Genomic DNA, 139,050 nt, shown 5'->3' with positions numbered 1-139,050 from the left:
GGTGGACATCCACATATTAGTGGGCACAGGGGCAGTTCGGCTGCTCCCCGGGGCTGTGTGTGTATTTGAGGAAGCCCAGGGACTACCCCTTCGAAGGCACCACAATTACATTGAGAGTCATTTCTATGGTGGCTTGGCCAGCTCAGCTCTTGTAGTCAGGTCTGTGTCATCTGTGGGCAACTATGACTACATTTGGGACTTCGTGTTGCACCCAAATGGGGCACTTGAAGGGCGGGTCCATGCCACGGGCTATATCAACACAGCTTTCCTGAGTCGGGGAGAGGAGAGCCTCCTCTTTGGGAACCGCGTGGGGGAACGAGTGCTGGGGGCGGTGCACACGCACGCCTTCCACTTCAAGCTGGACCTGGATGTGGCAGGTGAGTGCTGAGGGGCTGAGGACTGAGGGCTGGGGGTGGGCTGGAGGGAAGGGCAGTCCCCAGATGAAGCTGATCTCAGAGGCAGGAGCATGGATTTCCAGCACCACAATTATTATGGCAACAGGGAACAGGGACTATTGGATTGTATTCAACTGCAGTCAGTCTGATACTGGGCTACCGCATATCTGGCAAAAGGTGAAAAGTGTTCCTCTGCCCCCCACCCCTAGTTCCTCTGACTTGCTGCAATTGTGAAACTAGTTTTAATTTAATGACTGTGTCTGACTGCCCTAGCCTTGAGTGATACTGTGGGTGGGTGAATTGGCATTGTCTGTGGTTAATGGGGCTGGAATTGGGGCACTTCGCTTCTTCCTAACTTAATTATGAGGGTCAATGTGGGTGGGGACGGCAGGGGCCTGAGCAGAGGGAGGAAGCAGTCTAAGGGTTCTCAGGGTAGAGGTGTGCCTGGGGCCTGGGAATGGAGGAGTACCCTATCTGAGGGTCACTCCACAGATAGTGCCTCTATCCTAATGGGGAGAGCCATTCAATTCCTGTCATCACAATGGACTCTCCATTAACATGGCAGGTATGCGATTAGCTTGCTGCAAGTGCGGAAAGGAATTTCTCAAGTAGGGCTTAAAGCACAGAGAAGACTTGCTGCTCCTGACAGATTCTGTCAAGGACAGAAAATGAACTTTCAAATCACAGACTTTTAGACCCAGAAAGAAAATTAGAAATTTACCAGACCCTCTCCGTGTTACAGTTGGGGAAAGTAAGGAGGATTGGGGGAGATGGAACAGGAAATGACTGACCAAGTACAGTGCAATGTAACTAAGCATACTTGTAGTGAAACGTTTTCTTATCTTGAGTATAAAGACATGGCATGTGTGTTGTGAATGTGCATGCACATGTGTCCCTGTACATAGGTACTTGCGTTTGCAATAGAGGTGTAGGGGAGGGAGGACTAAGAAAACAGCGTGACTGAAATGATCATGTGATTAACTGGTTTACTGGTTGACATATTTGGACTACAGCTATTTTCTGTTGGACGTTTCTCTTCAGTATTTTTAGCATGAAAGAGCTTGGTTTTGGGAAGTAACATCAAGTAACACTTATTGGATCCCTAGCGTGTGCTGCACAGGCTGTGGGGCCAGAGAGGCTGTCAGACTGTCAGCGCCTAGGATGACGACTGACCAGCAGAGGCACTAGCTTCAGTGGAATACCTCCCTGTGCCAGGTGCCTTCATATAGGTCACATTTAAAGGAACTAACAGGATCTGCAGAAAGAAAGCGTATGACCGAGTGCTGAGTAGGGTGATGCAGGTTATCGATGCAGTAGAATTCCAAGGAGCTCAATTTAAGTATATAACTCTGCTTGCTTTCAAAAGAGTGAACGTACTCCCTGCCTTGTTGAGATATAAAGCAGTCTCAATTCCAACAGCTTAGCGAAGATCTAAATAAAAGAAAGAAAGCAAAGTCTCAGAGCTGTGAGGAGTGTGGAAGGGGACTGAGTTTTTTCAGTTAGACAGACATCATTATTCAAGACAAGTATCATTAACCCTTTCACAGTTACAAGAATGTTACCAGTCAGTTGCATGTTCTTTTCCATGTATTGAGCACAGCTATAGAACAGCTTTAATTATGCCCAGTATAGAGATTGAGAAAGTGAGGATCAGAGAAGCAAATTGGTCCAGGGTCTAGGGTGGACCAGTGCTAATAGAACTTTCTGCAGTGATAAAAATGTTCTCTATCTATGCTGTAGCTATATGCAGTAGCCACTGGCCATATGTGGCTGCTGAGCACTTTAATGTGGCTAGTGTGACTGAGGAACTAAATTTTTAATTTAAATAGCCACATGTGACTGGTTGTTACCCTCCTGGAAAGGACAAGTTAGAAGACAATGGGGGAGTGTGAGGGGGATGGCACTCACCCTGACCTGGCTTCCAGCTCGCCACTGCCTTTTGTCAGGCCAGTGCAATGGGCACCATGGGGAAGACAAGGGGCCTGTCTGAGTGATCTGGTGTGGAACTCCTCTCTGTTCCCCTCACCCTGGCAGGACTGAAAAATTGGGTGGTAGCTGAAGATGTGGTGTTTAAACCTGTGGCAGCCCCCTGGAGTCCGGAACACAAGCTGCAGCGCCCACAGCTGACCCGGCAGGTCCTGGAAAAGGAGGACCTGGCAGCTTTTCCCTTGGGGAGCCCTCTTCCCCGCTACCTTTACCTGGCTAGCAACCAGACTAATGCCTGGGGTCACCAGCGTGGGTACCGAATCCAGATCCACAGCCCCATCGGCATACACATGCCTCTGGAAAGTGACATGGAGAGGGCCCTCAGCTGGGGGAGGTGAGAAGGGCCCTGGGCAGTGGCTGGCAGGGAAGGACAAGCCCCCTTCCCCATCCCAGCCCTCAGAGACTCCAACTTAACTACCCATAGTTCGCCATTCATCCCTGTAATTCCCCTCAGATCCAAGTGGTGGGTTGGAGGTGGGAAGTGGTCTCACACACAATCTGATCCAAAGGACTTCTGGGCCAGTAAAGGTGCTTGGCATTTCCTGACACGGTCTTCCTACAACAATTCCTGGTCAGATACCAACTCGTGGTGACCCAGAGGAAGGAGGAGGAGTCTCAGAGCAGCAGCATCTATTACCAGAGTGACATCTGGACACCCACTATGGCCTTTGCTGACTTCATCAACAATGAAACCCTCTTAGGAGAGGTTGGTAGCCCTAGGGACAGACTCCTCTATGCCTGGCATCTTGGCTGCCCAGCCTCTGGCCATGGGTTGGAGGGAACGGTAGGTTTCTACTTCTCAGATTCAGGGGCTAAGGAGTTCTCTGATGACCAGCGTGGGTCATTCCTTGTGGGGTGAGATTAGCCCTGGAACATTGACCTAACCCACAGGTGCTTACATGGGTCACTACACGTGTTGTGTACACACAAGGCTGGGCAGAGGTTGAAGCCAGGCTGAAGCTGGAGGTTCAGGATTGTAGCTGTAGTTTGGTTCTTTGGGTCTTGGCTCCAAAATCCTCCAGTTCCTCTCTCTTCCTGCAGGATCTGGTGGCTTGGGTTACAGCCAGCTTCCTGCACATTCCCCATGCTGAGGATATCCCCAACACAGTGACTCTGGGGAACAGAGTTGGCTTCTTGCTCCGACCCTATAACTTCTTTGATGAGGACCCATCCATCTTCTCTCCTGGCAACGTCTACTTTGAGAGGGGGCAGGATGCTGGGCTCTGTAGTGTCAACCCTGTGGCCTGCATCCCCCACCTAGCAGCCTGTGTCCCAGATTTGCCCCCTTTCTCTTACCAAGGCTTCCAGCCCTGAGGGTGTGGTGGGACATATTGGGGGTTGGGGGACTGAGACACATGCCTCTTCCTCTCTACTCCCACTCCTTGTTCCCTGTGTTTTTATCACACCTGTTCCTTGGAGTTGCACCCTGTCAATGTTCCTTAAGGAACAGCCTCTTCCCACGCTTAAATCCCCACAAATCGCCATATATTCCTTTGGCTAATTCTTATTATCTGTTCATTTTTTAAATGATAAACTTATTAAAGTGATTTTAAAATATTCAAGCAAAAACACCACAAATCCTACCACTCAGATATAGCTGATGTTCATATTATACCAGATATTTCTTTATGCATGTGCATTCAAAAAGAAGAGTAGATAGAATTTTGTAAACTAGATGTTATGTGTAATTTATAATAAAAAGGATTACAAGAATTTTACTTGAATTCTTTTTTACTTTTTAAGTACCAGAGTCGTCTGGTACTTAAGAATTAGCAATGGAGGAGAGAGGGCAAGGGGCCTAGACTTGGCCAAGGAATGTTGCTTGGAAAGCTGAAGGGGCTGGGGAGGGGGTTTCCTTGAAAGGAGAATGATAGTTCCAGGTTACAGAAAAGAGAACATCTGTCCCTGGGAAGGTGGGGGTGCACAGGAAGCTGGGCTGAGGGGCGTGAGGGGCTGCTCTGCCCAGACCAGCTCCTTGCAATGGTGCACTTCCACACTCAGGCTGGCCAGCTGTATTATCTTGATATTTTCCTTCCTCCCCCTTCCCCCAACCCCAGCTGTCCTCAGCTCCAACCCTGACCTAGAGCACAGAGTCTGATTTGGGTCCTGGAGGACAAAGCCATGTAAGGTCTGTGGAAATCGTTGCTGCCCTGTTCAGACCCGCCCCCCAACCCGGCCCGCCCCCTCCCCCCTCCCTCAGCCTCCCTGGTGTCCTTCCCACCCTCAGCCCTAGGTTTCTGACAGCCCAGAACCTCAGCTTGAGTCTGGGACACCCAATCCAGGAGCCTCTCTCCTGCTGGCCCGGGAATATACAACTCCACTCCGGTTGAATCCTCTGTTCCCCTTCACGGGACAATGAACCAGAAGACCACCCTGGTGCTCCTGGCTCTGGCTGTCATCACCATCTTTGCCTTGGTTTGTGTCCTGCTTGCAAGTAGGAGTGGAGACAGGGGTGAACCCAGCCAGCATCCCCACTGCCCCTCTGTATCCCACAGTGCCCAGCCCCGGCCACACCCTGGCCAGAGCCAGCTGTTTGCAGACCTGAGCCGAGAGGAGCTGACGGCTGTGATGAGCTTTCTGACCCAGCGGCTGGGGCCAGGCCTGGTGGATGCAGCCCAGGCCCGCCCCTCGGACAACTGTGTCTTCTCAGTGGAGCTGCAGCTGCCCCCCAAAGCTGCAGCCCTGGCCCACCTGGACAGTGGGGCCCCCCCACCTGCCCGGGAAGCACTAGCCATCGTCTTCTTTGGTGGACAACCCCAGCCCAACGTGAGTGAGCTGGTGGTGGGGCCATTGCCTCACCCCTCCTACTTGCGGGATGTGACTGTGAAGAGACATGGGGGCCCCCTGCCCTATCACCGACGCCCTGTGCTGGCCCGAGAATACCAGGACATAGACAAGATGATCTTCGACAGAGAGCTGCCACAGGCTGCTGGCCTTCTCCACCACTGTTGCTTCTATAAACGCCAGGAACAGAACCTGGTGACAGTGACTACAGCTCCCCGTGGTCTGCAATCAGGGGACCGGGCCACCTGGTTTGGCCTCTACTACAACATCTCAGGGGCTGGGTTTTACCTGCATCCCACGGGGTTGGAGCTGCTAGTAGACCACAAGGCCCTGGACGCTGCCCACTGGACCATCCAGAAGGTATTCTATCAAGGCCGGTACTATGAGAGTCTGGCCCAACTGGAGGACCAGTTTGAGGCTGGCCTGGTGAATGTGGTACTGATCCCAAAAAATGGCACAGGTGGGTCCTGGTCCCTGAAGTCCCAGGTGCCTCCAGGTCCGGCTCCTCCTCTGCAGTTCCATCCCCAGGGCCCCCGCTTCAGCATCCAGGGGAGTCGAGTGGCCTCCTCATTGTGGACTTTCTCCTTTGGCCTGGGAGCTTACAGTGGCCTGAGAATCTTTGATATCCGCTTCCAGGGAGAACGCTTGGTTTATGAGCTCAGCCTTCAAGAGGCCTCAGCCATCTATGGTGGAAATTCCCCAGCAGCAATGCTGACCCGCTATTTGGATGGTAGCTTTGGCATGGGCAAGTACTCCACGCCCCTGACCCGAGGGGTGGACTGCCCCTACCTTGCCACCTATGTGGACTGGCACTTCCTTCTGGAATCCCAGGCTCCCAAAACAATACGCGATGCCTTTTGTGTGTTTGAACAGAACCAGGGCCTCCCCTTGAGGCGACACCACTCGACTTTACACTCCCACTCTTTTGGGGGACTTGCAGAGATGGTGCTGGTCGTCAGATCTATGTCCACCTTGCTTAACTATGACTATGTGTGGGATATGGTCTTCCACCCCAATGGAGCCATAGAAGTCAAGTACCATGCCACAGGCTACATCAGCACAGCATTCCTCTTTGGTGCTGCCCAAAGGTATGGGAACCAAGTTGGGGAGCACACGCTGGGCACAGTCCACACCCACAGTGCCCACTTCAAGGTGGATCTGGATATATCAGGTAAGAAATCCTGGTGGGGGCACGGATTCTGAAAGAGGGGCTGAAGAGTTGTCTCCATTTGCTTTGGGTTTTATATAAGTTATCCAGAAAAGAGAGATTTGGATTTTCATGCTTCCCCTTTCTGCTGGATGGGAGAGAGTTGGCTGCTAAGTTTTATCTGGATCTTAGCTCACTGGCTAGGGGCACAGCTGCCAGCCTCCCTCCATGTGACCTCAATAGAAAATCTTGGGAGATGGCTAAGCTCGGGGAGGAGGCAGGATCTAGTTTAAAAGAGTTTCCATTGCCCTCGTCTGCCCCTTGCACTTACATGGGCACCACTTCAGGGAAGCAGCCTGTTTCAGCTCATTTCTCTGTGTCTGGCCTGTGGTGCTGGTGTGTTAGGGTGTGTGTTGCAATGTGTCACGTCCCTGGCATGTGCAGGCCAGTCACAGAACACCCCAGGATGTACATTTCCTTGGGAGATGGATCCTCCTCCCCCTGATTTTCCATCTCTCTCTTGGTACAGTCAACTTAAGTGCAAGGGGTCGAATGGATCCTGTGGGGCATTCCAGTTAGTTCCTGTAGTTGGTGGTCACAGAGAGAACAATGGATTCATGATGTCTTGGAGTCTCTGTCTTTGTCTTTTCACTTTCCTTCCCACATTGAGTTGATCGCTAGGGTTTTTTTTTTTTTCTCCAACCTCTGAAATATCTCAAAACCCTCTCTGCTTGCAAATGCCATCCTCCTGTAGGTGCCAGGCCTCTCTCTACTGCCTTCACTCTTGTTGCTCTCAGATACAGGGTCTACGCTGTGCCCCAAGTACCCTCCCTCCCATGCCAGCCTCGGTTTCCCTGTCCCCTGCAGGATCCTGTCCACAGCAAGACCTCCAATGCCCTTCCCTTCACAGTGCAGCTCCAAGCTGCTTTGCAGATTCTTCCCACGCTCCGTCTTAGCCACAGCAAATACTCCCTGCAATCGCACGCAGGCACATTACAGTCAGGCTTCTACTTCCTGCCTGACCTGTATTCCCTTAACACTGAACATGCTGGGCTGTGCTCCTCTCTTGCAGACCAGTCAGTGGTTTGCTGTCTGTGTCTCCATGACAGCAGGAGGGTAAGGATGATGTTTCATTCATCTCTGTCCCCAGGGGCAAGCAGAGTGCCCCCCACTAATGAATGTTGAAAGGATGAATAAATGAAATTGAATGAAATTCATGAGGAAATATTTCAATTTATAGGTCAACAGCTTTGGCTGAAGGATTGGGGATATTGTGGGGGGAGAGTGAAGGGAAGCAGGGAGCACACCCAGTTCTGAGCTGCTCTTTGTCCCACCTCGCCCCTGCAGCTGGGTGGCAGCAGAATCCAGAGGGGCCTGGGTGGTTGCATGACAGGCCCTCCTCCCTGAGCAGGACTGAAGAACTGGGTCTGGGCTGAGGACATGGCCATTGTCCCCATGTCTGTTCCCTGGCGCCCTGAGCACCAGATACAGAGACTGAAGGTGACCCGGAAGCTGCTGGAGACGGAGGAACAGGCTGCCTTCCACCTGGGAGGTGCCACCCCTCGCTACCTGTACCTGGCCAGCAACCACAGCAACAAGTGGGGTCACCCACGGGGCTACCGCATCCAGAGGCTCAGTTTTGATGGGGACCCGCTGCCCCAGAACAGCTCCCTGGAGAGAGGTTTCAGCTGGGGGAGGTGAGTTGGGGGCTGGGAGAGGGGAGAGGGAAAGGAGTGCTGGAAAGACACCTGGAGATGCAGTCACAACTGTATGCAAGGTAAGATCTCAGGAAGGATTTCCCAGTTATCAAAAGTCACCGTGGTGGGGCTGGCCAGTTAGCTCAGTTGGTTGGAGTGCAACCTTGTTAACACCAGAAGTCACTGGGGTGGGCACATTGTCCCCTTGGAGGGCTAAAGCCCAGGACTGAGAACTCTTTTCTGTTTTGGATGGTAGAGGGACCACGCAGTGAAATGGCAGGGGGATAAACAGGGAGATATGACCCACCAGGGTGGCATGAGAGATTCAGCAGCACCCAGTTGCTGTGTTTAATGCAATAGGGAAGCTGAGGTCTGAGCACTCAGCTTCCTTCATCGCAATCAGGCAGCAGGATGGGGTTAATGACCACGGAGGCCTGACCAGTGCCTCCCTAGGTACCAGCTGGCTGTGACCCAGAGGAAAGAGGAAGAACCCACTAGCTCCAGCATCTACAATCAAAACGACCCTTGGACCCCCACGGTGGATTTCACTGCCTTCATCAACAACGAGACCATTGCTGGAGAGGTCAGCTGACTGTAGAGGGCAGAGGGAGGGAGGTGGGGACGCACCTCACCTTCTCTTGGTGGGTGGGTTGGGGGGAGGTTCCTGAAAACCATCTGCTTGCCCCAGGGGTGGAGCTGATTCCTGCCTTCTGCACTTTAGTGGGTCTGATCATTAGTCTTGAGGGGATCTTCCCAAGCTGCGGGTTGACACGCAGAAATGGGGTGAGGACCTGGGCCTGTCCTCCAGGCCCTAGAGCCTTCTAAATCCCAGCTTCATCGACTGAGTCCTTTCTAGGCCCCAGCATTCAAAGAGGGCTAGAAGTTACCAGAGAAGATCACATCTCCTGTATCTAACCATAAAAGGGTGAATTTTTCTCAGTGTTGGTCTGTTTCTGCCTCCCAAGCCCTAATCTCTCTTCATCCTTCTTCCCTCGGTTGCAGTTCGGGAACTCTCAGAGAGTTGGGGAGAGATGAGCTGAAGTAGCCTGTGGGTGTCACCCTGTGGGGGTGGGTAGGCAAAGGTAATGTGCTGAGAAGTGTCGGAGATGGAGGGTGCAGGCCAGGCACAGCAAGGCAGGTGTTGCTCCCAATATGAGACAGACTTCTGCTTTGACTTCTGGGCCAGTAGGAAAGAATGTTTAGACTGAAGATCCTTGGGCTGATGGGCTGAATCCTTACCTGCAAGGCCACTGCGGGAGGCAGGGCATGTTCTTAGCAAAGCCAGACCTCATGCTCTTCTCTTCTCCCCTGCTAGGACTTGGTGGCCTGGGTGACAGCTGGTTTTCTGCACATCCCACATGCCGAGGACATTCCCAACACGGTGACTGTGGGGAATGGTGTGGGCTTCTTCCTCCGACCCTACAACTTCTTTGATGAGGATCCCTCTTTCTACTCTGCTGACTCCATCTACTTCCAGGAGGACCAGGATGCTGGGGCCTGTGAGGTCAACTCCCTGGCTTGCCTGGCCCAGTCTGCTGCCTGTGCCCCTGACCTCCCTGCCTTCACCCATGGGGGCTTTTCTCACAACTAGGTGGTGCCTGACATGGGGAATCTGGCCAGGAGCCCCAGAGCCAGGTGGGGACAGCAGCTGGGCCCTGGGCTGGCAGCCTGGCACCCTCTTCTCCTTCCTCACACCCCAGGGGAGACTCAGCTTTGTGGATCCCGGCCATGCTGCATTCCCATCCCAAAGAGGAGAGGAAAGGTCCAACCAAGAGCCTGGAGTGGTAGCCCAGCTTTGCCCTAAATGTTTCCCTTTTTTTGTTTTCTGGCTCTCTGAAATCTTTTTAGGCCATCTTGGGACTCTGCAACAGGATAATTTCCCAGAGACCCCAAGGCAGGGTTCCTTTCAGGCCTGTACATCCTCGGTGAGCTGGAAGGGACCCTTCTGCCCACATTCCCTCTCATCCAAGTCCTTTCCTTCTTTCCTTCCTTCCTCTTGCCTACCGCCTCCTTCTCCTGTTCTTGCCTCGTCTTATATCTTGGGATTTTCCTCAAAGTCCTGAGGGGATGTCCCTCCATCCTAGCTCCTGGACCCTGGTGCCCCCAACCCCCAGCTCTCATATCTCAACTTTGGTCTCGTCTCTTGGCCCTGCGCCTGTGGAAGTCTCAAAGATGTAGGGGGACACCTACCTTGAGAGAACAGTTCCCGCATGTCCCCTTGTGTCTGTCACGTATCGAGAGTAGGCGTTGCCCCACGCCTGTCCTGTGGTAGGATGTGTTTCAGACAGTGCCCTCTGCCCATTCGTATCTGCCTGCCTTGCACTCTCTCGAGGAGGATGGTCATAGTGACAGCAGCAGCTGAAACTGGCATTTCTGGGGGCTCTGTGGGTGTAATGATCATGAAGAATGGTCATTTTGTGCCAGGACTGTGTGTGACCAGTGGCAGCTGTACTCTGCAACAACCAGTTCGGGAAGCTGGGCACCCAGGGTGAAAAGCAGAAAGCCCCAGCCCTTCAGCCACCAGGCCAGGGGCTGTCCAATCACATGCAGACATGCAAATGAACCAGGCCTCTGGTGGGGACGGGCGTGGCCTAGGGGGCACCCCTCCAGCTCCTCCCATCATTATTGTCCATCCTGGAGTCTTGGCTGGGGATGGATACAGAGAAATAGCAAGAGATTGGAAACAACAGAAATGTCCTTCCCTAGGGGATGGGTTTTTTAGCTGTACAGCTAAAAAATAATTATATGTCTTTATATATTAAAATGAAATAATCTTCAAGTGAAAAAGGCAAGGTGCAGAAATGTGTATAGTGCACTTCCCATTTGTGTTTTAGGAAGGAGAAGAATATAAATACATATTTGCTTATATATGCATATTCAGAAGAAATGGGATTACCTCTGGGGAGGGGAAGCAGGAGGTTGGAGATCAGGGGATGGAAGGGACTTATTCCTGCATACCCTTTGTGCAGTTTGAATTTTGAACCATGTGATGGTATTACCTATTCAAAATAAATAATATATAGGCCCAAACAAACTGACTTTTTCTTTACTGACATGTTTTTTAGGAACAGGTGGGTGGAGGGGGGAGGGTAAAGTGGGTTAAGGGATGGGCCCAGGGACTAAATTTTCTCAAGTTCTTGAGACCCAGAGAAGTGGGTGTGGCCTCTAGTAACTCCTTTGCCTCTAGTAACTTTTTCTTGCTCATACATTTCTGAGGAAGTGTTAAATTCAATCAATCTCTCTTTCTCTCTCGGAAGAGGAGGCTATAAGGAGCAATGGAGAGGCGTGACCTCTGCTTGCTGAAAGCCCAGGCCAGGCAGGAGGTGAAATGCCTGGCCTGGGCTTCATCTGTTTCAGATTTGGGAGGCTGCTCAGGTTATGACCAGAGAGAGATCATATTCTTGGAGCTCAGTCCCCATGGAAGCTTCTGCTACCTTCTGTCTGTCCTGCCCCAAGCCCAGGTTCTCTTCTGCGTCAATGGAAGAGTGGATGGGGAGGAGTCAATGAGCTGGAGAGAAACTAGATTCCAAAGAACAGAAAGACTACACTAAGGAGCTGGGCACCAGCAATGACAGGCTTAATTTATAATATGGCCAGGAGAGGAAGTAAGAGTGAAGGAAGACTGGGAGAGATTAAAGACGGAGAAACTGAAGACTGAGATGGAGGAGAAAAAAGGACTTCATGGCCAGCTGTGGGTCAGATGTTGACTTCATACTCCCTCTTGCACCGACCTGAGGAATTTCACTCCTCCTGCAAATGCACAGCCTTTCGTTTCTGTCTCCTTAGGGCTCCTTGTGGCCAGGTGCACTGTGGTCAGTGCTGGGGAAAGGGGTGCAAAGGAATGCTGGTCTCTTCCCACCCCACCATCTTGTTCACTTGAAATTCATCACCTTGAAACCTATCTCCAGACTAAACAGTGTGAATGTATGGGGTGAGTGTGTGTGTGAGTGTGTGTAGATGTTCACAAGCTTTTATATAAAAATGTGACCTGTTGTGTCTCTCTATGTCTTGCTACACGGATGGCACCACCTGCCCCAGGCCCCAAATGAGAGGAGGCAGAATGCATATCTAGATCATTAGAACATCAGCCCAGCTCTGGTCAGGAGGGCGCATGGTGGACCTCTGGCCCCATACTCCAATCCAGTCTCTTCCTTAGACCACTGAAGTCATGTGGAGTCTTGGCCTCAGACTTATGGTTAAGTGTGGAGGAGTGAATAGTGATGGAGGAAGTCAACTTCTGAAGGAACTGATGTCTCCAAGGCTCAGATCTTTAGGACACGGGGCCCATTGACCTGAGAAAGAGGAGCTGCACAAAGAGATCCCTGGGGCTTGGGTCAGAGGGCATGACTGGGACTTCTTCAGGAATGTAGACATGGGAACTTCCTGTGAGAAACATGAGGTGTGACCACCTGCCTCTCCTCTTGCAGCCCCTGGGAAGGGTTCCAGCTCCAAGTACAAGAGAAGGATTGCTTCATGCATTTAACAAAGATTTATGGAGCATCTTCTAAATGCTAGGCACTGTGTGAAGCACTGGAATACGCTAATGAATGAGACGCAATTTCTACCCTCGGGGGCAAGTGAGGCTGGTAAAGGTGTAATTACAGTCAAGGATGGAGGAGGACGATAGCAGGGGCTCCTAACCCAGACTTAGGCAATGAGGAGGGCCTCCTTAAGGACGTGATGTCTAAACTGATCCTAGCAGAGGAATGGACATTGGCCGAGGAAGAGGGAAGAGAGTGGAGAGAATATCCCAGGCAGAGGGAACAGTATGTTCAAAGGCCAGGTGACAAGGTGGCCATCCAAGTACCCAAGTTCATTGACAGGTACATGGGCTGTGAGGGGAGGAGAACCTGGATAGGGAAGACGAGGACAAGTGAGGCAAGTCCTGGCAAGCCATGGCTACCCTGAGAAAAATGGGGAGCTATGGAAGGATTTTAAGCAGTGGAGTGACAGGATCAGATTTGCCTTTTAGGACATTCTCTCTGGCCCAGATATAAAGAGTAGAGTTGAATAGAGCTGACGGGCGGCGGGCGGGGGAGGGTTGCCAAAGGGAGGTGGGTCAGATGACTGTGACTGCCATCAACATTAGAAATATGGTGGCCTGAATGCATGGTGAGGCCCAAGGGAAGGACTCTTGCAGGAAATCTGGCCAAGGAGGCCCTCTTTGCAGAGCCCAGATCAGAATCCCAGATCTGGTGCCTCCTCTGCTGAGGTCAGTGGGAAAATAAGAAAGGATCCCTGGCCAATGACTGCTCTTTGCCCTCTGTGTGGGCCACAACCCCCTGAATTGAAGGTCATTATATTTAACAAGCACTTAGATCATTTGGTAAAGACAGTTGCTGATCAAAGTATACAGTTCCACCCAACAATCAGTCCCCTTTGTAGCTAGTGTGGTTTGGAATAAATGGTTCGATCATCCTCGTACAACTACAATGTGTGCGGGGTTTGGTGAACCTTTAGAGAAGGGTGGGGGCTTGGTGCTCTCCTGACAGCTTCTTCGAGTGGGTTTGGAATGAGGACGGGCTCACTGACTCCGTCTGTCTGGGAGAACCCAGCCCTTCCTGCTTCTCCTCTCCTTGCATTTTCCATCTTGTCCTCTGAACTAGCTCTTTCCTAGTGACTCTCATTTTACCAAGCCTCTCCCTGGACGTTGCATCTCCCAGGGTGGTGTGGGGGGTGTTCTCACCACCTCTGTTCTCAGACACCTTCCTCCCGGAGTGGCCTCCTCCTCCTGGGTCTGTTTCCCGGCTGACCCAGGGCCATGGACACTGATCTGGCAAAGGTCACCAGTGACTTCATGGTTTTTGCTGGTGAGAGGCCGGTCCAGGAATCCAAACCCTTGACCTTGGACCAGTGACTTCTTAAACATAGAATTTGGGCCCATCTGGCTGCCTACTTTCTGGGCCTGTCAGTGGCGTTTGACAGATACTGCTCCCTTCTGGGAACTCTCTCCTGCCTCGACTTCCCCGCATTCCTACACCTTCTCATCCACACTTGCTCCTTCTCAGTCTTCTCAGGCTCCTCCCGCTGCTCACTTGGCTTTGAACCTTAGTATTTTCTGGGGCTCTGTCCTTGGCCCTCCTCCTTTCTCTCTGAAGAGGTCCTCCCTAGGTGATCTCAGCCTTTCTTACTTTAACGGCTAATACTTGTTGTCAGCCAAATCTGTATTTCGATCCTACAACATCTCTCCTGCCCTCCAGACCCACAAAGCCAATTGCCCTTTTCCTGGGCATCTTTACTGGGGCTTCCTATGAGCGTGTCCAACTCAAATTTATTTCTCCCCCTTAAACCTGCTTCTCTTCATGTATGTCCTCACCCTGGTGAAAGCTCCCTACCCCAGTCACCCAACAGGAAATCTTTGTGTCATCTAAGACATCACACTCTCACCCAACACACCCCTTAGGCATGGAGTCCTGTCAACACTAACCCTTTTCAGACTCACCCCTTCCTCTCTTTCCTGGAGGCCACTGGCCGAATTCTGGCTTTTGGCCTCCTATCTGGTCTATTTGCCTCTCGCCTGCCCCACACCCAAGCCCCGCTCCACACTGTAGCCGTAGCCATCTCCCTGGAAGGCAGATTGCAGTTGAGCATGACCTGGGTGTACGAGGTGACACGGCTGAGCACACAGGGTCAGCAGCTCTACTGGGGCACCACGGTCAAGGGCCCCGGCCTCAGCTATGAGGGCTGAGCATGGCCTCTGGCTCCCAGGGTTACACTCATCTTCATCAGGTTCACAGAGGACTAAGACCTCGTGGTGGGAGCAGAGCGTGTTGTTCTGTCTTCTGAGGAATTCTCCCAAAGGGACACTTTTTCAGCAAGTAGTTGGAGTAATGGACATGTTGAGTGCCAAGATTAGGATATCTGTACAAACGGCCCACCAGTACATGAAAGAATGCCCAGCATCACTAGTCATCAGAGAAGTGCAAACCCAAACCACACTGAGATATCATCTCACTCCAGTTAGACTGGCCATTATTAAAAAGAACAAGAATAACAAATGCTGGCGAGGATGTGGGGAAAGAGGAGCTCTTGTACACTCTTGGTGGGACTGTAAATCAGTACAGCCATTGTGGAAAACAGTATGGAGATTTCTCAAACAACTACAGATAGAACTACCCTATGATCCAGCAATCCCACTACTGGGTATTTACCCAAAGGAATGGAGATCACCATGTGGAAGGGATCCCTGCACTCCCATGTTCATTGCAGCTCTATTTACAATAGGCAAGATATTGAACCAACCTAAATGTCCATCAACAGATGACCAGATAAGGAAAATGTGGTGTATATACACAATGGAATACTACTCAGCCATAAAAAAGAATCAAATTCTAGTATTTGTAGCAACATGGATGAGTCTGGAGAAAATTATATTAAGTGAAATAAGCCAGACAAAGAAAGAGAAATACCGCATGTTCTCACTGGGTGCTAAGAAAGAAAGAAAAAAAGAAAGAGAGAGAGAAATACCTATACAAGAGATGAGGGTGAGGTGGGGGGGTGGTTTGGGGAAGGATAGGTTGGGTAAAGGACATAAAGAGAAATTAATTGTTTGTAATAATAATATGCTTATAATAAATGATATTAAAAAATAAAAATAAATAAATCCTGAAAAATAAAAAAGATTAGGATGGCTCATACCTGTTGTGGATACTTGAAAAAAAAATTAGGCTGAAAAGATATTAGAGGAAACACTGTGAAAGGAAAAGGTCAGGGAGGGTGGTGAGGGGTGCTGCCTTGTACATGCCGGGCCCCACCCGCCGAAGCAAAGTGCTGTTCCTCTGGATCATTAACCACTCCCCGTGTGAGACCTTAGCCACGCTCCAGCAGAGTGAACATTCTTGACCTCTCTTTGGTAATACAGGTCAGCACAAGGGAACTTAGCCATCTTAATGGCGTGTTGTTTGCTGGGAGCTGGGAGTCACTTCCCCACTACTGACCGTAAATTCCCAAAGGGCTCAGACTCGAGTTCCCTGGCTGGGATGGTTTGTTCTCTGGCTAGGGGTGAGCCTTGACATTAGATTTTATTCCTTCTTAGTCTAAAGCTCACGTCACCTGTTTACAATGACCCCTGCCTCAGTTACAGTAGTTCTAGTATCTCTCTCTTGACTGCAAGAAGCTCTCCAGTCCCTCGTTTCCATGATACCACTCAGTGGATGGGTGTGAATTTTACTCCCCAACAGTTGGGGGTGAGTATGAAATGTCACCTTTCTTTTTCTATACAGATGATCAACTCTGTGCCTTCACTCACCTGGTTGGTAGGAAATTCACTTACAGGCAGTTTTGTCAGGGGTGCTCATTTCCAGAGGTAGATAAGACTCTGATCCATGTTAAAAAGCAAAAAAAAAAAAAGACTCTGGAATCTGGGACTTGTGGTGATGGTCAGCTGTCTTCAATTGTCAGTGCTCATTGCTACGAGGCTCACTTTCTGCCACCCTGAGACCAACCTTGCCAAAGTGGCGATGGGGCAGGGGCCTAAGCACCAGTTTCTCACTGAGGCTGTCACCTCCTCACGGTCCTGGGTGGGAGAGTGGGCTCCAGTTTCAGCCCGCTCACCAACACACACACACACACACGCACACACACTCACACACACACACACACACACACACACGCTCCCTACTTGTGAGTCCCACAAAACTCCAAGAAGACCTGCTCTTCCTGTATTAGGGAAGCTCTCAATAACTTTTCTCCCATACCCACACCCACTTTCTCTTAGTGCAAAGGTTCCATTCTCTCTTTTTCTCTTGCCAGGACTGTCCTTAATAACCCATCTGAAGATCCTCCATGCAAGGTAACATGAGACACAAGTTAACATTATTTCTGCAGACAGGAATCAAGGGAGACGTTTATCAGGGACGAGGGACGCATGTCTGTCATAGTACACTGCCTTATGTTTTCTACACTGTCTACCAAACACTTTGTGTTTGTTCACCAAATGCTCGTCAAAGTGTTTTCAGAACATTTTTTAAATTAAAAAAAAAAAAAAAAAGTTAAATACTGTTTTCCATGAAGAGCTTCTACAGAGCATGAAAATCAGATCAGGAAGAGAGAAATCCGTTCCCATTTTGCTTGAGGACAAGGAAGCCTCGCTGCCCTGGGGAGGGGGTTATGATGTTGACGTTCCGTCCTGGGGGAAGGGGGACCTGCCTTTCCCACAGTCTTGGAAAGAGCCCCACGAATCTTTCTGCAGCTAACTGGCCAGCCCTGTCTTTTTTAGTGAGACATAATTTACATACCATAAAATTCACCCTTTTAAAGTGCACAGCAATGGTTTTTGGAATAGTCACAAAATGGTGCAACCATTGCCACTAATTCCAGAACATTTTCATCACCCCAGAAACAAACCCCATCCTGTTAGCAGTGATGCCCCATTTCCCCAGCCCTCCCCAGCTCTTGGTAATCAGTCATCTACTTTCTGTCACTATGGATGTGCCTATATTATGGACATTTCAAACAAATAGCTTCACACAATATGTGGTTGGCTTTTTTCACTTAGTATGATATTTTTGAGGTGCATATGTGTTGTAGTGTGTATCAGTACTTTACTCCTTTATGGCTAAATAATATTCCATTGGACGCATATGCCACATTTTGTTCATTCAGTCACGAGTTAATGGACATTTGAGTTGTTCCCACTTTTTGGTTACTGTGGATAATGCTGCTATAAACATTCACATATGAGTTTTTGCGTGAACTTATATTTTTACTTCTCTTGGGTATATTCAAGGGTACTTCACAAAGTCTGTAGAAAAATAGAACTGAAAGATAATACTTCTTTTTGAAGTACCCTCATATCTAGGAATAGAATTGCTAGATTATGTGGTAATTCTGTTTAATTTTTTGCAGAACTGCCAGACTATTTTCCAAAGTGACTGCACTTTTCTTCTTCTTTATTGTATAAAATATACATTATAAAATTTACCATTTTAGCCATTTTTAAGTGAAGGCTCAGTTGCATTAAGTACATTCAGAAGCTCGCTTGGGCCTCTCCAGCTCTTCCTCTGCTCTGGCTCTTGAATAGGAAGATGGCGTCTCTGGAGACCAGACCGTTCTCTTAAGCCCCAGGGCAGGATCCCCACTAGGCCCCTGTCTAGTCTCTGGTCTCGAGAAGGCTGTCCTCTGTGTGCATCGCTCTCATTCAGGCACAGTCCTTCTCCTGCCCTTCTTCCTCCTCCCTGTCCTCCTGCTACTTCAGCTTCTATTCCCTGCTATTTCCCTTCGAGGTCCTGGGGAGATGTCCCTGCTGCCTCAGGTCTTGTAGTCCCCTCCACACCCCATCTCTCAATCCTGGGGTCCTCCTATATCTCTGGGCTGGAGAAGACTTGGACTTACAGGAGCTGTCTGGTTTAAGAGCTGTCTGGTTATTTCCTTGTGGGATATATATGTCTCTGGACAGCTACCTTCATCTTGTCTCTCTGGCTCTCACTGTCTGAACAAAAACATTACTCCTGTCATCTTGTCATCTGTCTACACTGCCAAATAACCCTCCTCTGAGTTCCATATGGAGTATGTTTTTGTAAGGGGAAGGATGGTCAAGGGCCAGCAGCAGCTCAGGGGGTTTTATGGGTGGAATGATGAAGGGACATCTGTTCCCAGGGATGCAGTGACAGTGGCCTCTATTTCTTTTTCTTTTTTTTTTTAAAAGATGACCGGTAAGGGGATCTTAACCCTTGACTTGGTGTTGTTAGCACCACGCTCAGCCAGTGAGCAAACCAGCCATCCGTATATGGGATCCGAACCCGGGGCCTTGGTGTTATCAGCACCGCACTCTCCCGAGTGAGCCACGGGCTGGCCCAGAGATGGTTTCAAGATATGACCACATATCTTTTCCTCCCACAGCCCCACCTGCTATGCATCAAAGGAACTATTTGAAGACACTGAGGTCCAGATGGGCTTTCCCTATCTTCTGGCTCAGAAAAATGCCCCCATCACCCTCTTGCCTTCCTTGGTCAGATGGCAAGAAAATGTCTGGGGCAGATGTATTCTCAGACTCAAGAGATGTTTGGGGCTGTCTACGGCAATGCTGCAGCTGTCATCTCATTTCTTTGCCATCAGTGGTGGAATTCATCCAGTAGGCACCGTGATACGTGCTGTGGGGGACAGTGGGTCCTGACAGACAGTCATAGCCCACACCTGGCTTGGCCTAGGGGAGATGCTGCTGGAACAAGAAAACCTCTCTGATGGCTCTTGGGAGTGGGAAGTAACCCTAGGCCTTCCACCTGCCCCTTCCCTCCCTCTCTTAGGGCTTTTTGTTCACCCAGACTGTCTGGTGCCAGCTGCCCTTTAGCTGCCACAGAGATTTCATCAAATGAACAGAAAGAGATGCAGCATTCTCGGTGGGGCTCGGGCCTCAAAAACACCTTCCCACTGCATGTCTCTCATGCTCCTTGACTTTACATCTGTGGGCCAGAATCTGATGGGGAACTCTCCCTTTCTTGAGAACCCTCCCAGTCTCTCCCACTTCTCCCATCGAGAAGGAAAGGCCAGTACGAAGGTACTTCCAAAAGTTCATGGAAAATTGCATGTTATCTTTAAATTCTGTTTTTCCACAAACTTTCCGAAGTACCCTCGTATAGTGGAGACTACTGTGGGCCTGGTGATTTCCATCTGTTGCCTCTTTTAATCCTCACAACAACCTTGAGAAGTGGATATTATTATTATTCCCATTTTACAGAAGAGGAAACTAAGAATTAGACAGATTAGGTAACTTGCACAAAGTTACCTGGCTGGTAAAAGGTGGATCTGAGATCAAACTAAGGTCTTTGTGGAACTAGACCTCACTTCCTGGTAGGCCTATTTGAAGAATTAAGGCAAGGTAATATTTGAGAAGCACTTGGCACCTGATCTATGCTAAGTGATCCTCTAAGAGCAAAATCATCGCTCAATGGACAAGGGCAGAAATATGCACAGTTGCCTTTTGCAAAGGCACTCAACCTTGACTGCACATTAAAGTCACCTGGGGAGCTTGAAAAACTCAACATACCCAGACTGCACCTCAGACCAATAAAATCAGGGGTTGAGGCTCAAACATTAACAGCTTAAATTTCCCCAGGCAATTCTAATATGTAGCCAAGGTTGAGAAAACTCTGCAGACAGTAGTCCAGCTCCAAGCTTACCGGAAAGTCTAAGATGCACAAAGAATGTGCCCATCAGAAGACACAGAAAAAAAGCAGGTATTGCAGAGTCTTCTCTGGCAGTGATAATACAATTGTGTCTGGAATGGAGGACCCAGACCAAGGCCAGGATATGTCCAGTCCTGGAGGCACTTCAGCCATGCAGATGGAGGTACCCAGCTCTGTCCAACCTATCTTGTGACCAACTGGAGTTCTGATTCCCAGCTGAAAGGCTGGTTTCCCACCACATCATGGACATGTGAAGAAAATGAGCATGTCACTCACATCTCTTCCTGTAAATGAACTAGTTGGCATTCTGATAATAATTGCTTGTGCTTTGACAGTTATTGTAAATCAGTAGATTGGCCTTCAGGTGTTGCTTTGGTAAATCTAGATCTTCCCTGAAATATGATTCCCCTTGGTTAGCTGATAAATCTGGTTTCGGGTTAGGCTCCTCCTTTGGTGGTGAATTCACCAAGAAGCCATCTCAAGATGTCCTGAGACATCAGCTGGCCTCTCCTGACACACACCGGTGGAACCACAGCCTTCACAGGCAACTTCCAGAGCAGACTCAGTATAAGTCAATTTCCACATCCCTACCCTCCCCGCCTACAGTTTTTCTTGGCCAACTTCCCTCTTATAAATTTCCAGAGCTTCCCACTCTCTGCAGGGCATATTAGGTCATTCTCAAACCTGGGCTCAGTCCCGCACCCCACCCCTGCCACCCTGCCTCACACTCCAGACACCCCAGATCAAGTGCCCTTCTCCAAACAGGCTGTTTCCACCCACTCAGGACTCTGCTCATGCGCTTCCCTCCCGTCCTTCCTCTGTCCTTTCTTCATCTGGTGATGCCTTATTCACCCTCTAAACACAACTCAAATGTCACTTCGTCCATTCTTCCCTGAGCAAAATTATGTGCTTTGTTCTCACTGCTGTTGCGGTACTTAGGACAGAACTCTATGATGGAGGTTCAAACACTGAACTCAAGTTCATAGTCTAGCTTGTGTCCTCCTGTCACTCCCTATCACATAACCTGGCTTTGGTGGCCTGATGCCCAGCACGGTGTCATGCCTATTTATGGGTGCTAAAACACATCTTTGTTGAAATTTGAATAAACAGTCACAATTGTTAGATTCAAGTCATTTTTTGTCTTTTTAAAAGCCATTTCATATCTATTTTCTCATCTGACTACCTCAAAAGGGAAGATCTGAGGAAGTGCAATGATCCTGAGTGAAAAGCCACCCTGACTGCACAGGTCAAGCCAGGAGGGGGCCACAGGGCAATACTGACCTGCTGAACTCAAACATTTCCTTTCCAGCAACTCAGCAAAAGTTGCAGGAAGGAAGAGATTGGGCCAAAGGGTTTCTGGGTAGGTGGACATTGGTAGGTCTGTAAATCAGTTCTTCAGTTTTTCTGGGCTGTCCCTGAAACAGCCCAGGAGGGGCCCAGAGCCTGAAGGTTGAGCCAAGAGGGCATGGTGTGGGAGGGTTAGAAGCACAGGCTGGAAAACTGAACCATAAAATAATACTGAATTTGGCAATTATGTGGGGAGGGGTGTTTAGAGGCAGCAAACCAATGAATCAGTGTTTTCCTTATTCCAGGTAAACAGCAGCAGTGTGGCATAGTGGCTTACAGTGTGGCTTCTGGAGCTAGAGTGCTAGGGTTTGGATCCAACAAATATGGCCTTGGGCAAGTTATTAATGTCTCACCTGTAAAATGGAGGCAGTAATAAAATCTACCTTGGGATTTTTATGAGAATTAAATTAGTAAGTGCAAGTAATTTTCCAGAACTAAACCCTGGCATACAGTGAATGTTCAATGAATATGAGCTATTATTTAATATTTTATTAACCAGCATCTACTGGGTGTTCCAGTTACTGTAAAAGAAACCACCCTAAAACTTAGTGGCTTAAAACAACAAACTAATTTACCTAGTTCAGAATTCTGTAGATGGGCACTCTGGGCTGGGTTCTCCTGGAATCACCCACGTGGCTGCAGATTTCTGGCAGATGGACCAGAGAGGGGTGGTCTAAGATGGCCTCACTCACACTTCTGGTGACTGAAGCTGGCTGTCAGACAGACCACATGTGTCTTAGTCCACTTTTTGTGTGGCTTTGACAGAATACCTGAAGCTGGGGAAGTTCAAGATTGGACAGCCGCATGTGGTGAGGGCTTCATGCTGCTTCAAGTCACGGCAGAAAGACGAAAAGGGACAGGGTGCATGTAAGGAGATCACATGATGAGAGAGGAAACCAGAGAGAGAAACCGAGGAAGCCAGACTCTCTTGTTAACAACCCGTTCTAACATGAACTAATCCATTCCTGAGAGCCAAGCATGCTCACACATGTGTGCACGAACACACACACACACACACACACACACACACACACACTCTCACACATACCCCACCTCCACCACCACCACCACCAGGGAAGGCATTAAATCTATTCATGAGGGATCCACCCCCATGACCCAAACACCTCCTACTAGGCCCCACCTCCCAACACTGTCACATTGGGAATTTCAATATGAGAGGACAAACCGCATTCAACAAACCATAGCAACATCTTATAACAGTGTGTCTCCAGTAAGCTACATTGTGGACCAGGGTTTCAACTGTAACCCAAAGAGGGCAAGCCCTAGCGAGTGAATGCTTTTCAAGCCCCTACATGTCCCAATAGCCAAGGCAAGTCACAAGATCAAGCCCAGATTCAATGGATGGAGACATAAAATTTATTTATTGATGGGAAGAGAGGCAAAGTCCCAATGCAAAGGAGCATGTGTTAGGGGTGGGAGCAACCTTATGGCCATCTAAACAACGTATTACACTGGGCACCAGATATGTAAGCAGGGCTAAATTCTGGAGGCTGGAAGGGATGCTTTCTTGGTCCACAGGGCTCAGAATAGCAGGAAAAGGGTTAAGACATATGCAAAACAACTATAATGCAAAGTTTGAATGTGATAAGTACCTTATGATAGAAACAGTGCAGTGCTAGGGACTTCAGATGAGAGAGATCCTTTACAGCTGATGAGGGGTGTGGGTCAGTGGGTTGAAAAAGCTTTGTTAGCTTGACCTTGAAGTATGGTTAGAATCTGAACATGTAGAGACGTGGGAAATCATATTCCAGGTGGAAGGAAGAGCAAAGTTAGGAAAGCCAAAAGCCAAGGCATGTTTGGGAAATCCAAATCCATCCAGTATATCTGGAGTGTGGGGATCATAAAGGGGGACTGTGGAGCATAAGACTGGAAAGATAAGCTGGGGTCTGACTGTGGGTGAGCTTGAGTTTGCACTTCACTCTGCAGGCAGTGGGGAGCCACTGAATACTTTTCAGGTGACAAGTGAACAGAACTGTATTGTAAGAAGACTCCTTTGCTAGCTTGGGGTGGGGAGCAAGAAGGGGAGAGGCGATCATTAGGTAATAAAGGGACCAGCAGGTCTAGGCAGAGAGATTGGCCAGCAGCAGCCTGAGTACAAAATATCTGGACAGATTCTGATGAGTGACTGCAAATGGGGCATAGGGAGGTGTCAAATATACCTCCAAGGTTGCCAGACTCAGGACCTGCAGTGTGGCAGTGGGGGAGGAGATTGTTTATAAAGAGGGGAAGTCTGGAAGAAGAACGGGTCTGGAAGGAACTTGCAGATGTGGGGAAGGTGTGGGATGTCCAGCTGGTGTCCAACAGCACATTGACCATGGAAGGAGGAAAAAGAGAAAGGAGAGTAGAGCTGGCCGGAGCAACAGTAAACAGCATTTCAAGGCAGTGAACTGCCAGAAATGTCAGATGTGGCCAAATGCCCAAGGAGGAAGAAGAATGAATAAAGGCCAACCAGCAGGTTTGACAAAGAGCAGATCACCAATGACATCCCAGGACAGTCGAGGAGGCTAAAGTCCCACAGAGTTTGAGGAGGGAGCAACAGTCATCCTGCTCTCTGGAATTCAAGGTTAGAGAGATCCCCTAGACTTAAGTGACCCCGGTGCCTCCCTCTCTTTCCATGTCAAACCTACGAAAGTGGACAAAATCTTAAAAATAAACCAAACACCTCCGTGTTTTTTCCCTACAGGAGGGAGGCATGCTAGAGTCTCCCTGCCCTTCTCCCTCGATCTGCAGTCAGGCGCTGTCAGGACTCATGTCCAGGGAGACAGGCGTTGGCGGGACAGACAGCTGTTTATTTCCTATCAGAGCCCTACTGTGTTTTCATAGCTCAAAATAGTCCCACAGCCTGCCCTGCCCCGGCCCCCCGGCCCCCAGGGGCTCACCGTGTGTTTTCATGACAATTCTGAGCCTCGCCTCTTCTCTGCATCATGGTCCTCCTTTGGAAACTCTCAGAGAGGGTAAGGGAAAGGCGAACAAGGTCTCAGACCACTCATTTCCTAATTATCTCCCTGTGCTGGGCTCCAGGAGAGGAAAAGAATAATAACTAACTATACAACACGGGTGTTTTGATTGGAATGAAATGTCTTCAGCTTTTAAAGAAAGAGGTGATTAAAGGACAGGGCTGTGGAAGGAAAAAAGAGGGGACAGAAGAGGGAAGAAGGCACGACTGTGATGTGGCTGGCGGCCGGGCTCCACGTGGAGCGCTGACTTGCACTAGAGAACTGGGGCTGGGCTGGGTCCTGGCAGCCTGGGGTGTAGTCCAAGGGCAGGAAGAAGGCCGACTTTACTGAATACTCTTTCAAAGTCTTTGAATTTTTTTAACTACGTAAAGACATTACTTCTGAAAACATTTTCATTTTAAAGATATGACCACATGTATCTTTTCTTTCTGGCAGTAATTAACCATTTACCTCTGTTAGCTGTTTAGAAGGCAGCCATCACCTCACCGGGGCTTCTTTCAAAGGACCACCCTAGACTGAGAGTCTGTTAAGGCTGAAAGGGAGTGAGGGTCCCCAAGACTCATTTTACAGTTGACAAAAGTACAACCCAGAGACTCCAGTAACTTGGCCAAGGTTGTACAGCTCTTTAATCTTCTTATTTATTTTATTTTATTGTTTTCATCCTGGTGACGACAGTGGGGAAGGGGCCGTCTCCCAGGCTGCCCGTTGGAAGCTTGAGAGTGTTTCTGAGAGTTTTTTAAGGAAAAGTAAAATGCACCTTCGGGCCCACGCCCACCTCCTGTCCCCAGCTCCGCCCCGCTCCCTGCCAGCCTGAGCTGTGGCTGACGTTGATGATGACTTGGTTTCCCTCCCCTCCTTTAACTGGTCTCAAGTCTTCCAAAGAATCTGCGTTGAAGCAAGGAGGGCCGCGGCCTGGGCAAAGATTCTTAGTTCAAGTCACACGTCCTTTCTCTCCTCCAATAGGCCTTTTTGCCTCTGGAACAGAGCAGGAGGAAGGGGACGTGAGCCTTTTCTTGCATAGCTCCGCTCCCTCTGTTGCAGGCTTCCCGCCCCTGCCTCTGCCTCTGCAGAGCAGCACATCGACCAAGTTTAATTCCTGGCAGGAAGAATCAAATTCCACAGCAAGAATGTTTCCAAGCTGCTAGGGTCGCCTGGCACCGCCACAGGCTTGGTGGGGAACGGGAGGACAGTCCGCCACCCGCCCCTGAGGGAAGCGGCGGGCCTCGTGCGGAAGCAGCGTATTTCCTGCCGGGAACGGTTTCCTTGGGGCGGGGGCTAAGGACGAGGCAGGAGAAGGGGGGCAGGGCCGCCTGTGGTTCCCAGGAAGGTGGAAGGCAGACCCCGGGTGGCAGGAGGGAGGTAGTGGCCAGGGGCTTCCTAGCTGCGGACTGTGAAGCAAGTGCCTTCAGGTACCTGCCTGCGGACAGAACGTCCGCCCGTCCTCAGACACGCGCCACGCGGCCGCCACCCCGCCGACGCATGCGCAGTCCAAGGTCCGGAAGCTGAACCCTCTCACCGCGCCGGAGATCAGGCAGCCGCCCTCCCGGCGGACAATGATTAACCCACCTCTCCCTCCACCTGTTGTTCTCAACATGTTTTTCTAAAAAATGAACTGGGTCACTCATTTAGAAGGTGACAGCAGTTGAACCTGCCAGTGTCTCCTGTCACCACTAAATACCTCCCCCACCGATCACTTGGTAGGGGGAAAAAAGCACACGACAGACAGAAAAAAAGAAATTAAAAAACAAAACTGTACATCTTGCAATTTTGGCTGTAACCCTTCAGAGAACTCTACCCTGCTGCTTAGACGAACCTGTGGATTGCAGGTTTTGTACCCCTGCTCCAAGGTGTAGACAAGACCCATTCTAGTGACAATAACTGAGAAAGGTAAAGGTAGCTCCTCTCTTAACAGAGTCCAGAGGCCCAGCCAGAACGGAGGACCTGGCTGCAGGCAAAATCAGACTTTCTTTTCAGTAATAAATGCAACTTTTGGATGAGGTGTGTAGTAAATTATGGCTCCTTCCCCTCTTTGCTTTCCTGTCAGCAATAAACTTGTTTGAGTGAATGAGTCAACCTTGCTCTGGGAGAAGAAGGTGCCAGGACGCTGGAACCCACTGCTCTTACTTAATAGCAGACCAGACTGTGCTTTCTGGCCCCTTTCGTTCATGTTCTTCCCAAACCAAGATTCCACAACCACTGGATTTCTGTCTGTAGAGAAAACGCCTAAGGAGCGCCCTGCTAGTACACTTAAGGAAGAGGGACCTGAATAATGTTCCAGTCTCATGCTTCCCAGACTCGGCTGGTCATTTCCCCAGAGGGTGTTGATAAATACTGAGTCTTCTCTGCTGAGGACAAAGTAACAGAGAGCTCACTGATACCTGCACAAATGAGACTCAGTTTTCATATGAGGATACTCCAGTTTACATAGTTAGTTGTGCAAATGTAGACTGTCAAGGTCCCAGAGGACAACTGGGATTTAACTTTGAATTCTTCAGAGAGCCAGGCATGGTGCTTTGCTGAGGAAATGTTGGTTGAATTAAACTGGAGAACTTCTTGAAAGGGAAGATGACAAGAGTTAGAGAGAGATGGTGGAATCCCTTCTCCGGAGATAGTTCTTCAGATGAGTGAATTCTCAGCCAAACCTCCAGCAACTCAAATGCTTTGTCCACAGTATTCACCTCGTATATCCTCAAGACCTTTAAGGATCCACCATTTCTCTCTTCAGCCAGCTTTCTAATAGGCTCAGGTCCTTTGGGGCCTCACTTCTTTTTGCACATGATAAAAATTTGCTGGAGGAATCAGGAAGGAGCTGGAAGGTAGAGAGGTGGGGACCAGCAAGTAGTCTCATGATGTAACACACAGTTGCTCTGACCAAGAGAGTCCCCTTGCCTGGCAGGCAGCCTGCCAGAGAGATTCTCCTACCGCCGCTGTACACATATGCCCAGAAAGGCATATCAGCTCCCTCTCAACCCCTTATCAACACAGGTGTTCTCCCTGAGTTCCGCAGGAGATAGAGGTCTTCATCTGCTCCCCATATGCTCATCACATGACAGAAACCCACCCAACTCAGAGACCCTGGTTCCTCGCAGCCCTGCGGAGACCTAGACAGCGGCCTTTGGATATTTTGTTGGAAGATCTGCCCTATTTGCCCTCAACTCACCTCAGACCATAGAAACTCCAGTCCCCGGGGGGGTCATCACAGTAGTTACTCAATACTTTCTAGGAAGGCTTATCTGGGTAGAGGGAAGGAACTGTCTCTTCTGGTGAGGCCCACTACTTGTAGCCCAGCAGTCCTGACAGCGCAGAACACACATACCCCACGCACCAGCATACACTGCAAGCATGTGCTTCCTCTGCAGCTCACCCACGGCTACCACCATCATTACCTGCTCTCCAGGCTAGGTGTGGTAGGAGAAGGTTGCTTACAGCAGCAGAAGCAATGTGGTCAAGGGCAGTTAGACTCAGCTTGAGCTGGTAGAAACCCATGGGGGAGAGTGAGGCTTCAGATCATCCCTCCTGGATGACATTTTAATCATTTCCAGCATGGAATGTTGTCAACATTTGCTATAGACTCATTAACTCTGAGTTTCTTTTCCCTGTCCCCAACTTACCACTTACATGTCAATATGGATTTATTGGTGAGAAATTCAGGCAGATTTTTGTTTGTTTGTTTTTAAAAAGATGACTGGTAAGGGGATCTTAATCTTTGTCTTGGTGTTGTCAGCACCACGCTCTCCCAAGTGAGCCATGGGCTGGCCTTTCAGGCGGGTTTTAAAAAGTTTTATTCCCTCTGGCTCTTATCCTTGAAAATGCATTACACAATTCAATCCCTGGAGGAAAATGAAGAAAACCATCTGTTAAAGATGGAGGCACTCTTGCTCTCCTGTATTTTGCCTGTCTCAGCAGGATGTGAATACACTGTCAAGATTTTACAAGGCTTAACCACAAACCACAGACTTCCTATTGAGTTACCTAGGAGACGAGGAGGTGATGGGAGGGGTTTTTAACTGGCTGAAACATATATAATGCCTGCTTTTTCCCCAATAAATTTGCTTAGTTCATGTGCTATGTCCCAGAACTTTGTGTCTGGTCTGTGGTTGACCACCTCCCCAGGCGGCAGCCCCTAGCTCAAGGCGTGCTTTGAGCAAGTCACCTTCCTGCATTCTCTTGGCAGGGCTGCATGCGGCCCTGCTCCCTGAGGGACACCTGACAGAGGCTATGTGTAGTCCTGCCTCCTGAGACCCCCAGGACCAAGAGAAAGGTGCAACTCTCCTGCTCCCCTCAGAGTCCTAGGAGACCCAAGTGTGAGGTTTTTGGTTTCTCTACTGCTTGCAAGCTGATACACACACACACACACACACACACACACACACACACACACACACACACACACACACACACACGGGATCTTCAAAAAGTTCATGGAAAACACATATTATAAAAAAACTATGCATGAATTGCAAAAATTTTTTGCACCAAAATAAATTCATACTAGCTTATTATAACATGTCTAAACAGGATCTAGTTTGAGGCACTAAGAAGGATAAGACATCAGTTTAAAAAGAGCCCCTATCAGAACAACATGAATTCTGCTAAAATTGAAGCAAGAACAAACATCAAATTTATGGTAAACTTGGGTAGAAGAATGGTGAAATCACTGATTCTTTACAAAAAGCTTATGGGGACAATACTGCAAAGAAATCAGCAGTTTACAAATGGATAACTTATTTTAAAAAGGGACAAACAACACTGATGATGAAACCTGCAGTGGCAGAACAGCCACGTCAATTTGCAAGGGAAAAATTAATCTTGCTCATGCCTTGATTGAAGAGGACCAAAGAATAACAGCAAAAACAATAGTCAACACCATAGATATCTCAATTGGTTCAGCTTACACAATTCTGGCTGAAAAATCACAGCTGAGCAAACTTTCTGATCTTTGGATGCCAAAACTGTTGTACCAGATCAGCTACAAACAAGAGCAGAGTTTTCAATGGAAATTTTAAATAAGTGGGATCAAGATCCTGAGCATTTCTTCAAAGAATTGTAACAGAAGATGAAACATGCCTTTACCAGTACGATGCCAAAGACAAAGCACAATCAAGCCACGGCTGCCAAGAGGTGAAAGTGGTCCAGTCAAAGTAAAAGCAGACAGGTCAAGAACTAAGATCATGGCAACAGTTTTTTGGTATGCTCAAGGCATTTTGCTTTTTGGAGGGCCAAAGAACAATAACATCTGCTTATTATGACAATGTTTTGAGAAAGTCAGTCAAAGCTTTAGCAGAAAATTGCCCAGGAAAGCTTCACCAGAGAGTCCTTCTCCACTATGACAATGCTCCTGCTCAACTCTGTCATCAAACAGGGGCAATTCTGCCAGAGTTTCAATGGGAAATCATTAGGCATCCACCTTACAGTCCTGATTTAGCTCCTTCTGACTTCTTTTTGTTTCCTAATCTTAAAAAGTCTTTACTAGCCAGCCACCAAAAAAAAAAAAAAAAAAAAAAAAAATCTTCAAAGGGCACCCATTTCTCTTCAGTGAGTCATGTCAAACAGACTGCACGCACATGGTTAAATTCCCAGGACCTTCATTTCTTTGGGGATGGACTAAATGGCTGGTGTCATCACTTACAAAAGTGTCCTGAATTTGATGGAGCTTATGTTGAGAAATACAGTTTATATTTTTTATTTTTATCTTTTAATTCCATTTTCCATAAACTTTTTGAAGTCCCCTCATGTGTGGTATGTGCCTATGTTTGAGTGTGTGTGCGTATGAAAGAAAACTCAAGATACAGAAGCTTTGTTCAAAAATAATTAAACATTTCGAGCTCCTTTTCTAGAGTCCTCACTTACCCACTTGCTGGTTTTCTCATTCAGAACCACACATGCATCATATCATTGTTGCATGAATATACATTCATTGTAGTGTTTAAACTCATGTATTAAAATTCCAAAGGTCCTAACTTTAAGGTCATTAAATGAATCAATCTCTCCATTCAAAAATGATTACTTTGTGACCCCAAAAGATATGGAACCAATACTGGGAAGAGGGTTGAAGTCCCAAACCAGAGGCAGACCCTAGACACTAATGCGGTTAAGGAAGGATCAGCAAGTTGACAGTCCCCAGTACAGTAGAACTTGCTATATTTAAAAATCAATACCTTAAAACTTGCATAGCTAGAGCACCAAGACTTTTCTTTGTCCCTAAATAAGAAAAGTTGCAGACTTAGGAAATCAGACACATTTACAAGAATCATGGTGGATTTAGACTCTGCTCTGTGTCTCTGGCATGGTTTCAGGGACCAGGAGGGCAGCCCCTTGCACTGTCAAGCAGCGTGCCAAAGTTAATAATTGGCCCTGCTGAGTGCATGGCTGGTCAGGCTGTTTCTGTGTGCCTGCTCTTCTATTTTACGTAAATCACCCTGAATATGTTTGCATCAACCTACTGTTGATGTACCTTTGATCAATAGATTTTAGACAAAAGTGGTTTTTGAGTCCAAAGATCAGGGCTGGGTTGACCTGCAAACTAGATACAGGGTGTATAAAACAGGGGTAAGGCACAGACTGATAGCAGAGCAATCACCACCAAGCTTGAATAACGTCAAGGGCTCTTCGGACAGCCTCTGGGTGCCAAGGGAATGAGGATGGAGGAGGGAATGAACGCTCTGCATGACTTTGGGATCCAGTCAACTCACTACCTCCAGGTGAACTACCGAGACTCCCAGGACTGGTTTATCTTGGTGTCCATATTTGCAGACCTCAGGAATGCCTTCTATGTCCTCTTCCCCATCTGGTTTCATCTTCGAGAAGCTGTGGGCATCAAACTCCTCTGGGTAGCTGTGATTGGAGACTGGCTTAACCTCGTCTTTAAGTGGTAAGAAACATACAGAGAGGAGATCAGCAAGGAAAGAGGCTGGCATTCTTTCTGGAAATGTCTGTCCACTGGAAGTTGCTTTCCCCATGCTATTCAGGAAGACACAGGCTACTCCCCCCTTGACTTTGGATTATCTACATAAAGAGGGGAGATAGAGAAAATCCCGTCAGTGAGTTGAAAATACAGGAAAGCCTATTTCATATGGATTAAAGGGCCGGAAGGACAGTTGAATTTAGTGAAAAGTCTGAGTCACAGATTTTAAACAAGGAGACACAGTTTTATTACTTTGAAGCAGAATAGGTAACACAAAGATAGATGTATGAAAGAAGAGAGATGATGTATGAAAAAAGGAAACAGATAATTCAAAAACCTGTTATAAGTGGTAATGAAAAGTAATCCAGAGAACTGAGCTCCATCCTTTGTTCAGCTACCTATAAACTATATGTCCCTGGCAAGTCATATAAACTCTCTAAGTTTTTATTTTAGTCTATAAACTTAGATTATGTCTGGATGCTAAATAACAATCATAGAAAATGTTTATTAAACACTTGATATGTGCCAAGCTATGTGCTAAGTCCTTTTCTGCAGGATAGTTACTACTGTTTCACAGATGAAGTTACCAAGGCACTGAGTTCAATAACTAGATCAACACTGTAGTAAATGGCAGAGCCAGGATTTAAGCCCAGACAGGCTGGCTTCAGAGGTAATGCTCTTAAGAGCTACATTCCATCCAGTGCTGTAGACTGACTCTTTGGGGGAAAATTGCCTTGACTTTCACATTTACCAATGTCCATTACGTAAAGATTCCCATTATGGCCACTTTCAAGCTACTGATAGTTCTGGCTTGGAAAATTCCCGAATATTTAACTGTCAACTCTTGTCAGCCCGTGCCAGCTGGCTCTAGCACATTACTGGTTTAGCCTCTATTTCCTCACCTAGAAAATGAAGGAATAGCTGCCCTCTAAGGCCTTTACCATACCTAATACCATCTATGTCTACCATTAGACGGTTCTTAAGATCTTGAGATCTCTTCCAGCTCTAATATTCTTTGGTTATAAACAATGAAAATCCTTTAGAATAGAAAAAAATTGTTATTGGATTCTGGAGCCCAAAGCATATTGATGAGATTCCTGAAACATTTTTAAAAAGTTACTAAATTTTATTTGTAACTTCCACTGTTCAGCAGCAAGACCCTAAAAAATAGAAAGACAACGAGTTATTCCAAACATGTGATTTCAACTAAAGAACCATGGCTTCTCTCTGGGTTGGTAGAAGTTAGAGTCAGTGGCTGTCCCTGATTTTGGTGAGAAATTCATATTCCACTATCTCAAGGAAAAAGGAGGCATCCTGACTAATCTTTGACACCTGTCTGCACAGTGAAAAACACAGCTAATGTTTGTAAAGGGGAAGTGGTTTGTCTGAGATATTCTGACTCAAAGCAAAGAGAATACAGAATAAGCACCTGAAGCTATACACATCCTTCAAGAGAGCAATTCTTACAGGATAAGAAGCCACGTCTCCTGGGGGGTCTTGTCTTTGGGGCTGGGGGGCATTCTCTGATGTCAGAGGGAACACAAGACTCTCTGAGGCCTGAAGAAAAAGCAGAGGGAACCCATATGCAAGACCAAGTTGCAAACTGTAGTTCCGTATGCATCCTTCCAGCACAAATTCTTGGCGTTTAAAAAAAAGCCACATGGCTACCATTAATATGGACTTCAGGATCTTGGGTTTATTTACAGTATTTATGTTTGAATAGATAATACATTTAAATGATTCAACATGCAAGTTATATAAGGAATGTGCCATAAAAAGTCTCCCTCCCGTGCCTCTCCCCAGCCACCTAGTCCCCCTTCCTGGAGGCAACACATGGATCTTCTCCTCAAGCTACTCTCTCTAATCAAAGTGTGTGCCTTGGGCAAAAGCAGTCATTCAGTAACTCCAGACACTGGTTCTGCTTTTCCACAGGATTCTCTTTGGGCAGCGCCCATACTGGTGGGTCCTGGACACCGACTACTACAGCAACACCTCTGTGCCACTCATAAAGCAGTTCCCCGTCACCTGTGAGACTGGCCCAGGTGAGAGTCCCTGTAGAGACAGAAGCTGGGTCAATCTTGTTTATCGTAGACACCTGTTATCGTTCATTACGGCTGAAGCTGACCTTGAGGGGACATGAGGAAAGCCATTCCTTTGTGCTTTTGTTATGGCCTTCAGTTTGGTACAAATCCATTAGAAGTCACTTCAGCAAGGCCTTCCTGACTAGATTACTGTCACTTTGGAATTCTACCTGTTTCCAGAAACTGAATTGCTAGTTCAGTGAGGCGTGGGCACTCCCATGGGCAAAGGGCTTGAAAGACTAATTGTACCATGGCCCTTTGTCCAGGGAAGGGAAAGCAGTAGAGGGCTGAGCCCCAGCCATCCTTCCCAGTGACCTGGCTCAGTGGATGTGTCCCCCTGAACTGACCGTCCAATCCCACATCCTTACTGCATTTTAATAGTTACAGCCAGGTAGGTATTGTTAAGTCAAATGATGGGTTTATTTTTTCAGTATTAAAATAGGAATACTCGACCCTTTTCCCTCACCCTGATATCTCAATACCAGCATCTCCTCCTCAGAGACCCTTTCCCTGGCCCCCAAACTGGGGAACATCCCTTAGTCATTTGCTGTCACAGCCCATTTGTTCATTCTCGAGCATATTCACTCATTCTGCTGCTATTTATTGAGCATGTAGCATGTGCCAAATACTGTTCTAGGTGCTAGGGACACCTTTGTCAGTGTACAAAACAGACACAATGATCCCTGCCATCGTAGAGTTGAAATTCACATGGAGGAAGTGCAATGTACAAAAGTAATAATAAATAAGTAAAGTGTATCAGATGTTAGAAGATAATCATTTATAAACAATAAAGGAGAAAGAGGAGAAGGAGGAGCTGGAGGGGGAGGAGGGAAAGGAAAGAGAGAGAGAGAGAGAGAGAGAAAGAAAGAAAAGGCTTTATCTAGTATTTAGATACTCTAAGATATTTTAGATACCTTTAGATACTTTAACTACGGTTTAGATACTCTTGGGTTCAATATTCATGCAAGGGAAGGGACAGCAGCCAACAGGGCAGATGGAGAAGTCCAGCTGTGATTCTGCCACAACCAACCCCACAGGACGCTCTGAAGCTGGGACTGCTCTTCAGAGTTGCCCTGAGCTGGGTCAAGGGGACCAGGCCTTTATGTCCCAACACAGACTAGATATTAGATGCAAGCTGGCACTGGAGAGAGGATAACCTTGATCAAGCCCAGGGCAATGACCAAAGAAGGCTAAGAGTTGAGGGCCATCTGCAATCACACTTTCAACAGCTGGGAAAAGAGACCTTCAGTCCAGGAGCGGGGTCTGCATGACACATCTCAGGACCCTCTATCCCTCAGGGCTGAAGAATCAGGAATGGGAACAGATTGCTGCATGAAGTAGGATGGTCAGAGTAGGACTCACTGAGAAACTGATATCTGAGAAAGGTTTGAGGGAGGTGAGGGAGTTGGCCGGTAACTTTCTGGGGGAAGAGCTGTCTGGTCAGAGAGGATAGCAGTGCAAAGGCCCTGAGGTGGGAGCACGCCTCGCATGTCCATGGAGGCCAGCGCAGCTGGAGCAGAGTGAGCAAGGTAGAGAGTAGAAGAGAAGTGGTGGGGGGCAGATCAGTGTGTGCTTTACATCCAGTGTGCTGATCCTTTGTGTCATCTCCAGGCTGAATACAGCTACGAGAGCAGGGTCCTTCTCTGGTTTCACCCACCGTTGTATTCCCAGAGCCTTGCATAATGCTCAGCACATAGTGGGAGCTCAATAGATATTTTTTAAATAAATGAGTGATGGATAAATGGATGGCTGGCTGGCTGAATGGCTGGGTAGATGTTGCTCCTGGAAGTCTCCCAGATGGAGACCTTTACGCCTTTAGTCCATTCACCTCCTTCCTGCCCTTCAGGGAGTCCCTCTGGCCATGCCATGGGTACAGCAGGTGTATACTACGTGATGGTCACATCCACCCTCTCTATCTTTCGGGGAAAGAAAAAGCCAACCTACAGATTTCGGTAAGAACTCACCACGGGGGTGTGGGTGGAGAGGGGTTGGAGATGGCTCTCTCCGTAGACGACTCAGCACCTGCTCTTCCTCACATTCCCCTGGGCCATTCCCGCACCTTGGGTGGGCACTGATAAGAGTTGTGGCAGTTCTGCTGACATTAGAGTCACAGAATGTCGGGGCTGGAAGAGACCCACTAGTGCAACCCTTTATTTTACAGATAAGGAAACAAGGTCTAACACCATAAAGGGGCTTCTAGAGATTAATTGGTGAGATAGTGGCAGGGCTTAAATAAAAACCCAATTCTGTACCAACCACAGAGTCGCCCCATCCAGGTAAAATAAACAGAGAAACATAAGACATTCCTACTACAGGGAATCCTGCGTATGCAGCTACTGTGCAAATCCTTAACCATCAAACAGATAAAATAGGGAGTTTAAAGTTCATACAGGCGAGGGTTCACCACATGCTGCAGGCACCTTTGAGCCTTCAAGGAGGGGCTTCAATTTACAAAAATCCCACGGATGGCACCTAAATTTGCCAGGCTCCAACATTCCTGGTGGGGCTGTTTTTGTGCTGACAGATCTGCATCTGGGTTCTGTTATGGTTACCTCTTCCGTTGCAGGTGCTTGAACGTCACTTTATGGCTGGGATTCTGGGCTGTGCAGCTGAATGTCTGTCTGTCACGAATCTACCTGGCTGCTCATTTTCCCCACCAGGTGGTGGCTGGAGTCTTTTCAGGTATCAGCTGCTCAGACTCTCTCCCTTCCCCCCACCCCCTTCCCATTTCTCCCCAGTCAGGACAAAACCCCAGCCTTCTAATAATGTCCTGTGTGTAATCGATGCTGTTAGCATTTCAGTGGGTTGAAAGGCAAGGGTGGTGATTGGAAGTGATTAATTTCTAAAGAAGTGTCCAGACCTACACAATTAACTGTGTTCCAGAAAAATGGCAATACATCAAAATAACTCACCCGATTGAATTAGCTTGAAATCTCTGAGCTTTTTACATTCTTTATTTCTCACTAAGCTTCAGTTGGAAGTAGGCCCTAATTTAGTTTTCAGGGAATCTGTAAAATTAACGAATTAACATGGTATCTTAGGAGAGCTTTTTGAAGACAGTACATTCATCTGCAAACCTAATAGGTATTGGCAGTTGATCTCTTTTATAGGGTCAGAGTTTTGAATATCTGTGTTTTCTTAGACCTAGTTAGTAAGAGGCAGAGAAGATTTAGGTTGAGTGTAAGAAAGAACGTCTTGATTTTGTGGGAGGCACTGGCATATAAGACCTTATGAAAGTTGTGGAATTTTTCCTCTGAGGTCTGTAAGAGCAAAACACAGTCACATTCAAAGAATAATGTTGAGAACAAGGGAGATAATGGTCTCAGGGTAACCACAAAAGTAACACAGCATTTAGTACTGCTTCCATGCTTACGGAGGAGCCTGGAAGCCACGCCACGTGAAAAACCTGGGAATGTTTAGGTTAGAGAGGAGAATAACTGTCTTCAAACGTGTGACAAAGGGACTAGATTCACAGCTAACTAACTCCCATGGAAAGAACTGAGACCAATGGATGGCATTAGAAGAGGATAGATTTCAGCTCAGCACGAGGAAGAACTATTTAGCAATCAAATCCATTTAAAGATGAAATGGGCTGTTCTAGTGGGAGTGAGCTCTCTGCTGCTGCAGGTATTCAAGGAGAGACAGGAAGACCCCTGCCAGGAAACTTGCGTGCGGTGAGAGGGTGTACGTAGTATGGTTCTTCCACATGAAGGAACCCATTGTTGAAGACAGGCTGGAGTCACCCATGGGAATAAAACAGATGGCCTTCCGGTCTGGTGTCTGTGATTCAATGGTAGGATGAATGGCATGTCACCCATTACTCCACACCCACCTGTAGTGAAGGTCCAGAATCTTCCTTGCTCCTCACATTCTTTCTTCTGCTCAGGCATCGCTGTCGCTGAGACTTTCCGTCACATCCGGAGCATCTACAATGCCAGTCTCCAGAAATACATTCTCATCACCTTCTTCCTGTTCAGCTCTGCCATTGGATTTTACCTGCTGCTAAAGGGGCTGGGCGTAGACCTCCTGTGGACTCTAGAGAAAGCCAAGAGATGGTGCGAGCGGCCCGAGTGGGTCCACATTGACACCACACCCTTTGCCAGCCTCCTCAAAAACTTGGGGACCCTCTTTGGCCTGGGGCTGGCTCTCAACTCCAGCATGTACAGGGAGAGCTGCAAAGGCAAACTCAGCAAGTGGCCCCCGTTCCGCCTCAGCTGCATTGTGGTCTCCCTCGTCCTCCTGCACCTCTTTGACTCTTTGAAACCCCCATCCCGAATCGAGCTGATCTTCTATGTCCTGTCCTTCTGCAAGAGTGCGGCAGTGCCCCTGGCATCAGTCAGTCTCATCCCCTACTGCCTCTCCCGGGTCCTGGGCCAGCCACACAAGAAGTCTTTGTAAGGGATGCAGAGTCTTCAGTATCTAAAGTCAATGACTGTGCCGGGGATGGAGGAGAACTAGAGTCTTCTGCCAGCCTATTTTGAAGCCAGAAGTGCTAAAGTCAGCTCAGGTGACCCCTCTCCCTTTTGCAATTCTAGTTGTATTGGGTGATGTTTTTGAAAAGCTAACGAGGCCACTTGAAAACACCTTGACTGCTAGATTTGGGTTGTTTGGATTTTCCCTGAAGACTTACTTCTTCTGTCAGATATATAAAAGCAAGACTTCCAGGTAGAGCCAGCTCACAAGCCCAGTCCGGAGATCCCAACTGAGAATTTTCTACCTGTGCTCATCCTTACCAAAAAAAAGGTGAAAGGAGCAGTGGATTTGACAGGGAAAGAAGGACACATTAAGGAGGAGTTTTTAGTGGGTTACAGATACAAACTATATGCCAAGCAATGTATAAATGGCTTCAATTATATTTGAATCTTTAGTTAAGGCACACTCAATAACGGAGGGCCAACTTAAAGAATAATTAATAGGTGGCTAGTGGGGTAATTCTGCTTCTGGTATTTTTCGACTATACATACACGGTCATTATATTTACTTGGATTTCTGAATGGCTGCAATGATCCAGATATGCTACAAGGTCAGAACATTCAGGCATAGTCAATCTCTTCTCTAGCACATTACATCTTCCTCCTTATCAGCCCAGCTCTGCTTTCCCCAGAATATTCGGTTGGTTCCACACCTGCCCTGCGGGGTCCTCACATGTCTAAAGGGTGACTCTGTGATGGTGCTGTCGTATGCTTCAGTTAAGCTCTGAAATCCTGGGCAAAATGGCAAGGAGAGGGCCAGAATTTCTCTCTCCAGAGGTCACTCCAATGTTACTTTTGATTCCTGGAGGGTAAATATGACTCCTTTCTCTATCCCAACCCAACCAAGAACACATTTTGAAAGGAAAAGCCGACTCCTCTTTGCCTGTTCTTCAGTCTCAGCTTATTTGCAGAATATGTCCTCAAAAAAAAAAAAAAAAAAAAAGCCAAAGTCTATTTATTTGAAAGTCCTTGTTTTTGCTACTAATATATAGTATACAATATATTATCATTCACACCAACTATCCTGCTCATAACATCTTTGAAAGGAAAAATATATATGTGCAATGTTTTACTAAAGCAACATTTTATTTAAGAATGAAGTCTTGATTACTAAATTTTTACTTTGTTCTATTTCATTTTATTGTTGTTGTTGTTATTGTTTTGCTGGCTGGCCAGTGTGGCAATCTGAACCATTCATCTTGGTGCTACGACATGATTACTATATTTTAGATGCCATGTGATCTGAAGTTTCTTATTCTGGCCCAGCTAAATTTGTAGCTCTTTCTTTGTTTCCCTAAACAAATAATTTGGTTTCTCTGTACTTATATTTTCCCTTTAGAGAAGGAAATTGCTCTGTCTTGAGTTGACCAGGAGTTCTAGCAAGGATAGGAAAACTTATAAGGGGTCCACAGGGGAACAGGTAGAGTTGAGCACATCAATGAAGGCACAATATCAGCACAGAACCAGATAGACCCAGAGTTGGCCAAAACTGAACATTAGTTACCAGACCACAGGTCAGCAGGCGTTGCTCTATGGGATCAAATTGGAATTTCAGGGCAGACAAGCAGGATCACTACCAAACTAAGCAATCAAGGCAAGCAAGTCATAGCAGAACAAGACTGAACAGACTCTGGAAATCCAGAAACACAGTCAGCAAGGTTGCAGGTTATAGTTAAAGAAAGTCTAAACAGGGAAAGTTATAGCACCAAGGAATGTTCAAGAAAGCTATCATAGGTTTCTCTGCTAAGGGATTTATTTCATCCTGGGTGCAGGGTCCCACTTCCAAAGGCCTTGACTCATCACCACTACCCTGGATCACCTGAAAGTGAGATCCAGTAATTCATTCCAGAACTTTGGAATGTGTATATTTAGGGGAAATTGAGACCAGCTACTGGATTTGGGTTCTTCAGCATCAGGAACTAAGCTCCTCATGGCTCTAGTGGCCCCACCCGGGGAGGAAGAAAATGGTCTTGATCTGTTTGAATTGAAACCCACTGCTGAGGCATGGTGCTGTCCTCGATGCTCTGTTTGCTCTCAGGGACCAAGTCCAGGTTCCTTGTACAAGGATTCCGGCGGAAAGTAAATCGTCCTCCTGTCCCCGGCAGTTTGTGAAGTTGATAAGCACACATAGTAACAGTTAAAATTTATTGAGTGCTTCCTATGTGCTAGGCTCTGTATAACTTTATTTATACAATTAATTTTTATACAAATAAAATTAACTTTTTATACAATTAATAACACTTTATTTATACAATTAACACTTAATTCTCCCAACATTTATCTGAGTACTAAATACTCGGTGAGGTGGCTACTATCGTTTATCCTCATTCTACATATGAATAGGCACAGGTTATGTATCTTGCCCAGAATTAAAATACCAGATGCAACTCAATTCAGACCAGAGAGGATTTGATTTCTTTTGGCCAAAGGCCATTATAAAATTTAAGACTGATCATCCCAGTGAGCTAGTACTAGTTTCTGGGTATGAAGATACCATATTTCAAAGGTAATTTCATAAAATAACTATTAGAACAGGCAACAGTATGTTAGTTTACTAGCTGTGTTTAAAGCAGCTTTAGGCCCGGCCCATGGCTCACTTGGGAGAGCGTGGTGCTGACAACACCAAGTCAAGGGTTAAGATCCCCTTACCGGTCATCTTTTTAAAAAATTAAAAAATTGGGCCGGCCCCGTGGTTCACTCTGGAGAGTGCGGTGCTGGTAGCGCCGAGGCCCCGGGTTCGGATCCTATATAGGGATGGCCGGTGCACTCACTGGCTGAGTGTGGTGTGGACAACACCGTGCCAAGGGTTGCGATCCCCTTACCGGTCAAAAATAAAATAAAATAAAAAATAAGTAAGTAAAGCTATTTTAGCTTCCTTCTTTTCTTTCAAGAAAGAATTTATTTTTTAAAGTGATTTTAGTGTGAAATATAAACATAGACAAAAGCCAGAAATATTAGAAAACATGAAAGTACAATTTTAAAAAGTTATAATTTGAGCATTGTGGAACCACTATCCAGGCAAGAAAAAGTAGAAGCACTCAAGAAGCCACCCAGGTCACTCTTACCAATGACACCTTCCACCCCCTCTCTGAGTAATGACTATCTTGATTTTTGTGAGAAAAATTTTATTTTCTTTATAGTTTTACCACCTATGTATACATTCTAAAACAATACATGTACTTTAGTCTTTTCTTGAACTTTATGTAAGAGGGATTGTATCATATATATATATATATATATTTAAGTCAATTGATAAGGAACAAATTTAACACTCAAAGATTAACATCCTTAATGCATAAAGAATTCTTAAAAATGAATTAGAAAAATCTAAGCAGAAATTTGGTGAATTACACAAGCAAATAAGTCACACACCCCAAAGAAACACATGTGGCTTTTAAGTACCTTCTTGGATGTCGCTGTGAGGGGAAGGGGCAGGCGGCGCTCCTGTCTCAGGCCCCCCTTGCAACTGGCTCTGTTGCTCGCCTGGCTGGGGGGGGGGGGGCGTGAGGCCCTCGAGAAAAAATTTAAAAGTCATGCTTAGACTATCTGGTCACACAGTGAATAACTTTCTAGAATCAAGATAGAACAAGTAGATAGTATTACCACAAAACACTTTTGGTATAGATCCATATATGAGGACTGAAAATAAAAAGACACTGTGGAAGACTGTTTAGATCAGAGACTCCACAAATATGGGTTTGTTACCTTTCACGTGGACAGGCAAAGTCTAGAAATGGACACTCCTGAAGGCTTAGAATGTGTGATGGTTAAATCTGAGCAGAAAGTGTGTCATCTCATGATCAATTTGTAATATAGCCAACCAACTTTTTAGACAGAACATTTTTATAACTGATCTGTTCCCTAAGTGGCAGATTTATGTATGATTTAGAAAAGGTTTGTGAATCAACTCAAAATGGATTAAGGATTTAAATATACACCCTGAAACAATAAAACTTCTTAAAGAAAACATAGGAGAAACACTTCAGGAAATAGGACTGGGCACAGACTTCATGAATACGACCCCAAAAGCACGGGCAACCAAAGGAAAAATAAACAAATGGGATTATATCAAACTAAAAAGCTTCTGCACAGCAAAAGAAACAATTAACAGAGTTAAAAGACAACCAACAGAGTGGGAGAAAATATTTGCAAAATACACATCCGACAAAGGATTAATATCCAGAATATACAAGGAACTCAAACAAATTTACAAGAGAAAAACAAGCAACCCAATTAAAAAATGGGCAAAAGAGCTAAGTAGGCATTTCTCTAAGGAAGATATACAAATGGCCAACAGACATATGAAAAAATGCTCAACATCACTCAGCATCCGGGAAATGCAAATCAAAACCACATTGAGATACCATCTAACCCCAGTTAGGATGGCTAAAATCCAAAAGACTATGAACGATAAATGCTGGCGAGGCTGCGGAGAAAAAGGAACTCTCATACATTGTTGGTGGGACTGCAAAATGGTGCAGCCTCTATGGAAAATGGTATGGAGGTTCCTCAAACAATTGCAGATAGATCTGCCGTATGACCCAGCTATCCCACTGCTGGGAATATACCCAGAGGAATGGAAATCATCAAGTCGAAGGTACACCTGTTCCCCAATGTTCATCGCAGCACTCTTTACAATAGCCAAGAGTTGGAACCAGCCCAAATGTCCATCATCAGATGAGTGGATACGGAAAATGTGGTACATCTACACGATGGAATACTACTCAGCTATAAAAACGAATGAAATACTGCCATTTGCAACAACATGGATGGACCTTGAGAGAATTATATTAAGTGAAACAAGTCAGGCACAGAAAGAGAAATACCACATGTTCTCACTTATTGGTGGGAGCTAAAAATAAATAAATAAATTCACACACACACACACACACACACACACACACACACACACACACACAAATGGGGGGAGGGGAAGAAGACATAACAACCACAATTACTTGAAGTTGATATGACAAGCAAACAGAAAGGACATTGTTGGGTGGGAGGGAGGAGAGGGAAGAGGGAGGGAGGTTTCGGTGATGGGCCACAACAATCAACCACATTGTATATCGACAAAATAAAATTTAAAAAATAATAAATAAATAAATAAATAAAAAAGAAATGGCTTGTGAATCCCCAGGCTGGAAGCAAGTTTAAGGGACGAATGACAGTTTTAAAGTAACATCCGTATCATGTTATAGCATAATTTGATAGAATGTTCTAGCATTCTGCAAGTTTTGAGGTGGTAGGCTTGTGGGTGATACACGCCCACACACACACACTATGCAATTGCACTATTGCCCGAGGAAAACAGACCCATTCAGAAAGTGCAAAATCTGCTGCCTGGGCCAATGCTGCCGCACCACAGATGGACAGGGTTTTTTTTGTTTTGTTTTAGTTTTTAAACAAAATTAACAAAATAACAGCTTTAAAAAAATGTTTAACAGCTTTATTGAGATACAATTCACATATCATACAATACACTCATGCACAGTGTACAGTGGTTTTTAATATATTCACAGAGTTGCACAACCATCAGCACAAATCAGTTTTAGAATATTTTTTGTCACTGCATAAAGAAATCTTGTACCTATTAGATGTCACCCCATTTTATCCCCAACTCATCCCTCCCTAGGCAACCACTGATCTACCTTCTATCTCACAGATTTCCCCATTCTAGACATTTCATACGATGGAATCATACGATATGTGGCCCTTTCTGTCTGGCTTATTTTAGTTAGCATGATGTTTTCAAGGTTCATTCGAGTTGTAACACATATTGGTACTTCATTTCTTTTTATGAACAAATAATATTCTATTTTATGGATATACCGCACTTTGTTTATCTATTCATCAGTTGACAGATATTTGAGTTGTTTTCACTTTGGGGCTATTACGAATAATATTGTACAGAACATTTGTGTACAGGTTTTTGTGTGGATGCATGGTATATACTGGGAATGGAATTTCTGAGTCATATGGTAACTCTATATTTAACCTTTTTAAGGAACTGCCAGACTTTTTCCAAAGGCTAAATAAGGAAACGTTTTACAGTGCGGTTGCTTTTGCCATCTCTTTTGATTTCCTGGGATCATACCCTGTAACCTGCCTTTGTCTACTTTTTTACTTCGGAAGAGTTGTAAAGCAAGATTGATCAGGTGAGCAGATTTTACATGACGAAATGTCAGTGGCTCCTCCTACATTCGTTGGCAACGGTTTTGTTTTCCAGTACACGTTGTAAGAGCATTTCATTTAAAGACATGTCTGGATATTTGAAGTTCCAGCCCTAATCAATTGATTGGCTTTTTGTAACCCGCCATAATTTGCTGACTCTTTTTCCAAAAACCATTACTTTAGCTGCTGAATTATTAATATTTATTGATTCTGTTCTTTAGTCATCGAATTATTAATATTTATTGATTTTGTTCCTTAGTCATTGCTGAACTAGTCTTTAAGGCCTGTGTATGTAAATAAATAGGACAATACTATTTGTATCCAACAGTTTTTCAAGGTTGAGAATGGAAAACACTGTAGCCAAATAGCCTTCTGGTGATGTTGTTAATGAAAGAATTGACTAGAAACGGTATGAGGAAGCAGTCAACAGAAGTCATTAATATCAGAGAACCAAGACCTTAATTAACCTGAAGGGAAAACTAGCCAATGTCTAGTTCAATGATGGGCAACCTGAAGCCCCAAATCTAATTTCAGGGTGAAAGATTTAAAAGCTGCGTCTGCGTTGCTTTTCTCAATAAAAATTAAAAAGTCTATACGTATTTTTAATTTTTTCTGAGTTGGTCTTTATTAAAAAAAAAAAGTTGCTCCCTATTAATTCTATTCAAAAATTTTTTTCCATTTCATAGATACACAAGTTAAGGTCGAGAGAGGTAAAATGATCATTCAAGTCACGTGAGTAACCTGTCCCCAGGCCTCCTGATTCTTAGCAGACAACTGTCTTCCCTCTGCCAGTTTCCTGCATATATTAGAGCTGCTGTGTCAACATGCAGCTGTTGAAACAGAAGTAGAAGACCTATGTAAACAGCTGAGCCAGCTTATTTGAACCAGAACCAGGGTTTGTTAGCCAAATTAAAGCCACAGCTAGAATAACTGTGTTGGAGGTGGCCTGCTTCTGATTACGTTATGGGCTTCTCTCTTCTTTTGCTTCCAGAAGTCTCCCTAGGGCAGAAGTGTAACTAACTACAACAGGGAACAGCTTGATGTTTTTACGGGGTTTTTTGTTTGTTTTTTTTTTAGCATGAAGCTGGTTTTCCAGCCATTCAGCAAATTGTCAGTCCTTTCCTTTGTGCTGTCTTCTCACTTTCTTCTTTACTCTTCCCGTTCCACAGCCATTGCCTTGAGATTGGCTCAACTCAGCTCCAGCGTTCGAAGGCTGGTAGAACTCAGCCCACTCAGCTCCATCACAGAACTGGGGATTCCACCACCTGCACTCCTTTCTCTCCAGAAGCAGAAAGAATGAAAACCGACTTGCTTCCCTCCACTGGGAACTGTTTTTGGCCTCCTTGACGGAGGCCAGCCATCTTCTGATGGCACGAATTCCATCTTTTCATCTTTCCCTCTCATTGCCTCCTCCAACTCCAGCCAGTTGGCAACGCTGCCACTTATCCCTACTTGATCCACCTAGTCAGGAACTCAAGTGAGCCTTCTGAGAGATGTCATTTGCCTTAATTGATTTAAAATCCCAAGTGGCATAAATCAGGTTTCTTTATTTAGACCATGTCTTTAAACTGCCAAGGTCTTTCTCACCAGTCCATTCTTTCCCCACACAGTGACGATGGAGTGGCGATGGCATTGTCTCTCCCTATGGACTGTTGTGAAACTGCCATGGATGCCCCTGCACCAAAGATTACAAAGGGCTCCTTGGTTCAGGAGCGTGAGGCCAGGCCCTGGCTCCTGACAGGTATCAGAGTCGACTCAGGAAAGGCTGACCCAGCAGCGCTGGGCTTTGATCTGGCTCTCCAGGCTTTGTCAGCGGGCTCACTAGTCAGAGTGGCCGCCAAACTGTCATCTCCAGATCTGTGCCCTTCAGTTTTCCACCTAGAGTGCTCTGCACAGCTACAATATATGCTTCTGGGAACTTCCCAAAGAACAAATGACCCCACACATAATTCCCCCGTCAGGCTGATGAGTTAATTCCTCCACTAGTTTTGTGTGTGTTAGGGGTGGGGGGACGCAGGGGGCGGTGCTGAACTCAGCCTGTTTTAAGAAAAATGGGTACTTCAAAAAGTTCGTAGTTCGTAGGCCTGTAGTGGCCAGCCACAAAACAAAACAAAATAAAATACAAGCAATAGCATTATGTCTAAAAAAAACTTTACATGTTTAATTAAAAATCATATATCACAAAAAGTTTATGCAAAAATGGAATTTATTAAAAGGTAATGTGAGTCTTTCCATGAACTTTTTGAAGAGCCCCCGTAAAAGACCTGGGGAAGTTTCTGCTTCATTTGGGTTCTTTTCACCTGAAAGAGTTCAAGATTTCCTCTTAGTTATTTCCTTTTAAGCATTTTGGGATGCCTGCAATGCTCAATCTATGGGGAGAGATTAGTAGGGAGAAATGAATTTTAGAAAGGGTAAGAAAATGTTGAAGAAGAGCTTGATCAGGATTGGGTACAGTCCTGGATGGAAACAGGTTCCCTCTCAAGTTTTATTTTGGCTGACCCTGCTGGAAAGCCTAGGGCAAACAAGACAAAGAATGTTCCATTCTCTTTGAAGACAGGGGAAAGTCAAGTACCATTATTTTTACACAAAATATCTAATAAACCAGTGGTTCTCAGGTGACATTTGCTTCCCAGGTGACATTTGGCAATGTCTGGAGGCATTTTTGGTTGTCACAACTAGATGGGGTGCTACTGGCATCTAGTGGGTAGAGGCCACGGATACTGCTAAACATCCTACAATGCACAACCTCCCACAACAAAGAATTGCCCGGCCCAAAATGTCAGCTGTGCTGGGGTTGAGAGACCCTATAACAAGGCAATGAGAAGAGAGTCATAGTTTACCTGAAATTATTTTCCTCCAGAGAGGCTGTTTTCAACTCAGCATTCCCAGCATCAGAACACCATTTGTGCATATGGGTCATTCTGGTTTGCCAACCAGCCCCTCTACCAGTTCTGTCTTATGTGGAAGGTCTGTCGCTCTAAATTCAAAAATCTTTCTCTCCAATCAGGTCTACTTGTTAAAGCAACTGGAGTCGTTGCATCTGGGTTCATGTAAGTAAAATCACTTATGGCTCTAGGCCTTTTGTAGAGACCCTGAAGTTGAATGTGTTACTAAATATCCACAGATGTGGACATCATTAAATACACGTAGAGGGACTGGGAGCCTCAGCCAGAGTTAGGGTGAAATAGGCAGGGTCTGGCAGACTGCCACCCACTGCAAGAGTTTAGTAGATTAAAACTGCCTCCCCGCCACCCCCAAGGATCTGGATGTACTTATTTATACTCAACATTATTGTGAAATCACCAGGGAGGAGTAAAACAAAACACATCCTCAGATGAACAAACAAAGAATGTAGTTAAAACAAACTCTGCATAACATGGTGCCTCTGAGCTCTGCGTTTGACTTCTTTGGAGAAGGCAGAATAGATGAAATACTTCTTTCATGTCTCACTGCTTCAAAACTCAGTGTCTGATACTGTTGGTACAAACTTCTGTTTTAATTTGTTAGTTACTGATAAAAGAGATTCTAATTTGATTGTGTCTTACTGTCCAAATTAAGGTTGAGAAAGGAAAAAAAAAAAATCCCAGGACAAATAGCCTTCTGATGATGTTCTGAAGGTAAAAATTCACTAGAAAAGTGGATTTTAGGGCCGACCTGTGGCTCACTCGGGAGAGTGTGGTGCTGATAACACCAAGGCCCCGGGTTCGGTTCCCATACAGGGATGGCCGGTTCGCTCACTGGCTGAGCGTGGTGCTGACAACACCAAGCCAAGGGTTAAGATCCCCTTACCGGTCATCTTTTTAAAAAAAAAAAAAAAAAAAAAAAGTGGATTTTAAATGATGTGCAAGCTTTAAGTAATAATTGTTTATTCCAGTGAACGTTTCCTTGCTTTTTAGTTGTTAAATATTTACTCATATCCAAGATATATTATTTTTAAAAATTGTTGGGAAAATATAGGAAAATGTTCAGGGCCCCTCAGATGTTCAGAATCTTGCCGAGCATTTGATGTAAATATGCACGTGCACTCAGGTGTTCCTTGGTTATTGTAATTGTGCGTGTGCACCCACGTGTCCTGGGCTATGGACTTAAGTATAAAGGATGAATGGCTCTGATCCACGGCGTCTGCCCCCAACCCCCGGGATGCCCCTGGGGGGACCCTGGGGAGGCCCCTACTGCTGCTGGAGGCTGTTGCTGCTAGTGCCCCCGGGACCCTCCGCAAGGCCACGGCCACTGCCACCGCCAGACCTGTAAGCTCCTGGCCCTGTAAGCTGCTGCTGCTGCTGAGGACTGAGCTCCTGTCGTCTGCCAACAGCTCCTGGAATCTTTCCCAATTACCTAGCATGGACCTGCGTGTGAGGGGTCTGGGGACCAAGTCTGTACAATGGGTTTGAAGGGCCTGAGCCCTAGCTCTGACAATGTAAATGGAAACTTAGTATGACTAAAATAACGAAACATTTTGGCTTTAGTTTCGATTTGCCTTACTTTACAAAAATACTCTATATACCCCTGAAGCTTGCCACAAACATCTATCCATCTCTTTCCTGTTTTTTACAGTTCCTCAATTTAATGTCCTCTTACTTTCTTGATCTGACTGTCCAGTTTTCTATTCTGAAGTTTTGTGCTCCTAATTCTAAAAAAATGAAGTGTGAGTCTGCTGTAGGCCTTACTCTGTAATGGTAATGGAAGAATTCATGTTACTTTTTTGTAAATGTTTCCTTGGCATCTCCAATTTATTTTGGCTTCTGAAATTTAATTCCCTTGTCTTTCCCCATTGAAAAAATAGGTCCCTGCCACTTGGCTGGTTGTTGGTGAGCCCTCAGCAATGTCTGGGGATTGATCTGCCAGGAGACAATTCCAAACAGGTTTTAAAACCCAGCATGTCATCTCTGCAGCTTTCCAGTCCTCAGAGTCTCTTGATCCTAGAGCAAAGAGTTCTGATGCTAGAGTTCACACTTTCCCACACCTTGGGACATAACTATGAAGACTTTTTGCTATAAAACAAAAACACATTGGTTGATTTATATTATAACTGATGTCTACTTGTATGCTTAATTAGCTGTTTTAGACTCAAAATGCTCAGACCTGGAATGTACTGCAGTAAATACTGTAATTCACAAGCAACTTTACATAAAAGTTATTATCCAAACCCAACTCTAAACTTCCCTCAAGATTCAGTTCAAAATTTTTTTGCACAATAGGGGGTCACAATGGCAGAATAGATGGTCCCCAGTGTCACTCTCTCCCATAAATCAACCAATTTACAACTATTAAAAAGCAACAGCAGCCAAGCTGGGGCCACTAGAACTCAGGGAAAGAGGAAAACAGACCCATGGAGTTCATGAAAGCAGGAGAAGCCACAATGAGAGAATGAAAGCATCGCTCCCACCATTACGAATCCCGGCCACTTCCAGGCTGGAGCAGGAGCTGGCAAAAGCCACAGCTGTGCCCTTTGTATGAAGTTGCTTGGAGGCTGCAGGGGAGAAGAGGGCCTTGGTGGCCCCCAGGACAGCAAGACCACTAACAGCGTTCTCGTGGACCCACATAGGAGCATGGAGACAAAACAACTGAAAAAAGGAGCCCCTCAGAGGCCAGCGAGTCATTGCAAGGGACCGGTGCATGGCCTGTCCCATGGGAAGTGTTTGGAGGGCAGGCAGTGGGGAGATGAGTCCACTGGGAGAAAACTGGGGCACAGCACAGGCAGCTGATCTGCCCCCCAGTCAGCACAGGACCACTCAGTGAAGGCTGGTCAGGAATACAGATCTGCAGGGGGTGGAGCAGAAAAGACTCAGGCCCAGACCAGAGTTTCCACACAACCCAGGTGTACCAGACCTCACAAGACCCAGAAGTCAACAATTAAAACCTGAGCCTTCCCCAGGGCAACAGCAGCAAAGCAGCAATTTAGCTGTTCTACAGGGTTCAAGTGCTGGTCCCCACAGGAAGTTCCCCAACTTTAGAAGTAAGCAAAGGACAACAAATTAGTTCCAGTGCAGAGTTTAAGTGGTGGGAACAGCAAATAATCCAACACAGAACTGAAAGAAAAAACAAAATACCAACAGATCAGAGACAAAGTTTGATATTAACTAGTAAAGGTCTAACACCACCGAAGAACACCTATAACACCTAGAAGGACCAGAAGCCCCCTGGGCTCCCAAGCAGGGAGGGCTGGGGGCCTCAGCCATGCCCCCCAACACCCGAAACCAGCCCAGTAATGACCACGAGGCTACTACAGGAAGTGCCACAGGCTCCAGAGCCAGGGTGGAGTAGGGCCGAGGGCTTCAGGCACACCCCCCTGACATCTGCATCCAGCCCAGCAATGACCAAGCCACTGCTGGAAGCCCCCTCGTATCCAGTGCAGGAATGAGGGGAGGTGCCAGCAGCTTCAACTGTACCCCCGCTTCCTCCTTCTCCCACCCTATTTCCTTTCCCCTTCTTCTCTCCCCCCACAACTGCTCTGCAACAACGTCTTAGAATGTAAAAAAAAAATATTAACAAATAAACAAAAAAACCCTTTTTTTGCACAAGACACATTTTACATGTAGCTGTAGCCTTTCCATTTGGTATTTTTTTGTCACTTAAAATAATCTAATCTACACATTCCCTAGAGCCAGCAGAGGCTGCATTCCTGTCATTGAAAGCCATTTCCTGGTGTTTCTTTATTTCACTATACCATAATTTGCTCAGCCATCCCCTTATTTGGCCTTTGGATTATTTCCAGTTTTTCACTCTAAAAATAGCAGCACATGAACATCTCCACACAAATTACATTTTTTTCCCTTTTGGGTTATTTCCTTGGGGTATATTGCCAAAACTGTTATTACTGGGTCAAAGGTTTGAAAAGTTTCATAGCTCTTGTTACCCACTGCCAGAACGTTCTCTAGGCGGACTGTGGTATAGTTGAGCATTTCAAGTGTTTAACCAGGTTTCCCACGACATAAAATAATATTAATCTTCATCTTTTCTTATTTTTCCGTAATCTTCAGTGGGAGAGGAGGTTGTAAAATTTCAAAACAAAACAAAAATAAAGACGGTAAAGCACTCTTTCTGTAATCAGAGCCTCCTTCAGGCTAACTTGATCATAATGTCAGCTGATGAGGATCTAAGACCAAAACAGTTTTAGGGGAAACTTAAAGCCTGTACATGGCAAGTGATCAGGAAGTCTTGTTAAGAAGGGTGGGGAGGAAGGTGGAAGATAATAAGAAAGCACGTGCCCTCTTTCCGTTGCTGCCTTTGGGGTGATGTCACCAGCAGAGAGAGAAATAAACTGCTTCTGTGCCTTTGGAATTTAGGTTATCCACCTAAACAAAAGTGACTTCTAAGAATTGTGAATGCTTGCAAACCTTGGTCTCCTTGGTTTAAGAATTTTTAAAATACCCCATCGAATCCTCCTTACTATCTGGTTCCTTCTGAGAGAAATTAGGCGTCAGGCTAATGACGATGACGCTCCACGTGCACTAAGTCCTTACTATATGCCTGTGATTTTCTTAGGGCTTTCCACGTAGAATTCATTTCATCTCCCCAACAATAAGTGCTGTCCCCACTTTGTAGATGAGGAAATTGAAGATCAGAAAGCTAAGAAACTTACTAAAGACTGAAGAGCTGGTAAATGCCTGAGCCAGATTCCAACTGGGGCCATCTGCCTACAAACCGGTGCTCTGACCACTGCACATACTGCCTCAGGTGCTGTAATAGAACATCCAGTTACAGGTTCCTTTTTAAACTTCTGCATGTTCAAAATTATTTCTGTTTCCAGTCTAGTTATTTAAATTTAAAATAATGTCTCATTATTAAATTGAAACTATGTAGATAAGTGTAGACATGAAATATGATTTTTATTTTATTTATTCATTTATTATTATTATTATTATTTTGTCACCGGCAAGGGGATCGCAACCCTTGGCTTGGTGTCGCTGGCACCGCGCTCAGCCAGTGAGTGCACCGGCCATCCCTACATAGGATCCGAACCCGCGGCCTCGGTGCTCCACCGCACTCTCCCGAGTGAGCCACGGGGTCGGCCCTGAAATATGATTTTTAAATGCACAGGAAAGACTGAGTAGACATACACCAAAATGTCAACACTCCGATTGTTCTATAATAAGCATATGTAACCTTTTTTTCTACTCTTTATTTTGAAAAAAATCAAAAATTCTTTTTTTTGCGTCTGACTGGTGTGGAGATCTGCACCTCTGACCTTGGGGTTATAAGGCTGCATTCTAACCAGTAAACTAACCGGCCAGCCCAAAAAATGTTTAAGAAGCAATGACTTCCTGTATATTCTTCATCTAAATCATTTTGCCACATTCGCTCCATCACACTCTGTCACTATACATGTGTACATATTCTTATTTTTTGATTCCTAGTTTAAGAATAATCTGCAGGCATCATGACCTCTTTACATCTAAATGCTTCACGTCTCTCTTAAGAAAAAAGACATTCTCAGGCCGACCCGTGGCGCACTCGGGAGAGTGCGGCGCTGGGAGCGCGGTAGTGCTCCCGCCGCGGGTTCGGATCCTATATAGGGATGGCCGGTCACAAAAAGACAAAAAAAAAAAAAAAAAGACATTCTCTTGCACGGTAATATGTGTTCCTTTTATAATCAAAAAGAACCTCAGCTTAAGAAAAAATAATTTAAAATAAACTGAGGCAAACTACATATAGTATTTTCTGTTTCAATGCGTTGCCTTCCAGGTTCGATGACCTCTCCTTTGCTCACTGAAGCTCTCTTCTCCTGCCTGCTCGTCGTCCACACACCCAGCAGGGCTCCGTCCCTACTGGAGAACCTTCCAGAAGACCCTCAACTCATTCAGTTTCCTACCGGTGCTTTGCATGTCCTAGTGCCAGTCTGTGCACTGCCTTCCTCTTCTGAAGGTCAGCAAGCTGATTATTCAGTGAGCACCACACAGATGGGCAGGGGGGCTGGGTGCGGCGAGCGAGGCCGAGCGGGGACTCGCCTCCGCGCCCTCTCCCCGTGGCCGTGGGCCTCAACAAGGGCCACAAGGGGACCGCGACCGTGAGCGAGCCGGGGCTCCAAGCACACGAAGCTCGTGCGGGACACGACCCGAGAGGGCTGTGGCTCTGCCCGTAGGAGCGCCGCGCCACGGGGCTGCTCAAGGTCTCCAAGGACAAACGGGCCCTCAGGTTCACCAAGAAAAGGGTGGGGACACACATCCGCACCAAGAGGAAGCGAGAGAGCTGAGCAATGTCCTGGCCGCCATGAGGAAAGCGGCTGCCGAGGACTGTGCATAATAAAATCTTTATAGAAACCCCAAAACAACAACAACAAAGACACAGATCATTTTTAGCTTAAAGTTAATATCTTTATTACTGTAATGGAAATTTTAAAACCTTAAAGGTTTTGAATTATTTGTTCATAAAATCTCTTATAGGTAAGCAGGGTCCATATCACGTTTTCATTTAATAATTTTTTCAACTGGAATAATTCATTCATTCAGCAAGTATTTATCAAGTATCTACTATATCCCAGGCATTGTTGGAATTAAAATGGTTAGCACTTTTGAGCAATTACTACGTCTTAAGTATTTTAATTTATCTGGGAAACCCGAGTTAATCTTCACAACCATTACTATTCCCATTTTCCAGATGGGTAAACTGAGAAGTTAAGTAATTTGTCCAAATTCCCACAGCTAGGTAGAATTCAAACCCAGGCAGTCTGCCTCCATCTGGAACCTGTGCTCACAGGCACCAGGTGACACTGCTGGGGGTGCCTCACAGCAGGCTCCTTTGTGGGGTGAGCAGGGACACCGACACTGCTGAGAGAGGGGGGACTCTTGCCTTAGATGGGGTTGGTTGTTGTCAAAGGAGGAACCAACCCAAAAGGTAGTTCCAAGAAACTGTGTGTGGGTAACTATTCCTATAAAAATTGACAATGTAGTCTTGGCCTTAACCTGGCTTCTAGGATATTCTTGGTGTTTCTGCTCTCTCTGGCCACACCTTCTCTGTCTCCTTTGCCAGGCTTCACCCCAGCTTTTAATGTCTCAGGGCCTCAAGGCTCTGTGGCAGCCACTTTCGTCTCAGGTCCTACCCAAGGTTTAAACTGCCCTCTGTGCTGCATGTCTCTGTTCACCCTCCAGAAGCTCTCAGGCCCTTCTGCCTCCCCCTCTGCATTCGGGAGGCCCCCGGGAGGCCTGCATCAGCCCCCCTTTCCCTCGGCTTCCATATGGGGTTTGCCAATGGGGGGCACGAACAAGAGACCAGACAGAAAGAGGGAGGCCGGGGCATTGATTCTTGAGGGGTCATCGAGCTTTGCTGGCATCGGTCACTGAGGCCCGCGGCCGCTGTTAGGCTGCCCGCTCTACATAGCTCCCTCTCTCCGGCTTCCAGTAACCTTACAGGCCTAGGGATGGTAACGGCTCCTGGTCTGCTGTCCGTGGCACACTGCACTCTTTTGGGCTGATTTTCTTTAACCCCACCCACATTTTTCTAAACAACACCCTTCTTGAGCTCTCCTCAAAGCATCCAGTTTGAGCACGAACTGTATCCTACGGGGGCCTCTGCCTGTTCCCCAGGGAGGGTTAATTTCTCATCCAGACCAATCTCTGCTGTATTCTAGAGCTGACATTCAACTACCCATTTAACCTCTCCACTTGGATTTCTCACACATGCCTGCAACTCAAAAGACACACACCGAGGTTCTTAATACTTTACCCCAAACTTGGTCAGAATTCTCTGTCTCAGTGAACGGTACCTCCGTTCATCCAGCCACCATCTCCTTCCCTTCCCAATCCATCAAATCCTGCTATTTTTACCTCTTAAATATCTCTAAAATCTGCCATTTCTCACCATCTCTGCTGCTACCCCAGGTCCGTTACCACTGTTACTGACCTGCAATAGTCTTCTCACTGGTCTCTGCATCTTGCCCTTTTCAAATCCATTCATTATAAGACTAACAGAGCGGGCTGGCCGGTTAGCTCACTTGGTTAGAACGTGGCGTTGGGGGCCGGCCCGTGGCTCACTTGGGAGAGTGCGGTGCTGATAACACCAAGGCCACGAGTTCGGATCCTATATAGGGATAGCCGGTTAGCTCACTTGGGAGAACGTGGTGCTGATGACACCAAGTCAAGGATTAAGATCCCCTTACCGGTCATCTTTTAGAAAAAAAAAAAAGAATGTGGTGTTGGTAACATCAAAGTCAAGAGTTCGGATCACCTTACCAGCCAGCTGCCAAAAAAAAAAAAAAAAAAAATCAGTCTGCCAGTCTAACAAAGTGAGCTAACCAGCCAGCCTCCAAGAGTTATATAAAGTGTGATATATATATTTATTATTATTATTGCAACTGGCCAGTACAGGGATCCAAACCCTCAACCTTGGTGTTATCAACACCACACTCTCCCTAGTGAACTAACCAGCCAGCCTAAGTAATCCTTTTAACCAAAAATATGTCATGCCCTTGCTTGAAACTTTTTAATGGATTACCACTGCTCTTAGGATATAAATCTTTATCCTGAAAACATGTTTATACAAAAACTTGCACATAAATATCCATAGCAGTATTATTTACAATAGCCAAAAAGTAGGGAAAAAACCAAAATATCCATCAACTGATGATGGATAAACAATATATGGTATATCCATACAGTGCAATATTTTTCAGCCATAAAAATGAAGTACTGATACATATTACAACCCGGATGAACCTTGAAAAGATTATACTAAGTGAAAGAAGCCGGACACAAAAGATCATATACTGTATGATTCCATTTATATGAAATGGCCAGAACAGGCAAAACTATGGGACAGAAGGTAGATTAGTGGCTGCCAAGGGCTGGAGGTTTGGGGGGATGGGGAGTGAAGCTGCAGCGTTTCTTTCTAGATTGATAAAAATGTTCTAAAATTGATTATGGTAATTGCGCAATGCTGTGGGTATAATAAAAACTAATGAATTGTACATTTTAAATGGATAAATTGTATGATATTTTAATTATATCTCGATAAAGCTCTTACCAAAAAGAAAATCTGTATATGGCTTCCAAAGGCCTGCTGGATCTGAGCCTTGCCTTCCTCACCACCTTTGCCTCCTTCCACGTACCACGGCCAAGGTCCTCTTGGTTCCTTCTTCTTGCTCTCCCCTGGGGCTTTGCACATCCCTCTTCACATAGTTCATTCTTCCACATTCTATCTCACCTTCTCTAGGAAGCCTCCTTGCCCACCCCCGCTTTCAATCAAGTTCCCTGCTGAGCTCACCAAAGACCCCCTTTACTTTTCTCTTTACCAAATGTCAGTTTGTGATGATGTGAGTCATGCCTGTTTTCCCAGTAGACTGTAAGCTCCACGAGGGCCACTCCACCCCTGCTTGGCACTGTAGTTGAATTTACCCCAGTACCTGGCCCGGGCCTAACACACAAGGAAGCTTCAATAAATCTTTGTCAAAAAATAAATGAACAATGTACAACTGTCCTGACTCAGAAAATCAGCTAACAAATTATAGATTTAAGTAGCTTAGAGTTCCACACATGACTCAATAAAAACATATTCTTAGGCACTCCCAACTCAAAATCGGGAAAAGTTGGAAAACTCACAGGACAGGGCAGGCTTATATAGGAACACTGGCGTCTTCCCGGGAAAGGTCTACTCTCCAGCAGGCAGGGAATAGATTCTCTAAGAAGGCGTTCCTGGGAATTCACGTCTAAGCCTTGTTGCTGTTTTTCAAGATGTAGATTGACTCTCAGAGGTCCTAGGGTAAGAGAGACAGTGTGAACCAAATCCTGCTTCAACCCCACTGTCTTTCAGTACCGGGCTTTCTCTTTCTGTTGGTGATCACATTCCCTACAGTGCCTTAAGCAACAATTACCACATTGCCTCAACTCCTTCGCCACTCCTGTTCCCTGTCACCTTCGTGATGCTTCAAACATTAAAAAGCAGACAAAATATATACAAACTATCACAGTGATAGCAGGACTCAATATTATCCAGTTATACTTAAATGATTACAAAAATATTAATACCATGGATGTCAATTATCATCTTCATCATTGCTATACACACACACACACACACACACACACACGAGGGGACTTCAAAAAGCTCATGGAAAGATTCGTATTATCTTTTATTTTTCCATGAACTTTTTGAAATACTCTTGTGTGTGCATATATATATATGTTTGTTCCTTTCCTAGGCTCCCTTTCTAGGGTTGACACTCTCCTACATATGACACTCGTCCACATCTTCTTATTCTTTCGTAGAGTTACAGTAGTCTTCAGAACCAAGAGAAAAAAGAATAATATCCCTCACCAGCAAAGGTTCGGTTTCTGCAATGTCAACCACTTGATTCTGGACCAGGACATGAACCTGGTTGCACTCTCCAACCGGAGCCCCTATTTTCTTTCTTTCTTTCTTTCTTTCTTTATATTATTTTGGTGGATGATCTTCGTTTTTTTTTTTGTTTGTTTTTGTTTTTTGCCACACGGCAGCCCCCACCCAGCAACAAAAGTCCACCCAGCCCAGGTAGAGGGATTTGATGCATCAGCCACCAGAGGGTTGAAGAAGTCCTGGATGATGATGTGGGCTGTCCTGCAGGTGAGGATCAAGGTCAGGACCCCCAAAATGGCAAAGATGATCCTAGAGGTGAGCACTAGGCAGACCAGCGAGGTAGACCAGCAGGCCAAGCAGGGCCACAGGAAGACACTGATGCAGAGGGCATGTTTGGCCTGCGGGTCCTGGAACAGGGCCAGCAGCAAGTCACACACTTGGCACTGCATCTGGCTGGTGTTCTGTGCCATGCAGAATATCCACAGCCCCTCCACCCTGCCTGGGCCACCACCATGCTGGTGCTGATGGAGGCAGTCACCTTCTACATGGCAGGGCTCAGGAAACCAGGGTGTTCACCCAGCCAAGCAGCATCAGGAGGACTCCCAGATTTGCAGATCAGCAGAGGCCATGGAGAGGTTGAAGGAGCTGCAAAAGAGACTGGAGAAATTCATAGGCTGAGTGTCCTCTTTTAAGAAATCATATATCAGCTTTCTGTTTTTAGGTCTTTTACACACTCAACTTCTTCTTCTTCTTCTTCTTCTTCTTATTATTATTATTACTATTACTATTATTATTTTGGCAGCTGGCCAGTGCAGGTATCTGAACCCTTGACCTTGGTGTTCCAAGGCTGCATTCTAAGCAACTAACTGACCAGCCCCTCAACTTATTTTAATCATAATGATTGTTCTCTCTTTGATGTAAAATTGTTGCAGTTTGGTCAGTGGCTTATCTTTCTGCCACTCCCTGCCTGAAATCCTTGTCTTCTAATCCCATACTAAATTGTCCTTGTTCCAAGTCACAAGATCAGCTACACTCCAAGAACTCTCAGTTCCTTTTGATGGGAACATGAGGGCGGGGGGTGGAAGTACTGCTGTTAACGAACTGAATTTAGGGTCAGAGCCAGGAAAACAGATTTCTCACGAGTTCACAATAACTTCCAGTTGAATTCTATATATATGTTTTTTTTTCCAAAACGATAAGGTAAGGGTGTTGTCAGCACCACGCTCTCCCAAGTGAGCCACGGGCCGGCCCTACAATTGAATGCCACATTTTAATTTTTTCCAACATAAAATATTTTAATTTACTTTATGTGCAATATTTCTGCTTAGAGGTTTAATCCCATACCCTTACTGTAATTGTACTTCCTTCTCTTTTTCAGTCCTCATCGGCCTTGTCAACCCCCATTATGCCATCTCTTGTTGACAATGACGTCTGACGGCCTGGTCTCCTTGTTCTAGTTGACCAACCTGTCCTCCTGCCATAAACAAGAAACGCAGTCTTCAGTACACACACAGACACACACACACTCACACAGACACACACACACACACACACACACCCAGAAGCCAGCATTTTACACATGCATTATTTGAGGCAGCAGACACTCTTCCAAGACAACGAATCCTTCTGGAGTAAAATCATAACTGAGAAAGTTTTCGGGAAGTTTTGTTCTTGTTCTTGTTGTTTTTCTGAGTTGACATTTGGGAAGCTTAATGTCTTTATTGCTCTGGCAGAGTATTTTAATATATTTTTTTAAAATTATACTTCTTGCATTTTGCAATTAGAAAAGTATCACACAAAGGAATCACAAAAAAGACCATTTTCCTCAGAAATGTTGGAAACTACTGGAAAGTATAAAGATGAAAATAAAAATCACTCCAATCTCATCACCCAGAAATAACTGCTGCTAACATTTTGCAGTACTGCGCATATCAAAAATAAATCAACGTGAAACAGAACTACTGAACTTCAGACAAATATTTTATCAGATACATGACAGATTTCTCTAAATATTAAAAAAAAAAGTGAGAAATATTAAGAGTCGGTTGGGCCACTATGTTTTGTTGTTTTGTTTTGTTTTTTAATCCCCAACTTACAGACTTTTAGTGAAAGCTCTTCACTGTTGATATAAATCTGATTTTAAAGTATGTATTTAAAAGAAAATGTCACCTGAGTTAAAACATCCTTACAATCAAAATGACAGGATAAAAACTGTGGGGTCCAAAGGTCTCATGCTTTCCCCAATTTTTTTTTTATAACTATGCTTTATTTTATTTTTGACTAATGTTTCTTCATGATAAACATTTATTTCCAGGTAGTTTTTTTTTTTTTTTCCAGCTACTGATTTTTTTAATGGAACACAACTAAGCTATATTCTTGACCAAAATACATAATTTCAGTTATTTCATTTTCTCTTTGTTATGCAGATCCAGAATCCTTAACAATCTTTAATTGTGTTCATGCTTCTTTGGCTTAACATCATGAATTTAATTTTATATTAAATTTGTAGTCCTCAGTTATTATATTAAGGGGAACTATTTTTTTTTTTAATTTTATTTTGTCGATATACATTGCGGCTGATTATTGCTCCCCATCACCAAAACCTCCCTCCCTTCTCCGTCCCCCCCTCCCCCCCAACAATGTCCTTTCTGTTTGCTTGTATCAACTTCAAGTAATTGTGGTTGTTATGTCTTCTTCCCCCCCCCGGTTTTGTGTGTGTGTGTGTGTGTGTGTGTGTGTGTGTGTGTGTGTGAATTTATATATTAATTTTTAGCTCCCACCAATAAGTGAGAACATGTGGTATTTCTCTTTCTGTGCCTGACTTGTTTCACTTAATATAATTCTCTCAAAGTCCATCCATTATTTCCAGGTAGTTAAACTTAGTCAATTGTCCCATAAAAATCAGAAGACCCCTCTGTTATCTAACTGGACAATCAAAAACCTATTTTTTTATTTATAAAAAAGAAAAAAAGGTTTAAGATGGAAGCCTACTTTTATGTTCATTCTCCAAGAGAAAAAGAGTAGGAAAAAGCTGAGCTATAATCACAATAGCCAGAGCTGCTATCAGCCCATAAGCACTAGAATAGACAGGCTGGCTGCTCAGAGCTCCACAAGTGTCCCTATTGCCCTGGCACCCAGTGTCCCTCAGGACTCCCCCAATACCACCATGGCAGTGAATGGCGTAGCAAGAGGACCCCAGGACCTCGTTGCATCACCCCAGCAGGACTGTCCTTCACTCCTTTCCTTCCCTCATTCCCACTTCCAACCCGTCAGGAAGTCCTGGTGGCCCTACCTACAAGTGTGTCCGGAATCCACCGCTTCTCACCTGGATCTGATCTTCTCTCGTCTATCTAGATTACAGCATTAACAGGCCCCCTAATAGGTACCGCCGCTCCCCACCTCCGTTTCCTACTGTGCCTCCTACAGTCTTCTCTCAACAAAGTAGCCATAGTGATTATTTTAAAATTAAAGTCAGACCCTGGCCCTTGTGCTTAAAACCTTTCATGGGAGGGATCATGCTCCAAGTAAGATCTATAATCCCCGCAGGGGCCCACAAGGGCCTGTATCTCTATAACTTCATTTCCTCCCACTCTCCCCTGCAGCCCCAACTCCAGCCACTTGGCTCCTGGAGCAAGCCAAGGACACTTCAGCCTTAGGGCCTTGGCACTGTTCTCCCTGCCCCCATGCTGTGCCCTCTGATACCTCTTTCCTAATGCCTTAATCTCCACCAAGTCTTTGCTCAATTCTCAGTTTCTCAATCAGGCCTCCCATGACCACCTTATTTAAAATGCCAACCCACCCTATTACCCTCCTCTCCTCATCCCTTCACCCTACTTTCCCAATCCTCCTTCCCTTCCCTTCTGCCTTCTCTTTTGTTTTCCCCATCAGCACTTACCACTTTCAAACATACTATATCACTCATTATTGACTATGTTACTATTTACTGTGGGTCTGCATCCGGAAAACTTAGGCTCTGCTAGGGCAGGAATCGTTTTGTTCACTGATGTACTGCCTTGCACCTGGTAGGCACTAAATAAATATTTGTTGAAATTAGTCAGTGCTCATGCCATAGCAATTGGTAAATAATTTGAATATATCACCTAAAAATATCCTGCAAATTATTCTATAAAAGGCAGTCCAAGGAAAAAGAAACAGAGCCCATCATGAGGAAATGATTGTGATTAGCAACTATTACAAATCCAAAATGATTATACACGCAATCATAGTATCCGTCGGTCCCCTGCTCCCCGCAACCCCGAGTTACCTGACTAGAGGAGGCTTTGTCTGTGTAGAAAGTGCCGCTCCTTCTGCTCCATCAATTCTCAAATTCATTTCAAAATTATGGCTTTATTTTCAGATCATGATCTTCTTGAATTTTGCGTCTTTGCTTTTTAGAAGTTTCTAATTGTCTTTGCATTTTCTCACTGGAAGACAAGCCCTGCCTTCAGCTCACTGAGGATTTCAACATGCATCGTCACGTACCGCAGCTGCACGTTGCGATTTCTTTACCTGCAGTCCTCCGTCCGTTTCATTGTTTCTTTTGTCCTATGTTTTCCTCTTTCTTGAATTCTTCTCTTGTTTTACTGGAATTCTTCTTACAAATCAAATAAAATCAAATACTGTTTGTTTATTTTCTGTCTACCAGTATCTCTATTTTGCTCTTGTCAACGTTGATGCCCCAGATGACGGCCGATGCCATCAGAGGCCAGTCCTTACAGCCACAGTTTTCCCCATATGTTGTCCAGGCTCACTCTGCATCCCTATATCCTCTCTCTCACAGTGACTCTGAAACCACATAGGAAGGGTTGAAGCCAAGTCTCTGAACTAGACATACTCTATGCCTGGGAAAAGGAGAACAGATTAAATGTTGTGCTCATCAGGCTATATTATGAACTCATCTGTGTATCTCGTGATGAAAGTCTTCCATGAAGGGTTTGATAAGAGTAAATCCACCTTTGATTTATCACTGGGGGACATCCAGATTCTTATAAAGCAAATTTGCTTACAGCAGAGAATAACCAAACCAGCCAGAAATATGGAACATCATTGCTGCTTTCTGCCAACCATCAAGAGGTGAAAGGACTGTAAGAAAACGAGAAGCTGAAAAAATGGGTAAAGATCCAGAATCACAAAAAGGTGGAGAAGAACTAAAAGATAACCTTTAGGAGGCAACATACTAACCTCAAGTTAAAAGAGAAATTAGAAAAAAAATTGTCTGTTGTCTTATAGCTATTGATGGAATTAGTGCAAAGGAATTCAGAAGGAGCCTTGCAAACAGAAATAATAAATTCTGTTTTCTGAATCAAGTTAGGACCCAGCACTACTCAGAATCTCTGGTTTTGCTAGAATGATGGAGTTAAATGTACAAAAGATCAAGCATCAATTTAATTGCAGAAGGATTGAAACTCCTCTGGGTTTCCAGAAGGCCACAGCTTGCCCCTTGATTCCCTACTGCGTGCTTTTGGGAAATATGCCTGCATTCAAAAAAATAAAGTCTCTTTTCGGGCTGGCTGAATTAGCAGGGGCTCTTTAATCTTCATGTTTTACCTGACAGAGGCCTTTGCAACCACAGCCTCACAGCACCCTCTGCTGTAAATTGCAAAGGATGGTGCTGGGGTGTTGGGACTGAGACTGCTAAAGGATTCTAGTTGGGGGCAAGAAGCAAATTACAGGAGCAGAAGAAATTCAAAATCATTCTCATGCAAAACTTCAGGATTAGTCGATTTTGCTGGTAAGAGACAACAGTGATAAAGGAAAGAAAAACTGAGCAGCTGCATGTTTTCACCAAGATGGTTTTTCAGCCTTTTCTAAGCTGAGTGGAAGTCCCCAATTCACCCACGCCAAGATTCCAAAACCAGAAAAGATACACCTTTTCCAGTGCGATTTGTGAAACTCATGTACTGTCTCCGTAGAGACAAAGCCCAGAATAACAGACAGGGGGAGACAAATAGGCTTAGAATTAAATATAGGGAATTAGGGGTTTATCTTTCAGACCCCATAAAGAATAAAGCCCTGGCTTTTCAGTTCCAGCATTAAATATGTGTACCCGCCCTAATAGAGGTAAAAATGAGAGGCCACATGGCAACATTGCAATGGAAGGTTTCACTTCTATTTATAGCTTGCTTATTTGGTAATTTTTCCTTGCCAAAGTCTCCAGGAGGCCTCAAGATCCTTAAATGCCCCAGATCCTAAAATCACTTATTTAACCCTGAGAGAAAGATGACAGTTTATAAAATAGGAAAGATATTGATCCTATATAATTTGTGTGCTCTTTTTAAGTACATTAGTAGACACACTACCAAGAGGCCACACAGCTTGGTGGTTAGGTCTGGGAGCCAGGCTACTGATTCAGAGAGGTGCCCCACCATTTATAGCTGAGTGACCTCAGGCAAGCTCCTTTTCTCTGTGCCTCAGTATCTTCATCTGTAAAACAGGTGTGACAATAGGACCTATCTCAAGGGGTTTTTACGAGGATTAAATGAGTTAATTTTTATAAAGTGCTTAGAACAATGCCTGGGAGAACTATATAAGCATTGGCTTAATACCAACCAATAATTAAACAATACCAAACAATGATAAAATAAAAATTGCTCAGTGGCACTGAAGTCTGCTTTCACTATTTAAGAGTGCAATTGATAGAGGTTTTTTATCAACCATAACCTCTTGCCTGTGTTCATGAGGTCACTTTCAGGCTGTTTTGTCTTTTTCACCCTCTTCCTGCTGAGATGTAACAGAGTTTGCCTTCTGCTAACGGGGAGAGAGGTTGGCCTCATGGCATGAGAAGAAATGGCCTAGCAGTGGTGGAAAAGTTGGGGGAACTGCATCACAAGCAAGCTTCATGTCACTTATTCTTTGCCTCCTCGTAGCTGCCATGTAAAAGGTGCCCAATTCATGCATGGTTCATTGATGAATCCAGCAGCCTCTTCAAGACCCTGGTCACCTGGGCTTGGCAGACAATTCACAGTGCCAGAATTTCTGTAAAGAAGGGGCTCAAAAGTGGCCCTCCGGTTGGAAGGGAAGCCAGCAGGCTGTCTTAGAGTAAACCGTGTTTGCCTACTAAGCATAGTGCTTTATTTGCAATGGCCTGGATGCTGGGGATTACGAGGGAACTAAAACCTCTCCAAGCTTCCCTGGACACTGCCACAGCCTCCCCACTCTGCTTCTCCCATTATTCTCTGTGAGTTCACCCTGTTCTTTTCCTCTTTGACTCGCAGAATTTATAATTTTACATTTATTTGCTTGTTTCTTTCTTGTCTTTTTTTCCCCATAGCTGTAAATGCCATAATAACAGAGATCACGGCTGTATTAGTCACCAATGTGGCTCCAGTGCTTAGTCGTGTCTGGCACACACGGCGTTCTCAATAAATACCTCTTGAATAAATAAACAAATGAATTCTGTAGTTGTTTACTATATGCACAAGTCAACAACGAGTTGGGTGACATGAAAAGAAGAGGGACTTTTATTTTCACAGAAGAAAATGCTGAGTCTTTCCTTCTTTCTGAAGCACTTGGCTTTTTAAAAATTTTTAATTGACAAAAATGTATATATTTGTCAAATACAGCATGATGTTTTGAAATATGTACACATTGTGAAATGGTTCTATGGAGCTAATTGACATGGACTACCTCACATACTTACCATTTTTATATGGTGAAAAACACTTAAAGTCTACTCTCAGCAATTTTTAAGAACACAATACGTTGTTGTTAACTATAGTCACCATGTTGTACGGTCGATCTCTTCAACTTCTTATTCCTATCCAACTGAGGTTTTGTATCCTTTGACAACTCCCCAACCAACCCCTGCCAAACACCTGGCTTTGAGGTAGGTGTTTTGAGACAATCAGGGATATTTCCAACCAGGCCTCAGCCACAGCTCACTTCTGCAGGGACTTTATGAAAAGGACTCATAAGAAAAGAAAGAAAAGGCTGTTCTTATGAGAGCTTCTTCTGCTCTGGACACAGCCCCGGGCCAGTCAACTGAGACCTGCTCTCAGTCCTCACAGTATAGTGTCTGGCACTCTGCCAGCAGTCTTCTGCACAGAAGGTGCAGACCTTTCTCGAAAAAGAAGGAAACTCCTCCATCACTCTTTGGCAAAAAGCCGTGGTTGCCCTCTGTTGAGGGCACTTTAGTCACAGTTTGAATCAAATTCAGGAAAGAAATGAAAAACACAGAAGCTTTCTGCAAGGGAGGTTTTCCTGAGGGTGTGTTCAGCCGTCTGTTTTCCCATCAGTACCAGCCGGAGCCCTGGAGTTTATTTAAGTTCTTATTAAGGAAAAGAGCTGGCATTCTAGCATAGCTTGGCCGACTCACTGGTTTCCACTCAGGACTCAAGGGTGGGGTGGGACTATGGGACGTTTCGGTGCAGTACCTTCCTGAATTCAGTCTGTCTCCTGCTCTGGTCTGTCTTTCATCTGGCATCTTTCGTCTTTCCTATTAACGTCTGCCCCAGCACCTACACATACACATATACAGTTACCCAGGAGACCTGAGTCACCTTCATGGGAGCCACAGCAGCTGTATCTTCAGCAATTTAGGGGTTCTTAAGTAACAAAGTTTCCGGAATACGTCATCTGTATGTGTGTGTGTGTACATAAAACTCTATTACTCCAATAAACAATGAAACTCGCTCTGCTACGTTTTCTGCAAATCTCATGAAAGACAATCCACCCCTTCCCCTGAACACAAGCTGTTCCTCTCCCCCTGTCCCAGGGGCATTGGATTAAGGCCCCTGTGACAGGCATAAATGACATCACCAGTTCATCACTGCTGCTTTATTTTCCCTTTCTTTATACAACCAATTACCATTTTCATGTAATTTGCTCGTGTTTTTTTCCTAATTATTTCAAAAATTCCTTCTTTTTAATTTTTTGGTGGCTGGTCAGTTCAGGGACACTTTTTCTTTTTTCTTTTTTTTTTTTTTGGTGGCTGGGTGGTACAGGGATCTGAACCCTTGACTTTGCTGTTACAACATCTCTTTCTCTCTTAGGATGCCATGTTCACGTCCCCATTTTCAAGTCAAGAAACAAACTCAGGGACTGTCTCAGCAGGGAGACCAGACCTCCAGGTTTGCCTGACACAGCCCCAGTTTATGACAGCTGCTCTGGCGTGAGGTTTGGAGCACCCCTTTCACTCTCAAAAGTGCCAGAGTTTGGATAACAAACTGTATGGTCACTCTAGTCTAAGTGACCAGGCCACAGCTGAGTGTTGGTGATCAAGGATGGCCTCCCAGTCCACTGCTCTTTTTATTAAAGCCTTCCATGGTCTGATTATTTGCGTCCCCCTCAACACTCATATGTTGAAATCCTCACCCCCAAGGGGATGGTATTAGGACTTCGGGCCTTTGGGAGGTGTTGGGAAAATAGAATAATTTAGTCAGGACCCCTTGCCTTAGGTATAGTTGGGGGTGGTGCAGCACATTCTTTGTAGGCAAATTGTGTGCGGGTGGGTAGAGTTAGCACGCATGCCTGGCACTGCAACTCAGCTGGTGTTTTTACTGCTTCAGGCGTCTGCTGCACACAGCCATGCTCTCCAACCTACCGCTTCCAAGGACCTGTTTGCCAGTTACCTAGCTCATAGACCTGCATGTGAGGGGTCTGGTGACCCAGCCTGGCATGTGAAGGGTTTGTGACCCAGTCTGGTCACTGGGCTTGAGGGGGTCCGTGAGCTCCAGACCCAGCCCTAGCTCAACAATTGGCCCAATCGGCAGGACTGTGGGCAGGTAAAAGTGCTCAACAGGAGGTGATTAGATTATGGGGGCAGATCCCTCATGAATGAGATTAGTGCCATTATGAAAGAGGCCCAAGAAAGACCCCTTGTCCCTTCCACCATTTGAGGACACAAGCAAAAAAGACAGCTGTCCATGAACCAGTAATCATTCACCAGACACCAGATTTGATGGTGACTTGATCTTGGACTTCCCATCCTCCAGAACCGTAAGAAATAAATTTTGGTTGTTTATAAGCCACCCAGTTTAAGGTATTTTATTATAGCAGCCAGATCAGACCAAGACACACCCTAATAAAACAAAGACACAGAGGGACAGAAGATCACGCAAACGTACAGAGACAAAAATGAATTCAAATGGGTTCAAGGAATCCTGTCTGAGTCCTAGAAATAAGAAACCTTCTGTGAAGCAAATATTTCTTTGTCTTCCACCAATGGATCCATTTTGTACAGCATGCCTTCGTACTATTGTTTTATCTAAAGCATGGAACTTAGGACTGGCTGGTTAGCTCAGTTGGGTAGAGCATGGTGTTACAACACTGAGGTCAAGGGTTCAGATCCCCATGCATGCAGCCAAAAAAACAAAACCAAAAAGTGGTATTCATTTAACTGAGAAAAGCAATACCTTTTTTACCCCTGGGAGCCTACTGAAGCAGCATCAGTGCTTCAAATTTTGCCTTCCTTCTGGCACCTCCCTACAGCCCAGCAATCCCCTTTATCTGCCTCCTGGCTCCAGCTCTGTCCCTGACAAGTCATCTGCCTGTAGCTTTCAGTCTTACCAGACAAGCTATTTCAGTTCCTTTGGCTTTTAGAGAAGACTAATTGGACCCTGTCATTCTCTCCTTAGGGGGTCCTGACACATGAGGAAAAGATGATTCCTCACCAAAGGCTAATGAGCTGTCCCTCATTAATCATGTCTGCAAATGGAAACTCATTTAAAGATGCTCCTTTCCGGGTTGAAAGAATATAGGAACAGCTGACCACAGCCACAGTCACAGGTTATGTGTGTCAGTTTCTCCCTGGGTGTCAGTTTTCTTTTTGCCTTCTGTTATTTCATCCTAGCTCTCTATGCCTTGCCCATTTTTGTTCTGGCTAAAACCGTGACTGGATCTTCATAGTTTTACTAGCTATGGATGAACAAAACCAGGATTTCCGGAGGTCAAGACGGCGGAAGAGGAGAGCCGCCTGCCGCTTTTCCGCCAGGAGCAGCAGCAGCCTGAGGCCCGCGCCAGATGCAGCTGTAGCAGAATCGGCGCAAAGGAACGGCTTCGAAAGGGTGTCTTTACCCTGCCGAGAACCGGGAATCTTCCCCCAACCTGCGCGCGCAACCCTCCGGAGCGCCGCAGCCCGCGTCTCAGCCGCAGCCGCAGAGGTGGAAACATGGAGGCCTGAGCTGGCGTGTGTCACCTGGGCTGCAGCGGTGACCACGGCTTCTGACCCCCGCCCCCACTCGCCCGACCCTGGACCTGGAAGCGAATCAACCGGCAGCCGAGACAGGGAGACGTCCAGCGGGAGAGGCAGAAGTTCCACGGAGACCACATGCCCTGCGGGGCCGCCACTGTGTGATCCAACAGGTAGGCTTCACTGCTGCCACCCGGCTTCATTCCCAGCCCAGCCCACTGCACACAGAGCAGGGAGTCGTCCGGCAGGGGAGGCGGGAACTCCACAGAGTCCACGCTGCTGCCGCGCGATCCAGCAGCAGGTAGGCTTCACCACCGCCACCAGGCTCCATTGCAAGCCCAGCCTAGTGTGCACAGGGCAGGGAGACATCCTGCAGGGGAAGGGGAAGCTCTGCAGAGACCACACGCTCTGTGGTGCCTCAGCGCATCCCAGCAGCCCGGACCAGAGCGCAGGGAACAGGGAGTCACTGAGGTAGTGATACCAAATTGGCAACCACAGCAACATCTTAGTTAGTCAATAGTCTCAAACCGGTGGACTGTGAAACCCCCTGCCACAATGAATAAGCATCAAAGAAAAGATACCAGAAATACGAAAAATCAAGAAAGTACACCACCAAAAGTTAATAAATCTCAAGCTCTAGATCCTATAGAACAAGAAGCCCTTGAAATGACTGACAAGGAATTTCGAGTGATAATTCTAAGGAAACTGAATGAGATACAAGAAAACTCAGCTAGACATCATGATGAAATGAGGAAAAGTATACAGGACCTGAAAGAGGAAATGTACAAGGAAATCAATGCCCTGAAAAAAAAATGTAGCAGAACTTGCTGAACTGAAGAAGTTATTCAGCGAAATAAAAAACACAACGGAGAGTTTAACCAGCAGGCTTGTCGAAGTTGAAGAGAGAACCTCTGAACTTGAAGATGGGCTGTTTGAAATAACACAAGCAGACAAAAAGAAAGAAAAAAGAATCAAGGACATGGAAGAAAATCTGAGAGAGATATCAGACAACCTTAAGCGATCAAATATCCGAGTCATGGGTATTCCAGAAGGGGAGGAAAACGGAGATTGCATTGAAAACATATTCAACAAAATAGTGGCAGAAAACTTCCCAAGTACAGGAAAAATCACAGATCTTCAGATCCAGGAAGCTCAACGATCTCCAAATGTATTCAACCCAAAAAGGTCTTTTCCAAGACATGTTATAGTCAAATTGGCAAAACTCAAAGACAAAGAGAGAATCTTAAAAGCTGCAAGAGAGAAGCGTCAAGTCACCTATAAAGGAGCCCCAATCAGGCTAACATCAGACTTTTCATCACAAACCCTAAAAGCCAGAAAGGAATGGGATGATATATTCAAAATACTAAAAGACAGAGATTGTCAGCCAAGAATACTCTACCCTGCAAGGCTATCCTTCCGAAATGAAGGGCAAATAGTATATTTCTCAGATAAACAAAAACTGCGGGAGTTCACCACCACACAACCACCCTTACAAGAAATTCTCAAGGGAGTACTGGGTTCCGTTCCTGAAAAATAACTACCACTGCCATAAAAACCCAAGAAAAATCTAAAGCCACTAGTATAATAAAAATGGCATTCATGAAGAGAAAACAAACAAACAAAAAGGCTATCTACAACCTAAGGAACCAACAAACACAGAAAACAAACAGTAAATCAGAAAGCAAGGAACAAAAGACACCTAAGACAACCAAACAACAATCAAAAAAATGCTAGGAATAAATCAACACTATTCAATAACAACTCTTAATGTAAAAGACTTAAATTCCCCAATCAAAAGACACAGACTGGCTGACTGGATCAAAAAGCAGGACCCAACTATATGCTGCCTTCAGGAGACCCACCTCACCCATAAAGACTCACATAGACTAAGAGTGAAAGGATGGAAAAAGATTTACCATGCAAACAGAAAAGAAAAACGAGCTGGAGTAGCTATTCTTATATCTGACAAAGTAGACTTTAAACTAAAAACCATAAAAAGAGACAATGAGGGACACTACATAATGATAAAAGGACTGATCCATCAAGAAGACATAACAATCATAAATATGTACGCACCCAATGTTGGAGCAGCCAGATTTATAAAACAAACTCTATTAGACCTAAAGAAGGAAATAGACACTAATACCATAATAGCAGGGGACCTGAACACCCCACTGTCAATATTGGACAGATCATCTAGGCAAAGAATCAGCAGAGAAACACAAGATCTAAACAAGACTCTAGACCAATTGGACTTGGCAGATATCTACAGAACATTCCACCCAACAACATCAGAATATTCATTCTTCTCATCAGCACATGGATCATTCTCCAGGATAGATCACATATTAGGTCATAAATCAAGTCTCAACAAATTCAAAAAAATTGGAATTATTCCATGTATTTTCTCAGACCATAATGGATTAAAACTAGAAATCAATGACAAACGAAATTCTGGAAACTATACAAACACATGGAAATTAAACAGCATTCTACTTAATGACATATGGGTCCAAGAAGAAATCAAACAGGAAATCAAAAAGTTTATTGAAACTAATGAAAATAATGATACATCATACCAAAACCTGTGGGATACTGCAAAAGCAGTATTAAGGGGGAAATTTATTGCATTAAATGCTCACCTCAGAAGAATGGAAAGATGGCAAGTGAACAACCTAACACTTCACCTTAAAGGTCTAGAAAAACAAGAACAATCCAAACCTAAAGTTAGCAGACAGAAAGAAATCATTAAGATCAGAGCAGAACTTAATGAAATTGAAACCCAAAAAACAATACAAAAGATCAATGAATCAAAAAGTTGATTTTTTGAAAAGATAAATAAAATTGACAAACCATTAGCAGGGCTAACAAAAAAAAGAAGAGAGAAGATTCAAATAACAAAAAGAAATGAAAAAGGTGATATTTACAACTGATTCATCTGAAATACAAGGAATCATTCGAGACTACTATAAACAACTATATGCCAACAAGTTTGAAAATCTGGAGGAAATGGATAAATTTCTGGACAAACACAAGCTCCCAAAACTGAGCCATGAAAATATAGAAAATCTGAACAGACCAATAACAATAAAGGAGATTGAAGCTGTTATCAGAAAGCTCCCAACAAAGAAAAGCCCAGGACCAGATGGATTCACAGCAGAATTTTACCAAACATTCAAAGAGGAATTGACACCAATTCTTTACAAACTATTCCAATAGATTGAAACAGACGCAAGTCTTCCGAACTCTTTCTATGAAGCAAACATCATCCTGATACCAAAACCAGGTAAAGATATAACCAAATAAGAAAACTACAGGCCAATATCCTTGATGAATATAGATGCAAAAATCCTCACTAAAATACTAGCAAACAGAATACAGCAACACATACGTAAAATTATTCACCAAGATCAAGTGGGATTCATCCCAGGGATGCAAGGTTGGTTCAACATACACAAATCAATAAATGTGATACACCATATTAATAAAATCAAACACAAGGACCATATGATCATCTCTATAGATGCTGAAAAAGCATTTGATAAAATTCAACATTGGTTCATGTCAAAGACCCTCTATAAGTTAGGTATAGACGGAAAGTATCTCAACATAATTAAAGCCATATATGATAAACCCACTGCCAATATCATCCTGAATGGGGAAAAGCTGAAAGCTTTTCCTTTAAGAACAGGAACTAGACAAGGATGCCCACTCTCACCACTCCTATTCAACAAAGTGTTGGAAGTACTAGCCAGAGCAATCAGAGAAGAGAAGGAAATAAAGGGCATCCAGACTGGAAAAGATGAAGTCAAACTGTCCCTGTTTGCAGATGACATGATCCTATATATCGAACAGCCTAAAGCCTCTACAAAAAAACTCTTGGAGGTGATAAATGATTTCAGCACAGTAGCAGGATACAAAATCAACACACAAAAAATCAGTAGCATTTCTATTCTCCAATAGTGAACATGCAGAAAGAGAAATCAAGAAAGCCTGCCCATTTACAATAGCCACCAAAAAAATAAAATACTTAGGAATTGAGTTAACCAAGGATGTGAAAAATCTCTATGAGAACTACAAACCACTGCTGAGAGAAATTAGAGAGGATACAAGAAGATGGAAAGATATCCCATGCTCTTGGATTGGAAGCATCAACATAGTGAAAATGCCCATACTACCCAAAATGATATACAAATTCAATGCAATCCCCATCAAAATTCCAATGAAATTTTTCTCAGAAATGGAAAGAACTATCCAGACATTTATATGGAATAACAAAAGACCACGCATAGCCAAAGCAACGCTGAGCAAAAAAAATAAAGCTGGAGGCATAACACTACCTGACTTTAAACTATACTACAAAGCTATAATAACCAAAACAGTATGGTACTGGCATAAAAACAGACACACTGATCAATGGAATAGAGAATCCAGAAATCAACCCACACACCTACAGCTATCTGATCTTTGACAAAGGCACCAAGCCTATACACTGGGGAAGAGACTGCCTCTTTAGCAAATGGTGCTGGGAGAACTGGATATCATTATGCAGGAGAATGAAACTAGACCCATACCTTTCACCATACACTAAAGTCAACTCAAAATGGATTAAAGAATTAAATATAAACCCTGAAACAATAAAACTTCTTAAAGAAAACATAGCAGAGACACTTCAGGAAATAGGACTGGACAGAGACTTCATGAATACGACCCCAAAAGCACAGGCAACCAAAGGAAAAATAAACAAATGGGATTATATCAAACTAAAGAGCTTCTGCACAGCAAAAGAAACAATTAACAGAGTTAAAAGACAACCAACAGAGTGGGAGAAAATATTTGCAAAATATATATCCGACAAAGGATTAATATCCAGAATATACAAGGAACTCAAACAACTTTACAAGAAGAAAACAAGCAACCCAATTAAAAAATGGGCAAAAGAGCTAAGTAGGCATTTCTCTAAGGAAGATAGAGAAAATGGCCAACAGACATATGAAAAAATGCTCAACATCACTCAGCATCCGGGAAATGCAAATCAAAACTACACTGAGATACCAGCTCATCCCAGTTAGGATGGCTAAAATCGAAAAGACTCTGAATGATAAATGCTGGCGAGGGTGCGGAGAAAAAGGAACTCTCATACATTGTTGGTGGGACTGCAAAATGGTGCAGCCTCTATGAAAAATGGTATGGAGCTCAAACAATTGCAGATAGATCTACCATATGACCCAGCTATCCCATTGTTGGGAATATAACCAGAGGAATGGAAATCATCAAGTTGAAGGTATACCTGTTCCCCAATGTTCATCGCAGCACTCTTTACAATAGCCAAGAGTTGAAACCAGCCCAAATGTCCATCATCGGATGAGTGGATATGGAAAATGTGGTACATCTACACAATGGAATACTACTCAGCTATAAAAACGAATGAAATACTGCCATTTACAACAACATGGATGGACCTTGAGAGAATTATATTAAGTGAAACGAGTCAGGCACAGAAAGAGAAATACCACATGTTCTCACTTATTGGTGGGAGCTAAAAATAAATAAATAAATTCACACACACATACACACACACACACACACACACACACACACAAACCGGGGGGCGGGGGAAGAAGACATAACAACTACAATTACTTGAAGTTGATATAACAAGCAAACAGAAAGGACATTGTTGGGAGGGAAGGGGGGAGAGGAAGGAGGGAGGGAGGTTTCGGTAATGGGCCATAATAATCAACCACATTGTATATTGACAAAATAAAATTAAGAAAAAGAATCTAAAAAGAAAAAAAAGAAAAACCCCAGGATTTCCACCCATCTGTGAAACTCCAAAACCCATGCTTTTAACAATGATTTTATGCTGGCACTTATTCTATTAGTTTCTGAAAGCTGAGTTGTCTTCCATTGATTGTGGATTTGTCTATTTCTCCTTTGAGATCTGTCAGTCTGCTTCATGTATTTTGTGGCTGTTATTAGATATTAGAACTATTATATCTTTCTTTTAACATTACATTTCCCTCTTGATCTCTAATAATGATTCTTGCCTTAAAATTGAATTTGTCTAGAATTAGTATTGCCACACCAGCTTTGGGTTCGACTTGTAACAGTATATCTCTTTTCATTCTTTTACTGCCTCAATAGTAGACTTGGAGCATCTTTCTACTATATACTTTTGTGGCTTTTTGAACTACTTGCAAAATCATTGATACTTTCCAATTCTAAAACACAAAACTGGGAAAAGAAATAAGAAAAAAAAAGAAGAAAGAAGATTTCAATGAGGCTAAGCCTTAGGTCAAGCCTCCAGAATGACTTGTACTCTCCTTATGCAATTCTATTTCTCCATGAAGAAAGGTTTCAGCTGAGTTTAGATAAATTAGTACATTTCATCAACATAATGCTCACTCACATAGATGATGCCTAATAGACGCCAAATTAGAAAACTGTTTATTCACAAAGATACTAATTGCACAAGCACACTGGTGTATATGGTACAAATTAGTCACATAAATATAAGTGGTATCACAACCATTTTGAGTCAAACTATTTTATCATGCAAGATACTTTCTGTGGTTACAGAAGGCGGGCACCCTGAGCCCTCACTCCTCAGCACTCTGTGTGCTGACGTAGTCCTGGAGAAGCACCTGCGCCTCTGCTCGCCGGCTCATCTTGGTGGCTTTGCCCTGAAAGCGGCCGTTCTTCCCCGCTCCTTTGCCTTCCAGGATCTCAGCCACCCTGGGGAACAGAGATGTAGTCAGGGAGGTTTTTGAAAGAAAAGCCACACAAAAAAAACAGAAGCCCTGAGTCTTTTCCCTCCCTGGGGAAGGGAGAGGAAGAGTAGATGACTTCTAGAAATCTTTCTTAAAAATTCTTGAACATGTACACAAAGATATACGTACCATGTTCACTATAAGAGTGAATAACTGGAAAAAATCTAAGTGTCTATAAATGGTGCTAGATAAATTACAGTAATCTCCAGGGAGCAGGGTGAGTGCACACTAGGGATAAGGAGCTGCAAACACAGACACCTGTGGGCAGCAGCAGTGAAGCAAGCTGGGTGGTAGAAAGGGGGGGAATGTGGCAAAGTGGGGAGGCCTGGCCTGTCTGAAGAGGGAGGCCACTGCTCAGTTCCTCGTAACACTACCATGTAGAAACGCAGGCCCAGTGCTGGAAGAGCTTCCCTCTTTTTCTTTTTCTTTTTTAAAAGAAAAGCTAGAACTTTAGATTTTCATGCTAAAATCTAATTTTTTTTCTTTTTTTGTGGGGGAGGGCGGTGTGTGTGGAGGGGAGGCTGGCCAGTACAGGGATCAAATCCTGGACCTTGGTTCGATCAGTTTGGCACCACACTCTAACCAACTGAGCTAACCAGCCGGCTTCAAAATCTCCCAATCTTAAAATGTAACAACTAATTTCGAAAATTTAAAACAGTACACAGGCCAAACTAGCTTACAGACCACACATGGCTGCCTGTCAGGAACCTCTGCTATAAATACTTATGTTTTCCTTCAGTGTTTTCCAATGAAAACATATTCATCTGAGCTAATCAGGGCTCCGAGAACCCTAAATGCCAGAAAGAACATGGGGATTATGTTTAGGTATACCACCATATCTAACTTAAAATAAGAAAACAATCCCCATACTGGCAAGCTGCCAAATAAATAAATTTTAAAAAGAAAACATAAACAGTAATATAAGAGTAAAAAGTGAAGAAGTCCAGCAAAGCTCTAATTTTTCCGTAATGACTATGTTCAATACCTCTTTAGATTTAGTCTCAGAATCCAAATTTCCCCCACCCCAAAATTCATCTGTGCCTCTGCTTTGCTGATGCCTTGAGAACCTGCTTCGTCTGACAGCTGATAATCCAGCACCTGTATTCATGTATCACTTATATATCTAAGTTTCTGAAAGAAAAAATATAAGCACATGAGATTTAGAGCCAAAAGACCCTCATGTGTCAAACTAGGAATAATCACCTCACATGCCTGTAATGTGAATCAAATGAGATCACAGATGTGATGGCCCCTTTCAATTGACAAAGAGCTGTATTAGTAGGTTAGCAGATTATAGGCTCTCCCATGTGCACAAGAGTGTCTATGTAGGATTACCTGGGCCCCGCAGTCTCCACGGCCTCAGCTGGCCCTGCCAGTAAGAAGAGCCCAGCACCTTTCTCATCGCCCACGGTTAAGAACAGGAGGGTCTCCTAGGAAGTAAGACAAGGAGATTAGGCCTGATACTTAAGGATGTAGGGTCAACCCCGCTAAAACCTGCACTCTCCTGAGTCTCAAGAACAGATATATCCCCCTAAACCACAGACTGATGTTCCTGATGAATGATGATGCAGTCCCTCTACCCTGGCTGACTAGAGCCAAGAAACTTTTTGAGAGTAACTATAAGAACTGAGGTCAAACATCAGGGTGGAGGCAGAAGGCTGCTAAGCATGGCCAAGCATAAAAAGCCTTTCGCAGTCTGACTCCTTTCCAACCCCCCCCACCATACATCATGTGCCTGCCATTGCCTAAATCACTGTGCTTCCCTCTGCACCCTTGTCTGTCTGAACTCTAAGCAGTCTTCGAGGAACCCTCCCCTGAAGCTTCCCCACCTTTCAGGTAATGTGCTCCTCCACCTCTAGCGTTTATCACTCTAAATTATAAATGTCCACACACATTTGTCTCCCAGACTAGAATGTGAGCTCCTCGAGCATCAGTACTGTCTACACAGAATTAGGAAAAGAAAGATACACAATGACTGACCCATAGTATGCATTCCAAAAAAGGGTTTTAGAGTAAATGCAAGAGAGACTCTGGAAATCTCTAAGCTATAGACTGCCAGGATGAGGAAGGGCAAGCGAAGCCAGAGGCAGAGGAAAATGGATGATACAGCCTTGAAAGAGCCTTGCCAACCCCTGTATTTCTAATATTGGGTCCTCAGCACACCTATCTCTGGGTGGCTTTGAGGAGCTGAAGCTCTGATAAAAGGATCCCAGAAGCTGATAAATGTCACAACCTCAGAAAGATCAATAGCATAGATCTAGCTCAGCACCTGAAAAAGAGCTTGGCTCATAGCTAGTGCTAAGAAAACAGGATTGAATGAATTTCTACTCCCTACTCTTCATGTGTTAATGTAGAGGGACTTCAGCTAAACTACACCCCTCACTTTACCTCCTTAGGTCTCTATGTGGGGCAGGGTAGAGAATCTCATGCTGTCCTCTTACCTCTGACCCAATCTCATTGGCAATGATATTCATGAACTCAGAATCACCCTCTTTCCTATAACAAAGGACACAGAAATGAGATCCAGGTTGGAGAGGTAGCTGTGAAACTACAGGAAGCCTGGCTCCTCCTCATGAGGCTAACCTTGCTACTCCTGAGGCTAAACTTGCTACTCCTGAGGCTAACCCTGCTACTCCTGAGGCTAAACTTGCTACTCCTGAGGCTAACCTTGCTACTCCTGAGGCTAACCTTGCTACTCCTGAGGCTAAACTTGCTACTCCTGAGGCTAACTTTGCTACCCATGAGGCTAACCTTGCTACTCCAGAGGCTAAACTTGCTACTTCTGAGGCTAACCTTGCTACTCCTGAGGCTAACTTTGCTACCCATGAGGCTAACCTTGCTACTCCTGAGGCTAACCTTGCTACTCCTGAGGCTAACTTTGCTACCCATGAGGCTAACCTTGCTACTCCTGAGGCTAACCTTGCTACTCCTGAGGCTAACCTTGCTACTCCTGAGGCTAACCCTGCTACTCCTGAAGCTAAACTTGCTACTCCTGAGGCTAACTTTGCTACCCATGAGGCTAACCTTGCTACTCCAGAGGCTAAACTTGCTACTTCTGAGGCTAACCTTGCTACTCCTGAGGCTAACTTTGCTACCCATGAGGCTAACCTTGCTACTCCTGAGGCTAACCTTGCTACTCCTGAGGCTAACTTTGCTACCCCTGAGGCTAACCTTGCTAATCCTGAGGCTAACCTTGCTACTCCTGAGGCTAACTTTGCTACCCCTGAGGCTAACCTTGCTAATCCTGAGGCTAACCTTGCTACCCATGAGGCTAACCTTGCTACTCCTGAGGCTAACCTTGCTACTCATGAGGCTAAACTTGCTACTCCTGAGGCTAACCTTGCTACTCCTGAGGCTAACCTTGCTACTCCTGAGGCTAACCCTGCTACTCCTGAGGCTAACTTTGCTACCCATGAGGCTAACCTTGCTACTCCTGAGGCTAAACTTGCTACTCCTGAGGCTAACCTTGCTACTTCTGAGGCTAACCTTGCTGCTTGCTTTGTGTTTGTGCACACAAAGTCCCAGACCCCTTTGCAAAGAGAAAGAGTGCTGGCCAAGCATCAGCAAGAAGTCCTTCTCAGCCTCAGCAGTTTATGAACAAGCTTTGGGTTTGTTTTTGTCTCCTTTAAATAGGATTCACCAGGGTAAGCAGAGATCTGTTAGGTGGAGGAGGAGGTGAGGGAAGGTGCTAACCAGTTACAGGGTTACAGTCAAGATGTTAGTAACAAACCCAGGAAATCTGGTAGGTGACACATTTCTTAGCGTCTACTCAGCATTGGGAATACGTGAGCAACCTGCCTCCCACCATGCACCGCACACCAGGCATAAGCTGAGCCCTGAGCCCAACATGGTCCCCCTGGCTTGTCTCTAGCTCCTACTTCTCACCTGTGTAGTACGACCACACCTCCCCAGTCTGGGCTGTTCCTGAGGCTGTGGGCAATGTGCACAGCCAGGTCTCTGAGCAGATTCAGGTTGTTCTGAAATGGATGTAATAACTCAGTAGACAAGTAAAAAGAATAAGAAAAAAGAGCACCATTTTCCTTCCACCTAACACTCCCCTCACTACCCCCTACACATCTGCTTAAGCAGAAGGCCGAGGTCTAGAGAGCCTATTCTAGGCAGCGCCCATGCCCTCTCCACCCTCCACGGAATGAATCACCTTCTGCAGGAGCTTGGTGGTGTTTTGGAGCTTTTTCACTGCTTCCACATGATCCTCTGCTCCACACCTGTGAAAGAAAGGTCAGTGAAGACCTGCCCAGCTTCCTAGTTGCTTCTGGCATTGGGGGCGTAAATCAAGGAGGCCCTTCTTGCTAGGGTGCCTCCCTCCAGATGGGGAGCTGGGGACATACTGAGGAGGCCCCTTAGGCAACTGGATGAGAGGATACAAAGGAATAAACCATTTCATGTGAGTCTGATTTACTACCCAAAGCACATTATCATTTATGATTGCATCTTACCTCCCAAAAGTAAAAGATTATTCTGCCTACCTTACAGGTAGGAAAACTAAGCCCCAGGGTATCCACGATCTGAGAAAAAGGAGGAAATTGAAGGGGGCTTACTTAAGCATAGCAGTCAATGCTTTTTCAGTTCCATGACTTCTCTCCATCCACTTCAGCACCCGGTTCCCAGCCAGAAATAACAGGTTAGTTTTGTTCTTTTTCCCCTTCTCAGTGCCCAGAATCTTAATGACCTACATGAGGCAAGGGGGTAACATACACACATGCATAAACCACAGTGGGTCCTGGAACCTGAGGGCACAAGAGACCTAGACCTCCTCTCCAGCTCTGAAGCAATGAAGGAGAAATTTCCTCAGTTGTCCCCCTCTACCACTCCCAACCCTGTTGTGATCCCCACTCCCCTATTACCCTCTTTCTCAGCCACTCAACAGCCCCCCTCCACCTACCTGAAGGTCACTGAGATTGCTCACGTGGGTCCCACAGCACATGTTGGAATCAATACCCTTAATGGTAACAACTCGAATGGGCCCAGCATGATCACCCGGCAAACCCCGGCCCCTCACCTGGAGTAGAGGGGAGGGAGAAGGGCTGTCTGGATTCTGATGAGGAACCCTTGGAGAGCCATTCTGCAGGAGCCACCCCACTGGCTCTCCCCTCACCTGCTCCACCTCAGGATCATCCAGACTCAGTTCTCGCACATTCACAGGAAGCCGATCTCTGATTTTTTCATTGACGCTCTGCTCAATGGCAGCTACCTGCTCTGCAGTCACAGATGGGCTGTCCAGCTCAATCACACTCCGGAACCTCCCTAACTCCCTGCCAGAAGAAGTTGAGTAGTCATAGGATGCTGACTATGACAACAACAATAAAAAAAGTTGATGAAGAATGACCGTATAAATGATCTTGTTTAATCCTCACAAAAATCCTACAAGGTAGAGATTGTCATTCCCATTTTACAGGTGAGGAGTATTAAGGAACATGATCAAGGTCATGCAGCCAGTGAGTGTGGGGCCAGGATTCACACCCTAGGTCTCTGGGCTCCAAATTCCGTGTTGTTTCCTAAGCAAAGGTAGATGTCTCTTCTCTCATCTTTATGTTTTCCCTAAAAAAACACAGGTTATCCCACCACCCCATCTTCAAGGACACAGCCGATTTTGAACACTACCCTTTCTTTTAACCTTCAACTCTCCGACCTATTACTGGGAACACAGCTGGTAGTCAGGGAGCCATGCCCCACAGTTAGTCATATGGCTCTTGCTCACCACGATGTTGTCTTTAGTCCAAACAGATGGTCAGCAACTGCTGTGATGAGATGCTGCCCTGAACAGAAAAAGTAAGAGACGGGAGAAAAGTGAGAAGCCCAGCCAGCCACATACTCCCATAATGATACAATCTAGAAATTTTCCCTGCTGAAGATCTGACAGGCACTGGGTAATACACTTTAGATACTTTATTGGAAATACTTCCAAGAATCCTGCAGGAGGCCTTGTGATTCTATTTCACAGATAAGGAAACTGAAGCCTGGAGAGATCAAATAACTCGTCAAGGCAACGTAGCTTATCAAAGGCAGGATTTGAAGTTCAAGTTCTAACGTGTGGCATTCACTCATTCAATAAATATTTATTAAGCACCTACCACACGCAAGGCACATGGCTTGCCATTAGAGATACAGGAGCATCCCTGGCTGATGACAGTGACGATGAGGAGGAAGAAGAGAAGGAAGTGAAGGAGAAGGAAAAGGAGGAAGGTAACTATGGAAGCAGAGGGAACAAGACAGCCAAAGGCCTTGAGGAGGAAAGAAGCAGGATGTGTTCAAAGAATTGAGAGAAGGCCAGCACGGCTGGGACGCAAAGGGTAAGAGGGAAAGGAGCACTGGATCAGGGTAGAGCAGTAGAAACAGCCAGTCCAGGGAGGGCTTGGATTCCATGATAAGGAATTTGGCTTTATCAGCACCACACTCTCCCGAGTGAGCCACGGGCCGGCCCAGAAATTTGGCTTTACAAAAAGAACTACAGGAAGCCTTTCAAGAGCTTTAACTAGGAACGTGATATAATCAGATTTTCATCTTTATTTTTTTGTGTGTGATTGACCAGTACAGGGAACTGAACCCTTGACCCTGGTGTTACGAGGCTCTAACCAACTGAACTAACTGGTCAGCCCAAGATTTTTATCTTTAAAAGATTTTTCTGGTTGCTGTGTCTAGAATGGGCTATAGAGCATCAAGACTGAATATGGGGAGATCAGCCAAGAAGCTATTACAGAGGTTTAGGGGAAAGACAGTGAGAGCTGAGACTAGAATAACTGAGGTGACAATGGAAGGAAGTGAAGAAATAGAAGATAAATCAACAGGACTCAGTGACTGATTAGCTATTTCCAAAATGGTGTTTGGAATGACTTCCAGGGTTTGAGCAACCAGGTGAACACTGATGCCCTGCACTGAACATACAGGATGCTAAAGGAAGACCAGGTGGAAGGGAGAGCTTCTTCATTTCACTTTGGACATTTTGAGTTTGAAAGGCCTGTGAGACATCCAGATGAAGATATCAAGTGGGAAACTGGTAATGGGAAACTGGTAAAACTCAAATGCAGCAGTTACTCTAAGCTCATGTTGCTTTTATAATATACATTATATCCTGCCTGAATCAGAGCTGATCCTGAGTACATCTATCTCTTTCAAGAGGTTACCGCCTAGAGAACCCAAACTATGTCTCAGTCATCACTGCATTCCCGTACACTGCAACTGCCCCTCCTGTACATCCCCCATACCACCCCCCTTACCTGAATGTTGTTGCATGTGGTCAAATCTCCGCTCCCAGTCCACCCGGACCTGGACGTGGCTCCCGGGAGCCAGGGCTATCTGTGTGAAATGTTCAGCCTGGGCCCCCTGGCGGGTCACTCTTAGCACAGAGATGTCATTGATTGTACCCCGGTCATCAGGCTGGGGAAAAGAAGTAAAGATAATCAATGGTGAGGCAGTTACCCTCTAGTTACCCTCTAGAGAAAGTGAGAGACAGACCCAGAATTTGAGCTCCCTAAGGGAGAAGGAGGAGGCAGTGCAAATGGGTGGGTCCACTCTGTTCCATGAAAGAATTCTCGTCCACTTTACTCTGAACATCTGTATATTTTATTCTTCAGAATAGAATAACAGAATTAAAACAAAAAGAGATTATAACTACAGCAATGAAGATTTCTGTAGAACCTACAGAACCTTAATTCTCACTCTCATTGCTCTGGTTTAGATTCTTAGCTTTCTATAGTCTCTACAATGATCTGACTTTTTCGGATCCCCGCACTGGCCAGCCACCAAAAATAGATAGATAGATAGATACATAGATACATAGACAGATAGATAGATAAAATGATATGACTTTTCCTCCTTACCTCCACTCCACCCTGTGCAGTTACCTAGAATTAGATTTAAAAATATCCAACTCTGCCATAAAAAAGAATGAAATACTCCCATTCGCAACAACATGGATGAACCTGGAGAAACTTATGTTGAGTGAAACAAGCAAAGCACAGAGGGATAAATACCGCATGTGCTCACTCATATGTGGGAGCTAAGAGAGAAAGGAAGGCAGGAAAGAAAGACCACAGTAGTGCCGTGATCCAACAGAGGGAGGGAACATTCCTAGGGCTACAAATTGGAGTTGAGGGGAGAGGGGAAAGGGGAGGGAAGTTGAGGGATAACTGGAAGGGGACAAAGGGTACGAAAGTAATTTCTGGTAATGGGTATGCCCCCAATGTGAATCTGGCCCCTACATCATGGGCAGGAGGGGAGACAATCAGCTTTGTATCTCATGAATATTCAAAATAAATAAATAAATAAATAAAATAAAAATATTCATCCATTTAAAAAAGTATCAAGTGCCAACTGCTTACAAGACACTGTGCCAGCTCAAGATGTATTCAGAGCAACGAGAAGCCCAAAGAGACTGCACCCAGAGAAAACTCCTCCAAGGGAGGAGAGCCCAGGCACAGCCCCGAGTCAGGTTTTGCTTCAGTTTTTATTGTGAAGACAAAGTTACAGAAGAAACACAGGTGATTAATCTATCATAGTGAAAACATAAACAAACTGGCTACATAACAATCTTCACTAAAGCAGGTGTAACTTAAAACAGTTCAAGCAACTTATCATCAAAGAGTCATAAAACTAAGCTATGCAACACACAAAAAGAAACAAGATAATCACCATAGCAGTGCTTAGCTCCCTAAGAAACTCAAAGAAACAGCTGAGGGTAAGATGTGGAACATCCTCCAGCCACTAACTAGCAGAATACCCTTGAAGATTTTAGCTCACATACTTTTCCATCATTTAGGTTTAGCTGCACCAAGGGCAACTGCCCCCAGGGCAATCACTTTTCACTGTGCGTCAATTCTCTTATCTACATCAAAGGCTTTAGTCCTGTGTAAGTTTTCTGGTCTTTCCTAATCTTAGCATTTCTACGTGTTTTCCGAAAGAATCAGGCTTTGGCTTAAACTAAGGACTTTGGTCCTTCTAAACTACAGGACTTTGGTCCTTCTATGTTACAGGCTTTGGCCCTGTGAAATACATGTGTTTTACTTCTATCTCATTAATGTCAATATCCTCCACAGACCTTCTATGGATACTTGAGGTAAGAGGTTTTCTCTCCATAGATCAGGAAATCTCCTGATGGGAAAAATCACTGTATAATGATGATACAGATATGAAATTGGAGCTTTCTCAATGTCAAATCTACTGAACACGTTGCTTCTTGGCCTAAGAACCTACATGGCTCATTAGTTTACTGAATGAAATCCACACACCTAAATATATCCTTCCCTGTATCAGCCAGCTGCCCCCTCACCACACCCGCTCAAAAAAAAAAAAAAAATCCTTCGAGGTCCTCTAACCTGGCCCCCAACTACCTTTTCACAGTCATCTCTAGCCTGTCATCAACACGCTTCATAGGCTCCAACTGTATTGGCCTATTTACAGTTAACTAGGCTTGTCAGATCCTTTCAGACTTCCCTGCCTTTCTTTGTGCGATTATTTCTGCTAGAAAAGCTTCTCCCATATTGCCTGCCTTTGGTGTTATTATCCTCCTCTTTCATGCTCAGAATGTACCTCATTTGTGTTCACATCGTACCTAGTCTCTACCCTATCACAGCACTGACAATTCTGCTCTCTGTTAGGCTATTGTAACCCATCTACCTCACCTCAACTCTCTCAGAGGCATCTTTTTCAGTCCCTGTCAAACATCTAAGCTAATTTCCACCTCAAGGTCTTTACACTTGCTGTTTTATCTGCCTGGAATATTCCTACTCCCACCACCACCACTCAATAACGCTCATTTCATTTAGGTCTCTACTGAAAATAACTTGCCCCCCATCACCCTCTTTGCTTTACTCTGCTTCATTTTTTAAAAAAATTATTCTCTTTTCAGTTTCATTTTTATTTGTATTACTTATTATACAAAGTTGTCTCCAATAAACAGTCCATGTACGCAAAGACACTGTCTTGTTCACCCTTTATCCTCAGAGACTGAAATAATAAATATCTAGCATATATTATGTCTAGATAAGTACTTATTGAATAAATAATGAAAGGAACTGAACTAACGTTCATCTGAATTCGTTATGGCTAAGAGAATAGGAGCAGGAGAGCATTTTCTGCCTGAGCTCAAAGGAATTAGGGACTTCCTGGGAGAGCGACGGGCCCGGTACCTGTCCCCCGCCCTCAGGGAAGAGCAGCGTGTCTTCCAGCACCACTTGGAAACCGCTCAGCACTTCTTTCTTGCCGCTGCTCCCTTCGGTTTGCAGCTCTGCGGGACGGCAGGAGACCACGGTGGTGGTGAACTGGCCGGAGAGGGAAGAGAGAATAAGCCCTCTCCCCACCAAGATGGAATGCTATCTCGGCACACCCTCCGCGCGGGGCCCTCTTCCCCAAACCTCCCCGTCGGCCCAGCAACATCAGGTTCCTTGCCCAGCTGGCCGCACCTCCCGGGCGTAGCTGTCCCGCTGACACCGGAAAGCCATCGCTGGTGTTTCCCAAGACGCGAGGACAGCACAAGCTGATAAGCCTGGGGGCGGACGGAGAGCGACGTGGGACAAACTTCATTAAGAGCTCGTCTCTGCGCAGAAGCAAGAGGAAAAAGAACGGGGGAGAGGTTGGGACAAGTTTACTGAAAACGCGAATCGCTGGCTGGCTGCGTTGTTTAGCAACTGTTTTAAGAAAACAGGGGAAACACTTTAGGAAGTAGGACTGGGCAAAGACTTTATGAATAAGACCCCAAAAGCACAAACCACAAAAGAAAAAATAAACAAATGGGATTCTATCAAACTAAAAATCTGCACAGCTGAGTGAAAAAACCTACAGAATGGGAGAAAATATTTGCAAACTACACATCTGACAAGGGATTAATATCCAGAATATACAAGGAACTCAAACAGCTTCACAGTAGAAAACAAATAATCGAATTAAAAAATGGGCAAAGGTGCTGAATAGACATTTTTCAAAGGAAAATATACAAATGGCCAAAGGTACATGAAAAAATGCTCAACATCACCAATCATCAGGGAAATGATAATCAAAACGACACTGAAATATCATCTCACCCCATTTAGACTGGCCATTATTAAAAAGACCAAGAATATCAAATACTGGCGAGGATATGGAGAAAGGGGAACTTTTCTACCCTTTCGTTGGGGCTGTAAAATAGTACAGTACAGCCATTATGGAAAACAGTATGGAGATTTCTCAGACAACTACAGATAGAACTACCCTATGATCCACCAATCTCACTTCTGGGTACATAACTAAAGGAATGGAAATCATCATGTCGAAGGGATCCCTGCACTCCCGTGTTCATCACAGCTCTATTTAAAATAGCCAAGATACAGAACCAACCGAAATGTCCACAAATGATGACTGGATAGGAAAACGTGGTGTGCGTGCGTGCGTGCATGCGTGCGTGTGTCCACCAACAATGACTGGATAAGGAAAATGTGGTGTGTGTGTATACACACACACACACACAATGGAATACTACTCGGCCATAAAAAAGAATGAAATTCTGCCATTTGCAGCAACATGGATGAGATGGGATAAAACTGTATTAAGTGAAATAAGCCAGACACAGACAGAAATATCACATCCTTGCTCATAAGTGAGTGCTAAGAAGGAAGAAGGACAGAAAGACCACAATAATATGTTGAACTTTCAGAGGGCGGGAACAAATCTATTGTTAATAAAGGTGGGAAAGGGGGAGGGAGAGGGAGGTTACGGAGAAATTGGGTAACGGGCATGAAGAATAATTATGATTTGTAATGATATGCTAATAAAAAATTTAAAAATAAAAAAAGAATCTTGGCATATGGTAACAAAACCTAAAAAAAAAATATGTTCACTAATGATGTATTTAGGATTATTTCATTATCATTCAGAGAGTGATCCACAGTTTTTTTCTTTTGTTTTTCCGACAGCTGGCCAGCACAAAGAACCAAACCCTTGACCTTGGTGTTACAAGGCTGTGCTCTAACCAACTGAGCTAACTGGCCAGCCCTGAACAGTATTTCTTTTAATGTATTTTTTGTAAGACTTTTTTGTGCCCACTTAATGTCAACTTTGTAAAAAGAATTTGGAAAGTTTTCTTGCTTGTCTATGCTATGACTATTTGAATATAATTGGAATAAAAGAAAGGGGGGGGAAAAAGACTTTGAAAATGCCCAGAAAACAAAACAAAACAAAACAAAAACCGTGGCCTGAACTTATCAGGACACATAGTTTAGGTAGCCTTTTGGGCCCCAGGGACATATATAATTCTGCCTATGGAATCCCAGCTGCTTAGAAGTAGGATGGTTCTGGCTTGGATACAGAGCAGTGCTGCCAAATAGAAATACAATGCAATGCATATATGTGAGTAATATATTTTATTTAAACAACATATCTGGAATATTATTTCATCATGTAATGAATATTAACAATTAATGAGATGCTATACTCCCCCCACCCCCATTCAAAATAGTCAAAACCCAGTGTGTATTTTACACTTAGCCCATCTCAGTTTGGACCAATCACATTTCAAGTACTCAATAACCACGTGTGGCTAGTGCTCCCGAGTTGGACAGAGCAAATAAAGAGGTTAACAGAAGTTATCAAGCTGCAATCAATGTCTTAAAACATTAAATAGATTAAAAGTTAAAATTAACTCTTTGTTCTTTAGATCAACTAATAAAAAGTTTGAAGACTCCAGAGGTTTCAGAATTTAGAATTTTTCAGATTTTAAGCAGGTAATGCAGAGCATACCTCATGTGTTATATAACACCCTTCCTTGGGACTCTGGAGAAGTATCATTTAATCCAACGCATTAATATTTACACTGTGAAATAAATATGCGAAATGGGAATAAGACTTTTAGGTCAAGTATTGTTGTCAAATTAGTTTTGGTGTTCATTTTTTAAAAAAAGTCTCTTGGCTTTCACAACTTTTTGGTCTTCAGAATTGTGGATAAGGGAACATGTTCTATACAAGTTCAAGTTCAAGTCCCAACTCTACCATTTATTGACCTGTTTAATCTCCTTTGAAGAAAAAGCTTGCTTATTTAATAAGGTTGACATGAGGCTCAAAAAATTTTAATGAGATCATATATAAACACTTAGTAAGCTGTAAAGCATAATAGTAATATATAGCTTTGCATTATCAATTTTTCAAAAAGCTTAGACTAATGTCAATAGCAAAATGGTCAAAAAACATGGACAGAGCACATTAACAGAAATATGAATTGCCAATAAAAATAAACAATGTGAACAATGTGCATGCCAGAGTTCACTCCCTTCAAAAATAAATAAATAATGTGCAATCTCATAGTCTCATAAAAAAGCAAATTAAGCCAGGTACAAATTTTTATCTTGTTAAATATCTAAAAGGTTTTGAAGAATGGAACACTGTAGTTGGTAAGAGTAAGAATTGGGACAATTTCATTAAAGGATAACTTGGCAACAGCTATGAAAATGTTTAAATGTGCCTACTCCTTGACCCAGTAATTCCACATCTAGAAATTTACCCTACAGCTGTTCTGATGTATGTATATGTAAAGATACAGACCACTGGTCATTGCTGACATGGTAAAGGTGACTAGGAAACCTCAAGCCTCTTGCAGAGTCAAACAACCAACCATAAACACCAAAGTGGGGAAGAAGAGGAAGACCCCGTCTATACCCAATTCCAGAGGTCCTGCCAAGGTGCCCAAGGCAACCAGGAAGCTTAAAATGAGGTAGGAGGTGCTCAGTTTCCCTGGGTTCAGGTTTCAGGACACACCTGTGGGTTTCAAGCCACTCCCCAAGGTCTCAGGTCCCTCCTCTAAGCCCTCCCCTAAAAGAGAGTAACAATTGCTTATTGCACCTATTTTCAGCACCTATAGGGGAAATTGAGAAGTCAGGGGGGGGCTGACTTATGCAAATCCAGTCGTTGGGCATGCTCATTAGAAAGGGGTTATATAACCCTAATAGTCAAGTATGCTCCATAAAGTGGAGTTTATCCTCTGAATTCGTGAGTATATGTTAGGGAAACTAAAAACGTTGAATCCCCCAGAAGGCTAGGCTCTTGCTCACTCTCCTAAAGCCAGCCAGCACTTTGCCTGAAGCATGTGTTTCTTTCTTTTTGTATCAAATTTGCCTTTAGCAGGCTGCTGTTTACTGTGGGGCCAGCCCACTCTTTGTAAATGTGTATTTCTTACTTTTGTATTAAACTTGCTGGTTGTTGCTCACTTTCCTGGGGCCAACCCACACTTCAGTGGCTGAGGAGGGCATGCTTTACTTTTGTGTTAAACTTACTTTTTGAGCAGGTGGCATTCTCTTGAGCCAGCCTGCACTCTGTGCTAAACTGGAAGTGTGTATTTGTTACTTTATTATATTAAACTTGGTGCGGGCCTTGCTCAGTCTCTGGAGCTAGGCCACACTCTATCAAATCTATATCTTTTACTCGTTACATTGAACCTGTTCTCACTTTGTACTGTGACTCTGCCCTTGAATTCTTTCCTGTGACAGAGTCAAGAACCTGATAAGAGGACGAGGTGAGTTGTGGCCAGCTATAGGGCCTCTCCAGACCCTCTACTCCGGCATCAAAAAGATGGAGTTTTTTGATGAAGGAAGGTTTTTTTTTTGATCAAGGGAGTTTGAGAAAAAAAGCCCCTCCAAAAATGACCAACCCTTCAATTAAACCTAAGAAAGGGAGAGGGGCAACAGTATCTGATCACTATCACTAGCTGAATGAGAAACTGCATCAAAACAAGCCAGAGTAGGACCAAAAGAGCGGGGAGAGCCCCCCACCTTTAGAGTTGACCTGGGTAGCCTCAAAACTGTGAAGCCTCCAGAGGTCTGGCTGCTGGGAAGTGGCCAGTGGGTTTTACACCAACAGGGTACACGATGGTGATAATTAAAATAAAATGTGCCTGTTGTGAAAAAAAAATATGTAAAGATACACATTTTTAAATGCTCACTGCAACATTATGTGATAATTGAAAAAGACTAACAGCCTAAATGTCCCTCAATAAGGAACCAGTTAAATTATAGTTAATGAATTCAATGTAATATAATGTAGCCATGAAAAAGAATGAGTTAGATCTAAGTGCACTGATTTAGAAAGATCTCCAACATACATTAAGTGAAAAAAAGCACAGTGCAAGATGTACATGATTTGATTCCAATTGTGTACACATTACATTTGCTTATATATATTAAATTTTAATATATGTCATACTGTTTATAAACAGTATATGACACTGTATATATTTATGTTCCATATATGTCGTATATTGTTTTATATATTGTAATTATACCTTATAACAATATAAAATAAATAATAGATATTATGGAATTTATAATACAGTGCAGTGTATCTTATATACAATAAATTATAGTATATCATATAGTACAGTATCCTATGTATTTGAGGGTACTTCAAAAAGTTCATAGGATGGGCCGAGCCCGTGGCGCACTCGGGAGAGTGCGGCGCTGGGAGCGCAGCGACGCTCCCGCCACGGGTTCGGATCCTATATAGGACTGGCCGGTGCACTCACTGGCTGAGTGCCAGTCACGAAAAAGACAAAAAAAAAAAAAAAAAAAAAAAAAAAGTTCATAGGAAAATACAATTAAAAGAGAATACGAATCTTTCCACAAATTTTTTGAAGACTCCTTGTATATATAAAACTGTTAACAATGATTACCCCTATTCAAGGGTGCAAATTTTACTTTAAATTTTATATTCTTGGGCCGAGCCCGTGGTGCACTTGGTAGAGTGCTGCGCTGGGAGCGCGGCGACGCTCCCGCCGCGAGTTCGGATCCTATATAGGACTGACCGGTGCACTCACTGGCTGAGTGCCGGTCACGAAAAAACGACAAAAAAAATAAATAAATAAATAAATTTTAGATTCTTCTATACTATTTCATTTTTTTAAACTATGTCCAGCTGTCTGGGCTTAGACCTAGTTTGCAGTAACATGGCTAAATGCACCAAGAAGATCAGGATCATTGTAAATACAGAAACTGCTATGGTGCCTCCCTCCAGAAAATGGTGATGAAAATTGAAATCAGCCAGCACACCAAGTACATTTGCTTCTTCTGTGGCAAAACCAGATGAAGAGATAAGCAGTGGGGATCTGGTACTGTGGTTCCTGCATGAAAACAGTAGTTGGTGGTACCTGGACCTACAACACCACTTCTGCCGTCACAATAAAGTCCGCCACAGAAAACTGAAGGCATTGAGAGACCAGTAGAAGCTCCACCATTTGAGACATCACTAGCCTATAATAAATGGGTTAATTTATATAACAAATAAATATTAAACTGGGTTGGCCAGCTGGTTCAGTTGGTTAGAGCGTGGTGTTGGTAACACCAGTCAAGGGTTCGGATTCCCTTACTGGCCAAGCTGCCAAAATAAATAAATAAATAAATAATGAGCCATGTCCATATATTGCTTATATAAATTTTAAAGTTTACTTTTTTAATAAATCCCAATACTTTACCATGAGTTCAAAAGCAAAGTCTGTGGGTACTGCATTTTAAATCAGTCTTTTGTATACATTAGGCACTCAAAACAAAATTTATTACTCTTTCCCCCCTTCTCCTGCAGTTGACTAGTCTTTAAAAAAAAAAAAGTATTTGTGGATAAGTGGAGTAACTGTTGAATGGAAGAGTAAACAGGCTAGACATTAACTGCAGTAACAATTAGTTTTAAAAGTGTGAAGAGTGTGCAGGAAGCTCAGGTGGCTGATTCTACGGATGACAATATTAGCTGTGAGAAATCAGAGCACAGATCTAAGGAAGAGGAAGTCCCCCAGCTTGGTTACAAGCCTGTCTCCAACATTTTTCTTCTTCCAACCTCAACAATGAGGACCAGGATCTCTGACGCCCATCCCATCCCCTTGAGAGGAATTTTAGAGAAAGAAAACGCTTGCCACCAGGAAGAAGAAATACAAGAAGGAAAGAGACAGAGAACAGTTCCTAGAGATTTATTATAACTATATGTTTCTTCATTGGCTTTTGCTCTGCCACATACACACATACTCAAATAATCAATTGGCCCAAACACAGAGATTATAAACCAATTAGTAGGACATTAGAGGCCTTGCCAGTCTACTCCTTCCCCTGTCCTGCCATCTGATGCAGCACCATAGTCAAGTGCCCAGCAGGAAGACATAAAGCATGAAGGAGGACCTTCAATAAAGAGCTTCTAGGAAATTCAGAGATCGCAGAGGCCCTTGGTGCACAAAGAACTGACAAAAGACTCAGGCCCTAGCTTTTCAGAGTAACTGGAAAGCTACTCCCCAGCTCTGCTGTCATAGAAAGTTAATTACTTGTTGCATTGGCACTGTCAGAATCATCCTAGGGAAAAAAAAGACAAAGCACCTATAGACTCTGCAAAGAGTGAACATTTGTGTTCACAAATGCTGCTCACTCCCTCCTGCTCTCCAAGCTTCCTTCTGTGATTTTTTAAACAAACAACTTCTTAGAAGGTTAATAGGGAAGGATTTAACTTTGGACAATAAACCACTAGTATTCAATAAACAGCACTGTCGTGCATCATTTAGTTTCAAAATTTCAGTTAATGCTACTGCTCCTTACATCTGTAAAGATTCTTAACAGGGCCAGTCTACTCTAGGATGGAGAAGCAGAAGGGAAGATGGAAAAGAGAAGGGTCACGCTGGGGTTTTCTAAAGCCTGGAGAAGATCATTTGACCTCCTGTGTCACATTTGACTTTGTTTAACATGCGCTGAGAGCTACTGTGTGCTAGGGATAGGAGCTTGCTGGTATGTTGTTTTTAAGGGCTAAAAATAAACTGAAAGGTTGAGGGGAAGGCTTTACTTACATCCAGATCATCCATGGAAGGGGCAGGTCTTTTGGTGCTGACCTTGTGCAAAAGCTAGTGCAAAGAGAAAATAGTGAGAAGGGGAGTGAGGGAAGAGCAATTTGCATATTGATGGGCCATAGAACAGTCCCAGCCAGGGCCAGTCAAGCATCTGCTCCCATCTTTAAAGCTCCTAATACATTACTGGAATGAATTGGGGAAAAGTAAGTTGATCTCCTTCTTAAAAGGAAATTTAAACACACACACAGTGCACCCTCCTTAGTAATCCAGATTGGGATCTGTGCTTTTGCAACTTGAATGAATAGTACCTGAAATTCTGATGCCAAATAATTTATGACAGGGTGCAATTTATTGTGAACCAGTGATTTATTTTATCATGTATATTTTTATACTACTTAGTTTTAGCTTCCCATGAAGTTGTCTGGCTCAGAAAAAAAGAAAATAGATGAGAGAACAAGAATTACAGAAAAGTAAGAAAAGGTTTTGTCAAACTTTTTCAGAACACTGGTTCTACCCTGTGTAATTTCACTAAGATTCATTCCTTTCATCCCTACTAAATAAACATTGCAAAAAATATGTAAAGAATATCAGCAACACTGAGTAGCCTGTCTAGGGAGCTCGGTATATCACTGCCTGGCCCTGATGACTCTTCTAGAGAAATGTGAGCAGAAAGACAAGGGGAATAATCAAAACAGGCAGAAAAGGGCAGGTACTGTCTCTCTCACCTCTGCATAATGTTCCACCTGAACCAGCTCCACCTCTTCATCTCCTTCCCAGTCTCTCCAGTTATCAAAGTCCACAGACAGCCACACTGGCTGCAAATGGAAGCACAAAGAGTCACAGGCAGCAGGAGTGCATGGAAGAGTGTGGGCGTGTGCATGGGGGTAATGCTTGTGGGAAAGAGGGCCAATGGGAATTCAGCACCCCTTGGATCAACCCCCTTCCAGGCTGCAGTGGCATCATCATCACCCACAAAGATTTATCAGGAAACTACTAAATGCCAAGCATAATGCCAGGCATGGTAGGGTATGAAAAAGCATAGAAGTTCTGCTTTCCAGGAGCAGACTGACAGACAACACATCTGGAAATATAACTGTTTCATAAAGTATCAGAGGAGTCGACCAAGCAAGACAGACAAGCTGCATTCCCTGGAGTCAGAGACAACCCTCTAAGGCCCATGTTCCAAAGTTCCCATTTATACAGGGAAGAAATTATTCACTCATTCATTTAACAGATATTTACTGAATATATATTATGGGCCAGACTCTGAGCTCAGCATTAGCATATAAATATGTTCAACACACTGTCCCCGTCATCAAGAAGCAAGTAGGGAAGGGAGATGTAAACAAATCATCATAATACAGTGTGAAAAGTGTGGTGGTAGAGTTACATAGGGGATATCATGGGAACCCAGGCTTCTTGGAGTAGCAGGGCCTGGAAAGATGCACAGGAGTTAAGAGGGTGAAGATGTGGTGGTGATGATGACTTTCCAGGAGGAAGGCACAATTGAACAAAGGTACAGAGGTGAGAGCCTGGTAGCCTGGTTTGTACAAAAGAGCTGCAAACAGCTTGCTGTGGCTGGAATGAAAGCTTGAGGCAGAGAGTATGGGATGGGCTGTGTTATGCTACGGTGTATAGACTTCAACCTAAACAGCAGGAGTCAAAAGCCCAAATGTCCAAAAGAGTCAGGGAGGTAATGAAAAGAAGTAGAGTGAGGCAGAGTGTGTGCTCCATTTAAAGCTTCCACTCAAGGCATTTGGGAATTTATACCAGTGTGGCCAGATTATCCCATCCTTCAAGAGAAGCTGATAATCTGGATTTTTAGGTGAAATATCCACATTTTTATTTTTATTTATTTTTTTTATTATCATTATTTTTTAAAAAGATGACCGGTAAGGGGGTCTCAACCTTTGGTTTGGTGTTGTCAGCACCACGCTCAGCCAGTGAGCCAACCGGCCATCCCTATATAGTACCCGAACCCATGGCCTTGGTGTGTTATCAGCACCACACTCTCCCGAGTGAACCATGGGCCGGCCCTGAAATATCTACATTTTTAAATGTCAGCAACTAATCAAAACTTTTATATGGCAGTAATCAATCAAAATAATTTTTAACACTATAAAGATTGCTAAAACAAATTTGAGAGCCAGATCCAGCCAGCAGGTAGCCAGTTTTCAAACTTTAAGGCAAAAAAAGCCACTGGAGGGTCTTATGTGGGAGAGTGACAGGGTCAAATGTGTGTTTTAGAAAGACCATGCTGGGGGCAATGCAGAGGATGGATGGGGGTGGGGCTGAAAATATGTAACAAACCTCTCACTCACTGATGAATGAGGGCTGAACTAGGAAGAACTGAAGTAATGGATTCAAGGATATTTAGGAGGTCAAACAGGCAAGACCCGGTGACAAATTGAATGTTAGCTGGAAAGGAGGCAAAGATGATCCCAGATCTAACTTGGGAATGTGGGTACATGAATAGGGAAAAAAGGAGCAGGCCATTTCCCACACACCCACCTTGATATCGTCCTTGGTGAGCCGGGGCCAGGCCACCTTCTCCTTCCATTTCCTCACAAAGCAAGTAATGGACCGGCCAGAGTGCTTATCTCGGGAGTCCTGCCAGATAGAGAGCTTCATTTTTAGAGTACAAGGTTTATTATAACTCCAGTTTCTCTGGGCATCCAACCTTCCTGTCCCACCCCACCATACCCTTACCTTGGAGTTCACCTTGGCATAGAACTCAATTTCATTGTACAACTCCACTCCATCAGCATTCTTGCAGCTGAGAAGACAATGAAGCTTAGGAGATGCAGGAGACTAGGTGTGGGGGCATTAGGGGAAGGAGGACGTTCCTGGGAAACCAGGCCCCCCAGAGAGGAGGGCCATTACCTGAATACAATGCGGTGATCCTCAAAGAGCACATGGACATCGGTGCTGTCCTCAACGCAAAATTCCATGAACACATATTTGGGCCTGTCGTACCACAGGGTCCGGGCATGCTGCCTGAAGAGGAGATGAGGTGGGGCTTTACGGGGGTGGAAGAGGGGAGACGGGGCATTTGGGAAAGGTGGAGAAAGGGGACAGTACAAGGATGTTTGACGCCACAATCTTGTCAAAGTGGAGCTAAAGAAGACAGAAGGGGGTGGAAGGGAGTTACGGGAGTGGTTGTGTGCGGTGAGGGTGAACCTGGGGAGAACAAAAAGTACGAGACTAGGGAGGTAGGGAGAATATTCAGGTCACTCCTCCCCTCACAGAGACGTGGGATCTGGGGCTCCCACAATTACGGCTGAAACTGGAGTGCTCAGAAGGCCTGGGGCAGGGAATCTGCAGGGAAAAGGAACAAGGGGAGTACCGCGGCCGGAAACACTCACCGTTCCATGGCGGCTCCCACTGCTGGGTGGCGTTGGGAGTTCCAGGCAGGGCCTGCTATGTTTAGAACCCGGGGAGGCCCCCAGCAGCTGCTTCTCCTTATATGGGCGGGGGAAGGGTTGAGCGAACGTGGCCTGTCAGCCAAGGGATCTGCACTTTGGAGAGACTCTAGGAGAGCTTAATTCCTGCAGCCCTTCACCTCTTGGGGGTCTCTAGAAATGTAAGAGATTAGGTTACAAACAGACGACCCCGTGCTGGGCGGTTAGCTCAGTAGGTTAGAACACAGCCTTGTAACACCAGTGTCAAGTATTCGGATCCTGCTATCGGCCAGCCGCCAAAAAGAAATTAAAAAAGAAATCAAGCCACCGCACCAAAAAAAGAAAGGAAAGAGACGACCCGCACGCTGGGACCAGGGCAAGGGCTACCCCAATCTCTATACACAGGGAATGACTTGTTCCCGACCTCATTTTCCTGTTTCTCCAACGCTTAGTACTCAGTGTCCGATTCACAATAGGCGATCAGTAAAAAATCATCAGACCGAATCAAATCCCGGGGGCAGGCCCGCTCTGGGACCCCCAGGACTGCAAGCCCCGCCCGCCGCCCCTCCGGCTTTCCCGGCCAGCGCGCCGTTGCCAGGGCAGCAAAGGGGCGCGGCTGACGTGCGGCGGCGTTTCCGGGAAGATGGCGGCTGTCGAAGCGGTTGCGGAGCCGGTAACGGTCGTGGCGGCTCCCGGACCAAAGACAAAGGACGAAGAGGAAGAGGAGCCGCTTCCACCATGCGAGACGGTGCGCTGGGCCCCGGTGGGGGCGGTGGCGGAGGCCGGGCCTGGGGCGGCTGCGTTTTCAGAAGCGGCGGCGGCCGAGGAGCCCGGCGCAGCCCCGGGCTCCCCGCCGGACTCGCCCGGCCGGACGTTACAGCGGCTGCGGGCCGAGCGGCGGCGGCTGGACTCGGCGCTGCTCGCGCTGTCCTCGCACTTCGCGCAGGTTCAGTTCCGTCTGCGCCAGGTGGTGCGCGGGGCACCGGCGGAGCAGCAGCGCCTCCTGCGCGAGCTTGAAGACTTTGCCTTCCGTGGTTGCCCTCATGTCCTGGGTTACGAGGGGCCCGAGGACCCCGCCGGCGACGAAGGCGACGGGCTGCCGGGGGACCGGCCACGGTTGCGGGGCGAGGACCAGGTGAGCGGCTGGGGCCAGTCTGGAGGGATATGGGAGTGAGGAGTTGGGTGGGTGGCGATGCTGACGCGGACGGAGGTAGAAACCGTGAAAAGCCGACCCGACTAGTTAAGTGCGTGGGTCGGAGTCAAGGACACTGGAGACGGGTGTGTGGAGCCTGCTGAAGGGCAGGAGGACAAAGAGATCTGGGAACCTGAGGGTGAGAGGTGTGCTCTGAAGATGTGGAAAGAGAGATGCCCGTGTGTGATGACATGAGCCGCGGAGGAGCGGTGAGCGACGTGGGTAATTGCGATGACAACAGAGCAAAACGAAGCGGTGCTGCTCCCGCTTACCTTGCCTTCGCCTCATAAAGTACCTAAATCCTGAACACTTTTGCTGACCACAGGGTACCTTGGCCACTGGGAAAAAGTTGTAAGTGAAAGAAATTCGTGTAAATTGAGATTAAGTCCCTATCTGTGCTTTCCCGGAATCTAGGCAAAGTCTAGTCTTGAGACTCTTTTATCTGGGTGAGAGCTTTGATGAATCTTAGTAATTGAAAGAAACACAATTTCTGATTATATGAATTTCCTGATGTTGGAATTTTTGAACTCTTCCCCCAGCCTGCTTGATAACTAGGTATTCTGAATGAGGTCCTCTGCTAACTGTGGCAAGATCGACTGAGTTTGCCTACACGAAAAAGTAATAAAACTATGTACGCCACACACCATTTCCTTATACGCTTTGAATTTCTGGAAGGGCACAGACGTAGATAGCTTGTTGGAGGTGTAGAGACACGCTGCCTTTTCACCTTTTTATTCTTCAAGTTACAGCTCACATATGGCTTTCTTCCCACTTAAATTGGTTTTAGCCAAGATTTATCAGTAGCAGATATTGACTTGTTTATTTTAATCTAAACTTTTTCCTGTGTTTACTGTGCCACCCTCTCCCACAGCTCCTTGCACAGGGAGCAGCTGTCTCATATTGCCAAACTTAAGAACTAGGAAGGCTAGAATTACTGTGCCCGGGGTCCTGTTCAGGAGTGAACAGCACCAAAGGTCCAGTGTGGGTGTGGCACTCTCTTTTCGTTGTTCATTTTCACTTTCAGAAACAGTATACCACTTAAGAAAAAAAAAAAAAGTAGTGCTTGATCTACCTAATAAGCAGCTAAAATCTTGTGTGCATACATTGACGTGAACAGGCGGTACCAAAGTAGAGGACATCTTTGAACTGAATGATTCATTTCTTACCAGTTCCAAATATTTTTAAACCAGCATTTTCTTTTATCTCACTTCATACTGGAAATTGTTTCTAAAATTTCCCACCTTGCTCCAGAACTCGTTGTTCTTTCGTATTAAATTTTTTGCCCACGCTCCAGCAAATAGCATGCTGTAGCTACCATGGCAAGTGTCAGAGTTCAGCAGACTTAATCATGAAAACAGAATCAGGATTTATGGCTGGTTTCTTCCTTCCTTGGCTTCATAAAGTTGGGATATAATGAAAAAGACTATTTCCCAGTTCTTTCTCCTTGGGCTGATTAGACACCTTCCTCCAGTCAGAGTTTATTATTTGGAATTTGTCACTGTACCTACTTCCGTTCAGTAACATACAAAAATTGACTGCTGAGAGCTCACCCTACGCCAGGCACTATGCTATGAATTATGGGTTCAAAGTCAAGGCCCTTGCCCTTAAGGAGTTGGTAAACTAGGGGTTACAGAATTCTAAACAAATACAATCGTGTTGCTTAGTGATGGGGGTTCATTCTGAGAAATGCATCGTTAGGCAATTTTGTCATTGTGTGAACATCACAGAGTGTACTTACACAGGCTTAGATCATCTAGGCTATATGGTATAGTCCATGGCTCCCAGGCTACAAACCTTTCGAGCATGTTACTGTTCTGAATACTGTAGGCAATTGAAACACAATTAGTATTTGTGTATCTAAACATATCTGAATATAGAAAAGGTACAGTAAAAATATGGTGTTATATTCACATGGGACCACCTTTGTATATGCAGTGTGTCATTAATCAAAACGTCATTATGCAGCACATAACAGTAATGTGATGTGAGCAGGAGTAGAAGTGTGTGCAAAATACAGAGGAGGAAATGATTAGTTCTACCTGCAGAAATCAGGGAAACCTCTTAAAGGAGAGAGGCCTTCACAAAGTGGGGGAGGGGGAGAGAATTCTAAGAAAAAACAACACTTGGAAAGGATTGGAGAGGTAGTATCCTGAGAAAAGGCTTGCATTCCTGTTGAGCAAAGCTAAATAAGGCAAGACTGCTTTATAAATACTTGAACAAAAAGTTAATTTGTTGTTTTTCATTTGTTCTCTCTCATACCTTACTTCTGGAGGGATTGGTAAGTACCATTTTAAGGTTAAATTTAATACCCTGTAGACTTCTAGTTTAAAATGCAGCTTTACCTTACAAATGATTTGTTACATTTTTTTTTGTTTTTTTTGGTTTTTTTGGCAGCTGGCCAAAAGGGATCTGAACCCTTGACCTTGGTGTTATAAGGTCATGTTCTAACCAATTAAACTAACCGGCCAGCCTGATTTGCTAGTTTTGCTTTTCATTTTTGACACTCAAGAAGGGCAAGGAAGAACCATTGTGCAAGGATACGTTAGCAAGACTTTACCACCCTAAAGAGTTTTTCATAATTTAAACGCGGAAACTACCTGGTGTTCAACAGTGAGAAAAGGAGTCACTGGGCAGGGAAATGTGCCAGATACTGCAAAAAAAAAAAATTGTTACCTTCCTACTCGTACTACTTGGCTTTTGAGCTTTTTTCACTGCCCCAGATACCTGCATTTGATTCTTTGGAGTTTGCAGAAGTATCCTGTAATACATTGGAGGGACTTGGAACCTTAAGAAAACTGGTTATGAGTTATAAAGCCTTTCTTAACACCCTTATCCCCAGATTCTCTTGCAAAATTTGGCTGCACAAAGTATTCAGGAGTTGTGCTGTGGTAATTGACTGTGGAGGATGGCGTGTTTAATTTCTGGGAGGCTGATTTAGCTGAGTTGTCTCTACCTTAAATAGACCTTTGGGGGGAAAAACCCATCTTAAAAAGCCCCATTGTATGGGCCGGCCTGTGGCTCACTCGGGAGAGTGCGGTGCTGATAACACCAAGGCCACGGGTTCGGATCCCATATAGGGATGGCCGGTTTGCTCACTGGGTGAGCGTGGTGTTGACAACACCAAGTCAAGGGTTAAGATTCCCTTACCAGTCATCTTTAAAAAAAAAAAAAAAAAAAAAAAGCCCATTGTATCTATATCCTATTTCCAATGATGGATAGACACTTTTTTTTCTAGAAAACACACATTTAATAAATTGCCTGGGTGAAATAATTATTTTTACTTTTGAACCTATCTTATGAGTTATGCATTGTATTTGGGTTATTAATGTGCCCTGACTTGAGAGAATTCTTAATGTGTCTTGAGTTTTCCTTTTCCTGTGAAATAGACCCAAGTATTTTCTCATCTTAGAGTGAGCAGGAAAAACACCGTCTGGAAACCCAGCGGGAGAAGCAGAAGGAACTGATACTGCAGCTCAAGACCCAGTTAGATGACCTGGAAACATTTGCTTATCAAGAGGGCAGTTACGACTCCCTGCCACAGTCCGTGGTCTTGGAAAGACAACGGGTGAGCAGATTTCAGAGGCGCCTCTACCACTGCCCAAGGTTAACTTGTCCCTTCCAGCATTCCCAGGACATCCTCTCCCAGCTCAATTCTCCCTTGGCCTTACTGAGAATCCCTTTACTGGCTCAAATCAAAGGGATTTTACTATTACGTAGAACCACTCTTTATTCACACATGGAAAACACAAGTTTCAAAGTTTCGTAATATGATTGAGCTCTTATTTTTTGGTGGTTATTATTAATAATAGAAGTATTAATATAATAACAGTATTATTTCTTCATTTGGTGACTAAAACTTTTAGTAAAATTAAAAATTTTACTTTGGCGCATCATAAGAGATAAACTAGCTTTTTCCTGCCACCTACCACTAGTTGATAAATATTCCAGAAATCCAGACTGACTTTAATACTGCATTTATTTAAGTAAGACCTGGGTAGACCTGTAAATCTGCTGGTAGCGATACAACAACAGCCTCCTTTACATGTTTGTCCCTGTGAGGTAGCTGTTTTTCTGGCTGGGGTTATGTTACTTGGATTTCAAATTCTTCCTAATAATGTCACTAGGATATTTTGGTTATAATGTGCACTGATGTTTTGTAGAGATTTTTCTTTAGTTGCCTAGAGTAGGGCAAAAGAGATAAGAATGATTAGAAATTAAGAAAAATTAGTGTGTTTTCTCTTGGGAGCCTTTAGAGAAACGAAGCATGAGGCTTTTTGGATCATCAGCCACTTTGAATTATTCACACTGTCGTTCTCCTGAGTGAAAACTGACTGGCCTGGTAGAAAATTTACAGTGAGGGAAAGGTGCCATTTCTATCAGAGAGAACTGAAGGTTGTTGTTACTCTAAGAGAAGTAGGGAGTCTGCGCCCTCAGCAGAGTTGCATCATTTTCTCTAACAAATTTGGAGGACTATGTGTTTTTTATTTCCATTTATGGGTGGAAAACAGTTAAGATTCTTCTTCCTAATGCTCTCTCTGAAAATTCCGAAGGGTATGCTCATTGCTTGTGGTCTTGACAGGTGATCATAGATGAGTTAATAAAGAAACTGGACATGAATCTGAATGAGGACATCAGTTCCCTGTCCACTGAAGAGCTTCGTCAGCGAGTGGATTCAGCAGTGGCTCAGATTGTCAACCCAGCCCGAGTGAAAGAACAGTTAGTTGAGCAGCTGAAAACTCAGATCCGAGACCTCGAGATGTTCATCAACTTCATCCAAGGTCAGAGTGGATGAGAAGAGAAGGGATGTCGTAATAATAGTTATATTTGTTTTTTTCTTTTTCTTTTGAATGGAAAACAAGAACCAATATAATAATTATATTTATTCTGAGTACTAATACCTAAACGTGCCAGTTCTTGATGTACTATTAAGTTTGATCATTTAGTAAAGGAGCCAGCATAGTAGAGTGAACAGAACATGGGTTTTAGAACCAGACAGTTAAAATCCCAGCTCTGCTACTTATTGGTTTCGTGTTCTTGAGTAGGTTACTTACCTCTTTACTCTTACTCTCCTCACCCATAAAATGATGATTCATGCTTCATTTACTTAGTAAATATTTTTTGAGCAAACTACTATATGCCAGTTATCATTTTACACAAGTAAATTAAGATTTGTAAAATTCTTGTACGTGATAGTCACCGTTAAATATTATTTTTCCTTTAAAAATCTTTTGTAACTTCTGATTACAGATGAAGTGGGAAGCCCCTCGCAGACCAGTGATAAATACTGTGAGTGCAAGGCCAGTGGGAAGACAGGATGTGGCTCCACCAGAACAGGCAGCAGCAAACTGCCTGCAGGAAACAGCAAAAGTAAGTACAGCTTCCAGAACAGGCAGATCTATAGAGACAGAAAGTAGATTAGCGGTGGCCTAGGATAGGGCTTGAGGATTGGGGAGAAATGGGGAATGAGAAATGCTGTAATGGTACAGGGTTTCTTTTTAAGATGATAAAATGTTCTAAAATTGATTGTGGTGATGGTTGCACAACTCTAAATATACCAAAAACCACTGAATTGTATATGAAGTATATCTCAATGGAGCTATTATTAACCAATAAATAAATAAAGTCCAGCTGTGTCCTAGGTGGCTCTTGCCTTCATGTCAGACCCATACTGTGTGGCTCAGAGACAAGACTTTACCTCATCCGGTGACTTGTTGAATGTGTCTCTGTGCCTTTATGGCCTCTCACTCATCAGTGATGAGTCATTGTCTTTTCTAAACAGCAAAGGCAGAAGACCTGAAGAAAGTCCAGGAGACAGGGCTACACCTGATGCGGCGGGCATTAGCGGTGCTCCAGATCTTTGCTGTGAGCCAGTTTGGTTGTGCCACAGGCCAGATCCCTCAAACCCTGTGGCAGAAGGGCCAGGCTGACAGAGACTACTCTCCTTTACTGAAGAGGCTGGAGGTATCAGTAGACAGAGTGAAGCAGCTAGCCTTAAGGCAACAGCCACATGACAATGTCATCACCTCTGCCAACCTCCAGGACCTCTCCGTGGGAGGCAAGGACGAGCTGACCATGGCTGTGCGGAAGGAGCTGACAGTGGCTGTGAGGGACCTGCTGGCCCATGGACTGTATGCCTCCTCCCCAGGGATGAGCCTTGTCATGGCCCCCATTGCTTGTTTACTGCCAGCCTTCTCCTCGGCCCCTGAGGCCATGCACCCCTGGGAGCTCTTTGTAAAGTACTACCATGCTAAGAACGGCCGTGCTTATGTGGAATCCCCAGCCCGGAAGCTCTCCCAGTCCTTTGCTCTGCCTGTTATGGGAGGCACTGTTGTGACACCCAAACAGGGCCTACTGACAGCCATCCACATAGTGCTGACAGAGCATGACCCTTTTAAGCGCAGCGCAGACTCAGAGTTGAAAGCCTTGATGTGCCTGGCACTGAATGAGCAGCGTCTGGTGTCCTGGGTGAACCTCATCTGCAAGTCAGGGTCACTCATTGAGCCCCACTACCAGCCCTGGAGCTATATGGCACACACAGGCTTCGAGAGCGCCCTCAACCTGCTCAGCCGCCTCAGCAGCCTCAAGTTCAACCTACCTGTAGACCTGGCTGTGCGTCAGCTCAAGAACATCAAAGATGCCTTTTGATGAGAATGCCCTGATCCTAGACCAGTACCTTGCTCAGTAGAGATAGGAGCAAGGAGTCAGAGGAAGGGATAAAGGCATTTTTCCTAGACCCTGCCTGGGTGGTCAGCCAAATGAGCGCGAAGTCTGTTTTCCTCACCAACTTAGCATCTTGGGAAGATGTGCTGGAGACCTTCTTGTTTAAAAAGGTTCTGCCTTGGGCTGGCTGGTTAGCTCAGTTGGTTAGATCACAGCCTTATAAAACCAGGGCATGGGTTTGGATCCCTGTACTGGCCAGCCAAAAAAAAGGTTCTGCCCTAGTGTGTAACCACAGTGTACATGTGGGCACATGTGTTTGCGCTTATGGGAAGAGAATCAGTCATGGCACGCAATGCCCCAGCTCATCATGCCATGTCCCATTTTTAGAAAACTTTGGTTACTCTAATAACCATTCTCTTTATGGTTGTGAGTGACAACATGAGTGAGTTGTTGGTCCCTGAAGACATTCAACTTGAGGCTCCTGTTAGTCAAGTTGGGAGCGGTTTGAGAGTCCTAAGGCCAAAGTTTAAATCCCTTTTATGAATGCTAATTACCCTTCTTTCTTACCCCAAGGTCAGGGGAGACTCTGTATATTCCATGGCTGCCTCTGAAACTAGGAATGGGACTATCTGAGAACAGCATTTCTAAGGGAGTTTACCCAGAAGTTGATTTTAATATAAACTTTTTCTTATAGAGGTAATAACTGATATCTTCCTGACAAGGTAGTCCTCCTCTAACAGCATAGACATTGATCTTTCCATTTATGGGCAATGAGAACCAGTGTCTGGTACTATGTCCTCCAGCAAATAAACTTTCCTCTGCGCACCTACCAACAAGACTGACACAGTCTTTTTAGAAGTAAATGTATTCAGGGTGTACTTCTTGAGAGAATCCTTGCCACTCAAGTGGAGTATGTACAGGAATACATATTGGTAACCAGCAGCAACTCCTCCTTGGGTTGTGACACACCAGGCACCCCTTGTCCTTGATGCTGGGTGATGGAGAAGATCTGATCTTGCAATAGGTACTGCAGTGGGGATACACACTACAGCAGATCACTGTCTTACAGACTAGGGGGCTGAGTCATTGAAAAACTGATTCTAGAGTGGTCCTTTTTTTCAGTATTTTAGCCGTTCTAGTTCATATTTCTCATTCAGCTTGTGGTGAATACTGTTCCAGGACTTTCCAAAGATGGGCAAAATGTATCACTGCAAACACTACTAATTCAGCATTGTTTTTGTGTATTAAACTGCCAGCTGCACTTTGTTTCTGCACTGTTATGTAGAGCATTTTAACTTTAATTTTTTTCAGGTACAGGTTACTTAAGATACATTATTGGTGTTTCATTAAAATTAGTCTGCCTTCCCTGTGAAACAAGATAAGTGTAAAATGTTGTGAAGAATGATACATCTGTGGTTGCTAATAAAATCAATAGTATTTTGTGTACCTTCTCTGCAAAGACCTTCGAGACCCTTGGATTTGGTTAATAAGTCTGTCTTGGCCTTATCAGCCCATCTGATCCAGATCCAGAGAACTGTCTGCTTCCTCTTTGCCTTGCACCCTTGATTAACTCAGCTTTGGTGGTGGTAGTGCTTTTTTTTTTTTTTTCCTGAACAAATTTACTAAAAAGTGCCCTTGGCATTATCATCTCCTCTTGCCCAGGACTACAGTCCCATCCCAGCAGCAGATGTCACCACACATGCCACTTTTGGAATTGGCACTTTCAAATCCATTTGTCTGGATATTATTTAGGATGGGTGATAATTAGTATAGCCATATGGCACAGCCTTGGGATCAACCCTTTTTCTGATCTTCATAAAAACTAATGTCCATTAAGGCTTTGTGCTAGCATAATGGGAAGTATTCCTGTTTGTGTTAACCTGATTTAATTCTCACTAATTGTAAGGTGACACGGTATTATCCCCACCTTACAGTTGGGGAAACTGAACTGGGGCCGGCCAGTTAGCTCAGTTGATTAGAGCGTGATGCTGATAACACCAAGGTCCAGGGTTTGATCCCTGTACTGGCCAGGTGCAAAAAAACCCCCCAAAAACTGCAGAGAGGTTAAATATTTTGTCCAGGTTTACATGATGATGGAAAAGCTGGAGTCTGAACTCAATTTGCCTGAATCCAAAACTTATGGTCTTTATACTCTGTCATGTTACCTCATTATATCATACTGTTTCTAGGTCTTTTGTTCCTATCTCTCCTTTATCCACCCCCTCACTCCACCCTCACTTTGGAGAGGAGGTATTTCCATACCTGCCAGAAATTTACCCTGCCAAAAGACTTAGGCTGCAGGGTGATGGGCAGACAGCTATTGCTCTGCCAAGTTTATGAAACCTAAAGATGTGTATCAACTGAGACAGTCCCACAAGCATCCCAGCAGTCAGATATCCACTAGGCATTGATATCTGTATTATGACTGAGAACAGAGCTCTGTGCTTGGCTTAGGGTCAGACAGGACAAGGGAGGAGGTGAGTGTCAGTCAACCCAGGTCTAAGGATATACAGGAACAGAATGAAAAAGAGCCACCGATATGTATACAGTGGAAGTGCAGGGTCTGATGTTGCACAAGTATGATCTGCAAAGCAATGTTAAAGATTTCTTTCAGATCCCCATACTTCCCGGCCACCAAAACAACAACAACAACAACAACAACTGAACACCTGCCTGGGCCAATCTAGATGCTCAGGAAAGAGAAAAATGCAGATAGCTTGGTCCTACCCCCACAGTTTTTCATTCAGTAATTCTGGGGTGGGATCTGAGAATGTGCATTTCTAACAAGTTCCCAAGTGATGCTGATGCTGGTCTGGAGACCATACTTTGAGAACTACATATCTAATCTAAGAAATGTTCTGTAATAAAGGTAAGTACAGATCAGATTGCTGATGGAGCATAGAGAAGGGAAAGATTAATGCTGCCTGGGAAAATTCTGGAATGGTCTTGAAGGATGGATAGGATTTGAACAAGATCTTGCCTGGCTACTTGGGAAGAAAAAAAGACAAAAGGAACAGACTGAATAAAGGCCCCAGGGATCAGAAGAAGATGGGTCTTCAGAGTCAAAGGGGGTATGTGAAGGGTGGGGAAGTCATAGGATCTTATACTGCAGGAAAGGTAGGAAGGAAAAGAGTGAGAGGTCAAACTTTGGAATAGAAAGCCAACAAAGGATTTCAAGTGGAAAAGTGGTAGACTTACAGTTGTGTTTAGAGCAGTTGCTCAAGGTATCTGTAGGTTATATGGCTCCACTCCAGACTGGAATTGGAATTTCTTGGGTTCTTTAATAAGCATCCCAAGCAATTCTGCCCCATACAAAAGTTCAAGGAGGGATTGGAGAAGAAAAAGAACTGAGGCCAGATCAATTAGGAAGAAGGTGGGAAAGGATAGAAAAAAAGTAGTAGATTTAAGAGATATGAGACAAAATTCACAGGATTTAGTAATTGATTCGATTGCAGGCTGTAGGATAAGTCCAAGGTGATAACATACAAGGTTTCAGGATTTGGTTCCTATTTTCAAAGAGAGAAAGAGCGGAAGAGGCAGAATCCGATAAGGAGGCTGGGAGAAGACCATGGAGGTGGAAATAGACAGGGTAGTATGGTGTAGCGGGAAGAGCCTGGGTTGGGGACGGGGAGAGCTTGCTCTGTGTCACCAGCTCTGTGATTGCTATCTAGAACTGTCCTCTCATCTTTAAGTGACAGACCGGTGTAGATGATCTCAGAGGTCCCTTCCAGCTATAAAACACCATTTTCCAAAGTAAAATAGAAAATATTTTAATTGGATATAGAAATATAACCATAATTTATAAATTATACAAATGTAATTAGGATATACTGGCCAGCTGCTGAAAAAAATTTATATATATATATATGTAAAATTATGGGGACAAACCACTGGAATGGGATCCTGAGGGCTACAGGCAAAATTACATCCCCATAGAGCCTCATGAAGAGAACTGAGGAAACCCTGATTGCTCCCACATCTTGCCTAAGATGGATTCTGTAGGTTCTTCAGTGTTCAGATGAGCAAAAACTGTGAGACGGTTTCTCTTTCTCTAGAACTGGGAAGACTCCTAAGAAACCATCTGAAAACACTCTTCCAGTGAGTGACGGGAAATGACTCCATTTGAAAGCCAACTAGGGGGCCAGCCCGTGTCTCACTCGGGAGAGTGTGGTGCTGACAACACCAAGGCCACGGGTTCAGATCCCTATATAGGGATGGCCGGTTAGCTCACTGGGAGAGCATGGTGCTGACAACACCAAGTCAAGGGTTCAGATCTCCTTACCGGTCATCTCTTTAAAAAAAAAAAAAAAAGAAAGAAAGCCAGCTAGACTTGGGTTCAGACCTAGATCTGAATTCTATTTATGCAATTTCCTCATGTCTAAATGGGAGGAAAATAAGATGCAGAGTTGTGAAGATTAAACAGGCTGTCGACTTATATGAAGTGCCTAGCATCTTGCCTGGCACAGAGTAGGTGTTTAGAGTAGTAGAGTAGGCACAGTATGGTGACAAGGTAAACAGTATGGGCTCAGGAATTGGACTGCTTGAATCTGAGTCCCAGCTCCACCACTACTCGCTGTGAACTTTGGGCAAATTAATCTCTCTAAACTAGTTTCTTTTTTTTTTAACAAACAAGAATATCGTGCTTTACCATTTACAAGTCTTTCACACACATTCTCACTTGACCTTCATAACAACTCTGTGAAGTAGGCAACACAGATAGTCTTATTTAACAGATGAGGAAAGTGAATCTCAGAGCAGTTAACTGATGTGCCCAAGGTTCTACAGTTAGTAAATAATTTGTATTAATATCAGTCTTTGACCTAAAAATTCAGCACCCAACCTCCCCTCATACCTGCCATACCTACTTCACAGGGATAATGAAGATAAAATGAGTTCAAGGCTAGAAAAATACTTTGAGGGAATAAAGCACTACATAATTATACCCACAAACTATAATTTTTCACAATACTCGTATATGGCTCACTCCCCTTCTCATCCCAGTGTGTGAACCCAGATTTTATTTTGTTTTTTATTTTTATTGAATCATAATTGATTATACATATTTTGGGGGTTCAACATCGACATATGTTGATCAAATCAATATTACTAGCATATATATATTATTACAAATCATACTTATTCTTTATGCCCCTTGTCCAATCTCTCCCCATCCTTCTCTCGCTATCCCCTCCCACCTCTGATAGCCCTAGATTTCTTCTCTTCTTCTTCTTTTTTTTTTGTCCTTTTTGGTGACCAGTAAGGGGATCGCAACCCTTGGCGTGGTGTCGCCCGCACTGCGCTCGGCCAGTGAGCGCACCGGCCATTCCTATATAGGATCCGAACCCGTGGCGGTAGCGCCACTGCGCTCCCAAGTGCCGCACTCTCCTGAGTGCACCACGGGGCCGGCCCTCTTCTCTTCTTCTGAAAGAGTAATGGTTACTCTGTTAATTTGTTGCCTAGATGATCTGTCCAATGCTGAGGGTTGTGTTCAGGTTCCCCAATATTATCCTAGAGCAGATGCTTAGTTTGTCACTCTGGAATGAGCTTTGTGGAGAAAGACATCTTTTCTTTGGTCTCTGCTGGTGACTCTCCTTGTATCAATGTGCTCCAGTAGACCATCTGCATGGTGGTTGTGGCGTCTAGCCGCTTTCACAGCAGCTGTGGTTATTGTGGTGGCTGTGGTGGGCCACCCACATGGAGGTGATGTTTTTGGTATGCTCCTTTGCACTGGCGGTGTGCCTGGTTGTGGGAGAGGGAGTCTGGTCCCTGGCTCCATTTCTCAGGTCCCCAGGCGGTCCTGAGGTGCTGGCAGTGTGCCTGGGCCAGAACTAATTTTTTGTCCTTTGCTTACATTTAAAATGGGGGAACTTCCTGTGAGGACCAGTACTTGAGCTGTGTAGTTTAGCTAAATTGCTGCTTTGCTGCTGATTCCCTATGGAAGGCTTTTTGTGCAGCTCAGGTTTTAATGGTTGACCTTATAGGTCCTCTGGCTTTCCAGAGACCCAGTACAACTGAGTTGTGTAGAAACTCTGATCTGGGCCTGAGTCCTTTCATCAAACCACACCCCAAGCAATTCTTTATTCCTGACCAGTCTCCCCTGAGTGGTCCCATGCTGACTGGAGAGCAGATCAGCTGTCCTTGCTGTGCCCCACTGTTTCCCTGGTGGGCCCATCTCTCCCACTGCATGCTGCAAACACTTCCCATGGGACGGGCTGTGTGCCGGTCCCTTGCGATAACTCTCCAGCCTCTGAATGGCTCCCCTTTTTCAGTTGTTCTGGCTCCTTGCTCCTATGTGGGTCCACGGGAACCCTATTAGTCTATTAGTGGTCTTGCTGTCCTGGGGGCCACCAAGGCCCTCTTCTCCCCTGCAGCCTCCAAGCAACTCCATCCAAAGGGCACAGCTGCAGCTTTTGCCAGCTCCTGCTCCATGTGCTCAGAAGTTCCAGCCTTAAAGTGGCTGCAGCACAAAAATGGTCAGAGCAGTTTTTTCTTTGTCTCATCGTGGCTTTTCCCACCTTTATGCACTCTGTACGTCTCTCCTCCTCTTCCCCTGAGTTCTAGTGGCCCCACCTTGGCTGTTGTTGCTTTTTTATAGTTGTAAATTGGTTGATTTATGGGAGAGAGTAATGCTGGGGACGGTCTATTCTGCCATCTTGACCAGAAGCCCCAGAATTTTATATTGCCTCTGTTCTGCACTCAACTAAGCAACTAAGTCAGGGGAACAGTGTGATCCTGTTTAAAGTCATATAAATTACAATCAGGGTAACTGCTATAATTAAGCAAATTGGAAAAATAACACAGAAAAGCCAGTGTGTAATTAGGATCCACTAAAGCACATAGAAGGAAAATGTGGTGTCAGAGTTCAAACTGGCACACATACAATTATCTAAGGCAACGTGGTGGCACAGAAGAGATATTTGTTCCACATTATATAAACAAGAGAGGAAGATTCATAGGAACCTGTACAAAAGCAACATGTCACATGGATCCCTCCAGCTACCTACAGGGAATATAAACAACAGTGTCACTTTCCTTTTAAAGAATTACTGTACCTGTGCTCATATCCTGGACTAAGCCAAGGAATAGCTACATGCTAAACTTCCTTGGCTAAAATACCCACCCAGTACCATCATTCCTAATCAGACTAATAAACAGAATGCCTTCTAAGGTAATGAATTAGACGTCTGTGTTTAGGTTTTTGTCAGGATCTACTTTGGATTTTCCTTCTTTAAGACCCAAAAAAAGTCATAATGAGTTTTTATTAGTGACTCTAAGTATATGTGTTTATAACAGTTAAAGTGTGATAGGTGAATCTAACATATTAAAAGAGTTCTATAGCATCTGTTCAGAAAAGATTATATACTATACAAAATATTGAAGCCATACAAAACCATTTTTTCAGTGCCTTTTCAAATGAGAAGAATCCTATTCAGCACGCTTCTCCTCCTCAGGTGGTTCACACTGAGCAAGCTTTGCTTTCAGTTTTTTATTTTCTTCTACAATAGCTTCATATTTCTGTTTCATTTCTGCCAATTCTAAGAGAAGCAGCTTTATTTCTGGATTTTCTAAGGTAGGAGCTCCTAAGTGATGCTTTAAAAAATCCAAAGCACTATCAGGTTTCTCTGGTTCTTCATACAAGGCTACCAACGCCTAGGTCAGCGTGTCCAGCACCCCCGACTTCTCCAAGTACCTCCGGGAAGTCGGCAGCTTTGTAATGGGCCATAGTGACAGCGGCAGCGGCGTATCTGGTGCCCGACACCGTGACTCTAAACTACAGTTTCTTCAGTTGTGGAATGGAGATAATAACAGTACCTGTCTCCTAGTGTTGTTATGAGGATCAAATCAGATAATGTGCGTAAATAAATTAACTCGCCCTGGCACAATGTAAACAGCTGTTATAACCCTCCTCTTTCACCTTCCTCATGCTTATTCTATTCCGTACTGTCTATGACATCGCCCTAAATATTGGGGCCAAATGCCCGTTTGATCTGTGTCTCTCCCTCCTTTCGCCTGACAGCGCACACCGTAGGCACCAGTAAAATGTCCTATTTTGTTCCTTGCGTCTTCCAAGGCAAGAAAAGTAAATTTCAGAGTGTGTCCTCCTCCTAGCGCCAGAGAAGAGAACTACAACAAAGGTAGTTCTAGAAGAGCAGCTGAGTCAAAATACGGCGCGCACAAGGAACCTCCGTGCTCTTCCTTTCAAACACGGGGCACAGGATTTCTTTGCTCTTGTCTACTGCTGAAGCTGCTAATAAAGTTTGATTCAAATAGATGAGCGTCCAGACCCTACTGTCCCTTCATGAGCTTCTTCCGCCTGCAACACAAATTCTGAGCACCGCCCCAGAAACGTGATGGGACTGAGGGCGGGACCGGAAGTGAGGTCACCCCTTCCCGGGGTGAAAGGTTAGCGGAAGTGTCCCGCTTTCCTTTCCCCCGAAGGCTGGGTAGGCTGCTGCCGGTGAGTAGAGGTTTGGTAGGGTTTTCAATCCGCAGCCATCCGCGGCCGGGGGTCGAGTTGCGGAGCGCTACCGGGCGCGTTCCGTTCCTAGGTCTCTGGCGGTTTCGAAACGGGCACTGTGCTGCGAGCAGAGTCCGCGGGCGGCTTGGGCCAAGACGGCAGTGAGCAGTCTGAAGTTCCGGGCCCGAGATTTGGGCTTGCGGGCAGGAGTCAGTCCAGCGGGTCTTTGGGTTTACGGATATCTGAGCGGCCCCTGCTTTCTGTTGTCTGCAGGAATGGGCAAGTTTATGAAACCCGGGAAAGTGGTGCTGGTCCTGGCCGGACGCTACTCCGGTCGCAAAGCCGTCATCGTGAAGGTACCAGCCTCACGGGCCTCTACATCCTTGCATCTCGGGGACCAGGCCAGCTGCGGAGGACGGGCAGGGTTGGAATTCAAGACCTACTTTGGGGGCAGTAGCCATTGAGCATGTTGGGGTAGTGGTGCCTGCATGACGGCTTTTGAAAGACGAAAATACAAAATAAAAACAAATGCTAGTTGAATTGGGCACCTAACACGTAACGCGCTCTCCACCCAAGAGACTTTAAATAATAGTAATAGTGGCCAACATTTATTGAACACCTGCTACGTGCCTACCACTACTTCCTCCCTTACAGGTGTTGATCTGTGCAGTCTTTGTAGTGTCTGTTAGGGGTTCCTTTCTACTGCTAAGGCGTAGAGGCGTTCAGTAATTTACCTGAGCGCAAACAGGTAGTGGATGGTTCCCCTGGGATTCTGTAAGAAGAGAAATTGCTTTTAGTCAAACGGTCACTTAGCATATTTTAGCTCTTCACTATTGGTCTCCTATCTGTGGTTTTGTAGGCTGTTAACTATTGTTGCTTTTACATCTCTTGCCTCTTTCCAGATTCTTCCTGGTGGCAATAAACACCATCCTGTTGCTCTTTGGGCATCTAGCATAGCATTGTGTGGGTTTTCTCCTTACAGTAGTGGGTCTGGGAGACCTGGGGGAGTGCGAGGGGTTGTTTTTCTATACATGCCCCATGCCTAGCACGGGGGTTAAATAGACCCCCAGTTAATAACAAATGTAATTCTTGTTCATTTAGAACATTGATGATGGCACGTCAGACCGCCCCTACAGCCATGCTCTGGTGGCTGGAATTGACCGCTATCCTCGAAAAGTGACAGCTGCCATGGGAAAGAAGAAAATCGCCAAGAGATCGAAGATCAAATCTTTTGTGAAAGTTTATAACTACAATCACCTCATGCCCACAAGGTGAGCCTTTCAAGAATGGGAATGGAAGTGATTTTACTCATTTTTTCTCTCCGCCCTGCTGAACAAGGAGACAATCTTGCAGCCATTCCAGTGCCAGGACAGGACATCATTTTCAATTTATAAACTGGCCATGGTTTCTAGACTTGCATCTTCAAATGTTGGGTAAAGATTGTTAGGTTTGTTTTCCATCCACAGTAAATACAGGGATAGGGTCTGGTCTGCCCTCTTCCACCCTCAAAGATAATTACTATAGACTCAAAAATGGTTGTTGAGTAAGTGAAAGCAGAAATTTTTCACCAAAAGTGGTTGGTGAAAGCAGACCTCTCCCAATTAATTTCACTCAGCTGCTGGGCCCTTTGGCCCTGGTCTTTTCACTGTTTTCTGCAGCATATGCACTGTCTTGGTAGAAGGGTTATAAAGAAGTACAAGAATTGAGAGAGTCCTGAACAATAATTGCCATAATTCAGCAGCTTGTGACTTAAGGTTCATTAATGGGACTGTGCATTTACTCTTCGTTTACTGACCTAAGTGTGGAGCTGTTTCTCTGGTGCCAGGAGGCAGTGAGATGGAGGCAGCTAGCCGCCCATCTTTTGCGTTATCATAATGAGGCTGGCTCTGCATTGGCAGAACTTGAACAACACTAAGTAAAATGACTCCATGTAGAAAGCTAGCTAGCTACCATGTGAAAGTAAAGAAGGACTTATTTGATGATTCTCGGCTAGAAAAATAGAGTACTTACAGAAAATTGAGAGTGAAATGTGAAATTTTTCTATGGCTTGAATCCATGTAAATGAGTTTTTAAAACTGGGGATTTTCAAAGAATCTCATCAGAATTTCAGCATAGCTTCTAACTATTGTTCTCACGGAGTCAGACCCTGACACCCCAGTGTCCCAGGAAGACCTGGGCTCTGTGTAAGCCATGGCGGTGTGTGGGCTGATCCTTCCTCTCCACTATTATCTCCAGGTACTCTGTGGATATCCCTTTAGACAAAACTGTTGTCAACAAGGACGTCTTCAGAGACCCTGCTCTTAAACGCAAGGCCCGACGGGAGGCCAAGGTCAAGTTTGAAGAGAGGTAAGTAGGCTTTGGTGGTAGATGTTGGGATGTGCTTTCACTATTCCCCATGAAAAGAATTTTGTCTTTCTGTTCCTCTTCATTGGTGTTCTTTTTTTTTTCCCTTCTAGGTACAAGACGGGCAAGAACAAGTGGTTCTTCCAGAAGCTTCGGTTTTAGATGGCTTCTTTTGTTTTGGTCATTAAAAAGAAAAAAAAACCTGTGTCTGCCTGCTGCATGTATTATCAGAGTGGGAAAAGGAGAACATTCATAGGATAAGAGACACTGGGTGGTGGATGAGGGGCTGTGGGACAATATAAAAGTTAAATCTGTTTTTGCGAGACTTAGCAGTACTTCTGTCCTTGGCCTGATTTCCAGTAATAATTTAGCTGCCCTCAATGGATAAGTGTGAACTACTGAACTGTTAATTTATTTATTTATTTTATTTAAAAAGATGACCGGTAAGGGGATCTTAACCCTTGACTTGGTGGTGTCAGCACCACGCTCTCCCAAGTGAGCTAACCAGCCATCCCTGTGTAGGGATCCGAACCCGTGGCTTTGGTGTATCAGCACCACACTCTCCCAAGTGAGCCACAGGCCGGCCCTGATCTATTATTTAAAAGAGCTACACTTGACATTTTTAGGTAAGGTTATTTTTCCCTGTGCAGAATTGTTTAGCATTTCTGGCTTTCACCCATTATGTACCAGGAGAACTTGAGCTATACCTCCCTTCTCCCTTGTGACAACCAAAAGCCCCTGAGTGGGGACCAGGCATCAGTTTTCGTTTCTAGTAAGTTTGCTGGTGCTGCTGGTATCCAGACCACCCTGGAGAACTGCTCTGGATGATAGGGATGGATGCCAATGGTGAAGGCCTGAGCTGAGAACAACCATGCAGTGGGGCAAGGGAAAGCTCCCCAAATGGCCTTGCTGGCAGCAGGAAAGACATCTGGCCCTTATAATTTGGCACTTCACTCTCATTGTATGCTTAACTATGGCCCTGTTTCACTAAGGAAATAGGCTCTCCAGCTGAACCAGTTCTAAGTCACTAGCTGAAACTAGGATTCAAACAGTCTGGTTTGTCAAGCCTGGTACTTGACCCCACACTTCCACCTGGGACAGAGGTACGGGGAAGGGGTTGAGAAAATGGGGTTGGTAAGTAATTTAACACTGGAAAAAACCCTGTAATAGGTGAGAGTATTAGGAAACAAGATAATGCTATGCTGTGCTATATGTAATTTGATTCAAATCTATTTACCTGTAAGTATTAGGGTCTCTATTGAGACAGACTCCTGTTGAATAGCTTGCCTATTCAGGGTCACAAAAATGGAACTAAATTTAAACCCACCTTTGAAAATTTAGCAAGTTCTTTCCATTCTGTCTGAAGGTCTAAGTTCAAATACTGTTAAAATCAGGTTTAGATACATGCTTCACTCAGCATTATGACTTTGGACAAGTTCCTAAATCTGCCTCAGTTTTCTTATCTGAAAAATGGAGAAAATAGAACCAACTTCAAGGAGTTTTGAAGAATTAATACATGTAAAACAGAACGGTGTTGAGCACCCAAAACAGCTCTCAATGCTGGCTGTTGCTGCAGCTTTGTGAGCTTGAACGATGGGCTCTATCTGTCCTGGTTGCATTTCTCATTCAATAATTGTATCAATGTTTGCTTATGCCCAGCATCATTCTAGGCTCTACAGAAAATACCCATTAACAAAACAGATCCTACCAGTGTGTCTGCTGGAATTGACTGAGAATGGTTGGGGCCAGCATTGAGTTTGCATTTGCTGAGAGGTAGCTTCCCCTGAGGCCTCACTGCTGGGTGGAGTTGACTTCTAAGACCAGGAAGTCTCCTCCCAGGGGTGGGGAAGCCCCGGCTGGGGGCGTGTGACCACCAGAGGGCAGGGTTTCCACTGAAACGAAAGTGGAAGGAAAGAGCTGTGTGCGGGAACTTCAGAAGTGTATTCCGAGCCCTGCTGGAGTTGGGGGAGACCAAAGTTGTAGTCAACTCTGCTGCTTTGTGCCCAGCTCTGAAGCCTCAGTTCTTGCCAAACGGACCTCAGACCCATGTCAGTGACCCGCGATGCTGTAAGTGAGGAGCGGGTGGGGGATGGGGAGGAGAGCAGCGCTTCTCTTGGCTGCGAACCTGCGGGTGTCTCAGAGCCTGGCAGCCAAGCCCCTCCCTGCCCATTTCTTACACCTGCTGAAGAGCTGAATAGAAACACAGGGTGGTCCTCTAACCTGTTGCGCCTAAGTCAGAATTCTCTCATAGCATGCACCACAGGAGCTTGTGAATTCCTTGTGTGAATGTGAGTGTTTCTGGAGAAAGTTTGCATGAGATACTGAAAGGGTTCTGTGACTAAAATAAGAATTGCTCTAATGAGCCACACACCCTATCCCCTGAGATCTTCCTCCCCCAAATTCTCCCCCTTCTGATATTTCCATCTCAACTTAACTTTGTGCCCTCTCCAGGGTCAGGAAGAAGTGTTCCTCTGCTGAGAACTAACCTCTCTGTCTGCTGGGGTCCACCCCTTCCTGACTCACGCATGCCCCTATCCATGCTAGACTAAGTTCTGTGAGAACTAGTGTCCTGTTTAGCCTGTTCACTGTGCTTAGCACAGTGCCTGGCACGCAGTAGGCACTCAATGAATCTTGCTCTCTTTCCAGTTTTTTAGCCTTTCCCTCCCTGATACTACTCCATCTGTTACAAATACACAGGTATCTCACTTTGAAATTTTTCATTTGCCCCTCAAATGTAGTAAGAAAGACCACAGGTTCTGGAACCAGCTTGCCTGGTTTCACATCCTGGTTTGTTCAATTGTGTGGCCCTGGGCAGATCCTTAGTCTTTCCAAAGTTTGCAGTCTAGACCCCATTTCCTCATCTATAAGATGGGAATGATATTAACACTTCCTCAGAAGAATACCTACCTACAAAAATTAAACGATAGAGATTATGCTATAAAATTATACTTCAGGAATTAAACTAGATAATCCATAACTTAATACAGTAAAAACTTAGCCCACTGTCAAGCACTTACTGAGCGCTCAATACGTATTCATTGTTGTTAATATTATTATTTTTTTCACCACTTGGATTGGACTTTATTTTTATTATTATTTTTTTTTTAAATTTTATTTTGTTGATATACAATGTGGTTGATTATTGTGGCCCATTACCGAAACCTCCCTCCCGCCTCCCTCTCCCGTTAATGTTATTATTGCCAGTCGTTTCAGAAACCCAGTTCCCAGGGACAATCTTGATCCACTCCCACTTCACTCCTACCTCTCTGCTAAAACTGCTCTTTTAAAATGACTTTATAAGGTCTGGCCAGTTAGCTCAGTTGGTTAGAGCACAGCTTTATAGCATAGAGGTCACAGGTTTGGATCCCCATGCCAGGCGCCAGAGGTCTTAAAAAAAGGCCTTCACATACCCAAAAGAAAAGAAAGGAAACAAGGTGGGTTCAAAAAATTGTGTATATCGGGCCGAACCCGTGGCGCAGTTGGTAGAGTGCGGCGCTGGGAGCGCGGCGACGCTCCCACCGTGGGTTCGGATCCTATATAGGAATGGCCGGTGCACTCACTGGCTGAGTGCCGGTCACGAAAAGACAAAAAAAAAAAAAAAAAAAAAAAAATTGTGTATATCTATACAGATAGATTTTTTTGCCTGCTGGCCAGTATGGGGATCTGAACCCTCAACCTTAGTGTTACAACACCGCGGTCTAACCAACTGAGCTAACCAGCCATTCCCTGTACTTTTTTAATCACACTAAATTCATAATAGACAAGCTCTGTTAACATTTTTCTGTCTATTTTCCGAGAATTTTTAATTCATTTTTATGGGTTAATATCCTTATGAATTAAAAATTTTTAAGTAAAAAAAATATGGATCGTATTTTACATAGTCTTATATTTTGCTTTTTTTTTTTTGCTTATTGTGAGGATTTTTCCACATTGTTAAACATTCTTCAATAATATATTTTAATTGTTACATAATACTTTATCATATTTATTTAGCTATTCCTCTTTTGTTGGACATGCACATTTTTTTTTCTGTTGTAAACAAAACTACAATCATAGCCCTTGCACATAAACTTCTGACTATTTCCTTCTGAGGAGTAGGACTGTTTCTTCATTGCCACATCCAAGTGCCCACCAGGTTGCTCAGTCTCAGTGGTCATTTCTCATTCCTCACGGTGGTCAGCTTGGCAGCAGCACCTGCACAGCTGCCGGCTCCTCCTGCTCTCCTCCTCGTTCCACTCCTCCCTCTTCTCCTTGGCTGGCTCTTTCCTGTTTTCCTGACCTCCTAGTGTTGGATGGCCCAGAAGTCAGCCCTTGGACCTCCTTTCTGTCTACAAACTCTCCCTTGTGCATTTCATTTAATTTTGTAACTTTAAATATCTTCTCTGCCTGGACAAATCCCAGATTTATATTGCCGGCCTAAACCTCTTCCCTGAATGTTAGATCAATAGAAGCAACTGCCACAACACATTTCTACTGGGGTATCTTCATACAGAGGCACTTCATGCCTAACCTGTTCAAAACAAAGCCCTAATCTTCTGTCCCAAATCTCTTCCACCCACAATCTTCCTCTTTGCAGCAAATGGCTCTTCTTCTTTTTTTTTTTTTTTTTTTTTTTTTTTTTTTTGTCCTTTTCGTGACCGGCACTCAGCCAGTGAGTGCACCGGCCAGTCCTATATAGGATCCGAACCCGCGGCGGGAGCGTCGCAGCGCTCCCAGCGCCGCACTCTACCAAGTGCGCCACGGGCTCGGCCCAATGGCTCTTCTTCTTTTCAGTTGCTCAGGTCAAAAAGCTTGGCGTCATCCCACACTCTTCCTTTCTTCCACATCCTTCTTTCAATCCGTCAGCAACTTTAGTCAGTCTAGACTGTCACTGCTCTTCACCACCTCCACTGTTACCATCCGGTCCAAACCATCACCGTCACTCACTTGGATGCCATAATAGCCTCTTAAGTGGTCTCCCTGCTTGTGCCCTTTCTCCACATCAGTTTATTCACGCAACAGCCAAGTAATCCCATTAAAACTTAAGCCTGCCTATGGCTTCCCATCTCACATCAGCTAAAGGCCCTGCACAGTCTGACCCCCAGTCCCTCTGTGGCTTCATCTGCAGCCACTCTCCCCTTATACCCTCTGTGCTCCAGCCTTGTCGGCCTCCTACCTCTTCCTCAAATACACCTGACAGATTCCCACCTCAGGGCCTTTGCTCTTGCTATTCTGTCTGCATAGAACTTCCTCCCAGATGTACACGTGGATTGTTCCTTCATCACCTTCAAGTGTGTGATCAGATATCATCTCAGAGAGGCCTCCTCTGATCTCCCCATTTAAAACTGCACCCCAACACTCTCTGTCCTCCCTTTCCTGTTTTGTTTTTGTCCATATCACTTACTACTGACGAAGTGTAGATTTTACTTATTCATTCTGTCTATTATCTGACTCATTCTAAAACTTCCACAAGGAAGTTTTGTCTGTTTTGTGCACTGCTGCATCCCTAGAGCTCAGAACGGGACCTGGCACATAGTAGACGCTCAGTAGCTGTGACTTGTTGAATGAGAAGTGAGTGGTGGCCTTCTCATAGCCCTCCTTTTCTTACATCTGTTTCATCTCCCCTCCTTTGTGTCTGTGACACCAGCCCTAGCACTGCTTATCTCTGACCATGCTTTCTCTTTCTTCTCTGCATTCCTTTGTCTCTCCTAACCCGTGACTAAATATCCTCGAAGACTACATTTTTAAGGCTCTGTCCTTCAAAGAGCTCATCCATCCTCTCGGCCTGTGACCACCACATGCTGCTCCAACCAAGAGTGCTGTCCACCACGTCCTGTCCCTGACCCTATGTGTCTTCAATGGCCTGCTCTGCCTTTGTAGGTCTAATCATCACCCCAAACACAAATCTCTAAAATGACCTCATTGCACCTTGCCAATTTCTTTGTCTTTAGAAAAAGCAATGTAGTATCAAGTTGTCTTTGGAGATAAAAAGATTCGGGTTTGACTGATTTGGGCTCATTAGTTACCCTTTATGAACCTCAGGTTCCTCATTAATAAGATGGGGATTATTAAAATAGAAAACATTAGTTAGAGTGCTGCCTTGTAACACCAAGGTCAAGGGTTTGGGATCCCCTTACTGGCCAGCTGCCAAAAAAATTAATAAAATTTACTTATATTTTCACGGCTGGCCAGTGTGAGGATCTGAACCCTTGACCTTGGTGTTATCAGCACCACACTCTCCCAAGTGAGCCGTGGGCTGGCCCCCAGCCAGCCTTAAAATGGAAGACATTTAACTTAGCATTTATTATGTGCCAAGTACCACTGCTCTGAACAAAATTATATATAAGTGGAAATTGCTATTATGTGCATTTTAAAGATGAGGAAATTAAGGCACAGAGAATTAAACAACTTACCCATGGTCTTAAGAGAAGCTGGATGTATGCCCAGGAGGTTTGGCTCCAGGGTGGGTGCTCTTAACGGTTATGCTAAACTGCCTCCCAATACTCCCATGATGAACATAAATAGCATGAGATTTTATCTTATGGGGTAGTTAGGTTCTAAACTCAAGTAAGGCAGAAAACTGTATGTATTCAAAATTAAGTTGAAATCCATTAACTCACCCCTAAAGTTGCCATAATATACAATCTCTCAATGAGCTCAGTATAGAACAGATCACAGTTTTTTCAGTTGATCACCTAAGTTGGCTTGCATTTAGGAACCATGTTGTCATGTTATGTAAATAAACAGCATGTACAGTTGAATTCAAGTAAGTGACTACTATTAGCCTGTGTTGTTCTTAGAAGGTTCTTTGAGAGAGACGTTTCAGTGGGGAGCTGGGGATAGGAGGTGGTTTTGTGATATTTTGTGATATTTGAGTGAGATGGAGTCTGACTGTGCCTGGCACGTAGCAGGCCCTCAGTAACCACTGGCACGCTTCCCTTACTTGCTGGGTCAGTGGCATTGTACAAGGGTTCTTCAAAAAGTTCGTGGTGGGCCGGCCCGTGGCTCACTCGGGAGAGTGCGGTGCTGAGAACACCAAGGCCCCGGGTTCGGATCCCATATACGGATGGCCGGTTCGCTCACGGGCTGAGCGTGGTGCTGACAACACCAAGTCAAGGGTTAAGATCCCCTTACCGGTCATCTTTAAAAAAAAAAAAAAAAAAAAAAGTTCGTGGAAAAATAGATTTGAAAGATAGCATGAATCTTTCCATGAACTTTTTTTTTTTTTTTTTTTTCCCGTTGGCCAGTATGGGGATCTGAACCTTGACCGTTGTGTTATAACATCGCGCTCTACCAAGATAACTAGGATAAGGTAACTCAGATAACCAGCCAGCCCCCATGAACTTTTTGAAGTACCCCTCATACAAAACTCTGGGACACCCAGGTCTGAAACCTTGGTGTTGTGTCCGTCTTGTCCCCCTCTATCTCCTTAATGCAAAACTCCACAAGAGTCTTGAGGCTTCTCCTCGTGAAATGCACTCACCTGCACATGTTGCTGCTGTGGTCACTGCCGGAAGCCAGGGTTAGCTCCCGTCTCATCGTTCAGAATTATTTTTATTATTTATTTATTTATTTTTGGCAGCTGGTCAGTACGGGGATCCGAACTCTGGACTTTGGTGTTAGTACCACACTCTCCCAAGTGAACTAAACGGCCAGCCCTCCTCAGTCAGAACTAGAGCCACAGAGTCTGGATTTGTTTTCCTCACTCCGAGGTTCCTGTTCCAGTCCTGCCTTCACTTCCAGACTGATCTCTTTTAAACACCGCTTCTATCACCTCCTTCTCCCTATCGTGTATCTTCACCAGTTCCCCATCTGAACTCCCGGGCTTGAACTGTTGATTAAGAAATTGTGTTTAAGGCCTGGCCAATTAGCTCAGTTGGTTAGAGCATGGTGCTAACCCATGGGCAAGGCCCAGGGTTCTATCCTTATACCGAGCAGCCACCAAAAAAAAAGTTATTAAGCTATCAATTATAAATATTAAGTACCATTGCCCATTACTAGACTTTCAAACACTATGTGCAATGAGGTCAAGATTTAAAGCAGAAGTCCTGTGAGTATAGATACAGACTGAGGACTGACTCCAGCCCCCTAATGTATTTAATTTTTCATATTTTTAAATTTGTTTTTGTGTGTGTGTGTTTTTGGAGGCTGGCAGGTACAGGGATTGAATCCTGGATCTTGGTGTTATCAGCATCATACATATATTTTATAAATAGAGGTGTCTTTTTCAAATAAAAATCCAGATTTCTGATTTCCCTTAAAATTGGGAAGGTATAAAATTGGTATTTTATAAAATACCAATTAAAAAGGTATAAAATTGGAACAAATTCCCATGGGGAAAAACTGGGTTAGAGCTGAGAAGAAGTTGCTCACTTGAGCAAGGACCTACTCTCTCCAGTTTGTCAGAGTCCCCACAACTCCCTATTTTATTATATGGCTCCTTTGACTCACTGATGTCATCTAACTGGCCCTTAAAGGCACTGAGTTTGCAACCTCCAATTTACAGAAATATAAACAACTAGGGACCTTTTTCACTATTCATAAACCAGCATAAGTTGGTGAAGCTCTAGTTTTTCTCTGCTTAAAATAAAACAAACTCACACTGAATTTCTTCAATGCCTTCTATAACATGCTCCCATCTTGCCATTCATTCATTTCATTCATTCATTCAACACACCTGTTTTGTGCCAGGGACTCTGCTGGACCCTGGGGATGCAAAGACAACTAGAGCAGAGTCCCGTCTTCCCAAGTGAGCTTACATTTCTCTGGGCTGACCTTATTTATCAGGTTTCCTAACCACAGGATGAATTCTGTCATGGAGCTGTCTGCTTCTTCCCACAAACAAAGGTGCATTTATTTGTATCCCTGTTGTCATTTCCCTGCCTATGTTGTCAGCTCTCTCTGGATCCACTTCAAGTCACAGTGGAAAGTGTGGCAGTGAAAGGAAAGCTAGGAGATGGCTAAGTTACTTCCCCACTCTGGGCTTGATTTCTTCCCTGTAAAGCATGGGTTAGCAGGGTGGGGTCTGGAGTCAGACGTCCCAGGGCCAAATGACTTTGGGCAAGTCAGTTAATCTCTCTAAACTTTAGTTTCTTCATCTGTAAACTAAGGATAAGAGGGTTTCTATCTTATAGGGCTGTTGTGAGAATTGATGTAATCCATACAAAGGGCCTAGCACAGTGCCTGGTATATAGTAAGTACTTAGTGTTAGCTAATAATATTATGCCGTTTTGCAACTCTAAGCCCCCATTCTTCCTGGAGGCCTCCCTAGTTGTGTTAACCCCTGTGAGACTATCCCTCCTCCAAACACCAACAACTGATGCATTTCATGATCAGTCATGTGACCACGTACTGTCTTGGGTATTGTTTTGTATAGGCCTGGGGACTGGTCCCTTATCTTCCACTGCCCTGTGTCAGTGCCCAGCACCTCATAGCAGGAGCTCAATCAGTGCGGGTTAAGCTCTAGATTTGCAGGAACAGACCAGCCATGGCTGCTACAAAGCCTCCTGCCCTTCCCAGAGGAGCTGAAATGAGGCCAGCCCAGCTGTGGGTGGAGTGGGCCAGGACCAGCCCAGGGCAGTGTAGAGGGGTTGGGTTGTTCTTGGGCTGAGCATCAACTCTGCTTAGAGAATCCAGAATAGGAGCATCTTCTCCTGGGCTCATTTATCCTCTGGAAAGGCAGGTAGAAATCTGGTTGTTCCCTTCTGCACTAATAGGCCCTCCACGCCCTTCAGGAGGAGCAGGCCAAACTAAGGATGAGGCTGCAGGAGCTGCAGGAGCTGAAAAAGATGCTCAGGGACTCCCCCAAAGACAAGGTAAGGTGGGAGACGGGATGTGGTTTCATAGAAAAGAGCTGGAGAGTTCTTAGTTGTACTCCTGGCCCTGCCACTTCCTTGCTGTGTGACCTTGAATATGGTACTTGAATTCTCCGGATCTTGGTTTTCTCTTCTTTAGAGATACTCTTTAGAGATACCTACCTCCCAGGCTCGTGTGAGGACAAACTAAGGTCTTGTATATAAAGTGCCCACTATGGGCCTGAGCTGACTTCATCCACTGAGTAACCTAGCTCTTCTCTCAGTAAATGTATTGTCTTGGCACTTAGCATCAATCAAATGGAATTGGGGGTGCTCCTGGGAGGGAGCGGGGAACTCCCCTACCCTTGAGTGCTGTATCTGCCTCCCCTTCCCCACCTCCAGGTTTCATTCTCAGGGCCTGAGGTCCCCTTGGTATTCCGAGGACACACTCAGCAGGGCAGGGAAGTGCCCAAGTCTTTGGTTTCCAACCTGCGGATCTGCTGCCCTCTGCCTGGAGGCTCTGCTCTGGTTACCTTTGATGACCCCAAAGGTAAGTTCCTGTGGGAGTCTGAGGAGAGCAGCTGGGAGGCTTCACAGTACTGAGCCTGTCGCCCCACCACCCAGTGGCTGAGCAGGTGCTGCAGCAAAAGGAGCATAAGATTGACATGGAAGAGTGCCGGCTGCGGGTGCAGGTCCAGCCCTTAGAGCTACCCATGGTGACCACCATCCAGGTGACAGAATGGCAGTGTCCTGGGACATGCAAGGGGTGCATACACCTGGGCATGGGGAAGTGGAGTTGTGCCTGAGACCACTCCCTCCTGTCTCCCCCTAGGTGGCCAGCCAGATGAGTGGCCAGAGGGTGTTGGTCAGTGGTTTTCCAGCTGGACTCAGGCTGAGTGAGGAGGAGCTGCTGGACAAGCTGGAGATCTTCTTTGGCAAGGCTAAGAACGGGGGTGGTGATGTGGAGATTCGGGAACTGCTGCAAGGGAGTGTCATGCTGGGCTTTGCTACAGACAAAGGTGAGGGCCCTGTGGGGCCTCCTGCAAGGGAGATTAGGGTATGAGGTTCATGAGGCCACAGGAAAGGACAGGGCTTGATGCTAAAGGTCCACCCCTCCCTGTTCCCCACAGTGGCCCAGAACCTGTGCCAGATTGGTGAGTTCAGAGTGCCACTGGGTGGGCAGCAAGTCCCTCTGAGAGTCTCTCCCTACATGAGTGGGGATATCCAGAAGGCTGAGGTAAGTGTGAAGATGGAGAATGGGGGCCAATCCAGGTAACCCTTCTGTCTGCCAGAAACTTGCCCAAGGATCAGAGCTGCCAAACCCCACTGATCTACCCACCCCAGCCTCTCCAGGGCCCCTCACCCCTCCCATACTCCCATGGGGCACTGTCTGCCCCCCACCCCCGTCCCCAGCCCCTTACTCCAATGAGCCTTTGCCATCTCTTGGCTCCTTTTCTAGATCAGCTTCCAGCTAGTGCCCAGCTCAGTGCTGGTGCTCAACATTCCTGATATCCTGGATGGCCCAGAGCTGCATGACATCTTGGAGATCCACTTCCAGAAGCCCACCCGTGGGGGTGGGGAGGTGGCTGCCCTGACCGTCGTGCCCCCAGGACAGCAGGGCCTGGCAGTCTTCACCTCCGAGTCAGGCTAGGGGACCACCCTTCTCATCACCCCACCTGTCTGCCAGGGTTCTCAAGTTGGGCTGGAGTTGGTACGCAAGTATAAGAGATCTTTATGCCCACCAACAGGGGGCAGGGATTCCAGGCTGCAAAATGCTGCCCAAGAACAGTAAAAGTGCCTGTATGACATGATGTCCTTCCTTATTTCATTCACGAAAGAAAACTTGATTTCGGCATGGAAGCAGGCTGGGGGGGAGGGAAGAAACCCTGGCCTTCCACGAGCTCACCTTCCCCTCCACTCTCAGAGGCAGTATCCAGGATCCAGGGTTTGGCTTTTTATTGACACAAACACAAAGGCAGCTGTGGTAATGGGGTGGGCTACACAAAAGCAGAAATCGCACTCACATGTTTAGGCCTCATTTAGACAATGAAGAGGCTGAGCCTGTCCCCCCACCTCCCACTGGCAATGGCTGTGGCAGTAACCCTCCCTAATCCCAGCTCAGCAGGCAGAAGGGGTTACACCCCCACCCCAGGAAGTCCCCACTTTGGTTCCAGCAGCCCAGAAACTACCTATCCCTGTCTTTATTCCCCTGCTCCATCTCCCCACCCATGTAAACAAAGTTTGGGGCTGAGTTTGAAAAGTTGCCTCCCTTGCTCTGAGAAGGCAGTGGGGCCTCCCTTGACTGCAAGGGGAATGTGCATTGATTTTTACTTTGGTCCCAGAACAAGAAACAAGCAGAACTGCCTCTCAGAGCTCCGGCTGGTAAATGGCACACTTCTCTGCGAGGCTGAGAAAGCTTTCCGCCTCTTTCTCCTCAACCACCGACACAGACAGGACATGGCATGGGCCACAATGAGGGCAGCTGCTTTTGCCCTGACCCCAGGGCTAGGGGCTGGCCCCCCCTCCCACTGGCACATACACAGATTTTTGGCAGTGTTGTGAGACTGGGGAGGAGTAAAACCCCAGGTCCACCAAAACAAGGAAGGCACTGGGGAGTACAGGGGTGGAGAAGGAGGTGGGACACAGAACCCCCTCCCCCTGACCAGCATGGGTTTTCCATTGCTAAGGCACTGAGAACAAATCCAGAGAACTCAGTGAAGGGGGTGAAGGTGTGTGGCTCTGTATCCCTCCCAGAGCCATGACCTACGGGAGTAGATCTGATTCCTGCCCTTGTAAGAGGCAACCTTGGTTAATGGCAGAAAAGCAGGAGGTGGAAAAAGCCCAATTGTGCTTAAGAAGCTGGAGACAGAACAAGATTGGGGACTAGTGAAGCCCAGAGGTGGGTGCTGGTCAGCCTGGGCTGAAGGGACGCTAGGGAGAGACAGGTACATGCTCAACTCACACAGATTGGCCCCATTTCCTGAGCTGACATTTCAGTTCTTTGGGGAGGTGGTAGAACAGGGGCGGGAGGGAAGACAAGGCTGAGACGGAAGTACACTGAGCAGGATGGGGAGGGACTGGCTAACCTTGGCACAAAAGCAGCACAGCAGGCCCAGGGAAAGGGTGGGGGCAGGAAACAGCTGGCCTCCCTCTGACCCTCCCTGTCCCCTTGGCAAGGCCCAGACATCCAAGTGGTCACTTCCCAACCTCTTCTAAGAGCAGGAAGTGGGAGGGGGCAGCCCTGACCAAAGAGAAAGAATGGGGCAGGGAGCAGTCATCACCACAAAGACCTTCAGGGGAGGGAAGGCAGAGCATCATGACAGAGGCTGAAATGGGAGTCTGATGGTCAGCAGAACAGGGCTTACCAACCTCTCCCTTCCCAGGTCTCAAGGTCCCACAGCCCCACACCCTAGTTCTTCTCTGGCCCAGGAACCAGGAGGACCTTGCCCACATTCTTCTTCTCCTGCATCTGCTTCATGGCATCAGCCACCTAGAGAGAAAGAGAAGACTCTGCACCCAGTGCTATCCGGCCCCCATCCAATAAGAGCCAGTCGAAAGGAGGCAGCCCTCCTCATCCCCAGGAATCCTCCCCTGGGAACCCCAGCCTTCATGAACTCTACCCAGGCTCTCCCTGCAAAGTCACCGCACTCACCTTCTCAAAGGGCCAGACCGAGTCAATGTGGGGTTTGATGTGGCCCTGGTTGTACAGAGCCAGGAGGCGGGCAACCACACTACTGATCAGCTCCACCTCACCATCCAGATAGCCCAGGTGGAAGCCACACACAGCCCGGTTGGCCTGCAGCAGCTGCAGAGCTGTCACACTGAACTGATTCCACCATGTACGAGCCAGGGCCATCAGATTCCGCTTAGGGCCCGTCAGCAGGTTGGCCATTCCTGAGGGACAAGTGACAGCCTGTGAATCCAGGTGCCCGGCACATCCTTGTATGTCTGAATCCATGCTCGTCTGCTCCCTGTGGTCCCTTGCAATTATCCGCATCATTGCCAGGGAGCGACAGTCAGGATAATCCCCAACATGCTGGTTACCAGGCCCAGACCAACTCCAGCTGATTCAAAAAGTGCTCTAATCTTTGTTTGTTTATTTCTTCTGTGAAATACTTTTTTAAATGAAAATGCTTCTTGCCCAAGAAGCCCAGGGAGGGAGGACAGAAGGAAGGCAGACTGGTTGATCAGGAATAATCCCCAAACAGGAGCACAGAGAGAATACTGAATTTAGTATGACTCACATGAAAAGTTGTGACAAACCATGAAAGTAGCTGGCACTCAGGAGGCAGCAATCTGAATGCTATATACTAACATACAGGATCTTTTCTAACCCTGATGCTCTCTACAGAGCACCTGTATTCAGAGCACTAATATACCAGACTGTTCCTAACCTTGATGCTGTATACAGAGCACCCAAGTCCCCGACTTTTCTTCGTTCAAAAGCCATGGGCCCCTATATCCCACCCCTTAGACTCCCCTGCCCCTAACATTCTCTCTCCATCCCCACTAACTCACCATAGGTGACGACTTTGCCCATGGGTTTGAGGAGGTTATAGCCCTTGGCAGTATCTGACCCGCCCAGGGGGTCCATGACGATGTCCACTCCTGTAACAGCAGGGGAACCCAGGAACAGCATTAAGATCCACAGATCAGGAGACCCCTCCCTGTCCTGTGCCACCCCACCCCCTCCCATACTCTGCCCCGCACCTTTGGGAGAGATCTTCTTGATCTCATCCACGTAGTCAGTTGTGTGGTAGTCAACGGGGTGCGTGACCCCATTCTCCCTCAGTGTCTCATGCTTGCTGGCTGAGGCTGTTCCAAACACTGTCACATTCTCCACTGTACGGCACAGCTGCACGGCTGCCATCCCCACACCTCCTGCAGCAAGACACCCATGTGTAGGAGGAGCTATGGGGTTACCCAGCCACCACTCTCCGTTCTAGCTTCCCAAGGACCCAGCCTGTCACCTTCATTTGCCTAGGGTCATATGGGGGCCCATGTCCAATCTCCATGATTGAGAACCAGGGGGAGGGGAAGACACATTGCTAAGGATAGCACACCAGTCTGGACCTGGTGCCTTAATGTTACCACGGCAACTACAGTGCAGAAGCCTCTGGGCATCACAGGCCAAGGCAGCCTGCCTGGTGTTGCCATGACCAACAATCCAGACAGGCTGCAGAGAAGGGGCCTGGAAGGAAATCTGGGTGGGGTAAGGCGGGGGTATAAGGGGAGGGGACCTGTCACCTGCAGCCATGTGTACCAAGACGCTGTGGCCAGGCCGTAGGTTGCCAAAGTCAAAGAGGACCATGTAGGCTGTGATGTAATTGACCAGCAAGGCAGCAGCTTCTTCAAATGTCATGGCCTCAGGCATCAGGAATGTGTGGGCTGAGGGCACAGTCACCTCCTCCTGCCACATCCCCGATCGGTTCAACACCATCACCCGGTCCCCTGCCTTGAAGAATGGAAGAGACAAAGTAGCAGTAGAAGCAGCAATAGCAGTGATGGTAATAATAATAATCACATCATCAAGAGCAATAGCAACTTATCTTTATTAAGTGCCTGCTGAGGGCCAGGCCCTATTCCAAATGCTTTATATATGAGGGGATCTTCAAAAAGTTCATGGAAAGATTTGTATTGCCTGTTTTTAAAAAAAAAAAATTTTTTTTAATGTGTGACTGGCCGTAGGGGGATCCAAACCCTTGAGATTAGTGTTATAATACCGTGTTCTAACCAACTGAGCTAACCAGCCAGCCCTATATTATCTTTTAATTCTATTTTTCCATGAACTTTTTGAAGTACCCTCATATTAATCCTTATATCAGCTCCTTGAGGTAGATACTATCCTTATCTCCATTTTACAGATCTTACAACCCGCCATTGTGTAAGATCCCTGAATGCAAGAAGCTTACAGTTAGGGCAGCATGAAGTGTTACTGAAGAGATCAAACAGCTTCGGTTACAAAAATGGGTTCCATGTTTACTGACAGTGTGACCTTAGGCAATATAAAAATTATTTAACCATTTTGAGCCCCCGTTTTCTTATCTGTAAATTAGGGCAGTTATGAGCATTAAACGGAAAAGAATCATCCAGTGATTTTTTTTTTTTTTTTAAAGATGACTGGTAAGGGGATCTTAACCCTTGACTTGGTATTGTCAGCACCACGCTCTCCCAAGTGAGCCACAGGCCGGCCCATTCAGTGATTTTTAAGTACAATGTCTGGCACATAGTAAGCACTTAGTAATGTTAGCTAATGATAACGATAACCATAATAGCAGTGAGGAGGGGAAGTCACACAATCAAATAACTGAAGGAAGAGGGCTGCATGTGGTAAGAACCATACCAGAACACAGGTAACGGTCTTTGAGCACTTAGGGCTGGGTGTAGTCACCTCAGAAATTTTATTTCAGCCACCACTGGGAGCCTAGAACACACATTCACCTAGAGATGGTGCAAGAGGAGTGATGGACAAGGACTGCCACACAGTCCCAACCACCAGGAAAAGGCTTTTTCCTCCACTCTGGGCCACCTTCCAGAGCCTCTCTGCAGGAGGGAAAGAGGGCAGATAACAGCTTAGCAACTGGGGTCAAGGGAAGGGCAGGGAAAAGAGGGGAGTCTCAGGAGAAAGGAAGGCCTCTTTTTGCTCTCTGAAGAGTGCAGAGAGGGAGGAGTGGGTGCTGTTCTGGGACAAACCAGGTCCGTCTTGGTCCCTGGGAATTCTGTATATTAACAAGACTTAAGATCCATGGGGAAGGGGGATGGGACTCCATTCACCCCCCTTTTTTGTGTCCTCAAACCTCCACACTCCATTGAAGAGGAGGACTGAGGACAGGTTGGGCTCTTTTCCTGAAAGTTCTGGTCTGAGATGAAGTCTGAGGAACAGAAGCCCTCCACCCAAGGACTCAGGATTAGCAGGTGTAGAAACAACCCAGGAGAGCTGGGGAGAGTGCAGCAGTCAGTCAAGGTCGTGTTAGCCCCAGATTTGACCCAGAACAAGTTTCACTTACCCTGGCTCATGCCTAACCCTCAGTCCATCACAGGTCAGGGCCATGATCCCTCCCCAGCCCAGACATCAGGAGAGAGAGGAGTGAGGGGAGGACCCACAGAATCCAGGCTCTTACATCAGATTCTTGCCCTGGACAGGATATCCTGTATCTACTAGGCGGAAAGTGTGAGGAAGGGAGGTTAGGTGGGTGGCCTTCAGCAGTAACATGAACTACAACTCCCTCCCAATCTCGCCCCCCATGCCAAATTCCTCTCAGCACCTTCCCAAGAGTGGGATTATTTAGAAGTCAGTGCGAGGAGGGGCCAGAGCTGAATTCAGGGAGAAGCTCTTTGAGGAGGTGCTGTTTGCATGTAGGATAAATCCAACAAATCCAACTCCGGCATCTGGAGCTGGCAAGTCAGGCAAGAAGAAGGTTGCATCAGAGACTGCATCTAAGGGGCCTCTCTTGCAGGGTCCCGATTATTTGAAAAGAACCTCCTAAACAAACGACATGCAGAGACCTCATCCCACGTCTCTCAAAAAGTTGGTCATTTGGAACTCTCCAGAATAGCGGTTGCGGCCAAGACTGACGATAAACGAGAAGGGGAAACAGACTGGCAGAGCTGGGCCAACCTGCTCACGGTGCCACACCTCCCCAGCCCAGTTCAAACCTCCGGCACTGCCGGGGTTTCTGAGGCGGGGGTCTTCCGCGAGGAAGGCAGAGGCGGGTTCCGCCCGGACTTTCCCAAGGGCAGGCCGAGGTTGTGGCCCGCTGGCTGAGTCATAGGAGAAGGAGATGTTGCAGTCACGGGAAACAGTGACACCAAGACAAAGATCTGGAGGCTCAATCCCGCCTCCCCCGCCCCAAGACCAGACTGTCGGTGAAAGGCCAGGAGCGGAGGGAGCCTTCTCCAGTTCTCCATGATGGGCGTGTCTCCCCTGCTCCGGGAGGGGCCGCGTCACACCCCCACAGACCACGGGGTTGCATGTGACTAGGGCTCTGGCACGGCCACTGCGCCCCCGCCCAACCCCGACTACAGAGCTCCTCAAGCTCCCTCGGAGAAAGCGGCACTAACCGTCGCTTAGGGTCACAGACCACAATTACCCGGAGATGTCTGGTGGGCAGGGGCACAGGTGTGGTTTTACTGGGGGTGGGGGTTTAAAAGGTCACTGTGCGCATGCGCTTGGGAGCCTTATTGTTCCCTCCCCCATACCCCCCAGCCGCGCTTCTGCGAGGCGGCCACACTAAAAATGGTTGGGGAAGGGGCAATAATTCCATCTCTCCACTCCACACCCCCCAAGTAAATCCGTTTTCCAAGAGCTTCACGCTTAAGTTCCTTTCCCATGCCTTCCATGCCTGTCCACCCGGGTCCGTACTAGTTACCCCCGCCCCGCCACACCCCCGGCGCCCGCCCATTCGTGCCCTGCTGCCCAGTGGCCTGCGCTGTCCTGCCCTGCCCTGAGCTAGCCCGCTCACCTTGCGGTTATTGACTCCCTCGCCCACGGCGATCACGACGCCCGCGCCCTCCATGCCCGGAGTGAGGGGCAGCGGCGGCAACCGGTCGTACAGCCCCTGCCGGGCCATGAGGTCGGCGAAGTTCAACCCGCAGGCCCGCACGCGCAGTGTCAGCTGGCCGGGGCCGGGGGCCGGGGGCGCGGCCGGCCGGCTCTGCAGCTTCACCTTGTCATAGCCGCCGAAGCCGGTGAGCACCAGGTAGCGCAGCGGCGGCGGCGAGGCGGCCCCCGCCCCTTCGGAGGCCACGGGCGGCTGGGGGTCGCTCGCTGCCTCAGCTTTCGGGAGCTGCGAAGAGGCGTCTTCCACAGCCGCTGCCTCGGCCGCCGCTACCACGGTGGCTGCCTCGGCTGCCTCTCTCTCGGCGGACATGGCTGGAACTCCCGACGTGCGAGCACAGCTGGACAGAGGGTACACAGCTGGGGAGGGCGGGGCGCGCGTGGGCACTAGCCTCCGCCGCGGTCGCCAGAGGGCGGGGCGGGGAGCCGGGCCGGGGGCGGGGCTTCGTGCGCCACCTTAAAGGGCCAGGGCCACGGCTGCGCAAGCTGCGAGAGAGCGAAACGGGAGTAAAGCAAGGGACGTCGGGAAGATATGCGTGAGGACATTCTTGGGGTCATGCAGACTACGATTTAATTTACTTATTCATTATAAACCTTATACAAATTAAAACTATGGGACAGTCTGAAGGACAATCCCAAAATGTGAGCCTACATCAGATTTGGGGAGCCAACCACCTGTAGACCACAACCCGCTCAAGTACTGCCACAGACTCTGACTCTACCCTCAGGGAGACCCAGGCAGGGATCAGACTTTATTCACCGTGGTCTTGCAGTGGCAAGCCAGGAGCATGGAGACCGAGACTTTTAAACGTTCTGACTTTGGTTGTTAACGCTGTACTTCATTTTCCCTTCTGTAAAATGCTGATGATGCTATGCTGCGTGCTCTAGTTATTGAGAACAAGATAAAGTTAAATCGAGTTTCTCGATTTAAGGAATCACTTTTAGAAGGTAAAAGATGTCACGCAAATGCTGAACACTGGTTTGATTGTTGTCAGCCTGAAATGGCTTTTGGCCTTGGCTCTGACTGCAGCAGGGCGATTACTCTGGCAGTTCTATCTTCCTTTTCTTCCTCCCCATCTCCGTCTCCCCAATCATCCACCAGGGGACGCAGCTCCTCCAAAACTTTCCACCCAGCGCTTGGCTGGAGGAACGCAGTCCACGCTTTCCAGATAGTCCAGGCCCACCGTTAAGTCACCACAGCCCCAGACCCGGCCGCCCGTTGCCATGGGGACGGAAAGCTATGATGTCACTACCGTCCAGATGGGTGTGTTGGAGTCCATACTCTCATTTCCCCAAAACCCCCTGCCGGGACATGAGAGTGAAGGAGGGAGACAAAACCAAAAAGACTTCCTCCTTCCCCTTCTATCTCGCGCCCCCTGTGTTCAGGAACTGGATGGCTGCCACCGCGCGTGTCCGCACTAGCACACAGACCGCCCCAGCCTCGCGCGCCTGCCGCTCCCACCCTACCCCTCAGAACGTCGTCCGAACCCCGCCCCGCCCCCATCTCCAAGGAAGTCAAGTAAGCTCGGCTCGGCCTGCCCCAAACTAGCACGGGCCTCTTAGGTCACTCCGCTAGAACCCGGCTCACGTTCCTTGGTTCCCCCGGGCTCCGCCCAGATCCTCTGGGCCCCGCCCCCAACTGCGCGGGTGGTAGGCGGGGCCGAAGGCTCGGCGGGCGAGCTGGGGGCGGGGCGGAGGGGGGGCCACGGCCCCTGGTGGGGGCTCCGCGCGGGCCCGCGAGATGCCGGTGTCGGCCGCCCAAGCGGCTGCAGCTGCAGCGGCTGGGGAGGCGGTGGCAGAGACGGCGGCGGGGTCCAGGAGGGGGGCGACGTGGAGGACCGGCGCGTAGCCGGGACTATGGAGGGGCAGAGCGGCCGCTGCAAGATCGTGGTGGTGGGGGATGCAGAGTGTGGCAAGACGGCGTTGCTGCAGGTGTTCGCCAAGGACGCCTACCCTGGGGTGAGGGGCCGGTATCTTGGGAGGGGGCGCTAAGGCCGCCAGGGGTGGGGCGACAGAGGCCGGGCGGGCGGATGGAAATGGGTGCCTAGGTTACCAGGGACGAGAGACGGGCTCGGAGGATTGGGGCGAGGCGTTGGGGGGTCTGGGAAGACTGCAGAGGGTTGAGGTGGGAGGAATTAGGGAGCCGGATGAGATGGATGGGATTGGAAAGAACCAGAGGAAGCGTTGGGGGAATGTCGGAGGTCCTGGGCATCGGAGAGGGGAAGAACTAGGGACTGGAGGGACCAAGAAGGAGGTTTGGGAGCCTAGCAGAGATTCCGCAGCTCCTGGGATCTCCCCTTCGCCCAACCCAGACCCACTTCTGTCCAGGGACTGGGCTGGGCTGGGTGCGGGAGTGAGTCTGGGGTGAGTACTGGAGAGAGGATCTCATCTTGACCCATCTGTGTCTGCAGAGTTATGTCCCCACCGTGTTTGAGAACTACACCGCGAGCTTTGAGATCGACAAGCGCCGCATTGAGCTCAACATGTGGGACACTTCAGGTAGCCAAGTCCCTTGGGGTCATCCTGACTTCTAAGGCCCCCCACCCTGACCCCTCCCTTGGCTAGACCCTTAGGTTCTAGGTCGGTCCAGCCCATCCATCCAATTCTAGGAGGAAGGAAAATCAATTTTCTGCTTAAGACCGGGGAAACTGAGGCAGAACTTCCTGATCCTGTCAGAAAACTTTGTCCTGAAGGAGAAAGCCTAGTAGCTGAGCCTCTCAGCTGGAATCTGTCTACCTGGGAAAGTTGGGAAATTTTGGAACATGTTTCTTAGGAGATGGGACTGGGTTTAGGAAAGACATTTAGAGTTTCTTGGGTGACAGGGGTAGGCAAGGGGAGTGTTTCTCTAGACTGAACTAGAGGAACCTGAGATCCAGTACCAAGAGGATGGGTGAGTTCTTCCCCTGCCCCCTGCTCCTCTCCCCACAAAATGGGTAGGGCTTTGCTTTTTGTTTTATAGGAGTTCCCTGGAGGGCTTTAGAAGACCTCTGTCAAAGTTCAGAAAGCACATGCAAAGTTTTGAGAATGTCAGTAGATTTCAAGAGCTTCTGAAAGGAGTCCAAAACTCAGAATAGAAGAATTACTACTTTTAGAGAAACCCGGAGAGAAGCAGAGAGCTGTTTCCCTCCATCTCATGTCCCCTGTGCCTGCTCCCCTCCTTGGAGAAACAGACTCCATGAGGGGCATTAATGATTGCTCTTTTCCATTCTCTGCTTTCAGCATCCCTTGTCCAGGATTTCTAAGGTCTCCCATTCCCTTCCAGGCCTCCCATCCACTTAAGCCCCATCTGTCCCCTCATTCCCTGTCTTCCCTCAGGTTCCTCTTACTATGATAATGTCCGGCCTCTGGCCTATCCCGATTCCGACGCTGTGCTCATCTGCTTCGACATTAGCCGGCCAGAAACATTGGACAGTGTCCTCAAGAAGGTGGGAGCCTGGGGAAGTGGGGCAGCTAGACTGAGGGGGTCCAGACATCATGGTCCCAACACAACATGAGCTAGGAGGAGGGGGTGATGGCTGGGGCATGACTGTCAGCTGGACAGAGGCAGAAGCTCTTATTCCTCCCCACCCCAACTCCTCCCAGCCTCTCACTTCCTGAAAACCAGTCCTCAGAACTGGACACAGCAGCTGGGGTAGACTGGGGAAAGAAGGGAGAAGTCCTCAAGGGATTCCTCGTCTGCTCTCCCCATCTCCTTGGGTGTGGGAGCCCCAGTGGAGGGGATGGGAGTGCTGATGCTGGAGCTCAGGAAAGCCCTGTGGCCTCCTGTCAGAGGCCCCTATTTCCATGAGAAAAGCCTGTGGTGAAAGGACAGAAGTCAGCTAGGGCAGCCCCAGTTCCCAAGCAGAGGAGGGGAGGGTGAGGGAGGGGTTGGTCTGTTCCCAGGAGACAGTATGGGAAAGGGAAGGTTCCAGGCTGGCACACCCTTCATGTCCACTGAGGAGGAAGGAGGTTCCCCAACCCCACAGCCCCACCCCAGACCTCTCCTCCCTCCCCTTCTTTCTCACTCCATCTTGCTCTCAACCCAAGCCTGCCATTCCCACCTCCTTCCTCACGTGGGAGAGTCCAGAGAGATACATGGCTTCCACATGCTGTGAGGAGAGGGCAGCCTCCTGGCATGGAGCAAGGGTTCACTCTGTAAGTCCCTCTGCCCCTTCATAACTCCATTTTCTTCTCTCAAACAGTGGCAGGGGGAGACTCAGGAGTTTTGCCCCAATGCCAAGGTTGTGCTTGTTGGCTGCAAACTGGACATGCGGACCGACCTGGCCACACTGAGGGAGCTGTCCAAGCAGAGGCTTATCCCTGTTACGCATGAGCAGGTGGGACCCTTGACCTCTGACCTAATCCCAGCCTAGACCTCTCACCTCTTCCCCCTCAGTCTCTGATTTGAAAACATCCTACCTGGCCCATCCCTTGCCATGGCCTCTGACTTCTGACCTGATCTCTTGACCCCAATCCCTGACCCTCAACCGCAGTCCGCAGCCTCCATGACCATTGCTGAGCTGCAGGCTAAGCCTCATAACTTTCTATCCTGTACTTCTTTTCCAGGGCACTGTGCTGGCCAAGCAGGTGGGGGCCGTGTCCTACGTGGAGTGCTCCTCCCGGTCCTCTGAGCGCAGCGTCAGGGATGTCTTCCATGTGGCCACGGTGGCCTCCCTTGGCCGTGGCCATAGGCAGTTGCGCCGTACTGACTCACGCCGGGGACTGCAGCGATCTGCTCAGCTGTCAGGACGGCCAGACCGGGGGAATGAGGGCGAGATAGACAAGGATCGAGCCAAGAGCTGCAACCTTATGTGAGGGGCTAGGGTGGGGCAGACAGCGTGAGGAGGGGTAGTGAGGGACACAACTGTTCCCCTGCCTGCACCTGGCCTTCCTGGCCTCCTGACCCTGGCTGGGAGGTCAGGGCGGGAAGAGTGAGCAATTCTCCTGGAGGGGGGGAGATGGAGGGCAGGAGGGTATCACCATTTCTCCCCCTTCTCATCCCCTCATCTCCACTGGAAGTTGAGAGAGATTAACGGGGCATGAAACTGGGATGAGCAGGTGAGGGTTAGGGAAGCTGGCATCAAGCAATGACCTTGGTTGAATCTCTTATATGAAAGGTACCTTCCCTCCCCACCCCCAGTCCCCATTTCCTAGTCTTGGCTTCCTTCCCTGAGGAAAGTGTCCATTCTATGATCTTCTCTTTTCCTCTCCTGTCACTTCTACAGCTATTCTCACACATCCTAACCTCCAGACAACATGCACTAAATTAAAAAGCAAGGAGAAGCCCCTACCCCCATCAACCTCCCCAGTCCTAGCTCTCCCCTGTCTTCCCCCAACAGTCCCCAAATAAAGCCCATGTCCATGGAAAACAGCTGTGGCTTTAGTTTTGTTGCTTTTTTAAAAAAACAATCTACTAATCTCTAGAAGCAGGAGGAAAAGTTAGACCTCAGGGGGGACTTTCCTGTCCATGCCTACAGATGGGTCAGAGGAAAAGCCATAGGTTGGGTCAGAAGTGTTCTTTTAGGAGCCAGAGGTGTGAGAATGAGATATCTTTTTTTTTTTTTTTTTTTTTTTTTTTTTTTTTTTTTTAAGATGACGGGTAAGGGGATCTTAACCCTTGACTTGGTGTTGTCAGCACCACGCTCAGC

The 139,050-nt window shown here is 45.8% G+C and overlaps 10 protein-coding genes and 2 pseudogenes across 11 annotated transcripts in view; 8 read left to right on the top strand and 4 right to left on the bottom strand.

Moving 5' to 3' along the window:
* Positions 1–4,036, top strand: part of AOC2 (amine oxidase copper containing 2) — a 5,530-nt gene extending 1,494 nt beyond the window's left edge. The window contains exons 1-4 of the mRNA XM_063111219.1: positions 1–377; positions 2,430–2,715; positions 2,958–3,087; positions 3,423–4,036. The exon at positions 1–377 is cut by the window's left edge and continues 1,494 nt beyond it. Coding sequence (XP_062967289.1) covers positions 1–377; positions 2,430–2,715; positions 2,958–3,087; positions 3,423–3,695 — 1,066 coding nt within the window. The 3' untranslated portion in view covers positions 3,696–4,036. The remainder of the gene's footprint in view (positions 378–2,429; positions 2,716–2,957; positions 3,088–3,422) is intronic.
* A 598-nt stretch (positions 4,037–4,634) lies between these two features.
* On the top strand, positions 4,635–11,030 carry AOC3 (amine oxidase copper containing 3). Its single transcript, XM_063110638.1, has 4 exons — positions 4,635–6,336; positions 7,724–8,009; positions 8,463–8,592; positions 9,325–11,030. The coding sequence occupies exons 1-4, from the start codon at positions 4,737–4,739 to the stop codon at positions 9,598–9,600; spliced, it is 2,292 nt and encodes a 763-aa protein (XP_062966708.1). The 5' UTR covers positions 4,635–4,736; the 3' UTR covers positions 9,601–11,030.
* A 20,067-nt stretch (positions 11,031–31,097) lies between these two features.
* Positions 31,098–37,839, top strand: G6PC1 (glucose-6-phosphatase catalytic subunit 1). Its single transcript, XM_063112841.1, has 5 exons — positions 31,098–31,327; positions 33,293–33,402; positions 35,288–35,393; positions 36,008–36,123; positions 37,328–37,839. Exons 1-5 carry the CDS (start codon positions 31,098–31,100, stop codon positions 37,837–37,839), a joined length of 1,074 nt encoding a protein of 357 aa, XP_062968911.1.
* Positions 37,840–74,908: 37,069 nt separating this feature from the next.
* Positions 74,909–85,779, bottom strand: AARSD1 (alanyl-tRNA synthetase domain containing 1). Its single transcript, XM_063110881.1, has 12 exons — positions 85,673–85,779; positions 85,400–85,531; positions 82,490–82,649; positions 80,974–81,031; positions 80,371–80,527; positions 80,158–80,274; positions 79,814–79,944; positions 79,414–79,480; positions 79,140–79,231; positions 77,696–77,750; positions 76,590–76,684; positions 74,909–75,219 (listed from the first exon to the last, which is right to left on the bottom strand). Exons 1-12 carry the CDS (start codon positions 85,709–85,711, stop codon positions 75,084–75,086), a joined length of 1,239 nt encoding a protein of 412 aa, XP_062966951.1. The 5' UTR covers positions 85,712–85,779; the 3' UTR covers positions 74,909–75,083.
* A 5,391-nt stretch (positions 85,780–91,170) lies between these two features.
* On the top strand, positions 91,171–91,446 carry LOC134389534 (large ribosomal subunit protein eL43-like; annotated as a pseudogene).
* Positions 91,447–92,165: 719 nt separating this feature from the next.
* On the bottom strand, positions 92,166–97,006 carry PTGES3L (prostaglandin E synthase 3 like). Its single transcript, XM_063110882.1, has 8 exons — positions 96,865–97,006; positions 96,405–96,614; positions 95,923–96,036; positions 95,749–95,815; positions 95,551–95,649; positions 93,765–93,854; positions 93,040–93,093; positions 92,166–92,554 (listed from the first exon to the last, which is right to left on the bottom strand). Exons 2-8 carry the CDS (start codon positions 96,410–96,412, stop codon positions 92,519–92,521), a joined length of 468 nt encoding a protein of 155 aa, XP_062966952.1. The 5' UTR covers positions 96,413–96,614; positions 96,865–97,006; the 3' UTR covers positions 92,166–92,518.
* Positions 97,007–97,060: 54 nt separating this feature from the next.
* On the top strand, positions 97,061–105,751 carry RUNDC1 (RUN domain containing 1). The gene is made up of 5 exons (XM_063110880.1): positions 97,061–97,575; positions 101,042–101,197; positions 102,212–102,410; positions 102,880–102,999; positions 103,412–105,751. Exons 1-5 carry the CDS (start codon positions 97,084–97,086, stop codon positions 104,275–104,277), a joined length of 1,833 nt encoding a protein of 610 aa, XP_062966950.1. The 5' UTR covers positions 97,061–97,083; the 3' UTR covers positions 104,278–105,751.
* Positions 105,752–111,703: 5,952 nt separating this feature from the next.
* On the bottom strand, positions 111,704–112,015 carry LOC134389688 (c-Myc-binding protein-like; annotated as a pseudogene).
* Positions 112,016–112,672: 657 nt separating this feature from the next.
* RPL27 (ribosomal protein L27) lies at positions 112,673–115,298 on the top strand. The gene is made up of 5 exons (XM_063111465.1): positions 112,673–112,750; positions 113,024–113,106; positions 113,852–114,021; positions 114,986–115,096; positions 115,207–115,298. The coding sequence occupies exons 2-5, from the start codon at positions 113,026–113,028 to the stop codon at positions 115,253–115,255; spliced, it is 411 nt and encodes a 136-aa protein (XP_062967535.1). The 5' UTR covers positions 112,673–112,750; positions 113,024–113,025; the 3' UTR covers positions 115,256–115,298.
* A 1,711-nt stretch (positions 115,299–117,009) lies between these two features.
* Positions 117,010–126,658, top strand: IFI35 (interferon induced protein 35). 2 transcript variants are annotated; one of them, XM_063112739.1, is made up of 7 exons: positions 117,010–117,160; positions 124,807–124,887; positions 125,269–125,416; positions 125,491–125,597; positions 125,699–125,885; positions 125,997–126,103; positions 126,326–126,658. In XM_063112739.1, exons 1-7 carry the CDS (start codon positions 117,140–117,142, stop codon positions 126,515–126,517), a joined length of 843 nt encoding a protein of 280 aa, XP_062968809.1. In that variant the 5' UTR covers positions 117,010–117,139; the 3' UTR covers positions 126,518–126,658. The 2 variants fall into 2 exon arrangements, with proteins under 2 accessions (XP_062968809.1, XP_062968808.1); XM_063112738.1 differs by having other exon boundaries at positions 124,789–124,887.
* A 147-nt stretch (positions 126,659–126,805) lies between these two features.
* Positions 126,806–133,830, bottom strand: VAT1 (vesicle amine transport 1). Its single transcript, XM_063112421.1, has 6 exons — positions 133,329–133,830; positions 130,114–130,321; positions 129,577–129,747; positions 129,385–129,474; positions 128,519–128,760; positions 126,806–128,356 (listed from the first exon to the last, which is right to left on the bottom strand). The coding sequence occupies exons 1-6, from the start codon at positions 133,734–133,736 to the stop codon at positions 128,276–128,278; spliced, it is 1,200 nt and encodes a 399-aa protein (XP_062968491.1). The 5' UTR covers positions 133,737–133,830; the 3' UTR covers positions 126,806–128,275.
* A 1,450-nt stretch (positions 133,831–135,280) lies between these two features.
* On the top strand, positions 135,281–138,760 carry RND2 (Rho family GTPase 2). The gene is made up of 5 exons (XM_063112436.1): positions 135,281–135,382; positions 135,835–135,922; positions 136,739–136,848; positions 137,605–137,739; positions 137,969–138,760. Exons 1-5 carry the CDS (start codon positions 135,281–135,283, stop codon positions 138,215–138,217), a joined length of 684 nt encoding a protein of 227 aa, XP_062968506.1. The 3' UTR covers positions 138,218–138,760.
* Positions 138,761–139,050: the final 290 nt, after the last annotated feature.

The sequence above is a fragment of the Cynocephalus volans genome, chromosome 10 (genome assembly GCF_027409185.1).
Source record: "Cynocephalus volans isolate mCynVol1 chromosome 10, mCynVol1.pri, whole genome shotgun sequence".
NCBI lineage: Eukaryota > Metazoa > Chordata > Mammalia > Dermoptera > Cynocephalidae > Cynocephalus > Cynocephalus volans.
Note: the sequence above shows the minus strand (reverse complement) of the source record. Positions and strands in the feature narration are given on the sequence as shown.

Excerpts from the sequence above, each read along its gene's own strand:
- PTGES3L (XM_063110882.1), bottom strand. Across the intron at positions 95,816-95,922 it reads GATCACCGCATTGTATTCAG|CTGCAAGAATGCTGATGGAG; the intron begins GTAATGGCCCTC and ends TTGTCTTCTCAG. Across the intron at positions 95,650-95,748 it reads ATGCCAAGGTGAACTCCAAG|GACTCCCGAGATAAGCACTC; the intron begins GTAAGGGTATGG and ends TCTATCTGGCAG.
- AARSD1 (XM_063110881.1), bottom strand. The coding sequence starts at position 85,711 with ATGGCTTTCCGGTGTCAGCGGGACAGCTACGCCCGGGAG. Across the intron at positions 81,032-82,489 it reads CCACATGCAACAACATTCAG|GGCAGCATCTCATCACAGCA; the intron begins GTAAGGGGGGTG and ends TTTTCTGTTCAG. Across the intron at positions 79,232-79,413 it reads CCACCAAGCTCCTGCAGAAG|AACAACCTGAATCTGCTCAG; the intron begins GTGATTCATTCC and ends CATCCATTTCAG.
- RPL27 (XM_063111465.1), top strand. The coding sequence starts at position 113,026 with ATGGGCAAGTTTATGAAACCCGGGAAAGTGGTGCTGGTCCTGGCCGGA. Across the intron at positions 114,022-114,985 it reads AATCACCTCATGCCCACAAG|GTACTCTGTGGATATCCCTT; the intron begins GTGAGCCTTTCA and ends TATTATCTCCAG. Across the intron at positions 115,097-115,206 it reads AAGGTCAAGTTTGAAGAGAG|GTACAAGACGGGCAAGAACA; the intron begins GTAAGTAGGCTT and ends TTTCCCTTCTAG.
- RND2 (XM_063112436.1), top strand. The coding sequence starts at position 135,281 with ATGGAGGGGCAGAGCGGCCGCTGCAAGATCGTGGTGGTGGGGGATGCA. Across the intron at positions 135,923-136,738 it reads CAACATGTGGGACACTTCAG|GTTCCTCTTACTATGATAAT; the intron begins GTAGCCAAGTCC and ends GTCTTCCCTCAG. Across the intron at positions 137,740-137,968 it reads TCCCTGTTACGCATGAGCAG|GGCACTGTGCTGGCCAAGCA; the intron begins GTGGGACCCTTG and ends CTTCTTTTCCAG.
- AOC3 (XM_063110638.1), top strand. The coding sequence starts at position 4,737 with ATGAACCAGAAGACCACCCTGGTGCTCCTGGCTCTGGCTGTCATCACC. Across the intron at positions 6,337-7,723 it reads GGTGGATCTGGATATATCAG|GACTGAAGAACTGGGTCTGG; the intron begins GTAAGAAATCCT and ends CTCCCTGAGCAG. Across the intron at positions 8,593-9,324 it reads ACGAGACCATTGCTGGAGAG|GACTTGGTGGCCTGGGTGAC; the intron begins GTCAGCTGACTG and ends CTCCCCTGCTAG.
- VAT1 (XM_063112421.1), bottom strand. The coding sequence starts at position 133,736 with ATGTCCGCCGAGAGAGAGGCAGCCGAGGCAGCCACCGTGGTAGCGGCG. Across the intron at positions 128,761-129,384 it reads GGGCAAAGTCGTCACCTATG|GAATGGCCAACCTGCTGACG; the intron begins GTGAGTTAGTGG and ends CTTGTCCCTCAG. Across the intron at positions 128,357-128,518 it reads CGGTCTGGCCCTTTGAGAAG|GTGGCTGATGCCATGAAGCA; the intron begins GTGAGTGCGGTG and ends CTTTCTCTCTAG.
- IFI35 (XM_063112738.1), top strand. The coding sequence starts at position 117,140 with ATGTCAGTGACCCGCGATGCT. Across the intron at positions 124,888-125,268 it reads GGGACTCCCCCAAAGACAAG|GTTTCATTCTCAGGGCCTGA; the intron begins GTAAGGTGGGAG and ends CCCCACCTCCAG. Across the intron at positions 125,417-125,490 it reads TACCTTTGATGACCCCAAAG|TGGCTGAGCAGGTGCTGCAG; the intron begins GTAAGTTCCTGT and ends CCCACCACCCAG.
- RUNDC1 (XM_063110880.1), top strand. The coding sequence starts at position 97,084 with ATGGCGGCTGTCGAAGCGGTTGCGGAGCCGGTAACGGTCGTGGCGGCT. Across the intron at positions 97,576-101,041 it reads GGTTGCGGGGCGAGGACCAG|AGTGAGCAGGAAAAACACCG; the intron begins GTGAGCGGCTGG and ends TTCTCATCTTAG. Across the intron at positions 103,000-103,411 it reads GCCTGCAGGAAACAGCAAAA|CAAAGGCAGAAGACCTGAAG; the intron begins GTAAGTACAGCT and ends TTTTCTAAACAG.
- G6PC1 (XM_063112841.1), top strand. The coding sequence starts at position 31,098 with ATGGAGGAGGGAATGAACGCTCTGCATGACTTTGGGATCCAGTCAACT. Across the intron at positions 33,403-35,287 it reads CACCTGTGAGACTGGCCCAG|GGAGTCCCTCTGGCCATGCC; the intron begins GTGAGAGTCCCT and ends CCTGCCCTTCAG. Across the intron at positions 35,394-36,007 it reads AAGCCAACCTACAGATTTCG|GTGCTTGAACGTCACTTTAT; the intron begins GTAAGAACTCAC and ends CTTCCGTTGCAG.